General features: G+C 36.3%; 1 protein-coding gene across 1 annotated transcript; it reads left to right on the forward strand.

Moving 5' to 3' along the window:
* The first annotated feature begins 40,288 nt into the window (after positions 1-40,288).
* On the forward strand, positions 40,289-71,374 carry LOC115697922 (wall-associated receptor kinase-like 1). Its single transcript, XM_030625095.2, has 3 exons — positions 40,289-41,195; positions 69,486-69,614; positions 70,210-71,374. Exons 1-3 carry the CDS (start codon positions 40,304-40,306, stop codon positions 71,262-71,264), a joined length of 2,076 nt encoding a protein of 691 aa, XP_030480955.2. The 5' UTR covers positions 40,289-40,303; the 3' UTR covers positions 71,265-71,374.
* The last annotated feature ends 32,310 nt before the right edge of the window (positions 71,375-103,684 follow it).

Below are 103,684 nucleotides of genomic sequence, written 5' to 3' on the forward strand. Positions count from 1 at the left end.
TCGTTTTTAATTTCCAAATTAAGTGGCATTAGTAAGCTCTCCTTGAATACGACCTGATATGCCAACTCTTGGTTTCGCAGGCGGTTCTAACTAGATGGACGCCAGGCGGACCACCAGGAGTCAGGGCAACTCAGTGGGGTCGAACCAAGGACAGGGAGCTCAGTTTCCCCCACCTGTTAGGGGCCGAGGTAGAGGTGTTGGGTTTTATGCCCTAAATAAAACTCATTTCAATATAATCAGATTTACTTATTAATATAGATCAGAAACAACATTTAATGTTGCATGGTTCACATGATTTATTTCATGATTATATGTACATAATGTATAAATTCATCTGAAACCCTTTTCACATACTTGATCCTGTTTATTGTGCCGTCAACACATTGGAAAGTAAACATGACTATGTGAATAAAGTTTCCTAGATTTATCAGACACAGGGTTTTACTGATATGATAATCTACAACAAGAGTTTACTTGTATTTGGAGAAATACTATGTTCTTTCCAGAACATTGGTTAAAGTAAAGCTCAGGTTGGATGCATGGAGTATGCATCGGAAGGGACCGATATTGAACTTTGACTTAGATTTAATTAAACTTACCGTAAAATCTATTCAAGTCAATATCGCCTAGTTGATCCTAGATCAAATGATCTTAATCCTGATATGATTAGGCTCAATCTCGAGAGGCTATTCGTGTTCTTTGATTTGTTAGTTAAGCCTACTTTTAGGTCAGGGTGATACGTACATTTTGGGAACACGGTAGTGCAATTGAGTGGGAGCGCTAGCATAAACATGGAATCTATAGCTTCTATCTGGCAAATAGTAAGCAAAGGATGATCTCCTTCGAGCTTGACCAAACGAACATAATGGTGGAGTACTCATTTCACATAAGCTGAAATATCATTTATACGGGGTCAAGTGTTTTAAGGAATAAATACATTGTAGGGTGTAACGGTAATTTAATCCCTTTACAGTGTAGATCATTCATATAGAGGATCATTGATCACATTAGGATTATAACAATGGATAACTAATGATGTGTCTATATGGTGGAACATATAGAGCATTCTATATACTGAGAGTGCAATTCTAAGTTCTATGCGTGGATTCAACGAAGAATTAATAAGTTAGTGAATTTTAGTGCTAAATTCTTGATCTACTTATTGGAAGCTCGGTTATATAGACCCATGGTCCCCCCACTAGTTGAGATAATATTGCTTGTAAGACTCATGTAATTGGTTTTGATTAATCAATTATAATTCACGAATTAGACTATGTCTTTTTGTGAATTTTTCACTAAGTAAGGGCGAAATTGTAAAGAAAGAGTTTATAGGGGCATATTTGTTAATTATGATACTTTGTATGGTTCAATTAATAAATATGATAAATGACAATATTATTTAATAATTATTTATAGTTATTAAATAGTTAGAATTGGCATTTAAATGGTTGAATTAGAAAATTGGCATTTTTGAGAAAATCAGATGCAGAAAAGATAAAACTGCAAAATTGCAAAAAGTGAGGCCCAAATCCACTAGTATAGGGCCTGCCACTTTTGTAGGAAATTTAAACTGATATTTTCATTATTTTAATGCCAAATAATTCAAACCTAACCCTAGTGGAATGCTATAAATAGATAGTGAAGGCTTCAGGAAAATTACACTTAAATTTTCTATTTTTCCTTCAGAGAAAAACCTGAGCCTTTCTCTCTCCCTATCTTTAGCTGCCACTCCTTCTTTCTCTTCCCTCTTGAAATTTCGAAATTTCTTAGTGTATGAGTAGTGCCCACACACAGCAAGTGATACCTCAATCATAGTGAGGAAGATCGTGAAGAAAGATCATCAGCAAAGGAGATTCAGCATCAAAGATTCAGAGAAAGAGATCCAGGTTCAGATATTGATAATGCTCGCTACGTAAAGGAATCAAGGGCTAGATATCTGAACGGAAGGAGTCATTATATTCCGCTGCACCCAATGTAAGGTTTCTTAAACTTTATATGTGTTTATTTCATCGTTTTAGAAAGTTCATATTTAGGATGTTAATAAACATACTTGTGAGTAGATCTAAGATCCTGGTAAAATAATTTCCAACAACTGGCCTCAGAGCCATGGTAATTGATTTACTTGCAAGAAATTTGGACTATAAAACGATTGTTTGTATGTTCTTTGGATGGTATCATGTTGTATTGAGTGTTATTTGATGATTGATTGATGTTTGTGAAATTTTCGTGAAAAATAATTGTGATTTCGTTTCTGGAATTATTTTTATTGGATAGTATGGAAAAAATTAAGCAAGTTAGCCTTTTACAGAACTCAATTTGGATTTTATTTGAATTAGTTATGATTTTTTGAAGATTTGACAAAATCGGAACATTTGTCTTGATAATTTCCTGCGATCGCAGAACTGTCCGTACAGTTTCGAATTTTTTCAATTTTCTTCAATTTTTCATACTTTTTCATGGAATTAACTTCCAATTTTTTGTATGGTTTTGTATATATACTATTACTATTCCTAATTCAATTCTAATTATCATTTTGAATTAATTTAAATTTTTTTAATTTAATTCAAGATATTAGTGTAATTTGAATTTGAATAGAATTAGTATTTATCTTTTTGCTTAAAAATCTATCTTATTTTTAAATTTGATTATATTTTTTTAAAATTTAAGGTCAGATATTTTAAGATATTTATAATATCTTTTAAGATATTTATAATATCTTTTAAGATATTTAAAAATATCTTATCTTTTAAAGATATTTATAATATCTTTTAAGATATTTTAAAAATATCTTATCTTTTAAGATTTTTTTAATTAAATCTTTTTAGATATTTTGACCATATTTAAATTTAAAATAAGATATTTATAATCATGTAATTTTAAATAGATATAAGATATTTTGCTAATTTTTTTAAATTTTGTTATTTTATTTATTTAAATTACATTTAAAATTTGAAAAAGATATTTATTTATCTTTTCTAATTTTTTATTTAATTTTTATTTATAAAATAACATTTAAAATTTAAAAATAGTTAGCAAGTTTTTGAAATGATATTTAGGTTGGTTGAAACCTAATTTTTCAAAAATTGTAGGTTTAATTTTAAATTAAATTTTTTTTTAAAATTTCGAATTTTTCAAATTTTTTTTTAAATTTTTCGAAATTTTTTTTATTATTTAATTAAATTATTTCGAAATTAATTATTTAATTTAAAATTAAATAAATCCTACATCCAACTATCCAGCTAACCCTGTTGCAGGAGTATGTGTTTTAGCTTATGTGTAAGTTTTTAAAACCTATTATTACTTGATTGCAAATAGCCATGGTTACTTTTTGCCAGATCTAATGATCTGATGGCTCCCTTGATCAAGATAATAATTTGTAACAGGTATATTTACAATCTTCTTTCATCTGTGTATGACCTAGCAACATGATAGGACCCATCCAAAGTGTGCCTGTGTGAGCCTATGTGTTTAATTTCATTATAGATGCATATAGGTTGTTGTTGCTAAAATAAATTATCATAGTTCTTGATAGAATTTATTTAGGCCCATTTAGTTATTGGGCTTATTCAATTAATAACAGTTGTTCTTATTAAGGTTAAATTCCTCTCTTTTGGGCCTTGTGTGAGAGTTGGGAGCCATAGAAGTGGGTACGACATACTGAACCCAGCACCCCCTCACACAAACCACCCCAATTGTGAAGGCCCATTTGCCTGATTTGAATGACTGTACTAGGTTAATTAAACTAGTTTAACCTAATAAAATTGATTAGCAACATAATTAATTTCATTTATTTTTGAAATTAATTTAAGAAAATTATAGTTTAAAGAATTTTTTATTCTAAGCTAAACTATATGTATTTTCTTGTATTTAATTAAATATAGAATTATAACCATCTAGATTCTTTCTGGAACTTAATTTAAATTTTTCATTAAATATTCTTATTTAAGTTGATATTTAGTTATCTACAACTAACCAACTTAAATCTGAATATCTTTTGAATTTCAAATTTCAAAATTAAGTTGAGGAATTTTAGGCATTGGTTATTAAGATTCTTTAGATATTTTTTAAGTTAATATCTTTTCAAATATTAACTTAAAATGGAATATTTTTCAAATTAAGTGGTTACAACTTAATTTTTGATATTTAATTAAATTTAAATTTGAAAATATTTAAGTTCTAGATTTTTCTATTACAACTTAAATTAGATATTTTTTCAAATTTTGTGGAAAAGATACTTAGTCAAATAAGATATTTTCTAGATAGTTATTTCTAGACTACTTATTATTTCTAATATTAAATAGGAAAATATTATAAATTGTGAAATTAATTATTTAATTAATTTTGGTACAATTTATTTTAAGTATATTTTTCCTAGTATTAAACTAGAAATTAATAATTAAGCCTTCTCTACACTTAATTATTTATTTCTTGAATTTAATACATTTAATTAATTTGAAAATTAAATATCTAAGTTGATTTTTATCATCATACTTAAATATTTCTTTTTCATGACATTTAATTAAATAGAAAATTATTTTTAGTTGAAATTTATTTTTTCAACTAAATTTAAATAATTTTCAAAATATATTTTTTTCTTTATTTTATTAATCAATTTTCGAAATTGCATTTCTTAAATGCTAGAATTTCGAATTTTATCTTGAAAAATAGATTAAGTTGTAAATTAATTATTTATTTTAATTAATTCTTGGATCAACTTAAATCAATGATTTTTTCATTTATTGATTAATTTAAAATAAATTGAATTAAAGTATATTATTAGAAATTGAATTAATTAGTCAAAGGAAAATCTAGATAGATGATATTTTTGCTTGAAGTATTTTTCTAGTGTATTTAATTAAATAGAAAATTAATATTTAAGTTGATTTTCATCATCATACTTAAATATTTGAAATTTTTCTTATATATTTAATTAAATAGGAAAATTATATTTTTGTTGTAAATTAATTTTATTAATTAATTTTGGGCCAACATCAAATTAGAATAATTTTTCCAGGATTTTTTTTTAACATGCATTTTTGAAAATTGTATCCTTGAATACTTTAATTTTTCGAAATGCAATATATATTTATAGAAAATTAAATTTGAGTTGTAAATTAATTTAAATTAATTTTGTAACAACTTAAATATTTTTTCTAAATATTTATTGGAAATTATTACTAAGATGGAAATAATTCATGTTATTTTCATATCCATCTAAGTAAAATTTATAAATATTAAATTAAAATTTATATTTAGAATTTTTCATTCTAAATTGGAAATTTTAAATAAATATATATTTAAAATAAATAAATTAAATAAAGAGAATCAAAGAAAATACAACTCACTTTAAATAATGAGCTTGATTATTATTAAGATATTAGATCTCCATTGTTGGTCTTACAAAAGTTAAATGTTTTCAATATAACCTCGAGACGCTAGACTTCGTCCCCCTATGGATGGTTATTCGTTGAACGCATTTAACACCGTAAGATTTCATTTGATAAGTGTTTTGTAAGTTTTCGTCTCTATTAGACTCTCCCCTACGGTGACTACTTAGAGATAAACTTATGAAACATGAAACAATGGTGGAAGCTCATAAAATAAGAATAACCTTGACTCTCGCCTACCGGGACAACGTTGGATTCTTATTTTGATCGAATAAAAGGTTGCTAGAATGTTTAACATTTTAGACGAGCTGACAACTCTATTCAATGAATGGTAACTTTGACTCTCGCCTACCGGGACACTGTATCAGTTTGTTGAAAACCTTGGAAATTATATAGGATTGTATGTTTTAGTATTTTCACTAGTCATTCTTACTTGCTATATGTTTATAATTTCTGAATTGTGTATGAATTTATATTGAACCATGTTATTTTCTGTTATTAAGTTGTAGTTTAATTTCGAATCTTCATTGTTGGTCTAACATGTTTGTTTTTCTAATGAGATAAATCCCTAATGGATTTTCACCATTAGACATACATAATAGTGTTAGATCTCGAAAGATAAATATTGTATATGCGACATCTAGCTGTTCATCAATTGATGACACCTAAGACTAGTATTTTTACGATATGAAACAAGAAGATTACATAAATAAGATTACTTTGTCTTTCGCTAATCGAAGCATCGTTGGATTCTTATTTATAAACGAAATTATCCTAATTCCTCTTAGCTTATTCATTTTGAATTAGCTCAATAATATATCATTGGATGAATGGTCTATAAATCATTTCATGTCATTATATTTTCTCTTAAGAAATTAAATGACGCATATGATTATAATCCCGAAATTCTATTCCCAATTGATATAAATCCTCAATCTTAGAAATCTCCTACTTGTATGGGCAAATCTGACTTAGAGTTTGTATTAGTAGTCTTTGGTCCAAGATAGAATTACTCATTATATTTGGTATAAATTTAAGTCTTTGACTTTAATTTTAGATTCCAAATAGAAATTTTCTTAAATTTCTAATTCCAGAATACAATACAGTTACACTTTCTCAAGTGTTTAATATCCATCTTCTATTAATGGATTAAAACTGTATGGAATATGAGTTAGGTATTCTGTGACCAGGATCCACTTGCAGTATTCTAAGAACTCTTTGATGTAACTAAACCTATGTCATCATAGACACTACCACTTTCTTTTAATCTATGGCATTTGTATCTTGTTCATAGTGGATTTGACAAGATCAATCTCTGCAAAGAGTTAATATGCCTATATCCACTGAAAGTAGTTCATCTCATTCGCAGATGGATGTACATTCAGGGGTGGATATGAGTTTTTCGTTGTATTCTTAAAACGATAACTCTAGATTATACCTTATGCAAAGAAATTTGAAATGTTTGAAAAATTTCATTAATTTCTAGCAATGGTTAAAACCATTAAGGTAAGTGGTTAAAGATCTTGCAAACTGATAGGGGTGGAGAAATAGTTAGTAGATATGCAGTTCAAAGATCATTACATTGTTTTTTGAATTATATCCAAACTTACCTCCCCAGAAATTTCGATTTGCATATTGATGATTAGTTACTAGTCGTTGCCTAAGTCCTTCTATGGTAATACAATTTCAGAATGATGTAATGGTTGTATACTTAATGTAAATCATTACTAGATTCATGGATGACCTAATCAAAATCTTAAGAAAGGCTAGAACTGTTAACCATGGTTTGTTAGCTTTTCTAAGTGATTAGGGGTGGACCATCCCATTGTCAATAGATAAGAAAGTGTTTGTTCAAACAAATACTACTTTTCTAAGAAAATGACTAAGTCTGAAAAACAAGTAGCAAATAAAGGAGATATTTATTCTTGATTCCAAAAGTGTTCTATCATCTTATATAACATATGATGATCCCACTGCCTCTGTTGTCTTGTCACAACCGAAGAGATCAATACCATTTAGTTTTCTTCGACATAATTCACGGTACCTTGTCGTAGTGGGAGAGTTTCTAGGAACTCACCTTCTTATGACTTGGGAGACACAAGTGATTAAAATCCATTGTGAGTTTAAACAAGTAATGGATTGTCAAGATAAGAAACTAAGAAGAAAGCCAATAGAACTATGGTTTAATCCATTCACATGGAATAACCTAAAGTTTTCTATTACAAGGACATAAAAGGAAATTTTTGTTTATAAGTCCATTCAATAGACTTAACAAAACTTCCTGTTCCTAGCATTATAGGTTTGAGTTTATCTAAATCTATGGCTTGTGGTATACCTGGTACTTACTTACTCTAATGCAAGCAACTTACTTTAGTAAGATGCTGAAGCATTTTCTTTCTAATGGCAATCTATAGAAGCTTCACAACTTCTTAGGTATAGATTTTATTTATCTAAGGAAAAGTCTTGACTATTCCAGAAAAGATAAAGCCATGAAAGAATTTCTTACATCAACAGTGAGAGGTCTTAGATATGCTTTTGTATGCCTTAGACCAGACACCTGCTGTTGAGTGGGAGTAATGAGTAGGTATCAGATTAATCCAGGAGAAGAACATTGGAAGACAATCAAGTAAATCCTAAGATAAAGAAGAGGAACTATATGTTAGTCTATAAGGGTGTGTTTAAAACTCTTAGACTACACCATATCAGATTTCGAAATTTGCCTATGTGCTAGTAAATATTTCTGATAAGATGGTGGTTACTCTGGGGGTGGAATAGTGATTTTGGAGAAGTGTAAAAACCTATCTGAAGTCTCTAGGTCTACCAGAGAGAGACTGAATGTTAAAGGCAGAAAGGTACTTATTCAGTCTAAGGAAAGTTCTATACATCTTTGGCACCATTCCAAATTGCCTTAAACTACTAGTGTTAATTTCCTGATTAACCAAAAGTAGTTGCCAAAGATATAGAATCCAGTATCCCAAGAGAGTAAACATATAGAGAGGAATTTCACATTATCGATGATTTTGTGATTAAAGGAAGAGTAATGGTGGAGAAAAGGTTGTGTATAATTCAACCTTTCAGATCCTATTACGAGGAGTTTACTACTACTACACTTGATTTGTATATCAAGGTGTTGAGATTATTTGAAACGCACTTTTTGTTTTATATTAGTGCAAGTGGGAGTTTGTTGGGTTTTATGCCCTAAATAAAACTCATTTCAATATAATCAGATTTACTTATTAATATAGATCAGAAACAACATTTAATGTTGCATGGTTCACATGATTTATTTCATGATTATATGTACATAATGTATAAATTCATCTGAAACCCTTTTCACATACTTGATCCTGTTTATTGTGCCGTCAACACATTGGAAAGTAAACATGACTATGTGAATAAAGTTTCCTAGATTTATCAGACACAGGGTTTTACTGATATGATAATCTACAACAAGAGTTTACTTGTATTTGGAGAAATACTATGTTCTTTCCAGAACATTGGTTAAAGTAAAGCTCAGGTTGGATGCATGGAGTATGCATCGGAAGGGACCGATATTGAACTTTGACTTAGATTTAATTAAACTTACCGTAAAATCTATTCAAGTCAATATCGCCTAGTTGATCCTAGATCAAATGATCTTAATCCTGATATGATTAGGCTCAATCTCGAGAGGCTATTCGTGTTCTTTGATTTGTTAGTTAAGCCTACTTTTAGGTCAGGGTGATACGTACATTTTGGGAACACGGTAGTGCAATTGAGTGGGAGCGCTAGCATAAACATGGAATCTATAGCTTCTATCTGGCAAATAGTAAGCAAAGGATGATCTCCTTCGAGCTTGACCAAACGAACATAATGGTGGAGTACTCATTTCACATAAGCTGAAATATCATTTATACGGGGTCAAGTGTTTTAAGGAATAAATACATTGTAGGGTGTAACGGTAATTTAATCCCTTTACAGTGTAGATCATTCATATAGAGGATCATTGATCACATTAGGATTATAACAATGGATAACTAATGATGTGTCTATATGGTGGAACATATAGAGCATTCTATATACTGAGAGTGCAATTCTAAGTTCTATGCGTGGATTCAACGAAGAATTAATAAGTTAGTGAATTTTAGTGCTAAATTCTTGATCTACTTATTGGAAGCTCGGTTATATAGACCCATGGTCCCCCCACTAGTTGAGATAATATTGCTTGTAAGACTCATGTAATTGGTTTTGATTAATCAATTATAATTCACGAATTAGACTATGTCTTTTTGTGAATTTTTCACTAAGTAAGGGCGAAATTGTAAAGAAAGAGTTTATAGGGGCATATTTGTTAATTATGATACTTTGTATGGTTCAATTAATAAATATGATAAATGACAATATTATTTAATAATTATTTATAGTTATTAAATAGTTAGAATTGGCATTTAAATGGTTGAATTAGAAAATTGGCATTTTTGAGAAAATCAGATGCAGAAAAGATAAAACTGCAAAATTGCAAAAAGTGAGGCCCAAATCCACTAGTATAGGGCCTGCCACTTTTGTAGGAAATTTAAACTGATATTTTCATTATTTTAATGCCAAATAATTCAAACCTAACCCTAGTGGAATGCTATAAATAGATAGTGAAGGCTTCAGGAAAATTACACTTAAATTTTCTATTTTTCCTTCAGAGAAAAACCTGAGCCTTTCTCTCTCCCTATCTTTAGCTGCCACTCCTTCTTTCTCTTCCCTCTTGAAATTTCGAAATTTCTTAGTGTATGAGTAGTGCCCACACACAGCAAGTGATACCTCAATCATAGTGAGGAAGATCGTGAAGAAAGATCATCAGCAAAGGAGATTCAGCATCAAAGATTCAGAGAAAGAGATCCAGGTTCAGATATTGATAATGCTCTGCTACAGAAAGGAATCAAGGGCTAGATATCTGAACGGAAGGAGTCATTATATTCCGCTGCACCCAATGTAAGGTTTCTTAAACTTTATATGTGTTTATTTCATCGTTTTAGAAAGTTCATATTTAGGATGTTAATAAACATACTTGTGAGTAGATCTAAGATCCTGGTAAAATAATTTCCAACAAGAGGTCCCCGAGGCAGGGCTCGTGGTCGGGGTGATGAGAACCCGCCACAGGCTGCCCAGGCTCCCCCTGCCGATCAGGGAGCCCAGAATTGGGAGTTACGGTTTGCGGAAATGCAAGCCCGGATCGAAGAGCAAGACCTCGAGATTCAGAGGTTGAGACAGCAGGGTGCTCCTGCAGTTCCAGTGCCCATAGTTCCAGTAGCACCTGCCCCTGCTGCCCAGGCCGAGATAGTGGTGGCGGCCCATAGATTGGAACCTCTGTATCAGCGGTTCCGGAAGCAAGCACCTCCGGTTTTCTTGGGAGGTCCGGACGTGATGAAAGATGAGCAGTGGCTGACGGTGATCACCAAGATTCTGAACTTCATGGGTGTCACCGGTAACGACAGAGTGGTGTGCGCCACATTCCAGTTCCAGGAGGACGCTCTGGTCTGGTGGGACATGGTGTCTCAGATCCATGACGTCACCACCATGACCTGGGAAAGGTTCCAGGAACTCTTTAACGCGAAGTACTACAACGAGGCGGTTAGAAGCGCCAAGAGGAAAGAGTTCGCTCACCTGACCCAGCGTGAGAATATGAGTGTCACCGAGTATACGACTCAGTTTGATCGGTTGGCGAGGTTAGCCTCGGGAATTGTGCCAACCGACTTCAGCAAGAAGGAAAAGTATCTGGACGGGTTGAATGCCAGGATCAGGCATGACTTGATGATTACCACGGACGACAGCACCACCTATGCTCAGATGGTGGAGAAGGCACTGCGTGCTGAGGGCGCAGTTGGGTGCATGTCAGAGTCAGCCAGTACTCCGGTGAGTGGCGGGGCTCCTACCCCTCTTGCATCAGGCTATAGCAGGGGGAGTAGTGGTTCGGCCATTGATCAGAGGAAGAGAGCACCCACTGCTTCCGGTGGCTCGAGTCAGAACAAGAGGTTCCGGGGGAACCAGAACAGAGGGAGTGGTCCTGGTGGTACTGAGACCCGATTCTCCTATCCCGAGTGCCCTAGCTGCAAGAGGCACCATCGGGGTGATTGCAAACGTCAGGGATGCTTTCACTGTGGCATGCCCGGACACTTCAAGAGGGACTGTCCCCAGCTCCGACCAGAGGCACCGAGAGCTCCAGCGATACCCACTCCAGCCAGGGTGTTCGCTATCACTCAGGCTGATGCAGATGCCAGCCCATCAGTTGTCACAGGTCAGCTTTCTATTAAAAACTCGCTATATTCAGTGTTGTTTGATTCTGGGGCTACAAATTCTTATGTGGCGGCCAGAGTCTTTAGTAAATTGGGTAGACCGTATGATAGATATGAATCAGGGTTTGGAACCCTATTACCCGGCGGAGAGTTGGTTATCTCCAATAGGTGGATTAGGTCTATGCCGATCAGGATAGATGGTAGAGAGCTAAGTGCTGATCTGATAGAGATGAGTTTAGTCGAATTTGATATTATTTTAGGAATGGATTTCCTATCTAAATATTCGGCGAGCATTGATTGTAAAAAGAAGATGGTGGTCTTCCAACCGGAAAGTGAGGAACCATTTGTGTTTGTTGGTTCAGTTCAGGGATCTCGGATCCCGGTGATCTCGGCTATGTCAGCTAGAGAATTGTTGCACGGCGGTTGCTTAGGGTTTCTGGCCGTGGTGGTGGACACCACTCGGCCAGATACCATTCGGCCAGAGGACATCAGGGTGGTTCGGGAATTTTTGGATGTTTTTCCCGAAGAACTTCCAGGGTTACCACCTCAGTGGGAGATTGATTTCGTGATTGACTTGGCACTAGGGGTGGAGCCGGTTTCCAAAGCCCCGTATAGAATGGCTCCAGCTGAACTTAAGGAATTAAAGATTCAGCTCCAAGGGTTGCTTGACATAGGGTTCATTCGGCCCAGTGTGTCACCCTGGGGAGCCCCGGTTTTATTCGTCAAGAAGAAGGATGGATCTATGAGGATGTGCATCGACTACAGGGAATTAAACAAGCTGACGGTGAAGAATAAATATCCATTACCTAGGATCGATGATTTGTTCGATCAGCTTCAGGGGAAGACGGTCTTTTCTAAGATTGATCTCCGTTCAGGTTATCATCAGTTGAGAATCCGAGAGGAGGACATTCCGAAGACGGCTTTCCGCACTAGGTATGGACATTACGAGTTTCTGGTTATATCATTCGGACTAACCAATGCTCCTGCAGCATTCATGGACCTGATGAATAGAGTATTCAAGGATTTCCTCGATATCTGTGTGATTGTGTTTATCGACGACATCCTCGTGTACTCTCAATCAGAAGAGGAGCATGAGTTACATCTTCAGATGGTACTGCAACGACTTCGAGAACATAAGCTTTATGCCAAGTTCAAGAAATGTGAGTTCTGGCTATCTCAAGTGTCCTTCCTAGGGCACATTGTGAGCAAGGATGGGATCAAGGTGGATCCCGGGAAGATTGAATCCGTCAGGGATTGGCCGAGACCGAAGACAGTGACAGAGATCAGAAGCTTCTTGGGTTTAGCTGGGTACTACCGTAGGTTCGTCGAAGGGTTCTCCAAAATTTCAATGCCCCTAACCGAGCTTACAAAGAAGAATCAGCGATTTATTTGGTCAGACAAATGCGAAGCTAGTTTTCAGGAGCTAAAACAGAGGTTGATTACCGCTCCAGTACTAGCTTTGCCTTCGGACAAGGAGAAGTTCGTAGTATATTACGACGCATCCAAATAGAGTTTGGGGTGTGTATTGATGCAAGCCGATCGGGTCATCGCTCATGCCTCCCGTCAGTTAAAGGATTATGAACAGCGATACCCGACTCATGATCTAGAGTTGGCCGCAGTGGTTTTTGCATTGAAGATTTGGCGGCATTACCCTTACGGGGAAAAGTGTGAGATCTATACCGACCATAAAAGTCTCAAGTATTTCTTTACTCAGAAGGATTTGAATATGAGACAAAGGATTACGATTGTGAGATCCTCTATCATCCCGGAAAAGCCAATGTAGTGGCAGATGCCCTGAGCAGAAAGGGTCCCGGGCAAGTAACTAGTATGGTTCAGGTCTCACCTCAACTAGCAGAGGATATGGTTAGATCCAACATTGAGTTTGTGGTAGGTCAACTTCACAACTTAACGCTACAATCTGATCTGTTGGAAAGAATAAAAGTCGCTCAGATGACGGATCCAGAGTTAGTAAAAGTCCGAGATGAGGTATTGGCTGGTCAAGCCAAGGACTTTTCAGTGTCAGACAGTGGGATGCTTTTGTATAAAGTCAGGGTTTGTGTTCCGAATAGTGTGGAACTTAGAAATGAGATCTTTGAGGAGGCTCATTCTACCCCGTATTCTCTGCATCCCGGCACCACTAAGATGTACCAAGATTTGAAACCGTACTTCTGGTGGAGCGGTATGAAGAAGAATTTGGTAGAATTCGTATCGAGATGCCTCACTTGTCAGCAGATTAAGGCTGAACATCAGAGACCAGCAGGGTTGTTGTAGCCTCTAGCCCTACCAGAATGGAAATGGGAGGATATTACGATGGATTTTGTGGTCGGGTTACCTAGGACCACGGGTTTATTTGATTCCATCTGGGTAGTGGTGGATCGATTTACGAAATCTGCTCATTTTCTGCCGGTTAGAACAACATTCACAGTGGATCAGTTGGCAGAATTGTATGTTAGAGAGATTGTGAGACTTCACGGAGTACCGAAGTCTGTAGTTTCGGACAGGGATCCGAAGTTTACCTCCAAATTTTGGCAAAGTTTGCAACGGGCAATGGGTACAAGGCTGAAATTTAGTACAGCATTCCATCCTCAGACAGATGGTCAGTCCGAAAGGACAATTCAGATATTGGAGGACATGTTGAGAGCCTGTGTTATGGACTTTGAAGGCTCATGGAATAAGTATCTACCGTTGATAGAATTTTCTTACAACAACAGTTACCAGAGTACGATAGGGATGGCTCCCTATGAACTGTTATACGGTAGGAAATGTAGATCTCCCATCCATTGGGATGAGACAGGGGAGAGGAAATACCTAGGTCCAGAGTCAGTACAGTGGACCAAAGAGGCAATAGAAAAGATAAAAGCTAGAATGCTTGCCTCACAGAGCAGACAGAAGAGTTACGCAGATCCAAAACGCAGAGATGTTGAGTTCCAAGTAGGGGACCATGTGTTTTTACGGGTATCTCCGATGAAGGGGATTAAACGTTTCGGGAAAAGAGGCAAGTTATGCCCTCAATTTACAGGACCTTTCGAGATTCTCGAGAAGATAGGTCAAGTGGCATATCGGTTAGCATTGCCTCCAGCCTTATCAGCAGTTCACAATGTATTCCATGTCTCGATGTTGAGAAAATACGTTTCAGATCCCTCTCATATACTCAGTTATGAGAGTATTGAACTACAGCCAGACATGACTTATGAGGAACAGCCAGTGTAGATCCTGGATAGAAAGGATAAAGTCCTTCGGAATAAGACCATAGCATTGGTCAAGGTTCTCTGGAGAAACAGTAAGGTGGAAGAAGCCACCTGGGAGCTAGAGTCAGATATGAGAGCTCAGTATCAAGAGTTATTCAGGTTAGATTTCGTGGACGAAATCCTTTTAAGTGGGGGATAATTGTAAAGCCTTTCATAATTAATCATAAACACTGCTAATTTCCAAATTAACTAAGCGGGCTTTACAATTATCCCCCCCTTAAAAGGATTTCGTCCCCGAAATCTAACCTGAATAACTCTTGATACTGAGCTCTCATATCTGACTCTAGCTCCCAGGTGGCTTCTTCCACCTTACTGTTTCTCCAGAGAACCTTGACCAATGCTATGGTCTTATTCCGAAGGACTTTATCCTTTCTATCCGGGATCCGCACGTCGTTCCTCATAAGTCATGTCTGGCTGTAGTTCAATACTCTCATAACTGAGTATATGAGAGGGATCTGAAACGTATTTTCTCAACATCGAGACATGGAATACGTTGTGAACTGCTGATAAGGCTGGAGGCAATGCTAACCGATATGCCACTTGACCTATCTTCTCGAGAATCTCGAAAGGTCCTGTAAATCGAGGGCATAACTTGCCTCTTTTCCCGAAACGTTTAATCCCCTTCATCGGAGATACCCGTAAAAACACATGGTCCCCTACTTGGAACTCAACATCTCTGCGTTTCGGATCTGCGTAACTCTTCTGTCTGCTCTGTGAGGCAAGCATTCTAGCTTTTATCTTCTCTATTGCCTCATTGGTCCGCTGTACTAACTCTGGACCTAGGTATTTCCTCTCCCCTGTCTCATCCCAATGGATGGGAGATCTACATTTCCTACCGTATAACAGTTCATAGGGAGCCATCCCTATCGTACTCTGGTAACTGTTGTTGTAAGAAAATTCTATCAACGGTAGATACTTATTCCATGAGCCTTCAAAGTCCATAACACAGGCTCTCAACATGTCCTCCAATATCTGAATTGTCCTTTCGGACTGACCATCTGTCTGAGGATGGAATGTTGTACTAAATTTCAGCCTTGTACCCATTACCCGTTGCAAACTTTGCCAAAATTTGGAGGTAAACTTCGGATCCCTGTCCGAAACTACAGACTTCGGTACTCCATGAAGTCTCACAATCTCTCTAACATACAATTCTGCCAACTGATCCACTGTGAATGTTGTTCTAACCGGCAGAAAATGAGCAGATTTCGTAAATCGATCCACCACTACCCAGATGGAATCAAATAAACCCGTGGTCCTAGGTAACCCGACCACAAAATCCATCGTAATATCCTCCCATTTCCATTCTGGTAGGGCTAGAGGCTACAACAACCCTGCTGGTCTCTGATGTTCAGCCTTAATCTGCTGACAAGTGAGGCATCTCGATACGAATTCTACCAAATTCTTCTTCATACCGCTCCACCAGAAGTACGGTTTCAAATCTTGGTACATCTTAGTGGTGCCGGGATGCAGAGAATACGGGGTAGAATGAGCCTCCTCAAAGATCTCATTTCAAAGTTCCACACTATTCGGAACACAAACCCTGACTTTATACAAAAGCATCCCACTGTCTGACACTGAAAAGTCCTTGGCTTGACCAGCCAATACCTCATCTCGGACTTTTACTAACTCTGGATCCGTCATCTGAGCGACTTTTATTCTTTCCAACAGATCAGATTGTAGCGTTAAGTTGTGAAGTTGACCTACCACAAACTCAATTCTGGATCTAACCATATCCTCTGCTAGCTGAGGTGAGACCTGAACCATACTAGTTACTTGCCCGGGACCCTTTCTGCTCAGGGCATCTGCCACTACATTGGCTTTTCCGGGATGATAGAGGATCTCACAATCGTAATCCTTCTGAGTATGACCAGCAGCCGGAGTATGACCGGTTTGACCGATCAGGCTGACACTTGGTTGGTGGTTCTGTACTATTGACGTATCCCGTCGGTACAGGCTGGAGTATGACCAGCAGCCGGAGTATGACCGGTTCGACCGATCAGGAGGATATAGTAACACGTCGGTACAGGCTGGAGTATGACCAACAGCCGGAGTATGACCGGTTCGACCGATCAGGTTGTTACGTGTCAATAGTACCGTCCCTATGAACGTTCATAACTCAGTACCATGTTGGACATGGCAGTAGTGGCTCAGTACCGTGTTGGACACGGCAGTAGCGGGACTCAGTATCGTGTTGGACACGACAGTTAGGGTTATGATCAGGGGTATGGGCGTCTGATCATAACCGGGATTATGTATGAGTATTATTATGCTTTTCTTACTGAGTTTGTCGACTCACAGTTCTACGTTTATGTGTAGGTAAAGGCAAGGCTAAAGCTGATGGACCGTGAGCGAGCTTGTGAAGATTGTACATGTCGGGGCGGTTAGGCCTGGAGCGTACGATCATCGGGACAGCGAGGCTGAGTTTTTGTAACTGGTCGTTAGACGACGTTTATTTTGTGTATCAGTTAAACAGTTAAATCTTTTTGTAAATGATTTTATAATCGGGATCCCGAGTCTTTTGTAATATTGTTTTATAAGTTTAATTAAAAAAAAAAGCAAAATTTTAATTAATCACGTTTTTCCATAAACCTCGTTGATTAGCAACGAGCTGCACAACATGTTTAAAAATCACGTAATACACCTATGTTAGTTAGGGTGTTACATCATCGTTTCACTTCTAAGTTCCTATAGAAGTTATAGATTCCATATTTATGGTAGCGCTCCCACTCAATTATACTATCATGTTCCCAAAATGTACATATCACCCTGACCCAAAAGTAGGCTTAACTAACAAATCAAAGAACATGTATAGTACTCTTGAGATCGAACCTAACCATATCAGGATTAAGGTCATTTGATCTAGGATCAACACGTGATATTGAATTGAATAGATATTACGGTAAGTTTTAATATATCTAATCAAAGTTCAATATCGGTCCCTTCCGATGTATACTTTATACATCCGATACTGCTAAACTTTACCAATGTCCTGGAAAGGACATAATACTTTTCAAAGGTGTAAGAATACCTATCGCTGATTATACCATGTCAGTCTAAATCCAGTGTTCTGACAAATCAGGTAATAAACTTGTGAACATATAATTAAGATTATATTCCACTGTGCTGATAACACTAATCTTTAACAAATTCATATGTTCTGGACTTAAAAAAAAAATTCAAACATTATATACATATAATCATGAAATAAATCATGTGAATCATGCAACATAAAATGTTATTTCTGATCTTTATTAATAAGTAAATCTGATTATATTGACATGAGTTTTATTTAGGGCATAAAACCCAACAAACTCCCACTTGCACTAATATAAAAAAAAAATGTGCATTTCAAATAATCATTAACACCTTGATATCCAAATCAAGTGTAGTAGTAGTAAACTCCTTGTAATAGGATCTCACAGGTTGAATTAACAACAACCTTTTCTCCACCATTACTTTCCCTTAATCACAAAATCCTTTTCTCTCTATATGTCTACTCTTTTGGGATACTGGATTCTATACCTTTGGCAACTACTTTTGGTTATTCAGGAAATAACACTAGTAGTTAAGACAAGTTGGAACGGTGCCACAATTGTATAGAACTTTCCTTAGACTGAATAAGTATCTTTCCTGCAACTTTAACACTCAGTCTCTCTCTGGTAGACTAAGAGATTTCAGATAGGTTCTTACACTTCTCCAAAATCACTACTCCACCCCCAAAGTAATCACCATCTTATCAGCAGACTTTCTAGCACAAAGGCAAGTCTTGAAATCTGATGTGGTGTAGTCTAAGAGTTTTTAAAACCACCCTTATTGACTAACATATAGTTCCTCTTCTTAATCTTAAGATTTATTTGATTGTCTTCCAATGTTCCTCTCCTAGATTAATCTGATACCTACTCATTACTCCCACTCAAAAGCAGTTGTCTGATCTAAGGCATATAAAAGCATATCTGAGACCTCTCACTGTTGATTTAAGAAATTCTTTCATGGCTTTATCTTTTCTGGAATAGTTGAGACTTTTCCTTAGATAAATAAAATCTATGCTTAGAAGTTGTGAAGCTTCTATAGATTGCCATTGGAAAGAAAAATGCTTCAGCATCTTATTAAAGTAAGTTGCTTGCATTAGAGTAAGTAATTACCAAGTATATCACAAGCTATAGGTTTAGATAAACTCAAACCTATAATACTAGGAATAGGAAGTTTTGTTAAGTCCATTGAATAGACTTATTAACGAATTGTAATAGAAAACTTTAGGTTACTCCATGTGGATGGATTAAACCATAGTTCTCTTGGCTTTCTTCTTAGTTTCTTATCTTGACAATCCATTACTTGTTGAAACTCACAATGGATTTTAATCAATAGTATCTTCCAAGTCATAAGAAGGTAAAGTTCCTTGAAACTCTCCCACTACGACAAGGTACCGTGAATTATGTCTAAGAAAACTAAATGGTATTGACCTCTTCGGTTGTGTTAAGACAACAGAGGCAGTGGGATCATCCTGTAGCGAATAAGATGATAGAACACTTATGGAATCAAGAAAAAATATCTCCTTTATTTGCTACTTTATTTTCAGACTTAGTCATTTTCTTAGAAAAGTAGTATTTGTTTAAACAAACACTTTCTTATCCAATGACTATGGGATGATCCACCCCTAATCACTTAGAATAGCTAACAAACATGCAAACCAGGGTTAGCAGTTCTAGCTTTTCTTAAGATTTCGATTAGGTCATCCATGAATCTAGTAATGATTCACATTAAGTATACAGCCATTGCATCATTCTGAAATTATATTACCATAGAAGGATTTAGGCAACGACTAGTAACTAATTATCAATATGCAAATTGAATTTCTAGGAAGGTAAGTTTGGATATAATTTAAAAATCAAATTAATGATCTTTGAACTGCGAATCTACTAACTTTTTCTCCACCCCTATCAGTTCGCAAGATCTTTAACCACTTACCATTGCTAGAAATTCATGAAATTTTTTAAACATTTCAAATTTCTTTTGCATAAGGTAAAATCTAGAGTGATCGTTTTAAGAATACAACGAAAACTCATATCCACCCCTGAATGTACATCCATCTGCGAATGAGATGAACTTAATTTCAGTGGATATAGGCATATTAACTCTTTGTAGAGAATGATCTTGTCAAAACCATTATGAACAAGATACAAATGCCGTAGATTTATAAAATATGTGGTTGTATCATTTGATGACTTAAGTTTAGTTACATCAAAGAGTTCTTAGAATAGTGCAAGTGGATTCTGGTCACAAAATACTAAACTCATACAGTTTGAATCCATTGATAGAAAATGGTTATGAAACACTTGTGAAACTGTAACTGTATAATGAGTAATTCTTTCTTGTACCACCACTACTAATCTAACTCTAAGTTGATTTGCCAATACAAGTAGGAGATATCTAAGATTGAGGATTTATATCATTTTGGGATAGAATTTCGAGAATATAATCATATGCGTCATTTACTTTCTTAAGAAAAAATAGAATGACATTGTATGATTTATAAACCATTCATCCAATGATGTGTCATTGAGCTAATTCGAAATGAATAAGCTAAGAGGAATTAGGATAATTTCGTTTTAAATAAGAATCAAACGATGCTCCGATTAGCGAGAGTCAAAGTAATCTTATTTATACAATCTTCTTGTTTCATATTGTAAAATACTAGTCTAAGGTGTCATCAATTGATGAACAACTAGATGTTGCGTATACAATATTTATCTTTCGAGATCTAACATTATTATGTTAGTCTAATGGTGAAAATCCATTAGGGATTTATTTCATTAGAAAAACAAACCAAGTTAGACCAACAATGAAGATTCGAAATTAAACTTCAATTTAATAACAGAAAATAACATTGTTCAATATAAATTCATACACAATTCAGAAATTATGAAGCATATAGCAAGTAGGAATGACAAGTGAAAATACTAAAACATACAATCCTAACTAATTTCCAAGGTCTTCAACAAACTGATATCAGTGTCCCGTTTAGGCGAGAGTCAAAGCTACCATCCATTGAATAGAGTTGTCAGCTCATCTAAAATGATAAACATTCTAGCAACCTTTTATTCGATCAAGATTGGAATCCGCATTGTCCCGTTTAGGCGAGAGTCAAGGCTATTCTATCTTATGAGCTTCCACCATTGTTTTATATTCTTGCAAGTCTTATACAGTCGCCACCATTAGGGTGATCAATACTATATAAAAAACTTACAAGATTACTTATCTTTCGAGATTAAACGGTGCTAACTTGCTAATGAACGTTCCTCCATTAGGGATAATTACTCACTAAAACAATAGCTATGTAAAACCAACAATGGAGATCGAATATCCTAATAATAAAGCTCATTATTTAATGAAGGTTGTATTTTCTTCTGAAACTTTATTTTAATCAATTTATTTTAAAATATATATAGTTATTTAATTAAAAATTCCAATTTAGAATGAAAAATTCTAAATATAAATTTTAATGTAATATTTATAAATTATACTTAGATGGATATGAAAATAACGTGAATTATTTCCATCTTAGTAATAATTTCCAATAAATATTTACAAAATCATTCAATTTAAGTTGTTTCAAAATTAATTTAAATTAATTTACAACTCAAATTTAATTTTCTATAAATATATATTGCATTTCGAAAAATTAAGTGTATAAGAATACTACTTTCGAAAATGCTTTAAAATAAAATAAAAATAATTCCTGGAAAAATTATTCTAATTTTATGTTGGCCCAAAATTAATTAATAAAATTAATTTACAGCAAAAATTTAATTTTTCTATTTAATTAAATATTTAAGAAAAATTTCAAATATTTAAGTATCATGATTAAGAATCAACTTAAATATCGATTTTCTATTTCATTAAATACACTAGAAAAATACTTCAAGCTAAACAAATAATAACTATCTAGACTTTCATTAACTAATTAATTCAGTTTCTAATTATAATATATTTTAGTTCATTTATTTTAATTAATCATTAAATGAAAAATTTATTGATTTAAGTTGGTCCAAAATTAAATAAATAATATTTCAACTTTAATCTATTTTTCAAATAAAATTCGACATTTCTGGATTAAAGAAATGCAATTTCGAAATTTTGGGAAAAATTTAATAAAATAAAATAAAACATATTTTGAAAATTATTCAGATTTAAGTTATTCTGAAATAAGATTCCAAACTTAAAATAATTTTCAATATTAATTAAATAACATGAAAATAACAATATTTAAGTATCATGATGAAAATCAACTTAGATATTGAAATTTTCAATTTAATTAAATGTATTAAATTCAAGAAATAAATAATTAAGTATAGAGGAAACTTAACTATTAATTCTAGTTTAATACTAGGAAAATATACTAAACTTAGATCGTACCAAAATTAATTATTAAACAATTAATTTCACAATCAATGATATTTTCCTATTTTAATTTTAGAAATAATAATTAGTATTAGAAATAACTATCTAGAATATATATTATTAAGTAAGTGTTTTTCTAAAATTAACTTTAAAATATTAAAATGAAAAATAAATTTCATATATCTTAAAAGTTAATTATGTTGCTAATTCAATTTAATTAGGTTAGACTAATATAATTAACCTAATACAATTATTTAAATAAGGCAAATGGGCCTTCACAATTGGGGTAGTTCATGTGAGGGGGAGCTGGGTTCAGTATGTCGTACCCACTTCTATTGGCCCCCAACTCTCACACAAGGCCCAAAAGAGATGAATTTAACCTTAAAATAAACAATTGTTATTCATTGAATAAGCCCAAATCTAATTGGGCCTAAATAAAATTACTTATGTCAAATTTTATTTTAGCAACCTAGTCCATTTACTTAGTAAAAACTTAAATAGGCTTCCTATATGCATCTAAGCCCAACAGCAAACATATAGGCTCACACAGGTCAAATGATTTGGATGGGCCCTATCATGTTACTAGGTTTACACAGATGAAAGAAGTACAAAAATTACCTGTTACAAATTATTCATAAGATTTATTGACAATTGGACTATGATTAAAATCAGATCATTGGATCTGTCAACAAGTTAATCATAGCAATTTAGATCAAATAAATAATAGGTTTGTTAAAAAAATTTGAATAAGCAATATAAATACAAACAAACATTGTCCATGTAACAAATGTGGAATAAGATATTAATATAATTAAATTATTATACCTGAACTAACCAAATAAATTTTTTGATAATTTATGGTTGTTAAAACAAACCTTAAAATCTCAAAATAAAGAAACTAATTTTAAAATATCTAGGTTTATTTGAATCAAATTAAATTAAATATCAAATAAGATCAATGATTTGAAAAAAAATCTTCAATATCACTTTCAAATATTATAATTTAATTAAAATAAACAAAATTTTAAAATAGATTTGGTTGGATTATTATAAATAATAATTACTATAATTATATGTCAAAATATCTCAAATTAAGCAATATTCAAATTTCTACAAAATATCTAAGTTATTTAAATATTCAAGATATGATTTATAAATTTCCAATAAGAAAAAAAAATGATATATATAGAAAAATGTCATTTTTAAACTTATAATTTATAAATAATTAAATATTTAACAAAATAACAAATTTTGAATTTGAAAATATTATGGTAAGTGTATCTATAAAAATATGTATGTTAATTTCAAATTTATTAATTATTTAATTTGTCATATAAGATAATTTTAATAGAATATTTTAAATAAAAAAGACAAAGTTATCTTTTAATTTAAAATATGTTAAATATCAAAATATCTAATCTTATAATTAAATAATATATAAATATTAAAGAAGTTAACAAATTTTTAAATCTTACCATAATAGGAAATATTTAAAATTGGAAATATTCCAAAATGGAAATATTTAAAAAAAGGAAATATTTCAAATTGGAAAAATCTAAAATTGAAAATATCAGATTTTGGGAAATAATCGCATAAAAATTAGATTTTTAGGGAAAAAACCACAAAATTCGCAATTGATGCACCCACTCGACAACCTTGAATCCCGATTTTCCAAAATTCATAACTTTTTTAATTTTTATCGAAATCGAGTTCCGTAAAAAACAAAATTGGTTAATTTTTCACAAGGAATCCAAATAAAATATTTTAATTTTTCACAAGGAATACAACACATACATTCATCACATAAGCACATAAACCAACATGAAACCATCCAAATCAACACAAAACATCGTTTTAATTAATATTTCATGAAAGTAAATCATTACCATGGCTCTGGTGCCAGTTGTTGGAAATATTTTACCAAGATCTAGATTTACTACCAAGTATGTTTGATTAACACCCTAATATGAATTCGAAACAATGAAATAAACACATAAGAGTTTAAGAAAACCTTACATTGGGTGCAGCAGAATAATATGACTCCTTCCATTCAGATCTCTAGCCCTTGATTCCTTTCTGTAGCAGAGCATAATCAAGATCTGAATCTGGATCTCCTTCTCTGCTTCTTTGATGGTTGATTTTCCATAGTCTTACATACTATGATTGAGGTACCACTTGATGTGTGTGGGCACTACTCATCACTCAAAGGAATTTTGAAAAACAGAGAAGAAAGAGAGGGGGAGTGGCAGCTTCAGAGTGTTTGAGTGAAATAAAATAATACAGTAATGTGTGTATGAACCCTGAAGCCTTTACCTTCTATTTATAGAATACCACATAGGGTTAAGGTTGAATTACTTGGCATTTAAAATTGAAAAATAAAATGAGAAAAAGGAAGTAAAGTGGTCGGCCATGGAATATGGAAACAAGCCTTTCACTTTTGCAACTTTCCTATTTTATCATTCCTAGTTTCCCATTCTCCAAAATTGCTAATTTTCTCATTCAACCACATAAATGTCAAATCTAATTATTTAATAACTATAATTAATTATTAAATAATATATTGTCATTTATTTTATTTATTAATAAAAACTAATAATAGTTTCTCAATTAATAAATATACCCTTTAAACTCTCTATTTACTGTTTTACCCTTGCTTAGTGAAAATTCATAAAGTAGACATAGTCTAACTTTTAGAATTATAATTGATTAATTAAAATCAATTAACTGAGTCTTACAAGGAGTATGATCTCAACTAGTATGGGGACCATGGGTCTATATAACCGAGCTTCCAATAAGTTGAACCGAATTTACCAAGTAAATTCCCTAACTTATTAATTCCTTATTGAATCCACTCTTAGAACTTGGAATTGCACTCTCAGTCATATAGAATGCTCTATATGTTCCATGATATAGACACGTCATTAGTTATCCATTGTTATAATCCTAATGTGATCAATGACCCTCTAATAGATGATCTACATTGAAAAGGGTCTAAGTTACTGTTACACCTTCAATGTATTTTATCCTTAAAACACTTGGCTCCGTATAAATGATATTTCATGAAAGTGAAATGAGATCTCCACCATTTATCTCTGTTTAGCCAAGCTCGAAGGATGTCATCGTTTCACTTCTAAGTTCCTATAGAAGTTATAGATTCCATATTTATTGTAGCGCTCCCACTCAATTAGACTATCATGTTCCCAAAATGTACATATCACCCTGACCCAAAAGTAGGCTTAACTAACAAATCAAAGAACATGTATAGTACTCTTGAGATCGAACCTAACCATATCAGGATTAAGGTCATTTGATCTAGGATCAACAGGTGATATTGAATTGAATAGATATTACGGTAAGTTTTAATATATCGAATCAAAGTTCAATATCGGTCCCTTCCGATGTATACTCCATACATCCGATACTGGTAAACTTTACCAATGTCCTGGAAAGGACATAACACTTTTCAAAGGTGTAAGAATACCTATCGCTGATTATACCATGTCAGTCTAAATCCAGTGTTCTAACAAATCAGGGAATAAACTTTTGAACATATAATTAAGATTATATTTCACTGTGCTAACAATACTATAATCTTTAACAAATTCATATGTTCTGGACTTAAAAAAAATTTCATACATTATATACATATAATCATGAAATAAATCATGTGAACCATGCAACATAAAATGTTATTTCTGATCTTTATTAATAAGTAAATCTGATTATATTGAAATGAGTTTTATTTAGGGCATAAAACCCAACAGTACCCATAAGGTTAGAAAGATGTAGTTTCTCACTCTAGAAATTAGAGGTTTCAAACTTAGTTAGTTTCTTGTAATTATTGTGAGAATTAAAATTTCAAACTAGACGTAGCTCCATTACCATCGTGAGGTAGTGAACTACTATAAATTTTCTTCGTCTCTCTAAATTGTTTACTTAATCTCATTATTCATCTTGAAAATTTAGTAAATTGGTGTTGGCCACTTTTCAGTGTCAACAAGTTGATTTATAAAAATTTATGTGTATTGAATGAATTGATTACTAGAAATGGACATAAATATTTTGTCATATTTATTGATGATTATTCTACATTCACTAATGAGTTTACTTAATAGTAATGATGATGTGTTTGATGTGTTCAAAATATATAAATTAGAAGATGAAAGTCAACTTGAGAAACAGATTAAAAGATTAAATCCTAAGAAGTGATTAAAGTGAAGAATACATTCCCAATAAATTTATATCCTATTGTGAGCAACATGGTATAGCTCATGAGAAAACTTCTCCATATAATCCCCAACAAAATAGCGTAGCGGAAAGAAAAAATAGAACCTATGTTGAGATAGTTAATGCTATGTTATGAAATGCAAATTTGAGTTTTGTATTGTGAGGTGAAACATTGCTAACGACATGTCATATTCTTAGTAGAATTTCTTCGAAAGAAAGGTTTAATATCACCATATGAACTATGAAAAGGCAAGAGGCCCAATATTGAATATTTCAAAGCGATGTGGTGTTTTGATTATTACGAAAGTATCAATCTTAAAATGACCAAGTTGGGTCCTAGAGCTATAAGAAGTGTATTTGTAGTCTATGCCTTCAATAATAAAGCTTATAAATTATTGAATATGGAATTTAATGTGATAGTTGAATCTAGAGATGTAGAATTCTTTAAGAACAAATTGTATGATGATAATCAAAATCAAAGATTCATCTAAAATGAATAATCTCAAGAGGGGACTTCTTCAAAGGTTGTAAAGCAACAACAATTGCTAAGGAGAAGTCAAAGGCTAAGAAGGTTAGGATATATTAATACTAACAATCAAATGGAAATCCTATACATATAGAAGAAGGTGACCATAAGGAATGAAAATGACATATCCCATGATATTTAAAATTAATGGTGATCCTAAAACCTTCTCAGAAGCAATGTCATCAAGGGATGCTATTTTTTGGAAAGAGGCAAATATATGAGGAAGTAGTTGATCTACAAATTAGATCAATACATATAGGATGTAAGTGGGTATTTAGAATTACATACAATGCCGATGGAACCATTCAAACCGATAAAGCAAGATTGGGGGCCAAAGGATATAGGCAAAAGGAAGAAATGGATTACTTTAACACTTATGCTCTAACAGCAAGAATAACTTCAATTAGATTGTTGTTTTCTTTCTCATCCATACACAACCTACATGTTCACAAAATGGATGTCAAATGACATTCCTCAATGGAAATCTCAAATAAGAGGTATTGACATCGCTTTTAACCAACGATGCCGAGTCAATTTGTAACACCCTACTACTTTAGGCATGTTAACGTGATTTTAACTTAATTGTACATCTCGTTGATAATCAACGAGTTTATTGAAAATTGTGAATAATTAAAACTTTATTTAACTATTTATAAATATCATAACAATATACTTCTATATATAAGTCAGGATCCCTTTTACAAAATATTTACAAAAATTTTGTAGTGCATAATACAAAAGTTGTCCCCTAGCGACTATACAAAATACGCTCAGCTGTCCCGAAGATCGTACGCTCCAAGCCTAACTGCCCTGACATGTAAAATCTTCATCTGCACGCTCTCACAGCTGCTCAACCTAAGCCTTGCCCTTACTTACACATGCAAACAATATCTGTGAGTCGACAGACTCAGTAAGAAAAGCATAATCAATAACATAACAATAACCTAGATTATAATCAGACGCCCATATTCCCAACCATAACCCTATCGCCGTGTTTGACACGGTACTGACTGTAGAACGTTCGTACGACAGTTTTATTGACCGTAATATCATCATATACTCGGTACGCTAGTCATACCGATGTGATACCATCAATCAGTACTTAGCCAAACATATACTTTTGATATTCAAAGCATCTCTATGTACACTAATATCACTATTATAATATGTTAACTTACAGGCATTCATAAACATGTAGGATAAACATGTAATCATATATGCATATCATTATACTAATCTTACCTCGTTTCTGAATTCAAGTGTGCCGGCCAACCTGAGTAGAAAAGCTGCTCAATGAATTACAAGCCCCTAAATCACATTATTCGCAACTGATAAGTGACACGCTAAATCACTTTTCGGGGACTTAAAATTGAAACTAAAAGTTTCCCTATCGATGGATGACATGGTAATACTCTAATTATTGCAAAAATGAGAAAAACGAGGGTTCCCAAAAATGCCCCAACCTGTAGACCGGTTTTCCCAATCGAAATTCCAGTTTTGTAGGGTTTCCTGGGGACCAACCAGTCCTTCGGTTCCTACAGGTCCCCCTGAAATAGAATTCTGGTTCATTGCAGGAAAAACAAAAACCCACCTACTCACTTCAATTCAACCTCAAACTTCATACAAACTTCCAAATCACATAATAACATCATAATAAAGATAATTCATGCAACAAAAACAAGAAACAACCCCTAAAACTCAAAACACCATTGTAGAACAAAGCTTGAGTTCTAAAAATCAAACCTTGTCTAACAATTAAGCGAAGCCACAAACTAACTTCAAATCAGCTCAGACAACCATAATATATCATCAAAACACAAAATCTAACAACTCTAAAATCACAGAACCCTATTTAACAAAATCATGCAAGAGAAGTTAGCTTAAAACTAAATAAACCACAAAAGGAGGAACTAGGAAGCTTACCAAGGATTGAAACCTCAACAATGGTGTTAGTTAAGCTCTGAATTGCTGAAGCAAAACCCTAGCTTCTTGCTGGCTTCTAGGGTGCCCGAGAGAAAGAGAGAGAAGGGAGAGGAAATATTGATTTTTTTGATATTTTTCATAATTTGAATGAAATAGAATAAACTAAGCTTTATCTAACTAAATTATTAAAGAAATAATCTAATTATAACTGACCAAAAATTCCACTAGAAGTCAAAAGTAACATAGAGCAAAAAGACCGTTTTGCCCTTACACACACCAACAAGCACACTTGTCACTTAGGGGTATTATGGTTAATTTACTACCTCAAATAATTCCTAACATTCCCAATGTCTAACTAAGTGGCCTCTCTACTACAAGAATATTAAAATGTGATTTTATTGGCCAAACGCTGCCTTCCAATATTGTGGGGCACAAACATGCAAAAATGTAAAAGTTCATACATGGCATAAATAATACATCTTGAATTTAAATAAATCTCCATAAAATTTTAAATCATGATTAATAGTCTAGTTTCCTAATTAGACCCTAATCATCTACTAATTCCAAATTAAAGTTAAGCGGTCTGTACAATTATCCCCCTTTTAAAAGGATTTCGTCCTCGAAATCTAACCTGAATAACTCTGGATATTGAGCCCTCATGTCAGACTCTAACTCCCAGGTGGCTTCCTCCACCTTACTGTTTCTCCAAAGCACCTTGACCAAAGTTATGGTCTTGTTTCGAAGGACTTTATCATTTTTGTCTAAGATCTGAACTGGTTGGTCTTCGTATGATAGGTCTAGTTGATGCTCAAGATTCTCATAACTCAACACATGAGTGGGATCAGAAACGTATTTACGTAACTTAGAGACACAAATGTTATGCACTGCTGAAAGTACTGGAGGTAAGGCTAGACGATATGCCACCAGTCTAACCTTTTCAAGAATCTTGAAAGGCCTATAAACCTAGGGCATAACTTGCCCTTTTTCCTGAAATGTCTAATCCCATTCATCGGAGACACTTGTAGGAACACATGATCTCCTACTTGAAATTCTACATTTTTGTGCTTCGGATCTACATAACTCTTTTGCCTACTCTGAGAGGCAAGAATTCTGGCCTTAATCTTTTCTATGGCTTCATTACTCCGCGACACTGATTCCAGACATAGGTATTTTTTTTTCTCCCGCTTCATCCAAATGAATAGGAGATCTGCACTTCCTGCCATACGACATCTCGTAAGGAGCCATCCCTATAGTACTCTGATGACTGTTATTATATGAAAACTCTATCAGTGGAAGGTACTTGCTCCAGGAGCCTTTGAAATCCATTACACAGGCTCATAACATGTCTTCCAGTATCTGAATTGTCCTTTCCGACTATCCATCAGTTTGAGGATGGAAAGTTGTACTGAATTTCAGTTTGGTACCCATAGCCCATTGAAGACTCTGCCAAAATTTTGAGGTAAACTTCGGATCTCTATCCGATATAATGGACTTTGGAGCGCCATGTAACCTCACTATCTCTTTCATGTATAAATATGCATACTAGTCCACTGTAAAGGTTGTTTTTACTGGTAGAAAATGTGCAGACTTCGTAAATCGATCTACCACAACCCAAATTGAATCGTATATTCTCGTGGTTCTAGGTAATCCAACCACAAAATCCATAGTGACATCCTCCCATTTCGACTCAAAAAGTGTTAGTGGTTGCAATAATCCTACCATTCTCTGATGCTCAGCCTTAATCTGTTGACAAGTTAAGCACCAGGATACAAATTCCACCACATCTTTCTTCATCCCACACCAGAAGTAATAGGGTCTGAGATCTTGGTACATCTTGGTAGTGCTAGGATTATGTGAATATGGGGTGGTATGAGCTTCCTCGAGAATCTCATATCTAAGTTCCGCATTACTTGGAACACAAACCCTGGCTTATACAACAGCATCTCGCTATTTGACAGCGTAAAATCTTTAGCTTGCTTGACCAGCTGAAACCTTTTCTCAGATCTTCACTATTTCCGAATCAGTAAATTGAGCAGTTTTAATTCGTTCCAACAGATCAAATTACAATGTCAAATTATGAAATTTTCCTACAACAAATTCAATGCCTGATCTGACCATATCATTTGCTAACTGAGGTGAAATCTTAATCATACTAGTTACCTACTCGGGACCCTTCATGATTAGGGCATCAGCCACTACATTGGCCTTCCCAGGATAATAAAAGATTTTACAGTCATAATCCTTAACTAACTCTAACCAACGCCTCTGTCTCATATTTAAATGTTTCTGGGTAAAGAAGTATTTGAGGCTGTTATGGTCGGTATAAATCTCACATTTTTCTCCGTAGAGATAATGCCGCCAAATATTCAAAGCAAACACTACCGCGGCAAGTTCTAAATCGTGAGTTGGGTATCGCTATTCATATTCCTTTAACTGATGGGATGCATAAGTGATGACCCAATCAGCCTGCATCAGTACACACCCCAGACCCTATCTGGATGCATCGCAGTAAACTATAATTTTTTCTTTATGAGATGGTAGGGCTAATACGAGAGTTGTAATCAATCTCTATTTCAACTCCTGAAAGCTTGCATCACACTTTTCTGACCATAACAATTGTTGATTCTTTTTGGTGAGTTCGGTTAAGGGTGCTGAGATCTTAGAAAATCCCTCTACAAACTGACAGTAATAACTTGCCAAACCCAGGAAACTTCTAACTTCTGTAACTGCCTTCGATCTCGGCCAATCGCTTACATATTCAATCTTCCCTGGATCAACCTTGATCCCATCTTTACTGACGATATGTCTAAGAAAAGACAACTTAGATAGCCAAAACTCACATTTCTTGAATTTTGCATACAACTTATGTTCTCGTAGTCGCAGCAGAACCATCCAAAGATGTTGCTCGTGCTCCTCTTCCGATTGAGAGTACACAAGGATGTCATCGATAAAAACAATAATACAAATATCGAGAAAATTCTTGAATACCCTATTCATCAGATCCATAAAAGTTGCAGGAGCGTTGGTTAGTCCAAAGGACATAACGAAGAATTCATAATGCCCATACCTCGTGCAGAAAGTAGTCTTTGGAATGTCCTCCTCTCGGATTTTCAACTGATGATAACCTGATCAGAGTTCAATCTTAAAGAGGATCGTCTTCTCCTGAAGTTGATCAAAAAGATAATCAATTCTAGGTAAAGGATACTTTTTCTTGATGGTCAGTTTATTTAATTCCCAATAGTCAATACATATGCATAAGGATCCGTCTTTCTTCCTAACAAACAATACGGGAGCTCCCCAGGGTGAAACACTAGGTCCAGAAAACCCTAGGTCAAGCATCCCTTAAAGTTGGATCTTCAATTCTTTGAGTTCTGCCAGAGCCATTCTGTAAGGTGCCTTAGAAACTGGTTCTGCTCCTAGTGCCAAATCAATAACAAAATCTATTTCTCTCTGCGGTGGTAAACCTAGAAGTTCATTAGGGAAAACATCTAAAAATTCCTGAACTACCTTGATATCATCTAGTCAAACTATTTCAAGTTGTGTGGTATCCAATACCACTGGAAGAAATCCTAAGCGCCCTTCTTGTAACAAATCTCTAGATGTTAATACTAAAATCACTGGAATCTGGGATCCCTAAACCGATCCCACAAATACAAATGGTTCCTTGCCCTCGAGTTGGTAGATCACCATCTTTCGTTTACAGTCAATACTAGCTGAGTACTTGGATAAGAAATCCATTCCAAGTATAATATCAAAATCTGCTAATCCCAATTCTATCAAGTTAGCACTCAACTCCCTATCATTAATTCAGATCGGCATAGACCTAACCCTCTTTTTGGAGATAACTAATTCTTCGCCAGGCAGTAGGGTTCCAAACCTATATAATAACTATCACGCGGTCTACCCAATTTATCAAAAATTCTAGCTGCCAAATAAGAGTGAGTGGCCCCAAAGTCAAACAATACATAGAAGTAAATTTTGTTGACCGAGAGCTGACCTATTAGAACTGAGGGGCTAGCTTCTACATCAGCCTGAGTTTAAGCAAACACCCATGCTAGAGCGAGTTTTATCGTTGACTTCTATTCCTCTTTCTTAAGTTGCGGGCAATCTCTTGTAGAGTGTCCTGACAACTCACACTGGAAACATCCTTGTCCTCTACATTCACCCCTATGATGCTCCTTACAACTGGGACACTCCGGGTAAGTGTATCAGGTTTCAGAATTACCCTGACGGTTTCCTCAACACTGGTTCCCTCTGAACCTCTTATTCTGACTTGAGCCAATGAGTTCAAATGGTGCCTTTTGTTTCTGATCAGTGGTCGAGCCGCTACCACCCCTACCATAACTAGAGGTAGGAGGAGTAGGGGCCCCACCGGAACTTGAGTCCCTCGAGGCTCCTGGGTGCACTCAACTGCGCCCTCAGCTCATAGTGCCTTTCCGACCATGTCAGCATAGGTGGTGTTGTCATCAAGAGTAATCATAAGATCATGTTTTATTTTCGGGTTTAATCTATCCTGGTACTTTTCTTTCTTGCTAAAATTGGTTGGCACAATTCTCGAGGCCAACCTAGCCAATCAATCGAACTGTTTTGTATATTCAGTAACACTCATATTCCCCTTCAGGGTTAGCTGGGTAAATTCTTTTCTTTTCGCACTTCTGACCGCCTCGTTGTAGTAATTTACGTTAAACAACTCCTGAGACTCTTACGAGGTAACACTAGTAACATCACGAGTCAGGGACACCATGTTCTACCTAACCAGGGCATCCTCCTAAAATTGGAATGTGGCAAAGGCCACTCTGTCATTGCCAGTGACACCCATAAAATTCAAAATTCTTGTAATAACCGTCAACCACTACTCGGCTTTCATTACATCGAGTCCTCCCAGAAAAAATGGAGATGCATTCTTCCGGAACCTTTCATACAGTGGTTCCATCCAGTTCACCGCAGAAATCGGCCTTGCCTGCACAGTAGGGGCAGGAGCCACCTATATTTCGGGAGCAGGCATTGCTGGAGCACCCTGTTGCCTCAAGTGTCTGATTTCTTCTTCTTGTTCATTGATTCTGGCTTGCATTGTTGCATACATGTTTTCCCATTCCCGGGTAGCCTGCGGCAGGTTAACATCTCCCCAACCACGTGCCCTACATCTAGGGCCCCTCCTTCGACCACAAACATTTGGGGGAATCTGAGCTCCCTGACCGCCACTAAATCTGACCGAGTTATCGTGGGTCCTAGTGTTTTGCCTGGCGTCCATTCTATTAGAACAGCCTGTGAAACCAAGAGCTAGTCTGGTCAAATTACGATCAAGAATAACTTACTAATTACCGCTTATTTGGAAATTTAAAACATGAACCAACTTAGCTATTAGGCTACTATCATGCTTCCTATCATGCTTTTCTTATAACTTACTAATCAAATAAACTATTAAAGCAATAAATGCTTATTGAACCGTGAGTCGAGCTGTTCACTGATGATGATTGTACATGTTGTGATGATCTTTGGAAGATAACTTGGTGGCTCTGATACCAAATTGTAACATCCTACTAGTTTAGGCGTGTTAACGTGATTTTAACTAAATTGTGTAGCTCGTTGCTAATCAACGAGTTTATTAAAAATTATGAATAATTAAAACTTTGTTTAACTATTTATAAATATCAAAACAACATACTTATACATATATAAACCGAGATCCCGTTTACAAAATATTTACAAAAGTTTCGTAGTGCATAATACAAAAGTTGTTGCCTAGTGACTATACGAAATACGCTCAGCTGTCTCAAAGACTATACGCTCCAGGCCTAACTTTCCCGACATGTACAATCTTTATTTGCTCGCTCTCACGGCTGCTCAAACTTAGCCTTGCCCTTACCTACACATACAAACAATATTTGTGAGTCGACAGAATCTGTAAGAAAAGCATAATTAATAACATAACAATAACCCGTATTATAATTAGGCACCCATACACTCAACCATAACCGTATCCCCATGTCTGACATGGTCCTGCATCTAGAACATTCTTATGATAGTACTATTAAGCCTAATATCAGCCTATACTCGGTACGCTAGTCATACTCTAGTCGTACCGATGTGATAGCATCAATCAGTACTTAGCCAAACATATACTATCGATATTCAATGCATCTCTATGTTCACTAATATCGCTATTATTTATGCTATCTTACAGGAATTCATAAACATGCACGATAAACATGTAATCACATATTCATATCATTATACTAATCTTACCTTGTTTCCAAATTCAAGTGTGCCGGCCAACTTGAGTGGAACAGCTGCTCGACGATAAAGTGACACGCTAAATCACTTTTTGGGGACTTAAAATTGAAATTAAAAGTTTCTTTGTCGATGGATAATATGGTAATACTCTAATTATTACAAACACGAGAAAAACTAGGGTTCCTAAAAAGGCCCTAACCGGTAGACCAATTCCCCAACTGGAATTCCAGTTCTATAGGGTATTTTGGGGACCAACCGGTCGATCGGTTCCTACAGGTCCCCTTGAACTAAAATTCTTATTTAGTGCAGGAAAAAAAAACCCACCTACTCACTTCAATTCAACTCCAAACTTAAGACAAACTTCCAGATCACCTAATAACATCATAATAGAGAGAATTCATGCAACAAAAACTAGAAACACCCCTTGAAACTCAAAACACCATTAAAGACCAAAGTTTGAGTTCTAAAACTCAAACCTTGTCTCAAAACCAAGCCAAGCCACAAACTAACTTTAAATCAGCTCAAACAACAATAATATATCATCAAAACAAAAAATCCAACAACTATAAAATCACAGAACCTTATTTCACAAAATTATGCAAGAGAAGTTAACTTAAAACTAAAGAAACCATAAAAGGAGGAGCTAGGAAGTTTACCTAGGATTGAAACCTCAATTATTATGTTAATTAAGCTCTTAATTGCTGAAGAAAACCCTAGCTTCTTGCTGGCTTCTAGGGTGTTCGAGAGAAAGAGAGAGAAGGGAGAGGAAATATTGATTTTTTTGGTATTTTTCTTAATTTGAATGAAATGGGATCAACTAAGCTTTTTCTAACTAAATTATTAAAGAAATAATCAGATTATAACTCACCTAAAATTCCACTAAAAGACAAAAGTAACATTGGGCAAAAAGACCATTTTGCCTTTGCACATACCAACCAGCACACTTGTCACTTAGGGGTATTTTGGTCAATTTACTACCTCAAATAATTCCTGACATTCTCAATGTCTAACTAAGTTGTCCCGCTACTACAAAAATATTAAAATGTAATTCTATTGGCCAAACGACACGTTCCAATGTTACTGAGCTCAAAACATGTAAAAATATAAAATTTCATACATGGCATAAATAATACATCCTGAATTTAAATAAATCTCCATAGAATTATAAATCAAGATTAATAATCTAGTTTCATAATTCGACCCTAATTATCTGCTAATTCCAAATTAAAATTAAGTGGTGTTTACACAATTAAAGCTATAAAATAATAAATAATAAGTAATTATATTTAAGCAAATAAGAACAAAAGATTTATAGAGGTTCGTACCCATGATTATGGTAATAGCCTACTCCCTTTTATCTTGTATTACTTCAGATAATTATCAAGATCACCAGGAGCTGGCCAGGTGAATTTCTCAACAATTCTTAGTAAAAAGCCTACAATAATTTGATAGTATAAGAGCTCTCAAGAATATATGATTTCAAATCCCTATACAATGGAATGGGTCCACTATGTATAGGAAAAAAATACAATCATTTAGTTTTACAAAACATATAAAATTAAAAAGGTACACTAGGAAGGTTGCCTATTATTTCATGTTGGTGGAAGTCAATCCCACCAAATCATAGATTTGATCGAGATGTAAATGTTAGAACATTTGTGGAAAGTATCTCTAGAGATTATTTTACAGTGAATTACCCTACACGAGAGAGTCAACATTTTTGGATAATGTGGATTTGTACGGGAAATCACGTAGAAGTTTTGCCTAGATGATCCCTGCTGAAGATGTAACTTGGACAAGTAGAGAGTTCTTTGGCTGGGCTGTTGAGGGAAAACTACCTGTCTAGACTTCTGAATATTCTCCATGTGTCACCATGCTAGAGATCACATCACCCTATGTGGCATTCAGGATAGTATTTTCCCCCTAAGTTCGTGTGGGAACCATTTGCTCGCACGTGAGCTTATTCTGTCGTTAAGTTGGTAGGATGGGTGACACATGTTAATTCTTCCTGCTTTTTCTTTCTCTAACTTGACTTGATGGAGGGAGTATGAAGATAAGGCTGTCTCTTTGTTATTTGGCCATTTCATGCCCTATCTTGAGAATTGGACCTCGAGACACACAATGACGGTTGAGCGGTACTGCATGCTTGATGGTTGTACTCTTAAATGAGTATTAATTGTCTATTTTTTTTTTTGGGGGGGGGGGGCGGGGGGAATCCAAAATTCAAATTTATTATTACTGAATTACCCATCAAAGCATTTATGAAAAGGGATTCAATCCTCCTAGACACTCTTTTAACAATTTTAATTCTCAAAAAACCAGAGCAAATTTTCCTTTTCACTCAAATCCTTCGAAGAATTTATTCTGAAAACCAGATTTGCTGAAGTTGTCCAAGTTCATTTAACAATATGCAAGTAGTGAGTAATTCTCGTTCAAGCAGTGAGTAATTCTTGTTCACTTTCCCATTTCTTTTAAATTCATTCACTTTATTTTTGAATTTCTTTTGTGAAAATCTAGGTTTGCAAAATTGTTCCTTGACGATAGAGGTTAAGGAAATTAGTGTTTGTAATTTTTTGTTTTAAATATATCTGTATGGATTACGATTCCCAATTCTCCATTGTTTTCCAATCATTGTTCTTCTTAAAACTGCTTGAAAATACTTGTTCAGAATTTATGGGTATTTTCCAGGTTTATTATCTTTCATTAAGCCTTTGGTGTTGGGAATTTTGTTCTTGGAATGAAATTTCATCCTTTTTTGCTTTTAAATCAATCTGGTCAAAATATCAGACATGTTTTACTCTTGCAAAAAATCATACCTCTTTGTCTGGTTCTTACCTCTCTTTCCTTGTTTTGTAGATGAACCCAAGCACTTTCTGGGGAGGTAAGCACCAGATAGATAACGACTTGCTTCATCCTCTCCGAGTGAGAGTTCATCGACCTTGAGGTTTGACAAGTTGGAAGTTACAATTGACTCATTGAAGTCTTCGAAGCCCGAGGGGCAACATCACCACTACCCCAGCCAAATCAGTGGAGAAGGGTACGGTGGGTTCATTTGGGAATCAAATAGAGCCTGGAGGCATTACTTGCCCGCTTCGTGGACGTATAAGGTCCGAGTTGACATTCCAGATACACTTTACGAGGGCCTCCCAAAGCCCTCCAAGATAAATTTTGTACTAGCGGTGATAGTAGTTAGCATCACAAAGTATACCATCAAACGAGATCCTCCGTCTAGGCGTAAGGTGATGGAGAAAACTAGAAAAACTTACAAAAGGGCCTCAGTTGAGGACCCACATTTTTCTCGACTCTTTGCGATGGCTAGTGAAGAGTAGGTTGAACATTCTACAGAGGATGTTGAGATGCTCGTCGGGGACAAAGAAGTTCGAGAGGTTGAGGACTAGGGCGAGGTCCATGCAGCTTCTTCTTTGGATGGTGAAGGATAAGAGGTAGTGGTAGAGGAGGAGAAAGAGGTTGCCCAAGCTCTCACGTTCGAAGGGTATAACAATGCCTATTTGCCCGTCTCAAAGTTTAGCAAGGTCTTGGTTTTGGATCAAGACTATGTCGAGGTGGAGTATGAGGAGGCACGTCCCATGGGGACTAAGGAGAAAAAAGTTCCTCGATGTCTTTCACCATCGTCCACACTCACTAACAAGAGGCTATTGAATCTTCAGACTAAGGGCCTTCGTGGAGGAGTTGATGCTTTCTTACCTACTCCTAGGTAGCTTGCCACTAACCCTAGGCAGGGGCTCTGTGCATGGTCTTGTCTCCATGCTGAGAAAGATACAATATTGCCTCTTCATCAATACTTTAAGAAGATTTCTAACTACTCTACAACATTTCTCGATCCAGTTTACTCTGAAGGGCATTAAGTACTTGTCTGCACTATTCATGCTATATGCCAAACAACGTTGGGGCCAGCTATCTGGTCCTATTTTCTAACTAATTTTCAATTAATATTCTAATAGGTCGAGAGGTCCTCTTAATGTGCATGCTGATAGGCTCTCTTCATGTGCATTCGGAGAGGCTCTCTCCAAGTGCATGCTGAGAGGCTCTCTTTAAGTGCATGCCGAGAGGCTCTCTCAAGTGCATGCCGAGAGGCTCTCTCTAAGAGCATGCGAGAGGCCGGCTCTCTCCATGAGCACGCTAAGAACCTCTCTCCATGTGCATGTGGAGAGGCTCTCTCGAAGCACATGGTGGGAGGCTCTCTTCGAGTGCATGTCGACAGATTCTCTCAATGTGCATGCCAAGAGGTTCTCTCCAAAAGGATCCCGAGAGGCTCTCTCTGAGTGCATATAAGAGGCTCTCTCCATGTGCGTCCCTAGAAGCTCTCACCAAGTGCATGTCGAGAAGCTCTTTCCATGTACATGCCGAGAGGCTCTCTCCAAGAGCACACCGAGAAGCTCTCTCTGTGAACATTATGGCTAGAGCTTATTTCTGAAGTCCTAAATTAACATGTTTATAATTATTATAATATAAGTTAAATTATTTAAATTTATGAGATAAAATAATAATCAATATTCTAAAATGTGGGCGTTTTATTTAAAATATAATATGCTTTGTGGAACTTTAAAATTAAATTTAAGCTAATATAATAATAATTATACTCATAGCCACAAAGAATAGGTTTTCTTCATATTTTATTTATTTATTTATTATATTTTTTAATTTGACTATTTGAGCAAAATTATTAAACGGACATGGTTGGCTTGACTACATATTTTTTTCTCAAAGGTTTTGACAACGCATAACGCTTCACATACACATCATTAATTACTCAATTTCAATATTGATTAGTCGTCTATTCAATAGTGAACATATCATATAATACTAGCTTGTTTGTAAATTAAGGAACTACAGCTGTATGAACTCCTATGATGTTGCAGTTGACTTTATTTATCCACAGCTTCGCATGCAGCTTCTTCTTCAATTGGTAAAGGAGATAGACCACACGAAATATGGATATCGTTGATTATGTCATTGACTAATCAATGATCAAAATTAATTTTTTTAAAACAAGTCAACTATATCATGATCTTAATAAAATAAATGAAAAACTTGTGATGTAATATAATTAGATGATATTCATCTAAGTATAGGCAAATGTATGTGATCATAAGGAGGGTATGCCACATAATTATGGACCAAATGTACACACTCGTTACCATATTTACGTACTTAGGAATTATGGTAATAACAGTAGCAAGATCAGATGTGGGAGAACGAATAGCCAGGCCCGGTTGTCGGACGCATTGTGGAAACGTCAGCATCCCATTTCCTTTCGGGATCGGACGAAATTGTTACGCAAACAATTGGTTCGAAGTGGAATGTACTGCGGCCAACCCTGCCCTCATCCTTAAACGCACCAAACTAGAAGTGCTTAATATTTCAGTCAACCAGGGGACCATTCAGACTAAAAGTCCCATAAGTTTTTTCAATTGCCAACACAAAGAAAGTCGTAATAATAAACCAGTACTGAATAATTTATATGGATCACCCTTTGGATTCAGCGGTGACAACATATTCATTGCAGTGAGTTGTGGCGTGGAAGCTATTATTGATGCAGATTCAGATAACTCAATCATTCAAGTTGGGTGCAAGTCCACCTGTAGTAATAGTAATATATTAATTGAAAGTTGTGATGGCTTAGATTGTTGTAAGGCTACTGTTCCCATTTATCTTGGACCTTCATTTCGCATAGTTTTCAGGCCCAATGATTCTTCCAATCATGATGACTGCAAGTACGCTTTCTTGGTCGATGAAAATTGGTTGGCAGAAAATCAATCAAAAGATTTGGGCAAATTTAGAAATATGGATAGTGTTCCAGTGATTCTGGACTGGATAATGGATTATTCTTTGGATGATAAGATGTTATCTTCTTCTTCTGAGTCGGTTGTGTGCAATAATATAACTATGGTAGATCAATCTATCAAATATCAGTGTACATGCAATAGTGGATTTCGAGGAAACCCATATCTTCCCCGTGGATGTCAAGGTAAACCTCTTATAAATAATTATTCATTTGCATTCATATTCAAAATAATATATACCAGTCATCATATCTCTTTAGATTCTAACTCAACAATAGTATAATATCAACCCACTAAAATATAAGTAAATAGTAAACCACAATTAAAAATTTGATGGAAACAATATATGTGTATTATATTCTACAAAATTTATAAGTTAATCTATATATTCTATATAAAGTGTTGTTATGTAAAAAAAAATTTGGTTTAACCATACTTTTTTATTTTTACGTTATTGTACTTTATTAATTTTATAATATTATTATATATATTTAAAAATAAAAATTATATAAATATTTTATATAAATAAATTTTTATTTTAATTTAAAATACTTAAAATGTTATTGATATTTTTAATCTTATTTTTAAATTTTCTTTTAATAATTTTGTCTTAACAAATTTTTTCTTTCTTTTCCTATTTAATTAATTTGAAAATTATTTATTACAAAAAATAAGTAAATACTATTTTTTCAATTCAAAAAAGATTTTTTCGAACAACATTATACAACTCTTTATTCCTAGGCTCGACGATGTTTCAAGGTGGCTATTCGGGAACCATGGACCTATAATTCTAAGCTCCAATAAACTAGATTATTTATTGAGTCTCATCAACTAAATAATCATGTTTATTAATTTCATGATTACTCCACTATAAATATGGAACTGAATTCTTAGTAATTAGAAAATTATATTTAATAAATTTTACTACAGTGACCATTGATATAATCAATTCTTATGATTAGCCCTCCTTATATCGGTTCGTAATTAGTTTTGGTCAAGTTACTGTTTTACCCTTCTAATTACTTAGTTATGCTTTAGTACCATTAATTCACTAGTGGAAGTATAATTTATATTCCATCTAAATTTGCGCACAACTTGTTAATTCCAAAATTAACATATAAAGGGAACCAACATTCAATCTGTTAGGAAAGTAAGAATTCCATTATTATAGATTATGTTCCCGACCATCAATATTATTAGATTCCTAATAAAATAGAAGTTTAAAGAATCATCTTCTTTGAGAAACTTAAATGAGTGAATCGAAGAAACTAGTAACATGAACATGAGTTCATGATTACTCAAGATTTAGGCCGATCTACTATTTATTATATGAATTAGGTCTTTATCGTAAACGTTAAGTTTGATGAAAAAAATTTTATTCATATCGATCCCTATCATATATAATCTCTATTATATACAATAACTTCACTTAGATGTCATGCTACATCAGTAATCTGAATCAAGATTACTTGCACCGAATAACAGGCATCAGTGAACTTTACTAGCAACTATTCATTAAAGATTCTCAAACTTTAATATTTTGTTGACCGCTTTATTCATGGCTAAGTAATTTTAATTCTCCGTACAACTACAAGTCACAACCTCATATATGATTAAAGAATTTTCTGATATTTATATAAAAATTATTGAATATTAAATATTAATAACTTAACATCCAAGCATGTATCAAAATGTTCAACTCTTATTAATAATCCAAAATATTTTTACATGCTTTTCAAGGCATAAACTCTAACACTAACTAGCCCAATACACTTTACCTCGTATCGCTATATTAAGGGAGACGCATATTGATTATCCCTCTTATCAACCACAAAACATGTAGACAAGGGTAGAATAATAAAACCTAGTGAACACCCCCTATAGCTAAGTCCCCAACACTCAGCTACATATCAAGCATAAGCTTCACTTGCCTTGAGCAGTGAGTCCTGCATAATGGGTCCAATAAAAATCAATATGTGGCAAGGTACAAGCTTGTTCATCCACCTCTTATGTTATGACTTACCAAAACCTATCCTTAGTCTCTTCCATTATTTTAACATTATAACCAGCCTAAAAAGTGAAACCTTAGTCTATACGAGCTACTCCCCATGGCAGAGAAACATTACCCTTAAATAACATACATAACTTGTGTCTACCTATTTATCCTAATAACTTTCCTCATTCCTCCACCAGTAAGCATAGGGGCTACTCCAAGCTAATAACCAACATTTATCTGTGAATACTAAGGATCCATCCCAATCTAAAAGATACAAAACCACTAATTAAGAGACCACAATTAGGATTAATATCTTCAACTTGTAGTGGGTTCCCATGAAGAGTTTCTCAAAAACACAAGAAAGAGATGAAACTTAATTAAAAGCATTCACCAAGCTCAACTTCTCAACTAACTGCATCTTTGAAATTTTTCCCTCCTAATTTTTGTGACACTTGTTTTAAGAAATGTCTCCATTCCTTGAAATTAACATCATTTACTTGGATAGAGATAATAACATTATAAAAAGAAGGAATTGTAGCAACATCCTTAGCCAATATCCCCTAAATTTCTATCTTAGCTATTACCCCTTGCATTCCTAACCAAACAATCGTAGATGTGATTCTAGTTCCAAAACCCTTACTGTACTTAGTTTATCAATTTAATACAATATTGGTGATGATCTTATACAGATAGACTAATTGGAATTATCAATGTGGGCCATTTAGCCTTGTATATCATTAAGAAATGTACAATTATTTTGTGGTGCAAGCTTCTTCTTGAAGCCTTCAAAACAATCTCTAATAGGATTATCAACCTGATTCGAGGACCTAATGATATGAACATCAATATTATTTGAATTATGAATTTTGGGAACAGTTTCTATATATCCTTGCACTCCTGAGCTTTGTGAGTAATTTTACTACAAAGAAAGTATAGAAAAAGAATCTACTCCAATTTAAAGGTATAATATTGCCCTAATTCTTGGATAAAAATCTACCCTTGCTACACAAAAATTTATCTCATGCTCACTGCGTTCAAAAAATTACGAAGGAGCTTTCTATACTACTTTAGCTCAAACTAACGACGAACTACAAATTATTCTTTTATGAGTTTATTAACGTGATATTTAACCTCCCACTCCCTTTCATCTTTAATGTGCAACCTCGTTGTACCAACTAGATTATCAATGGAGCCCATCATAATCAAACCTCATAACCAATAAAAAATTATAAAAGAAGAAGAAGAAATCTCAAAGAATAAGACATGAAAAGACCTCAATGACCAAACATTGGCTGAGAAATTCTCTTTTTTCAAAGCTTTGTTAGAGTTTCATCGAGAGTAAACAATTTATCAACTAATATCGTTGCTTTATTTTTTTAAAATGAATATTTTACTAACCAATCTAAAAGAGAAACACACTGATCAATTTAATCACCAGTGTTAAAAAAGAAAAATCATCGTGTAGATTAAGTTTTGCCATGTATTGGGCCACTTTATTACCCTCTTGGGGAACAAAGTGACAAAAATAAATAAGATAAAATTTCGTAAAATATTGGATATCCCCAACAATAATATCATCCACAAAACAATTATCAGTACTACAAAATGTGTAATTTGCGTAGGTCAATGCGTCTCCCTAAAATGGTTGACCGAAGCAAAAAAATAGGTAGATATTTTATGCTTCAGTGGATAACCGAAGCAAAAAAAATAATTAGCGTTAGCTACTACAATGACGCTAAAAGACGAACTGAAGCAAAAAGTAAAAAATTTGAAAATTGTCTTTTACATTTTGCTTCGGTGAAGAAGAGACGCGAATTTCTTTGGGTTCGGTTGTAAACAGAGGTTAAAAAGTTTACGATTGTTATCCACTGAAGCAAAATAATTTAAATTTTGTAATGGGCTTCGGGCCCAATTAAAAAACCCTAACTTAAAAGATAAACTGAACCTAAATATCACACACAACCGCACCTCTCTCTCTCTCTCTCTCTCTCTCTCTCTCTCTCTCTCTCTCTCTCTCTCTCTCTCTCTCTCTCTCTCTCTCTCTCTCTCTCTCTCTACACTAGCTAGTCGCACCATGGCATCTCTTTCTCTGCTCTCTTTCTCGACAAAGCCAAGCCATGCCTTAGTTATAGCCTAACACAAGAGGAGAGACTGCACTGCCAGTCGCACAGCCTAACGACGATATAGCAGAGAAAAAACTCGAAACTAAGTTACGTTATCGACGATTGTTGCAAGTAACTCTCTCTGTTTCTTTTTGTTTTTTTTCTTCTTGCCGACTGCTTCTCTCTCGCGTCGGTGTACGTCTCTCATTTTTTTACAAGGTTTTTTCTTTTCGGTGGTCCTATCATCCTCAAATCTATATCCACTCCCTTATATATATGTTTATACTAATTTGTATATGTAAAATTTATATATAATATGATATAATTTCTAAAATATATTTGTATTTATATTATTATAATAGATTTTGGATTTGAAATAGATATATTCAGTTGGTATTATTGTCGTTCGAGGTTGTAGTTTTTTGTAAAAAAAATTGATTTCTTGTATAAAAATGGTGGTGGTGGTGTGGTGGCTGTTCAATTTTTTTTATTATTATTTTTTTGCTTCAAATTATAATCGAAGCAAAAAACTAATTAGCGTCGATGCACTATTGATTGCTTCAGTTATGGACCAAAGTAAAAACTCTTTTTTTTTTCTTCGGTTCATAATTGAATCAAAAAAATATTTGGCATCGGTTACATACTGAAGCAAAAAATATGACTATGTGTGTCTCTGGTTATTACGTCGGTTACCCTAACCGACACAAATAGTTTATGTGTCACTTGTTAGGATTTATAAAACACTCAAGAAATATATAAATCACAGATCTAAACATATTCCTAAAAGTGCTTTAATATAGAAAACCCTAAATCACAAATCTATAGAACCTTTGCTAAATTAAAGAAGAAGATGATAAAAGATGAGCGGAAGCACTAACATGAATCCATTGTTGGAGATTGCAGAGAAGGTTTTGATCTTCGAAGAATACACTATTTTCTAAATGATTTTCTGTAATGGGGAAGGAGAGAATACTGAAATCCTAGTGTTTCTTGGGGACCACTGCCTGTTTATAGACTCATTATATAACGAGTTTTGGATATTTATAATTTGGCCCCTCAACAAATTATAAATTAACTTATGGTATCTACACATTATTTCCATGACAATTCAATATCCTTTTGATACCCATAATATAATTGGTCACTTAATTTTGTATCACACTTTATAATAGCATATACATTATACATATGTGCCCACATAGGATTTTTAATCCAACAATCTCTCACTTGGGCAACATATGTTACATGATAAATGTATAACCTTATGAGCTCAAAATTTGCTATATGTAAAGGTATTTACAACAATCTCGTCTATCAACTATACCCATATAGGATCAAAGCAATTTTCATCATATCAATCATGACTAAATCCATCAATGGTCACATATACAAATATAGCCGAATGACATAGATCAATCATGGATGTGTAGCATGGAAATTACATGGAATGTGAACTGTACATGCCTATTTCTAACTGGTCCTCCTTAAACTAAAGTGAAGTCAAACTTTAACATAACAAAATAGAGTGAATAAACTGAAAACTTTTTTTTTCTGATCAGAAAATAACCAAATACATAAATGTCTTAAACGAACATAAAGCAAAGAAAATACAAACTCCCACTAAATCAAGATATCTTCAAGTAATACTACACCCATATGAGCAGTGTGCTCATGAAAGACCTTGGGTGGTAATTCTTTTGTGAGCGGATCCCCTATCATGGAGTTTGTCCCAATATGCTCTATGGAAATCTGTCCACTCTGCACTCTTTCTTTCACAACTAGGAACTTTATGTCAATATACTTTGACTTGGATGAGCTCTTATTGTTATTGGATTATAGCACTGCTAATTTATTGTCACAAAATATCTTGAGTGGTCTTTTTACATTCTCCAAAATACGCAGTCTAGTGAAAAAGTTTCTCAACCATATTCTCTGATTTGATGCCTCATAACACACTACAAATTCTGCTGCCATAGTGGAAGAAGCTATAAGTGTTTGTTTGACACTTTTCCAGGATAGAACTCCTCCAGCTAACAGGAAAATGTAGCCTGATGTAGACCTTCTGCTATCTTTGCATCTAGCGAAATCAGAATCAGAATACCCTACGACCTCCAAATGATCTGATTTCCTGTATGTGAGCATGTAATCTTTTGTTCTCTGAAGATACCCCATAACCCTCTTGGCTGCTGTCCAATGGTCCATACCAGGGTTGCTTAAATATCTGCCTAACATCCCAACAATGTACGCAATATCTGGACGCGTACATACTTGAAGATACATTAGACTTCCTACAACTGATGCATAGGGAATCTTTTTCATTTCCTGAATTTCAAGGCTACTTTTAGGGCATTGACTAAGACTAAATTTGTCTCATTTAGCAACAGGGGTATCACTTGGTCTACAATCTTGCATGCCAAATCTTTCGAGTACTTTATCGATATAGCTCTTTTGTAATAATCCAAGAATACCCCGAGAATGATCTCGACGTATTTGAATTCTTAAAACAAAAGAGGCGTCACCAAGATCTTTCATCTCAAATTGCTTGGATAGAAATCTCTTGGTTTCCTGTAATAAGCTTATATCATTAGTGGCAAGCAATATGTCATTGACATATAGAACTAGAAATATGTATTTACTCCCACTAAACTTGTGATATACACAATCATCAATAATATTCATCTCAAAACCAAATGAGATAATTACTTGATGAAACTTGTGATACCATTGACGAGAAGCTTGGTTGAGTCCATAGATGGATTTCTTTAATTTGCAAACCATATTCTTTGGGTCACCAACCACAAAGTTTTCTGGTTGTTCCATATAAATTGTTTCATCAATGGCGCCATTGAGAAACGCTGTTTTAACATCCATCTGATGTAACTCAAGGTCAAAATGAGCAACAAGTGCCAATATATCCTAAAAGAGTCTTTCGATGAAACCATAGAGAAAGTCTCTGTATAATCAATGCCTTGTTTTTGAGTATAGCCTTTTGCTACAAGACATGCCTTAAATCTCACCACATTACCATATTCATCCTTCTTGGTTTTAAGTATCCACTTACAACCAATTGGTTTTACACTTTCTGGTAATGGGACAACTTCCCAAACCTTATTGGCTTGCATAGACTTATTCTCTTCATTCATGGCATCAATCCACTTTTGAGAGTTAGAACTTTTCATTGCCTGATGCAAGTTGATTGGATCATCTTCTATCATTCCAATTTCATCCTCATGTTCTTGAAGAAATACAAAATAATCATCTGAAATAACATTTCTTCTCTCTCTTGTGGACCTCCTTCATGGCTCTTGTTCTTGAGGGTGTTGAATTTGTTCTTCTGGAACAATAGCCTCATCTTGATTTGGGAGTTGTTCAACATTGTGGTTCCAGATTCATTTCTTGATCAATGACAGGTGTGGAAGCATGAACATTGTCTAGAATGATAGTAGGAACTAAGTTTGAATTCAATTCCTCCTCAAAAGCATTGTCTCTAACCTTATTTCTCCCCCCAAATTCAACATCCTCAAAAAATGTTGCAGTTCTCGTCTCAAAAATATTTCTGACTGTGGGATCATAAAATTTATAGCCCCTAGATCGCTCGAATAACTAATAAAGTAGCTGCTAACTGTTTTGGAGTCCGATTTATTTTCATGTGGCCTATAAGGCCTTGCCTCAGCTGGACATCCCCAAATGTGGAAATGCTTTAGACTAGGCTTTTGACCTGTCCAAAGCTATTAAGGTGTTTTTGCAACTGCTTTACTTGGTACTCTATTCAGAATGTAAGTTGCTGTCTTTAATGCTTCTCCCCAAAGGGACTCAGGTAAGGTAGAATGAGAGATCATGCTCCTTACCATATTCTTAAGAAACCTATTTTGTCTCTCAACAACACCATTCATGCTAGGTGATCCTGGCATGTTGTACTGCGGGACAATACCACATTCCTTTAAGAATTTTGCAAATGGTCCTGGACGTTGTTCACCTGAGCCATCATATCTACCGTAGTACTCACCACCACGATCAGATTTTACGTTCTTAATCTTTTTGTTGAGTTGATTCTCAACTTCAGCTTTGTAAGCTTTGAACACGTCTACAGACTGAGATTTTTAATAAATGAGATATAGGTACCCATAACGTGAGTAATCGTCTATGAATGGTATAAAATATTGTTGACCATTCCAAGATGCCGTAATAAATGGCCCACAAATATCTGTATGAATCAATTCTAAGACTTTTGAAGCTCTATTGGCACCTATCTCTTAGTTTTGGTCTGTTTTCCCTTGATACAATCTACAGAGACATTGAAATCTGTGAAGTCAAGAGACTCTAAAATGTCATCAGACACAAGATGCTCAATTCTACCTCTTGAGATATGACCTAAGCGTTTATGCCATAATGACGCTGAATTCTCTTTATTTAATTTATGTTTAGTACCTCGTGATTCCACTTGCAAGGTTTCATTATAGGATGCAATTGTTTCTAGCAAATAAAGATTGTCATAAGAATTTAAATAACCAGTTCCAATAACATTTGAATTTAAAGACAAAGTAAACTAATTTTTTCCAAATGAACAACAATATCCAAATTCGTCCAACAAAGAAACAGAAATTAAATTTCGTCTAAAAGACGGCACAACAAAAGTGTCTTTCAAATTCAAATAAAAACCAGTTCCTAATAACAATCTGAAATGCCCAATTGCTTCCACTTCCACCGATTGTCCATCGCCCACAAAGATGTATCTTTCACCATCACTTGGATTTCGGTAGCTCAGGCAACCCTGCATAGAAACACTTATGTAAATAGTAGCACCAGAATCTATCCACCAAGTGTTTCTAGGTACTGAAACTAAATTAACCTCAGAACAGACCAAAACAAGATTAATACCTTTCTTTACACGCCATGCATAATATTTGGCACAATCTTTCTTCACATGTCCAGGTTGATTACAAAAGAAATAACCTTTAGAATCCTACTGTCGTTTCTTTTGAACTGGACCCTTAGCAGCTTCATTCTCAAATTTCCTTTTCTTGCCCTTATCCTTAGGGGTAGTGGCCAAATGAGCACTTTCAGTTTTGTCCTTTTTTAGCCTTTCTTCCTCTTGCACACAATGAGAAATGAGCTTGTTGAGAGTCCATTTCTCCTTTTGACAGTTATAACTAATTTAAAATTGGTTAAACTGTGGAGGAAGTGTTAACAAAACCATGAGTACAAGTACATCATCCGAAAGCTCAATGTTAAGTGTCCTTAATCTTGAGACAATATGATGCATTTCCATAATGTACTCCCTTATATTTCCTTGACCCTTATACTTCATGTTCATTAAAGAACCAAAAGGTGTTGTCATTTCAACCTTATCGTTTTTAGCAAAACGTTCCTCAATTTGTTCAAGGAAATTTGTGGCCATAATAACCCCTTCGGATTCTATGTCCCAAAAGGCTTCTGGAATGTTGTGTTTCATAATCATTAGACTCATGTGATTTGAACGATCCCACCTATCAAATTCCCTTTTATCATCATGGGAACTTTCCTTAGTGAGAGGTGCAGGTTGTTCATTCCTTAGTGCATGGTCTAAATCAATACATCCCAGAACTATAAGTAAGTTCCTTTTCTAATCCTTTAAATTGGTCTCATTAAGCAAAGGAATAGAATTAATATTAGCAGATATTGAGGCAGCAGAAGATGAACTAGCTGAATATAAAACAAATAAAACAAGCTCACATTAATATGCATAATTAAACAATAAATTCAAAAATTGGTTAATCCCATCTCAAGATACCAAATACACATTAATATCATGTCTTTGGACAGTAATATTAACTGTAACGGTACTCTTGGTGTAGCAATCAAATATTGACAATAAAACTATGGCAAACAATAGGTTAATCTTTGGACTAAGGTATTGCCCACACAAAATATCTTATAATTGTCACACATTTATTGTGACAGGTATGTTTGAAATATAGCAAAATATCCACTTACCTTTGGGTTAGTCAATATATACATCAATTACAAACACACAAACATCTTAATATTTAAATAAATTAATCTACACAAAAGAGGTCACTTTGGTGACATATTATTTCAATTAATTTATTCAAAATATTAAACATAAACCAATACCAAAATTTGAATTTAATTACTTGAACTAAAATACATAATATATTGTGCATAAAATACTATACATTATATAATCTATTTTTAAAAATTATATATCATATATATTTCTTATCATAAACTTTATTCAACAATCATATACACGTAATCAAATGAGTATATAATATGTTGAATGAAACAATTTAACTTTTGTAACTTTTGTATGGGCTGGGCTTTAAGCCTAAAGTAATGAACGAAAGAAAAAAAAGGGAAACTTACAAAAATACTGGAATTTCGGTTTACTTTTACAAAAATACTGTCACACGGAAATTTTTTTAAAAATACTGTGTTTTTATAAAACACCAGTAAAACACAAAGCAGTATAACTCAAAACAACAGTAGAACACTAGTAAAACACCAGTAGAACACCATAAAACTTAACACATTATACTACAGTATGAAACTTATAAAAAAACACAGTAAAAAATACCGCCTGGCAGTATTTTTATAAAAAAATAGCAAAAGTTAGTATACCATGTAAATTTCCCAAAAAAAAAAACAAAACAATAAACCTAGTTACCCAGCCGCTGAAGCCATTGTGAATGGCGACAAAAAAAAAAAACAAAAATTAATTCAAATATATGTATACAACAGTACACGTAATTGAAGCCAATTACAAGTAATTATAGCCAATCGAGGAGATAGGCACTGAAGCCATTATATCATATACAACCGCAAGAGGAAGAATTGAATTCTTACGGCATATTAAACAAAATTATATATATTTATATGAATCTACCATTACCTATATAATCGGGAAAAAAATGATGGTAATGATCGCACAATCATACAGCAATATACTTAATATATATACGCTTTAATTTTAAGAACTCTAAATTTCATAAACAAAATCATCAAATCTTCAATTAATTCAACAAATGTGGCTCTGATACATTTGTTGAATTTATAAAACACTCAAAATATATATATATCACAGATCTAAACATATTCGTAAAAGTGCTTTAATATAGAAAACCCTAAATCACAAATCTATAGAACATTTGCTAAATTAAAGAAGAAGATGATAAAAGATAAGCGGAAGCACTAACCTGAAACTATTGTTGAAGATTGCAGAGAAAGTTTTGATATTCCAAGAATACACTATTTTATAAAGTATTTTCTCTGATGGGGAAGGAGAGAATACAGAAACCTAGTAACCTAGTGTTTCTTGGGGACCACTATGACAATTTCATACCCTTTTGATACCCATAACATAATTGGTTACTTAATTTTGTATCACACTTTATAATAGCATATACATTATACATACGTGCCCACATAAGATTTTTAATCCAACGTCACTTTAAAACCGAAGCAAAATGCCACTTTTGTAGTAGTGTGTGCTACTTTTAAATCACTAAATTGCATTCTTGTAGTCACTTTCAAATGACGAAACTTGAATATGTTCATGATAGCACCATTTGAGAGCTTCCAAGATGGAAATAAGTTTACCAGTGAAAGGAGGTTGACGGGAGATATGCTAAGCCATGAAAGACTTTGTTAAAGACCCCTGACATTGCCCCAAACCCTAAACTGTCCTTTCTATCATCCACACCGCCATCGATGTTCAACTTAAACTCACCTAGCTTCGGCAGATACCATGCCCTCCTTGGCCAATAACTATCTCGAGATTCCCCCTAACTATGCTGCTCTAATAACGATTAGGTAGTAGCAATAGTGGTGCACTTTGAAGCTTGCTGAAACTCAAAAAGAAGAAACCTAATATCAAGACTCACTTGGTATGGAATGTGTATATATAGTTCTCCATATCGAGCTTGGTTCCGTCCCAATCCAAGAAGCCATAACAAACACACGATTACCTCAACTTCTTAGATTGACAAACTCAAAAATAAACCAGCCACCACATCCTGAATAGCTAGATGTTGCCACTTCACCCACATAGTCGCCCAGGTCGAGGACTTCCAACACTCCCTATAGAAAGGACAATCCAATAATGCATGCCCCACTATTTTTTCTTCATCTCCACATCAAAATCATATAGGAGGGATCTTTTGGAAATATTATACCAGATCACAATTAATTAACTTATATATTTTCTTGACCTTATATACAAAGAAATTAAGAAAACCTAAAACTTGTTTCCTCAAAATCAAAGTGAATAACAGTGTTCGTAATTATACTATTTACGCAGAAGATTAAATTATTCCTTCAATCAATCACTCTAGCATTTGCTTCTTATTTTGGTAAAGCAATAACAAGGGATTGAACTCAATCTTTAAATTAGAAAACTAAATAACCAAACTCCTCCACAAAGGACTTTGTACTTTCTAATACAAGTGTAGGCCTAAAAACTCAAAACAACAAAACTTTTGAGATCGAGAGAGAGAGAGAGAAAGGTTTCACCTAACTTAGTAAGAGAGAGAGAGTGTGTGTTTCTTTTCATGCAAGAATTACACACTTAAAACCTACAATTAAATATTTATTTATAGATTGCTTAGTTACCTATTTTTTATTTTTCTCACTAATTATTTAATTAATTTAATTGTAAAAATAAAGGAAAAAGAATCCCTTGGGACCGAAATACACTTTGGAGTGTATTCTTGGTCTTTTCAAATTTTAAGTGCAAATGACTTAAGTTTTTTTTTTTTTTTTTGAGGGAGCAAATGACTTAAGTTGCATCCTTTTATTTTTGGCATATTTTTTTAACTAAAATAACTATACCATATTTATATTGATTGGAAAAATAAAATAGTAAAATAGAATGCCATAACTGAAATCACCACAGTGAATAGGTTTATTTTATTTTTACGTACATATATTTTAATTAAATAGTACAATTGCCTTTTAATTAAAATAATTGCATTTTTGGACAACTAATTACATATTATCATATATATATATAATTAAATAAAATTTGTAGGAAAATACTAATACGACCAAGAACTCATGTGAGTTTGGTCTAGATGAATTTTTTAATTTAATCTAAGTACAATTTACTTTAATTAAGTTATCTTTCTTACTTTTCAGAGTTAATTAACTTATTTGTATTGATTCAATTCCTATTTTAAATTAAAAGTTATTGAAAATATAATTATAAATTAATTTGATCACATAGTCAAAGTTAATTTATTCTCTCTAAACATATTCTATTTATGTTTTTCCTCTTATTTGTTTAAAATCTCAAAATGTACCTTGTCAATTTCTTTTGTTTCATTTGTCAACTAAGATAGTAGTTTCGAAGAAAAAATAGGGAACATAGCTCTATGAATTTAAGATCTAATAAACATTATTGTAAATTATCAAGTAAATTTTCTATTTTATTAATCTCTTGTGACTCCACTATTAGACTCAGAATCGCACTCTTAAAGTTTGAGAATACTATGCAGCCTATAGAGATAGGTTATCCATAATTATAACCACCAACAATCACTCAATTGTCTATAGGTGATCTACATATGTGAGATACATTTTTACTGTTCTATCCCTTAAATTATTTTATCCTTATAGTACTTAGTTCCTTCTAAATAAAACTTCAGTATGATATTACAAATGAAGTGAGATTTCACTCATTCAAACTCTTTGATCTCAGCTCTAAGAAAATGACCATTTTATTTCCACTAATTGAAACTATAAATTTTCATATCTACGATACATACTCCCACTCAATGTTACTACTAAGTTCTTGATTCGAAGTATGGGCTAGACCGTAGGGTAAATTGTTAACGAATAAGCCAAGGAATTGGATGATATAATTAGTTAGAATGTAAACCACTCATAATTAAGGTTGAATTAACCTACAGTCAACTTCGTAATCTGACTAAATTATTTAACCAACATACTCTCTGTTATCTAACATCATGTCCAAATCGATGTAGTCCAATGTAACAAATACATCCACTTTGCCAAAGTTCTGGAAAGAACTTAATAATTTACTAGTATAAGTAGATGCTATCATTGATTAGCTAATTAGTATAAACCCAGTACACTAACTGATCTTAGGGCATTTAATATTTTGATCATGTAAATATAATGTTTGCCCTCTATGATTTACGTCACAATAATTATGAGTAGCTACATGCTTGAAATTTAATAGAATTTAATATTAAATAAATAATCATGAATAAAATACGTGAACAATGTGATTGTTCTTTCTTAGAATAAATTATTATTTTCTTTATTGATAATAATAATAATAATAATAATAATAATAATAATGAGGGTTACAAAGTTAATTGGGATTTTAATTTGGGCATAAAACCCTAACACGTTGTTGTAGCATCACCGAAGCCGGAAGGATCTCATTGGCCTTCCCAGGATAATAAAAGATTTTACAGTCATAATCCTTAACTAACTCTAACCAACGCCTCTGTCTCATATTTAAATGTTTCTGGGTAAAGAAGTATTTGAGGCTGTTATGGTCGGTATAAATCTCACATTTTTCTCCGTAGAGATAATGCCGCCAAATATTCAAAGCAAACACTACCGCGGCAAGTTCTAAATCGTGAGTTGGGTATCGCTATTCATATTCCTTTAACTGATGGGATGCATAAGTGATGACCCAATCAGCCTGCATCAGTACACACCCCAGACCCTATCTGGATGCATCGCAGTAAACTATAATTTTTTCTTTATGAGATGGTAGGGCTAATACGAGAGTTGTAATCAATCTCTATTTCAACTCCTGAAAGCTTGCATCACACTTTTCTGACCATAACAATTGTTGATTCTTTTTGGTGAGTTCGGTTAAGGGTGCTGAGATCTTAGAAAATCCCTCTACAAACTGACAGTAATAACTTGCCAAACCCAGGAAACTTCTAACTTCTGTAACTGCCTTCGATCTCGGCCAATCGCTTACATATTCAATCTTCCCTGGATCAACCTTGATCCCATCTTTACTGACGATATGTCTAAGAAAAGACAACTTAGATAGCCAAAACTCACATTTCTTGAATTTTGCATACAACTTATGTTCTCGTAGTCGCAGCAGAACCATCCAAAGATGTTGCTCGTGCTCCTCTTCCGATTGAGAGTACACAAGGATGTCATCGATAAAAACAATAATACAAATATCGAGAAAATTCTTGAATACCCTATTCATCAGATCCATAAAAGTTGCAGGAGCGTTGGTTAGTCCAAAGGACATAACGAAGAATTCATAATGCCCATACCTCGTGCAGAAAGTAGTCTTTGGAATGTCCTCCTCTCGGATTTTCAACTGATGATAACCTGATCAGAGTTCAATCTTAAAGAAGATCGTCTTCTCCTGAAGTTGATCAAAAAGATAATCAATTCTAGGTAAAGGATACTTTTTCTTGATGGTCAGTTTATTTAATTCCCAATAGTCAATACATATGCATAAGGATCCGTCTTTCTTCCTAACAAACAATACGGGAGCTCCCCAGGGTGAAACACTAGGTCCAGAAAACCCTAGGTCAAGCATCCCTTAAAGTTGGATCTTCAATTCTTTGAGTTCTGCCAGAGCCATTCTGTAAGGTGCCTTAGAAACTGGTTCTGCTCCTAGTGCCAAATCAATAACAAAATCTATTTCTCTCTGCGGTGGTAAACCTAGAAGTTCATTAGGGAAAACATCTAAAAATTCCTGAACTACCTTGATATCATCTAGTCAAACTATTTCAAGTTGTGTGGTATCCAATACCACTGGAAGAAATCCTAAGCGCCCTTCTTGTAACAAATCTCTAGATGTTAATACTAAAATCACTGGAATCTGGGATCCCTAAACCGATCCCACAAATACAAATGGTTCCTTGCCCTCGAGTTGGTAGATCACCATCTTTCGTTTACAGTCAATACTAGCTGAGTACTTGGATAAGAAATCCATTCCAAGTATAATATCAAAATCTGCTAATCCCAATTCTATCAAGTTAGCACTCAACTCCCTATCATTAATTCAGATCGGCATAGACCTAACCCTCTTTTTGGAGATAACTAATTCTTCGCCAGGCAGTAGGGTTCCAAACCTATATAATAACTATCACGCGGTCTACCCAATTTATCAAAAATTCTAGCTGCCAAATAAGAGTGAGTGGCCCCAAAGTCAAACAATACATAGAAGTAAATTTTGTTGACCGAGAGCTGACCTATTAGAACAGAGGGGCTAGCTTCTACATCAGCCTGAGTTTAAGCAAACACCCATGCTAGAGCGGGTTTTATCGTTGACTTCTATTCCTCTTTCTTAAGTTGCGGGCAATCTCTTGTAGAGTGTCCTGACAACTCACACTGGAAACATCCTTGTCCTCTACATTCACCCCTATGATGCTCCTTACAACTGGGACACTCCGGGTAAGTGTATCAGGTTTCAGAATTACCCTGACGGTTTCCTCAACACTGGTTCCCTCTGAACCTCTTATTCTGACTTGAGCCAATGAGTTCAAATGGTGCCTTTTGTTTCTGATCAGTGGTCGAGCCGCTACCACCCCTACCATAACTAGAGGTAGGAGGAGTAGGGGCCCCACCAGCAACTTGAGTCCCTCGAGGCTCCTGGGTGCACTCAACTGCGCCCTCAGCTCATAGTGCCTTTCCGACCATGTCAGCATAGGTGGTGTTGTCATCAAGAGTAATCATAAGATCATGTTTTATTTTCGGGTTTAATCTATCCTGGTACTTTTCTTTCTTGCTAAAATTGGTTGGCACAATTCTCGAGGCCAACCTAGCCAATCAATCGAACTGTTTTGTATATTCAGTAACACTCATATTCCCCTTCAGGGTTAGCTGGGTAAATTCTTTTCTTTTCGCACTTCTGACCGCCTCGTTGTAGTAATTTACGTTAAACAACTCCTGAGACTCTTACGAGGTAACACTAGTAACATCACGAGTCAGGGACACCATGTTCTACCTAACCAGGGCATCCTCCTAAAATTGGAATGTGGCAAAGGCCACTCTGTCATTGCCAGTGACACCCATAAAATTCAAAATTCTTGTAATAACCGTCAACCACTACTCGGCTTTCATTACATCGAGTCCTCCCAGAAAAAATGGAGATGCATTCTTCCGGAACCTTTCATACAGTGGTTCCATCCAGTTCACCGCAGAAATCGGCCTTGCCTGCACAGTAGGGGCAGGAGCCACCTATATTTCGGGAGCAGGCATTGCTGGAGCACCCTGTTGCCTCAAGTGTCTGATTTCTTCTTCTTGTTCATTGATTCTGGCTTGCATTGTTGCATACATGTTTTCCCATTCCCGGGTAGCCTGCGGCAGGTTAACATCTCCCCAACCACGTGCCCTACATCTAGGGCCCCTCCTTCGACCACAAACATTTGGGGGAATCTGAGCTCCCTGACCGCCACTAAATCTGACCGAGTTATCGTGGGTCCTAGTGTTTTGCCTGGCGTCCATTCTATTAGAACAGCCTGTGAAACCAAGAGCTAGTCTGGTCAAATTACGATCAAGAATAACTTACTAATTACCGCTTATTTGGAAATTTAAAACATGAACCAACTTAGCTATTAGGCTACTATCATGCTTCCTATCATGCTTTTCTTATAACTTACTAATCAAATAAACTATTAAAGCAATAAATGCTTATTGAACCGTGAGTCGAGCTGTTCACTGATGATGATTGTACATGTTGTGATGATCTTTGGAAGATAACTTGGTGGCTCTGATACCAAATTGTAACATCCTACTAGTTTAGGCGTGTTAACGTGATTTTAACTAAATTGTGTAGCTCGTTGCTAATCAACGAGTTTATTAAAAATTATGAATAATTAAAACTTTGTTTAACTATTTATAAATATCAAAACAACATACTTATACATATATAAACCGAGATCCCGTTTACAAAATATTTACAAAAGTTTCGTAGTGCATAATACAAAAGTTGTTGCCTAGTGACTATACAAAAGTTGTTGCTTTAATATAGAAAACCCTAAATCACAAATCTATAGAACATTTGCTAAATTAAAGAAGAAGATGATAAAAGATAAGCGGAAGCACTAACCTGAAACTATTGTTGAAGATTGCAGAGAAAGTTTTGATATTCCAAGAATACACTATTTTATAAAGTATTTTCTCTGATGGGGAAGGAGAGAATACAGAAACCTAGTAACCTAGTGTTTCTTGGGGACCACTATGACAATTTCATACCCTTTTGATACCCATAACATAATTGGTTACTTAATTTTGTATCACACTTTATAATAGCATATACATTATACATACGTGCCCACATAAGATTTTTAATCCAACGTCACTTTAAAACCGAAGCAAAATGCCACTTTTGTAGTAGTGTGTGCTACTTTTAAATCACTAAATTGCATTCTTGTAGTCACTTTCAAATGACGAAACTTGAATATGTTCATGATAGCACCATTTGAGAGCTTCCAAGATGGAAATAAGTTTACCAGTGAAAGGAGGTTGACGGGAGATATGCTAAGCCATGAAAGACTTTGTTAAAGACCCCTGACATTGCCCCAAACCCTAAACTGTCCTTTCTATCATCCACACCGCCATCGATGTTCAACTTAAACTCACCTAGCTTCGGCAGATACCATGCCCTCCTTGGCCAATAACTATCTCGAGATTCCCCCTAACTATGCTGCTCTAATAACGATTAGGTAGTAGCAATAGTGGTGCACTTTGAAGCTTGCTGAAACTCAAAAAGAAGAAACCTAATATCAAGACTCACTTGGTATGGAATGTGTATATATAGTTCTCCATATCGAGCTTGGTTCCGTCCCAATCCAAGAAGCCATAACAAACACACGATTACCTCAACTTCTTAGATTGACAAACTCAAAAATAAACCAGCCACCACATCCTGAATAGCTAGATGTTGCCACTTCACCCACATAGTCGCCCAGGTCGAGGACTTCCAACACTCCCTATAGAAAGGACAATCCAATAATGCATGCCCCACTATTTTTTCTTCATCTCCACATCAAAATCATATAGGAGGGATCTTTTGGAAATATTATACCAGATCACAATTAATTAACTTATATATTTTCTTGACCTTATATACAAAGAAATTAAGAAAACCTAAAACTTGTTTCCTCAAAATCAAAGTGAATAACAGTGTTCGTAATTATACTATTTACGCAGAAGATTAAATTATTCCTTCAATCAATCACTCTAGCATTTGCTTCTTATTTTGGTAAAGCAATAACAAGGGATTGAACTCAATCTTTAAATTAGAAAACTAAATAACCAAACTCCTCCACAAAGGACTTTGTACTTTCTAATACAAGTGTAGGCCTAAAAACTCAAAACAACAAAACTTTTGAGATCGAGAGAGAGAGAGAGAAAGGTTTCACCTAACTTAGTAAGAGAGAGAGAGTGTGTGTTTCTTTTCATGCAAGAATTACACACTTAAAACCTACAATTAAATATTTATTTATAGATTGCTTAGTTACCTATTTTTTATTTTTCTCACTAATTATTTAATTAATTTAATTGTAAAAATAAAGGAAAAAGAATCCCTTGGGACCGAAATACACTTTGGAGTGTATTCTTGGTCTTTTCAAATTTTAAGTGCAAATGACTTAAGTTTTTTTTTTTTTTTTTTGAGGGAGCAAATGACTTAAGTTGCATCCTTTTATTTTTGGCATATTTTTTTAACTAAAATAACTATACCATATTTATATTGATTGGAAAAATAAAATAGTAAAATAGAATGCCATAACTGAAATCACCACAGTGAATAGGTTTATTTTATTTTTACGTACATATATTTTAATTAAATAGTACAATTGCCTTTTAATTAAAATAATTGCATTTTTGGACAACTAATTACATATTATCATATATATATATATAATTAAATAAAATTTGTAGGAAAATACTAATACGACCAAGAACTCATGTGAGTTTGGTCTAGATGAATTTTTTAATTTAATCTAAGTACAATTTACTTTAATTAAGTTATCTTTCTTACTTTTCAGAGTTAATTAACTTATTTGTATTGATTCAATTCCTATTTTAAATTAAAAGTTATTGAAAATATAATTATAAATTAATTTGATCACATAGTCAAAGTTAATTTATTCTCTCTAAACATATTCTATTTATGTTTTTCCTCTTATTTGTTTAAAATCTCAAAATGTACCTTGTCAATTTCTTTTGTTTCATTTGTCAACTAAGATAGTAGTTTCGAAGAAAAAATAGGGAACATAGCTCTATGAATTTAAGATCTAATAAACATTATTGTAAATTATCAAGTAAATTTTCTATTTTATTAATCTCTTGTGACTCCACTATTAGACTCAGAATCGCACTCTTAAAGTTTGAGAATACTATGCAGCCTATAGAGATAGGTTATCCATAATTATAACCACCAACAATCACTCAATTGTCTATAGGTGATCTACATATGTGAGATACATTTTTACTGTTCTATCCCTTAAATTATTTTATCCTTATAGTACTTAGTTCCTTCTAAATAAAACTTCAGTATGATATTACAAATGAAGTGAGATTTCACTCATTCAAACTCTTTGATCTCAGCTCTAAGAAAATGACCATTTTATTTCCACTAATTGAAACTATAAATTTTCATATCTACGATACATACTCCCACTCAATGTTACTACTAAGTTCTTGATTCGAAGTATGGGCTAGACCGTAGGGTAAATTGTTAACGAATAAGCCAAGGAATTGGATGATATAATTAGTTAGAATGTAAACCACTCATAATTAAGGTTGAATTAACCTACAGTCAACTTCGTAATCTGACTAAATTATTTAACCAACATACTCTCTGTTATCTAACATCATGTCCAAATCGATGTAGTCCAATGTAACAAATACATCCACTTTGCCAAAGTTCTGGAAAGAACTTAATAATTTACTAGTATAAGTAGATGCTATCATTGATTAGCTAATTAGTATAAACCCAGTACACTAACTGATCTTAGGGCATTTAATATTTTGATCATGTAAATATAATGTTTGCCCTCTATGATTTACGTCACAATAATTATGAGTAGCTACATGCTTGAAATTTAATAGAATTTAATATTAAATAAATAATCATGAATAAAATACGTGAACAATGTGATTGTTCTTTCTTAGAATAAATTATTATTTTCTTTATTGATAATAATAATAATAATAATAATAATAATAATAATAATAATGAGGGTTACAAAGTTAATTGGGATTTTAATTTGGGCATAAAACCCTAACACGTTGTTGTAGCATCACCGAAGCCGGAAGGATCTCATGGGCTACCCTCCAAATTACAGTTTAATTTTAGAAGTGAGCTTTGTTAGCCACAACTTTCTCCACCAACCCTTACAAGGCCTTTGGATGTAGAAGTATCAATGGTACTCTCTATAATAACTCTATAAGTCAACCTAAATGGATAAGAGCCACTAGGAATGAAATTGACACATAACATGGTCACTAATTGCCCGATAACATAGAGAAATACATAGAATTTGAGCACAATCCACCTCCTAAAATATTTGTCGAATAAATTCTTCATTCCACCTACAATTAACAATAAAATTTTCACGTGCCACTCATTACTTCTCAATCCCGCCAAAGATGTTAGGACAGAACGTAGATAACCTTTGTAACAATAGGTCCTTAGCTAGATGAATCTCGCGATGATCTCTTGCTCTCCACTAAATCCTAATGTGAAGAGCCTCTCGTCCCATAAAATACTTCTCCAAACAAATGACATCCCATTGTGTCCATTGACATTGAAAAACTCATGTTCAAAATCTAGTATCTGGATCATCCATCAAATAAACCTTCACCTCCCTATGCAATGGTTTTGCAATATCAATCTGGACACAGACCATAACGAAACACCCAAGATACTAACAATCTGCATAATGAGAAATAAGAAAACTTGGAATGGTGATGAGGTGTCAATCCTAAAGGTGCATTGCACTGCAATACACTGCAGCAACACTAAAGCATAGAAAGATTTGATTCCCTGGAAATTCGGTTATGAAATTGTACTATGTGCAATCATTGTAAAAGTTGTTAGGATAAGAATATTCTCAAGGGATTCATTTATTGGTCAGTTGTAAAAGAGTCGTTGGCTCCTTCTTTCTCTATGTATGTGTAATCCTCCTTTTGCTATAAATACAATACTCTGGCTCACGATTGAATTGAGCTGAACATTATCAAAATCATTTCTCTGTATTTTTAACTTGGTATCAGAGCCAACCCTAGGCCTTTGCCATGGTAACTCCTGGCGATGGAAATGATGCTCTTGCTGCAAGCACATGTGGTGCTTCTACAATCCAATGAACTCAAACCATTAAAAATGGTGCTTCCTCTTCCCGAAACATGCCTATACCAGAATCAACTCACCACTCTCAATCAACCATTCTCCCTTAAACTCAATCGAAACAACTACACCTTATGGAAGACTATGGTGTTTGCTATTGTTTGTGGACATAGGTTACATAGACATCTCAGATGAACCAAAGAGTGTCCATTGGAGTTTCTTCCTGCAGGTGAACCAGATGAATCTAGACATGTTGAAGTTGTTGTGAATCCTGAGTTTGAGCACTGGATAATAAATGACCAGCTACTCTTGGGATGGCTTTACAGCTCTATGAAAGAGAGTATTGCAACTGAGGTTATGGAATCTGCCTCATCTGCTGAACTGTGGCATGCTTTACGAAGCATGTATGGTTCTTACTCAAAATCCAAGATGGATGATGCCCGCACCTTGATCCAAACAGTGAGAAAAGGCTCAACACCCATGACAGAGTATCTCAGACAAAAGAAAAACTGGCCCTTGCCGGAGATCCCTATCTCAAGGTACATCTCGTTACTAATGTGTTATTAGGACCTGATGCACAGTATCTTTCAATAGTGGTTCAAATCGAATCTAGAGCTAAAACCACATGGCAAGAACTTTGAGATATCCTCCTAAGCTTTGACAGCAAGATTGAGAGGTTGCAAACTCGCAACTCAAGAGGAAACCTCAAGCAAATGTTGCAACCAAAATCGGATCTGGATCTGCTGGTCGAGGTCGTGGATATGCACATCAAAATCAACAGTTCAACAGTGGAGGACAATTCTCTAGTAATCGTGGTGGCACTAACAGATCTCGTGGAAAGGGTCGCACAAATGGACCAGGGCCAACTTGCCAAGTTTGTGGCAAGTATGGCCACTCAGCAGCAGTGTGCTACAACAGGTTCAATGAAAGCTTCATGGTGTCTGATCATAACAACACTCAAAACTAGTAGCAAGAATGCCAAAGCAACCATAATGCATTCGTTGCAACCCTTGAAATAGTGGACAATGATGCTTGGTTTGCTGACTGGAGAAAGTAATCACATTACTTCTGATACTTCCAACATGAGCCAGAAGCAGGATTACACAGGTAAAGAGTCTGTCATTCTGGGCAATGGTAACAGGCTCAAAATCACTCACATTGGTAATGGTTATTTGTATATTGAAGATGGTAGTTGTTTACTGTTAAAAGATATGCTACATGTGCCTGAAATTACTAAGAAATTAATTAGTGTATCGAAGCTCACTTTTGATAATAATATTCTGATTGAATTCTATCGTGATTAGTGTTTGGTGAAGGACAAAGTGACAAAGAGAGTGTTGCTTCAATGAGTGCTTAAGGATGGTCTGTATCAACTCAAGTCACCTCAATGTCAACTCAATTTTCCAGTTTCCAACCCAGTAACAACAGAGTCATCTCAGTCCAAGTCTTGTTTTCTGTCTAGTTCTACTACCAAGTCTAAGAGTCATGTAAATCAATCAAGAACTGATAATGTTTTATCTTCCAAAATTGATGTGTGGCATAAGAGATTAGGCCACCCACCTTCTCGTATTTTGAGTCAAGTGTTAGAGTCAAGTAATGTAAAAGTTTCCAAGAATGAAGTGCAATCACTACTACAAAATCGGCTTTTCCCAACGGTTTATAATTATCTTTTATAATATTTTCTATCGGTTCCTAAAACCGTTGGCGATGTGGGTGTCATAATTCATATATTTTAATAATTCACAATATATACAATATTATTCAGAACAAAAAATACAATTAAAAATAAATAATAAACATCAATATTACAACTTAATTTCTAATAATAATAAAAATAATCTCTAAATAAAAAATATTTAATAATGTCAATATTACAGTTCTTTAACAAAAAAAAAATATTAAACTTAATTTCTAAACAAAAAAATGTCTCCAATCTCAGCACAATGATGATCTTCTTCACAGTGATGGTCTTCTTCGCAATAAAAAACTCAGGACAATAAAAATATATATTGGCATTAATTAATGGTAGATGGAAATTGAAGCTTGAGATTTCAGGACTAAGATTAAAGTTGATTGGGAACATTTGCCAGTCATTTCTGTTCTTCCCAGTGCAAGTGAATCGTCGATACTGACGGTGTTTGGGTTAACGTCGGAGGGGAACATTAAGTACCACATTTGGCTGGGGCATATGGTTAAGACTCTCTTCCCGGCTCATGGCCTTTCTTACATCACATTTTGGGCTTTCACAAATCAAATCTCAAAATTTTTTTGAATTATACTAACACAAAATAGACCAACCGAAGTAAGGAATACATTCACGGAGACGACAATTCAATTGGATCCATTGAAATCCATGGATTTCGTTGCCGGAGATAACTCGTCCAATCCGACCCTCACTGCGCAAAGCCCATCGCCGTCTCCTCCACCACCCCTTACGATAAGCCCGTCGCCGTCTCCTCCACCGTCCCTTGTGCAAAGCCCATCCTCGTCTCCTCCATTGCCGACTGCGACTGAGATAGAGAGAGAAGCTTTGATGTGCGGCTGTGAGATAGTGTTTTGAATTAGTTTTTTCTCATTAGGGTTAGAAACCTTTTCTATATATACCCCAATTAATTATTTATTTAAAATAAAATAAAAATCTTTTTTTTTTTGAGAAAAAATATAAAATAAAATCTGATACCTTTTTTTTAAAAAAAAAAATTATTTACAACTTAAAAATTTCTAAAAACACCCAATTTTAATAAATTTTTTCTTTCAATTCATATTCTTAAAAAATATATCTATCAAACAAAAATAAATTATATTTTAAATATTATGACAGAAAAATTAAAATAAAAAATTATATGAAATAGAACTTAGAAAAAATATATATATACATGAGTTAAAAAAATGATGAAAGCGAAATAAAAAAAAAAAAGTATTGAAATTAATATAAAATAATATAAGGAAATAGAATTTATCATTTTATGGGGTGTATTTAATAATAGGGTGTATTTATCATTTTATGGGGTGCAAATAGAACTTCTTTCTTTTTTTTATTTTTTTGAAAAATGATACCCTATTTGATTCTATTCTAGTTAATTACTTTATTATTTGTTTATTTAAAATAAAGTAAAATCTCATAGTAAAATAAGATGTTAAAAAGAATTTTTCCCAACAGTTTAAAACTATTGGGAATACTAAATATACACAACAGTTTATAACTGTGGGGAATACTAAGTATTCCCAATGGTTTATAACTGTGGGGAATACTTAGTATTCCCAACAGTTATTAACTGTTGGCAATCATTGTTTTTTTAAAAAAAAAAAAATTATTTAGTATTGCCCACGGTTCTCCACCGTTGGCATTGGTTTTCCCAACAGTTTTTTTGCTTTAGTTCTAAACTGTTAGGAAAAACCTCTCCTTACCTTTTCCAACAGTTTTCATAATTGACCCTTTTATTAACCATTGGGATAAGCCTATTTTGTAGTAGTGAATCTTTCTGTGATGCCTGTCAATTTGGCAAGGCTCATGCTCTTCCCTTTAAATTGTCTCAATCTCATGCCAGTGCTCCTTTAGATCTCATACACACTGACTCGTGGGCCCTGCCCCAATCTAATCTAACACCAATCATAGATATTATGTGCGTTTCATTGATGACTTTAGTAGATTTACCAGGTTAGATCCCTTAAAATTCAAATCCAATGCACTTTATGCCTTCCTTGAATTAAGGCTCTTGTTGAGAACAAGTTTGAAAGGAAAGTTAAGTGTCTTAGAACTGATTGGGAAGGTGAGTATCAACCTTTCACAACCTTAGTTAAGAAACAAGGAATATAATTTCAACACTCATGCCCTCACACCTCATCACAAAATGATCAAGCTGAAAGAAAGCATCGACACATTTGAAATGGGATTGACACAACTAGCTCAAGCTAGTATGCTCCTAAAATACTGGTGTGATGCCTCTTCTACAACTGTTGTGATGCCTTGGATACTGGTGTGATGCCTTTTTCTGGAATATCCACAAATATGTCATCTTTGTGTGGTATTATGTTGATGATATAATTGTCACCATCAATCACTCAAACAAAATGACATAATTCATCTCAACATTGAACAAAGAGTTCACACTAAAAGATCTAGGGCCTCTACACTACTTTCTAGGCATAGAGGTCCATAGAGATGGCACTGGTTTGTATCCAACTAAGACTATATACATAGAGGATATCTTTTGAAGAGTCAACATGCAGAATATCAAACCCTGACCACTCTAATGACTGCTGGCAAGCCTATGTTAGCAAAAGATGGGGAACCGATATACAACATTACACTTTATAGAAGTACCATATGAGCTTTAAAGTACCTCTGCAACACTAGAGCAGACGTTGCCTATGCTGTCAATAAATTAAGCCAGTTTCTACAAGCTCCAACAACTCTTCATTAGTGTGGAATTAAAAGGGTTCTTAGGTATCTTCAAGGAGCAAAGCAGCAGGGTCTTCACATCAGCTCTAGCAATAGGTGTGTGCTGAATGGATTTTCTAATGTTGATTGGGCAAGCTGCCCAGATTACAAGAGGTCAATTACAAGTCATTGTGTATTCTTTGGAGACATTCTAATGTCATGGTCATCCAAGAAACAACATGTTGTCTCAAGATCAAGTACAGAGCATCAACTCATGTTGTTGCTGATATGTCCTGGATAGAATCCTTGCTATAAGAAAATGGATTTCCTCTTACTGTGACATCAGTTACTTATTGTGACCATATGAGTGCAAGTGCCTTGGCTTCTAATCCTTTTTTTTTCATGCAAGGACCAAGCACATCAAAAATGACATTCACTATGTCAAAGACAAGGTTCTGCAAAAACAACTTGAAGTAAGATATATCTCCTCGCATGATTAGGTTGCAGATTGTTTAACCGAGGCACGGTCACACTCCAGATTCACATTCCTTGCTGACAAACTTGGAGTGAGAACATCAGCCTTCCATTTGAGAGGAGATATTGAGAAATGAGCAAACTTGGAATGGTGGTGAGGTGTCATCCCTGAAGGTGCATTGCATTGCAATACACTGACATTGAAGCATAGAAAGATTTGATTCCCTGGCAATTTGGTTATGAAATTGTACTATGTGTAATCATTGTAAAAGTTGTTAGGATAAGAATATTTTCTAAGGATTCATTTGTTGGATAGCTGTAAAAGAGTACTCTGGCTCATGATTGAATTGAGCTGAACTTATCAAAATTATTTCTCTGTATTTTCAAATCTGTATTCGTTTAGTAGACTTCTTGATGCACTACAATTCGATACCCAATCACTTCACCCACATCCCTCGTCTTACCATGGAGAGAAAATGTATGAAATTGGACCAAAAAGGATGTAAATGAATAGCTCCCCCAACTCTGTATTGGCCACATCATCTATCAACTTAACCACCAACAAACCATTGTAAAAATTTCACGACCTCCATACAATCTTCATCATGATAAAAAGAAATGGAAATCAATTCCCTCCCATCTCATTAATCATCAAGCTACTCAAAAGATTCCAAAGTTGGGTGATGGTGCCTTTGAAATCATTTCAAATAAAATATTTTGTAACAAAAAGTCTCCCTAACAATCCCTTCCTGAATAGCGACCGTCCTTTAGCCTCAAAAATCTCCGCACCACGAAGCACCTTGTCTCATCCTCTATTATAGCAAAGCTAATCCTATTTCCAACAAACTCATCCATACTACAAACACACAACACAAACTAGAAAGAAATTACACAAAATGGCAAGAAAAACTGACCACTGAGAGAGCAAAACCTCAAGTGAGAAAAGAGAGTTAATTTTTTTTGAAAAGTATAGTTACAACCTCAAGGAAAAATTTCAATTTTTTACTATTATAAACCTCTTTAAAAATCTAAGAAATACAACATGCAAGTCCTTCACTTTTTTATCATTTAAAAATATAATAGTTATGTGTACATATATGAAATATAAGATATGATATTTTATTTTTTAGTTTGATAATTAATTATTTAAATGTTGGTTGTCCAAGTTAGTCATTAATTATTTATTTATTTTTTTGCAAATAAATGTCTCAGATATTAATGAATGCAAAGAAAATCCTATGGTATGTTCGGATGATCTGACTGATACCATTTGCATTAACAATTATGGTTCCTACACATGCGGGAAGAAGTCACGGAAAAATATCAATAAGTTCATTATTGGTAAATAAATTATTTTAAGAATTTTTTATGTGAATTTAAATTTATTTACTTTTAATATTTTCATATTGTCTTGTTTCTTTATATATGAAAGTTTTTCAAAAAAAAAAAAAACAGAAAAAAAAAATTTGTTTTAATAAAACTAACAAACTCTAATTATATAACTAAGTTTTAATAATAGTTATATGTCATATCATAGGTTTTTTTTGAGATAATAAAAGATATAACATATATCTTTATTATTTTATAGTAGTATTTGTTTTAGAAAAGAAAAATATTTTATTATAACTAAGCGTAGAGAATGTAAAAAATAATCTTGCAATTCATTTTTCAAACTAAATTTCATGTAAGTCTAAAAATTATATTGTATTAGATTTAGAGATATGACTAATGAGGTTATAACTGTAATACAATAGAAATTCGAAACTACGTAAATTAAATTTCATAACATTATCTTGCACTATACTACCTTAAATGTGTTATCACTTTCTAAAACAAGATTAATAAAACATGGTTCTTTATTTAGCAAGAATAATTAAACACACTGATGCGAAAAAAAAATTGATATTATTTAATAACTCAAGTCATTATTATACAGGTATTGTTAGTGGTTTGGGAGCATTGTTTCTGTTTTTTACAACATGGTACTTTTACAAAACATTAAAGAAACATAATGATGCTAAACACGTGAAAAAGATCTTCAAACGAAATGGAGGTATGTTGTTGGAACAAGAGATATCTGCTGGAAAGGTTAATGTTGAGAAAATCAAGGTTTTTAACTCCAAAGAATTAGAAAACGCCACTGACCATTTTAATATAAATAGGGTTCTTGGCAAAGGAGGCCAAGGAACTGTGTATAAAGGAATGCTGGCAGATGGAAAAATTATCGCGGTAAAGAAGTCAACCAAAGTTGATGAAGCCAAAGTTACAGAGTTCATTAATGAGGTAGTCATTCTTTCACAAATCAATCACAGAAACATCGTTAAGTTGTTAGGATGTTGTCTCGAGACTGAAGTTCCTCTTTTAGTTTATGAATTCATTCCTAATGGAACTCTTTCATACTACATTCACAACTATAGTGAAGAGTTTAAATTAAATTGGAAAATGCGTTTGAGAATAGCCATTGAAGTTGTAGAAGCTCTTTCGTACTTACATTCAGCTGCATCTTTCCCAATTTATCACCGAGATATTAAGTCGACAAACATACTTCTAGATGAAAAATTTAGAGCAAAAATTGCAGACTTCGGTACTTCAAGATTGATTACATTAGAACAAACTCATTTGACAACAGTAGTTTATGGTACTGCTGGTTACTTGGATCCAGAATATCTTCAATCAAACCAATACACCGTAAAAAGTGACGTTTATAGCTTAGGTGTGGTTCTTGTGGAGCTCTTGACTGGACAAAAAGCAATTTCTCTAATAAGAACAGAAGAAGGTAGGAGTTTGGCTACATATTTTCTTATATCAATGCGAGAGAATCGTCTACTTGACATTCTTGATGCTCAAGTGCTAGAGGGACCACTGGAAGAGATTATGATTTTTGCCAATCTTGCGAAATGTTGCTTAGATTTGCATGGTAATAATCGTCCAACGATGAAAGAGGTAGTCATGAAGCTAGAAGTCATTAAAATAATGGATAGAAATACATAAAAGAATACTCATGCTAAATTATGTTGAAGAGGTCAAATATCTTACAACTTATAAATTGATCTTTGGGATTTTATAGAATTTTTTTTATAACATGATCATATTTAAGAGTTAATATTTTTTTTTTTGTTAATAGTAAAAGTTTATATTTATATATATATATAATAAAGAGTTTATATTATTGTTCTTGAAGCTGGGATTTTATGCTTTAAATAAAATTTAATTTCATTGTAATCTTATTTATTTTCAATAAACATCAAAAATCATATCTTGGCATTGTGATATGCTTTGCTCACATGTTTATTACGTGATTATAATATTAATATATAAGTTTTATTAACTTCTGAACATTTAGTTATTTACAATTATAGTGATGTCGTCACAGTACAAAGTAATTGTGATTACAGGTTTCAAATTATTTAGTTCCACAATTTATCAGTGCATCAAACTTACAGTGATGTGATAATCAGCGATAAAGTATGCTTACACTTAGATAAGTGAAATATCATTTCCAAGGCATTATTAAAGTAATTTAGATACAGATGCATTGGCTATACATCAGAATTGATCAATATTGAGAGTGGAAAAGATAACATAAACTTATCGTTATATCTTTTCTAAGTTAATGTCACTTAGTTGATGATAGATCATTTGATCTAAATCTTGAGATAGTTGAGCTCTAGTTTAATTGTATTGCACATGTCTTTATATTTTACCAGCTTACATGTAGGACTAGCTCATACTTACATATGGGGAACCCGATAGTATAATTGATTAGAAGTGTTAATCATAGATATGGACATCTATAGCTTCTATGTCTATTAGAAGAAAAATGATAGTTTTCTTTGAGCTTGGTTAAAGCCGATAAATGATTGAATGTTCATTTCAATAATTATATTAGTTTCTTGAAATATCATTTACAAGTAGCTAAGTGTATTAAGGATAAAATACATTAAAGGGTAAAATAGTAAATTTGTCCCTAATTTATGTAGACCATCTATAGAGGATCAATGATTGTTTTGATTGAAATAATGGATAAATTATAACGTATCTATACTTGGTGTATAGAGCGTTCTATCTAATCAGGAGTGCAATTCTAAATCTATAGTGGAGTCAGGAGGAATTAATGAGTTAGGAAATTTACTTGATAAATTTTAAGATCTGCTATTAGGAGCTTGATTACATAGGCCTAAGGTCTCACATTGTCTGAGATAATATCATTTTGTAGATTCAACTAATTTATTTAATAAGCCAATTAGAATTTCAATATAAACTATGTCTTATTTGAGAATTTTTACCAAGTTTAGAATTTTTTTAGAAGAATATAGATATAGATAATTATTTGTTAATTATGATTCTTTGTGGGTCTAATTAATAAATATATTTAAATATTATTTTATTTGATAATTATTAAAATAAATTTAGTATTTAAATAATTAGATGAGATAATTGGTAAAATTAGAAAGGATACTTTAGTTTCATTAGTTGAAATAAAGTGGGAAAAAGCTACAAAATAGCCCTAAATTTGAAAAGTAAGTTAATAAATATCTCTTTTTTAAAAACAAATTAAGAAAATGGCCAAATATAATAAATTAGCTAAGAAAAATTATAGAAATACATTTACTACCTATTATTTTTTTGAAAAAATACATAATAATTAAATTAAGTTATATAATTTTTTAGTATTATATTTTATTATATTGTAATAAAAATGAATAAATATATAATATTATTAAATATATACAACATTATTTGATATAACGTATCATTAAAAATTAATGTATCGTAGTAATAAATTTATGTACCACAAAGAAATTACAACAATACTAAATTAATATTCAAAAATATATATATATCATGTCAAAAAAATTATATATATCACTATTAAAATATATATACATACCCAAAAATTTATATATAATAAAATAAAAATTAAATATCATCTTAAATAAATGATATATTATAGACAACAAAAACTATATACCATACAACAAAACATATATACCTACATTAAAAATAAAATAATATAATATTATAAAAAAAATTATATATATCATATTAACAAAATTATATACAACCATAAAATAATTATACCATACTTACAAAATTATATATCACTTTTATGTATAATAAAATAAAAATTTAACATGCATGATCTAAAATAAAATCATAAACTATACAATAAAACGTATATACCATATAAAAAAAAACATATACCTTACAATGGAAATATATATATATATATAAATAATAACAATAAATAAAAATAAAATATATAGGATACTAATAAAATTATATATTATGTCAACAAAAGTACAATAGAAAATAAAACTTAAATATTATTTAAAAAATGATATCCTTATAACAAAAAATACATACACCATTCACCAAAACATATATACTAACACTAATATTAATAAACATATAAATTACTAATATATATATATATATGTATACTATACTAACCAAATTATATACCACAATTAAAATATATATAACATAACAAAAAAAGTATACACTACCATAGCATATAATAAATAGAAACTAATTAAATATTATTTAAAATAAATATATGTCATACAATTAAAATATATAAAAATAATAATTAAAAATATGTAGCATGTCAATAAAATTATATACATACATTAAAATATTTGTATTATGCTAACAAAATTATATACTACTGTTGACCGAGGTTTTCGGCAACTAATAAAATATTATAAAACTATCGAGCTGTAAGAAAGTGAGAGAAGGATTTTTACGTGGTTAAGGCGTTAATGAGCCTTAGTCCACGAGTCTTTGTTATTTATGGATGTATTTAATACAGAATTTATACTTGGGAGAATGTCACCCTTATAAATACAGAGAATGTTCTTGGTGAGCATTTACTCTTCTTGCTCATATGCAGCCCAAGATTCTCGACCCCATTTAATGAGCTTTGAGGGGGTATTTATAGTGTTTTTGGTGGGGTAATCCCTAGAATTGTTCTTACAAGTGTATCTGTAAGTATCCATAAAGTTGGGTATTCCCAATGAATATACCATGAGTAATGCATGGTCAAATCCCTAGGTGTTGTAGGGTTTTTATGTGGAATGTCCTTTTTGCCTTTTGATTGACGTGACTTTTCACAGTGTAGCCGTCGCTAGACTTAAATGATCATTACTGTGGCGCTGCTGGTTGGAGGTTGTGCCGTCAGACTTTATTGCGTGTTGCAGTCCCAACACGCTTCCTCCCATGCGGCATTTAATGCGACTTGATTGCTCAGGAGAAGCCTGACACCTCGCAGAGATGCTTTAGTGCTGTGTGAGCCTCCGGGAGCACCTTAAACTACGGGTGCCTTCTCCGGGACCTATGTCCAGGATTTTACCTTGTGGCATAAAAGACTTAGCAAATATTATGATTTGCTTGATCCACGTGTCCCTGTCCGGTTGGTCCACGTATATTGGGCGAAATAAGGGGCAACATTTAGCCCCCAAGCCTTGTTTATTTGAAAAATGAAACAAGGCTTGCTCAGGTGCCTCCGGTTGACTCCTCGGTTTCCTGGCACGAGCTTAGGGCGCGTGAGGGTGTATTTAATGATGGCATTTAATGCAGCGATTCACTTTTTGCAGAGGTCGATTCGTTTCACGACCATTGATTGATGCGGCGCATTAATGGTGTCAGACGGATACTCAAACGTTTCCACCGCCTTTATTGTAAATTAATCTGGCCCGTTGATCTTTGGGTATTTGAATCGTGCGTTTCCCCCACCGTTCGATTGGTAGGTGGTGACGCCTGTTCCTTATGCAGTTTTGCCTATAAAAGCCACCATCTTTCCTTCATTTCGGTTACTTCCCATTTCTTGCCAACTGTGCTAGAATTTCCTAGAGAAAAAATTCCCAGACCCAACACGAAGCCTTTGAACACTTTGAGATTTTCCCAGTTCTTCCTTGCTCGCTGCTACCAGTCCTTCTCGTCTTCACTCGACTCGCATCAGGACCCCCAGTTCAACACTTCATTGTAAGTTTTTTGCATCCTTTGGTATTATTGAATGGCATGTTATTACTCGTTCTGTTTGTTCTTTTCTGGGTTTGCATTCAAGATTCCTGGGCATGCAAGTGTTTAAGTTCTTCATGTATTCTGTTTTGAATTTACTGCTTTAGTTGTAGGATTGCCATTATCATGCCTCTGTTGTTATTGTGCATTTTCATTGTAGAAGACCATACGCTCTTCGTTCAATGGTTGCTTTGGGCATAGAATAGGATCTTTTCTTTCTGTTTCCTTTATCGTGTAAAACCACCTTCTGCGATTTTACTGCACCCGACACTTGTTCAGGGAATCTTTCTAGGGTTTCTCGTGTGACACGTGTCCGGAGGGGGCCTCTTTCCAGCGGTTAGGGGACCCCCATTCCCTTTTTCTTGACTTAGGGTTTGGTATGGGGCCTAACTGCTGGAATTTCTCTTTTTTTTTACAGAATAGAAAAATGTCTGCCTCTGGCTCGAAGTCCTCAAAGAAAAGCGGGAAGCGCATCGCTACTCTAGAGGAGGTCTCCTTGGGACCCGTTGCCCAGGGTATAAGTCCCAGGAAACCGGATGGGAGGCGGCCGAGCTTCATTCCACCTTGACCTGTCCCCATTAACTGGAGAACATTGTGGAAGTTGCTGGGATCAAGCCTTCCACCTCAGGAACCTACCATCGGCCGCCCCGCGATGCTGAGACGCCCAACCACAATTATGGCGGCTTCGGAGCCTGGAGCCAAACGCACCTCATGGCCGGTGCCATGCTTCCTCTTCAGGACTACTTTGTTAATTTTCTTGTTTTTGTCGGCCATGCGCCATATCAACTCATTCCCCAAGCTTACCGCCTGCTTTCAGGCTTGTTTATTTTTCATGCCGCCAAAGGATGGGGATCTCCCCGCCCGGCGGAAATTTTTTACTTTTATGAACTTGTGTCCGTCCCCAAGAAGGGGGACAAACTTAAGGACGGTTTTTGTGGGTTCCGGATCCACCCTGCTAACGAAGGGGTGGTCCCGTATAATAGGCAGACTCACGTCAAGGAGTATCGCCATCGCTTTTTCTTTTCCTCCGGATTCAGGGCAATGGACCACCCGGGGCTCCTCACTGAGTGGGTGAGGATCCCTCCGTATCAGCGGACCGCCCCCACCCAGACCTTCCTCCGGAGGGCCCAGGCCTTTGCTTCCTATGACCGAGCCGATCTTGACGTCGGGGGTTTGGTCACTACGGAGAACTGCAGGAAGGCCAAACTTATCCTTCCGCATCAATCCGTGGAGGACTCTAACCTCTCCCGGGTCATCTGTCCCAATGTGAGGGCGCCGATCGCGGAGAAGACCTTCCGGGACGAGATCATTGCCACGGCAGAGAAGAAATACCAGGATTACCTCTATCGGAAGGCCCAGGAGAGAGCATACTCTAAGGCCCAGGCGGCCTCCGGGAGGGGACTTCGTGTAGGGAGCCCGGTGGAAAGAAGAAGCCAGGTGATTGCCGGGAAGTCCGAGGCTAAATTTTTTGACAAGATTCTTCAAGAAGAGATTGGAGATCGTCCCGCCGGGAGGCCCCTTCGCATTGAGGATTCATCGGAAAGAAGGGCTCCCAGGCCACAGCCTTCGGTTCCAGAGCCAAACACTGGGGCTCCTGGTGCCAGCACTTCCGGCGCCGGTGGTAAGTCTCCTTTGATAATTCATTATGTTCCTTCCGTTGGCTAATATGTCAGTCGTAGACCCGTAGGGTGCAACGAGCGTCTATATAGGTTTAGGATGCCCTCGACCCGGTGGGGGGATCGCTTGAAGGAATTTTATTTTTCAAACTTAGGAGATTTCCTAGGTCGGTCCCGGATGGGTTCTGGTCCTCCGGAACCTGTTCCCTTAGGTCCTTCAGCTTACATTACATCCAGCTGGTTCCGGCCTTCGGACAGCTATCTCGGAGATGATGCTGCCAGCATTAAAGTTTAGGACTTTGCTAGGGCCGAATTAGGAAGTCCGGGTAGGAGTAGCTTATTTGCCATATCTTGTGTAAGTGGTTTCTCCCGGATGTTCTAACACTTGCTTATTTTCGTTGAGCAGGTATCTCCATGGATGCCATCTTGGATCAGCTTGTTGGGGTTCACACTCCCGAGGCTCCTCCGGCCTTTACTTCTTCCCCAATACCCCCTGCTCTAAAGATCTCTTCCAGCGCTCCCCCCGACACTATTAATTTAGTGGATGACGAGGAGGTGCTGCCGGGAGAAGGTCAAGAAAAGGAATGGGGCTTTTTTGAGGAAGTTGCGGAAGGTGCGGGAGAGCTCCGGGCTCTTCCTAAGGAAGCTGAAGAAGGTGAAGAAGAGCCTGAAATTGCTCTGATTCGCAAGCGCAAGGGCAAAATGATTGCCCAGGACGAGCCTAAGCGGCCTCGGAGAGCTGACACTCCTGCCCACGGTCTTGACGGTGGGGTCTCCCCCATGGAAGAGCATCCTGCTCCTCCCAACATTGTGCTGACTCCAGTCCCTGGAGATGAGGTGAGGCAAGAGCTCCGGATAGCCAAGCATAATTACGCCATGGATGAATACTCTCGGGGGTATGCCGAGGTGGAAGCCCTTAGGAGGGTTTTGCGGGTTGAGGTGCAGGAAACCATCAACAACTCGGAGTACCAGGATCCGTGGGACCTTAACTTGGACCCCCTGCCGGACTGGTTCCGTCGCTTCCTTGGGCCCACCTTGGCTCCCTTCGCCGCGGAGATGACTGGCGAGTTCGCTTCTTAGCTTACCCGGTGTGCACCTAAGCGGTTCGCAACTTGCGCCTCCCTGAACTCTATCTTCCAGGTCCAGGATCTCTGCCACTCCCTCACCGTGGTAAGTGCTTTGCAGTTTCGCTTTTCCCTTCATTTTTCTTTTTGGGGATTCTTTCTCACACTTGTGTTGTTGTTCAACTCGCTGCTGAGGCTGGCCGCCTCTCCAAGAACATTATTAATCATGGCTTCGTTCTGTCTGATTTTGGGGACATGAACGACGTCAGGAAGGTCCTTCAGGATCTCACTGCGGAGAGGCAGCTCTACCAGGAGGCTGCTGAGCGCCGGGAGGCGGCTGCCAAGGCCAATGAGGAGGAGGCCAAGCGGAGGGAGGCCCAAGCGGAGGCCATGATCCGGGATGAGGCCCAGCGGAGGGATAGGCTGGAGGCGCAGCATCAGGAGGAGCTGAGGGCGGAAAGTGAGGCTGCTGCCAAGGCCAAGCGGGAGCTCCGGGAGGCCAGGGAAGCCTTGGACGAAATGGTTGCCAAGGTGAGATCCTTAGAGGAAACTCACCAGGCGAACTTAGAGTCCAGGGCCACTCTAGCCGCGGAGCTGAAGGAGCTCAGGGACTTCAAGGAACAAACCACCAAGAAGGCAAAAAGAGCCGAGCTCCTTTCTTCTCTTTCCTGCGGCCAGTGCCCAAAGCGCTTCGACGATGGAGTCTTCATGGCTTGGTCTACCAACGACCAAAATATCAAGCTTACCTTCTACCCCAAACCTGAGGAAATGATTGCCAAATTTCGGGAGAAGAAGAAGAAGCTTGATGCCATGATAGAGGCGCGTATTGGACCTCGCCTTCCTCCGCGCATTGACTGAGCTGCTTCGAGATTAACCCAGTATAACTAAGATTCCACCCACTTCTTTTACTATTATTATCTCTTTTTTTTTTGTACATATTTGCTGCTACCTTGGGACAATATATTTAGGTAGCAGTGTTTTATTTGAAGGGGAGACAAGTTTTTTTTAAGGCCTGTCCCCGGGCCATTTGTATATATATATGACCTACCCTTTGGGTCAGGATATTTATATGTGATCTCTCTTTTGCCACATATCTCTCTTTTTTGTCCTGTCCTTTGGATCGGGATTTTTATACTTATGCTTTTTATTTTTGTGCATACTTTTTGACCTGCCCTTTGGGTCAGGATATTTTACTTAGTTTGTTTTTTGTCTGTCCGTGCGGTATACCCTAGTACCCCCCCTGAGTGGCATAGAAACTTTGTTTTTAAGGCACTCAGTTTTATTCAACATGCAGAGGAGGTATACATTTGGACGGTACAAACTCTTTGAACAAAATCTAAGTTATATTTTTGCTATTGGTAATATTTTCTAAGGTGATCGGCATTCCAGGCTCTTGTCACAATGGTTCCATCAATTCTTTTTAGTTTGTAAGTGTCGGAGCCGATTTCATCCTCGATTTCATATGGTCCTTCCCAATTTGGCCCAAGTACCCCCACTCCGGGTTCCTGGGTGGCTGGGAAGACTCTTCTTAGGACCATATCCCCAATAACAAATTTTATATTTTTAACCTTAGAGTTAAAATACTTGGTCACCTTTTTTTGATAAGCTGCCATCCGTATTTGAGACTCATCCCGGAGTTCTTCGACTTGATCCAAAGCTTCTTGAAGCAAAGCTTGATTCGTGGCAGGATCATAAGTCGTCCTCCTGTGGGATGGGAATAATTTTTCTACCGGGACCATCGCTTCACAACCGTACGCCATTGAAAAAGGCGAGTGACCGGTCGTGGTTCTGGGGGTCGTCCGGTAGGACCATAACACCCTTGGCAACTCTTCAGGCCAATTGTTTTTGCAGGCCAGCAGCTTTTTCTTCAAAGTGACCTTTAGGATTTTGTTGACTGCTTCCGCCTGACCGTTTGTTTGAGGTCTGGCTATCGCGGAGAAGCTTTTCACTAATCCATGTTGGTTGCAGAAGTCAGTAAATTCCTCGCAATCGAATTGCTTTCCATTGTCAGAGACTATTTTGTGAGGCAAGCCATATTGACACACTATGTTTTTAATAACAAAGTCTAATGCTTTCTTAGCAGTTATTGTCTTCATAGGCTCAGCCTCTGTCCATTTGGTGAAGTAGTCTACTGCTACTATTGCATACTTTACTCCTCCTTTTCCTGTTGGCAGAGACCCGATAAGATCTATTCCCCAAACCGCGAAGGGCCAGGGACTAGTCATCAGGGTGATTTCATTTGGAGGAGCTCTCGGTATGTTCGCGTACCTTTGGCACGAGTCACACTTTTGGACATAGTCTATACAATCTTTTTTCATCGTTGGCCAGAAGTACCCTTGCCTCAATATTTTCTTTGAGAGGCTAGGTCCTCCCGTATGATCTCCACAGAACCCTTCGTGGACCTCTAGCATGATTTGTCTAGCTTCAGGGTCCGATACACACCTTAAATAAGGCATGCTGAGTCCTCTTCGGTAGAGAATTTGATCCATCATAACATAACGATGAGCCTGATACTGAATCTTCCGAGACAGTGCCCTTTCTTGGGGCAACTCACTTGTTGTTATGTATTTTATGATGGGGACCATCCACCTGGGTTCTTGCCCAACCGTTAGTGTGGTCTCTTTTATTTTGATGCGTGGCTCTGCCAAGCGTTCCACTGGTACTACCCCCAGCTCTTCGATTTCACTATCCGAGGCTAACTTAGCCAGACAGTCCACGTGAGCGTTCTTCTCTCGGGGGATTCTTTCTATCTTGTTGTAACACCCTAACTATTTTAGGCGTATTACGTGATTTTTAAACGTACTGTGCAGCTCGTTGCTAATCAACGAGGTTTATGGAAAAACGTGATTAATTAAAATTTTGCTTTTTCATTAAACTTATAAACCATTTTACCAAAAAGTCTCGGGATCCCGATTTATAAAAATATTTACAAACTTTTTTAACTGTTCAACTTTTACATCAAAATGAAAGTCGTCTAACGACAGTTACAAAAATCTCAGCCCTGCTGTCCCGAGGATCGTACGCTCCAGGCCTAACCGCCCCGACATGTACAATCCCATAAGCTCGCTCACGGTCCATCAGCAACTGCCTTGCCTTTACCTACACATGAACGTAAACTGTGAGTCGACAGACTCAGTAAGAAAAGCATAATAATATCATACATAAAACTGACTGCCGTGTCCAACACGATACTGAGTCCCGCTACTGCCATGTCCAACATGGTACTGAGCACTACTGCCATGTCCAACATGGTACTGAGTTTTGAACGTTCAGGGGACGGTACTATTGACAAGTATCCTCCTGATCGGTCGAACCGGTCATACTCCGGCTGCTGGTCATACTCCAGCTGTACCGACGGGATAGGTCAATAGATCGAACCACCAACCGGTGTCGGCTGATCGGTCGAACCGGTCATACTCCGTGCTTGGTCATACTCCGGCCACTGTACCGACGTGACGGGGTTGGGTGGTTCGAAGCCTAAATACATATCTAATGTAATCTAACAGGCTTCCTACATGCACGCTAAACATGTAATCTACATATGCATCTTGTTATACTAATCTTACACGGATTCCGATTTCGGGTGTGCTTGGTCAACTGACCGACCGAAGGCTGAACGGCGGATTACTGGCTCCTAAACCATAAAAATCACAACGCTATAAGTGACACGCTAAATCACTTCCCGGGGACTAAACTTGAAACTAAAAGTTTCCCTATCGATAAAAAGCATGGCAATACCCCTAAAAACCCAAAAACGAGGAAAACTAGGGTTCTGAAAAATCCCCAACCGGAAGACCGGTTGCCCAACCGAGTCGGTTGCGGAAAATCCGGGACCCCATCCGAATTCCGGATGCTCAACCGAATTCGGTTCCTCGCGAGCAGCAACCTAAAAATCACATATCTTGACCAATTCGAACCCAATTGATCCCAAACTTTCCAGACCTCCTCCATAGGTCCCAAATAACAATTCTAGAGCATCAAACCTACCCAGAAATCCCACATGCAAAATTCACCATAGAAGCTCAAGCTTTGAGTTCCAAACTCAAGCTTGAGCAAAACCAACTAACTAAGCAATCCACTAGCTTAAATCACCTTAAACTAGCATAATATTACCTCAGAAAACATTTAGAAACAACAGCAACATCACAGAACAGAAACATAACAATTTCCTTCCAAAATTCATAACTTTTGCAAAGAAAACTCAAGGCTTTAACAATCTAACCTACATGCTTCTAACATAGCTTAAACAACAACAATAATCATGCTTTAAACAACTTAAATCAACAACAAAACACAGCAGAAACATCTCTCAAAAATCACATGCATTATCATCCATTTTCATCATTTTCTTCAAGGAATTTAAAGAGAAAAGAACTAGAAAACACATACCACAACAAGAGATCAATAGGTTGTAACTTAGGGCTAGAATCACCAAGAAAATCCAGCCTTTAGAACCCCCAAGTCTCAGCCGAAAGAGAGGAAAAGAGAGAGAGAGTTTTTCTATTTGATTTTTGTAATTTCTTAAAATTTGACTAAGTGATGGAATTTTTTGAGAAAAAGGGATTTATATCATATTACACATTTAATTTCAGCCAAGAGAAATAATTAAAATCAACATATAATTTCCATTTACAAGTCACAAAAGACAAAAGTCATTGGGGCAAAAAGACCATTTTGCCCCTCCACCATAAAATCACTAAAATTCATACTAAAGGGGGTATTTTTGGGACATTCTAAATCCCCGGCCATTCCCGACATTCCCAATGTCTAAAACCCGTCCCCAAAATACTAACATACTAAGTTGTGATTTCTACTGAGCCAAACGCCGAGTTCCAAAATACCGGACACCGGAAATGCGAAATATAAAAACTGCTGATGACATAATTATGCATATCAGAATTCCATAATAAATTATTTAAATGGCTATAAATAATTTCATGATTAACATAAATAACTGCTAATTTCCAAATTAACTAAGCGGGCTTTACAACTATCCCCCCCTTAAAAGGATTTCGTCCCCGAAATCTAACCTGAATAACTCTGGATATTGAGCTCGCATATCTGACTCAAGCTCCCAGGTGGCTTCTTCCACCTTACTGTTTCTCCAGAGAACCTTGACCAATGCTATGGTCTTATTCCGAAGGACTTTATCCTTTCTATCCAGGATCTGCACTGGCTGTTCCTCATAAGACATATCTGACTGAAGCTGAAGGCTCTCATAACTGAGTATATGAGAGGGGTCTGAAACGTATTTTCTCAACATTGAGACATGAAATACGTTGTGCACTGCTGATAAAGCTGGAGGCAATGCTAACCGATATGCCACTTGACCTATCTTCTCGAGAATCTCGAAAGGTCCTGTAAACCTAGGGCATAACTTGCCTCTTTTCCCGAAACGTTTAATCCCCTTCATCGGAGATACTCGCAAAAACACATGGTCCCCTACTCGGAACTCAACATCCCTACGTTTCGGATCTGCGTAACTCTTCTGTCTGCTCTGTGAGGCAAGCATTCTAGCTTTTATCTTCTCTATTGCCTCATTGGTCCGCTGAACTGACTCTGGACCTAGGTATTTCCTCTCCCCTGTCTCATCCCAGTGGATAGGGGATCTACATTTCCTACCGTACAACAGTTCATAGGGTGCCATCCCTATCGTACTCTGATAACTGTTGTTATACGAGAACTCTATTAACGGTAGGTATTTATTCCATGAACCCTCAAAGTCCATAACACAGGCTCTCAGCATGTCCTCCAATATCTGAATTGTCCTTTCGGACTGACCATCTGTCTGAGGATGAAATGCTGTACTGAATTTTAGCTTCGTACCCATTGCCCGTTGCAAACTCTGCCAAAATTTGGAGGTGAATTTCGGATCCCTGTCCGAAACTATAGACTTCGGTACCCCGTGAAGTCTCACTATCTCCCTGACATATAACTCTGCCAACTGATCCACTGTAAACGTTGTCCTGACCGGCAGAAAATGAGCAGATTTCGTAAATCGGTCCACCACTACCCAGATGGAGTCATACATACCCGTGGTCCTAGGTAACCCGACCACAAAATCCATCGTAATATCCTCCCATTTCCATTCTGGTAGGGTTAGAGGCTGCAACAACCCTGCTGGTCTCTGATGTTCAGCCTTGATCTGCTGACATGTGAGGCATCTCGAAACGAATTCTACCAAATTCTTCTTCATACCGTTCCACCAGAAGTACGGTTTCAAGTCTTGGTACATCTTGGTGGTGCCGGGATGCAGAGAATATGGAGTAGAATGAGCCTCCTCAAAGATCTCGTTTCTCAAGTCCACACTGTTCGGGACACAAACCCTGGCTTTATACAAAAGCATCCCACTGTCTGACACTGAATGGCTTGACCAGCCAATACCTCATCTCGGATCTTCACTAACTCCGGATCTGTCGTCTGAGCAACCTTTATTCTTTCTAACAGATCAGATTGCAGCGTTAAGTTGTGAAGCTGACCTACCACAAACTCAATGCTGGATCTAACCATATCCTCTGCTAGCTGAGGTGAGATCTGAACCATGCTAGCCACTTGCCCGGGACCCTTTCTGCTCAGGGCATCGGCCACAACATTGGCTTTCCCGGGATGGTAAAGGATCTCACAATCATAGTCCTTCACTAATTCCAACCAACGCCTTTGTCTCATGTTCAAATCTTTCTGAGTAAAGAAATACTTGAGACTTTTATGGTCGGTATAGATCTCGCACTTCTCACCATACAAGTAATGCCGCCAAATCTTCAGTGCAAAAACCACTGCGGCCAATTCTAAATCATGAGTCGGGTATCGCTGTTCATAATCCTTTAACTGACGGGAGGCATAAGCGATAACCCGATCGGCTTGCATCAATACGCACCCCAAACCCTGTTTGGATGTGTCACAGTAGACCACGAACTTCTCCTTGTCCGAAGGCAAAGCTAGTACCGGAGCAGTAATCAACCTCTGTTTCAGCTCCTGAAAACTAGCTTCGCATTTATCTGACCAGATAAATCGCTGATTCTTCTTTGTAAGTTCGGTTAGGGGCATTGAAATTTTGGAGAACCCCTCCACGAACCTACGGTAGTACCCAGCTAATCCCAAGAAGCTTCTGATCTCTGTCACTGTCTTCGGTCTCGGCCAATCCCTGACGGATTCGATCTTCCCGGGATCCACCTTGATCCCGTCCTTACCCACAATGTGTCCTAGGAAGGACACCTGAGACAACCAGAACTCACATATACGAACGGTTCTTCACTTTCCGGTTGGAAGACCACCATCTTCCTCTTGCAATCAATGCTCGCCGAATATTTAGATAGGAAATCCATTCCTAAAATAATATCGAATTCGACTAAGCTCATCTCTATCAGATCAGCGCTTAACTCCCTACCATCTATCCTGATCGGCATAGACCTAATCCACCTATTGGAGATAACCAATTCTCCGCCAGGTAACAGGGTTCCAAACCCTGATTCATATCTATCAAAGGGTCTACCCAACTTACTAAAGACTCTGGCCGCCACATAAGAACGTGTAGCCCCAGAATCAAACAGCACTGAATAAAACGAGTCGTTAATAAAAATCTGACCTGTAACAATTGATGGGCTGGCATCTGCATCAGCCTGCGTGATGGCGAATACCCTGGCTGGAGTGGGTACCGCTGGAGCTCTCGGTGCCTCTGGCCGGAGCTGGGGACATTCCCTCTTGAAGTGCCCGGGCATGCCACAATGAAAGCATCCCTGCCCCTTGCACTCTCCCCGATGGTGCCTCTTGCAGCTAGGGCACTCGGGATAGGAGAAGCGAGTCTCATTACCACCAGGACGACTCCCTCTGCTCTGGTTCCCCCGGAACCTCTTGTTGTGACTCGAGCCGCCGGAAGCAGTGGGTGCCCTCTTCCTCTGATCAATGGCCGAACCACTACTCCCCCTGCTAAATCCTGATGCAGGAGGGGTAGGAGCTCCGCCACTAATCGGAGTACTAGCTGACTCTGACATGCACCCCACTGCGCCCTCAGCTCGCAGTGCCTTCTCCACCATCTGAGCGTAGGTGGTGCTGTCGTCTGTGGTAATCATCAGGTCATGCCTGATCTTGGGATTCAACCCGTCCAGATACTTCTCCTTCCTGCTGAAGTCGGTCGGCACGATTCCCGAGGCTAACCTCGCCAACCGGTCAAACTGAGTAGTATACTCAGTGACACTCATGTTCTCCCGCTGGGTCAGGTGAACGAACTCTTTCCTCTTGGCGCTTCTAACCGCCTCATTGTAGTACTTCGCGTTGAAAAGTTCTTGGAACCTCTCCCAAGTCATGGTGGTGACATCGTGAATCTGAGACACCATGTCCCACCATACCAGGGCATCCTCCCGGGCCCGAAATGTGGCGCACACCACTGCTGTCGTTGCGGTGACACCCATGAAGTTCGACTGCGGTGATCACCGTAAGCCACCGCTCGGCTTTCGACACATCCGGACCTCCCAGAATACCGGAGGTGCTTGCTTCGAACCGCTCATACAAAGGCTCCAATCTATGGGCCGCCACTACCATCTCGGCACAGGCGGCGGGGCAGGTGCCGCCGGAACTACGGCACCAGGCTGCAGGAGCACCCTGCGGTCTCAACCTCTGAATCTCGAGGTCTTGCTCTTCGATCCCGGCTTGCATTTCCGCAAACCGTAACTCCCGGTTCGGGGCTCCCCGATCGGGCCGGGGAGCACAGGCAGCCTGTGGCGGGTTCTCATCACCCCGACCACGAGCCCCGCCTCGGGGACCTCTACCTCGGCCCCAGCGCGGTGGGGAAACCGAGCTCCCTCTCCCCGATTCGACCCCACGGAGTTGCCTCGACTCACAGTAGTCCGCCTGGCGTCCATCTAGTTAGAACCGCCTGCGAAACCAAGAGTTGGCATATCAGGTCGTATTCAAGGCGAGCTTATTAATGCCGCTTAATTTGGAAATTAGAAATGAAACATGCGCCTATTCTACTATCAGGCTACTAACATGCTTCCTAACAGGCTTTTCTTTTTCATAACTGAATAAAATAAACTACTAAAGCAATAAAGGCTTACTGAACCGTGAACCGAGCTAACTGCTGATGATGATTGTACATGTCGTGACGATCTTCGGAAGACAACTTGGCGGCTCTGATACCAAATTGTAACACCCTAACTATTTTAGGCGTATTACGTGATTTTTAAACGTACTGTGCAGCTCGTTGCTAATCAACGAGGTTTATGGAAAAACGTGATTAATTAAAATTTTGCTTTTTCATTAAACTTATAAACCATTTTACCAAAAAGTCTCGGGATCCCGATTTATAAAAATATTTACAAACTTTTTTAACTGTTCAACTTTTACATCAAAATGAAAGTCGTCTAACGACAGTTACAAAAATCTCGGCCGTCGTCCCGAGGATCGTACGCTCCAGCCTAACCGCCCCGACATGTACAATCCCATAAGCTCGCTCACGGTCCATCAAAGAATCGCCTTGCCTTTACCTACACATGAACGTAAGCGTGAGTCGACGGACTCGCAAGAAAAGCATAATAATATCATACATAAAACCGATCGCCGTGTCCAACACGATACTGAGTCCCGCTACTGCCATGTCCAACATGGTACTGAGCACTACTGCCATGTCCAACATGGTACTGAGTTTTGAACGTTCAGGGGACGGTACTATTGACAAGTATCCTCCTGATCGGTCGAACCGGTCATACTCGGCCGCTTGGTCATACTCCGGCTGTACCGACGGATAGGTCAATAGACCGAACCACCAACCGGTGTCGGCTGATCGGTCGAACCGGTCATACTCATTCTTGGTCATACTCCGGCCGTACCGACGTGACGGGGTTGGGTGGTTCGAAGCCTAAATACATATCTAATGTAATCTAACAGCTTCCTACATGCACGCTAAACATGTAATCTACATATGCATACCGTTATACTAATCTTACCCGGATTCCGATTTCGGGTGTGCGGTCAACTCGACCGGAATCGAAGCCGAACTACGGACATCGGCTCCTAAACCATAAAAATCACAACGCTATAAGTGACACGCTAAATCACTTCCCGGACTAAACTTGAAACTAAAAGTTTCCCTATCGATAAAAAGCATGGCAATACCCCTAAAAACCCAAAAACGAGGAAAACTAGGGTTCTGAAAAATCCCCAACCGGAAGACCGGTTGCCCAACCGGAATTCCGGTTCTGGGAAAATCCAGGACCCCATCCGGAATTCCGGATGCTCAACCGGAATTCCGGTTCCTCGCAGGCAGCAACCTAAAAATCACATATCTTGACCAATTCGAACCCAATTGATCCCAAACTTTCCAGACCTCCTCCATAGGTCCCAAATAACAATTCTAGAGCATCAAACCTACCCAGAAATCCCACATGCAAAATTCACCATAGAAGCTCAAGCTTTGAGTTCCAAACTCAAGCTTGAGCAAAACCAACTAACTAAGCAATCCACTAGCTTAAATCACCTTAAACTAGCATAATATTACCTCAGAAAACATTTAGAAACAACAGCAACATCACAGAACAGAAACATAACAATTTCCTTCCAAAATTCATAACTTTTGCAAAGAAAACTCAAGGCTTTAACAATCTAACCTACATGCTTCTAACATAGCTTAAACAACAACAATAATCATGCTTTAAACAACTTAAATCAACAACAAAACACAGCAGAAACATCTCTCAAAAATCACATGCATTATCATCCATTTTCATCATTTTCTTCAAGGAATTTAAAGAGAAAAGAACTAGAAAACACATACCACAACAAGAGATCAATAGGTTGTAACTTAGGGCTAGAATCACCAAGAAAATCCAGCCTTTAGAACCCCCAAGTCTCAGCCGAAAGAGAGGAAAAGAGAGAGAGAGTTTTTCTATTTGATTTTTGTAATTTCTTAAAATTTGACTAAGTGATGGAATTTTTTGAGAAAAAGGGATTTATATCATATTACACATTTAATTTCAGCCAAGAGAAATAATTAAAATCAACATATAATTTCCATTTACAAGTCACAAAAGACAAAAGTCATTGGGGCAAAAAGACCATTTTGCCCCTCCACCATAAAATCACTAAAATTCATACTAAAGGGGGTATTTTTGGGACATTCTAAATCCCCGGCCATTCCCGACATTCCCAATGTCTAAAACCCGTCCCCAAAATACTAACATACTAAGTTGCGATTTCTAATGAGCCAAACGCCGCGTTCCAAAATACCGGACACCGGAAATGCGAAACATAAAAGCTACTAATGACATAATTATGCATATCTGAATTCCATAATAAATTATTTAAATGGCTATAAATAATTTCATGATTAACATAAATAACTGCTAATTTCCAAATTAACTAAGCGGGCTTTACAACTATCCCCCCCTTAAAAGGATTTCGTCCCCGAAATCTAACCTGAATAACTCTGGATATTGAGCTCGCATATCTGACTCAAGCTCCCAGGTGGCTTCTTCCACCTTACTGTTTCTCCAGAGAACCTTGACCAATGCTATGGTCTTATTCCGAAGGACTTTATCCTTTCTATCCAGGATCCGCACTGGCTGTTCCTCATAAGACATATCTGACTGAAGCTGAAGGCTCTCATAACTGAGTATATGAGAGGGGTCTGAAACGTATTTTCTCAACATTGAGACATGAAATACGTTGTGCACTGCTGATAAAGCTGGAGGCAATGCTAACCGATATGCCACTTGACCTATCTTCTCGAGAATCTCGAAAGGTCCTGTAAACCTAGGGCATAACTTGCCTCTTTTCCCGAAACGTTTAATCCCCTTCATCGGAGATACTCGCAAAAACACATGGTCCCCTACTCGGAACTCAACATCCCTACGTTTCGGATCTGCGTAACTCTTCTGTCTGCTCTGTGAGGCAAGCATTCTAGCTTTTATCTTCTCTATTGCCTCATTGGTCCGCTGAACTGACTCTGGACCTAGGTATTTCCTCTCCCCTGTCTCATCCCAGTGGATAGGGGATCTACATTTCCTACCGTACAACAGTTCATAGGGTGCCATCCCTATCGTACTCTGATAACTGTTGTTATACGAGAACTCTATTAACGGTAGGTATTTATTCCATGAACCCTCAAAGTCCATAACACAGGCTCTCAGCATGTCCTCCAATATCTGAATTGTCCTTTCGGACTGACCATCTGTCTGAGGATGAAATGCTGTACTGAATTTTAGCTTCGTACCCATTGCCCGTTGCAAACTCTGCCAAAATTTGGAGGTGAATTTCGGATCCCTGTCCGAAACTATAGACTTCGGTACCCCGTGAAGTCTCACTATCTCCCTGACATATAACTCTGCCAACTGATCCACTGTAAACGTTGTCCTGACCGGCAGAAAATGAGCAGATTTCGTAAATCGGTCCACCACTACCCAGATGGAGTCATACATACCCGTGGTCCTAGGTAACCCGAACTCGTGGAGCAGCTCTCGGACTATTGTTACGTACGCGGCCATCCGCTCGCCGCGGGTTCGGTATTCTCCGGATACCTAGTTTACGACCAGTTGGGAGTCACTGTAGACTTCCACTCTTTTGGCTTCTACAGCTTTTGCTAATTTCAGCCCTGCTATCAGGGCTTCATATTCGGCCTCATTGTTTGAAGCTGCGAAGTCAAATCGGAGGGCCGCCTGGAGTCGCAGTCCAGTTGGTGATATCATGGCCACTCCGGCTCCGGAACCGTTCTCATTGGAAGCTCCGTCCACAAATACCTTCCATGTGGAAATTGGCGGTACCGGCGTATTCGCGGTTGCCTCGGCTTCGTTGCATTCAGTAATGAAGTCTGCCAAGGCTTGACCTTTTATAGAAATTCGGGGTATGTAGTGTAAGTCAAATTGACTTAGCTCCATCGCCCACTTGAGGAGCCTTCCGGAGGCTTCAGGTTTTTGTAGGACTTGCCGGAGCGGGTGATTGGTCAGAATTTTTATCGGATGGGCTTGGAAGTATGGCCTCAACTTCCTTGACGCCATCAGGAGGCAAAACACCAGTTTTTCAATGACCGGGTATCTTGTTTCGGCCCCTATCATGCGCTTGCTGACATAGTACACGGGATGCTGAGTTTTTTCTTCTTCCCGGACCAAGGCAGCGCTGACCGCGTGTTCAGAGACGGCCAAATAAAGAAACAGGTCTTCTCCGAGGACGGGTTTTGACAGGATAGGAGGCTTGACCATGTGCTCTTTTAGCTTTTTGAATGCCTCCTCGCACTCGTCCGACCATTTGAACTTTTGGCACTTCTTTAGCACGTTGAAGAAGGGTATGCACTTGTCCGTGGACCGTGAGATAAAACGGCTCAATAGAGCTACCTTCCCGGTCAGGCTCTGCAAATCTTTATGTTTCTTGGGGGATGGCATATTCAGGAGAGCCTGGATTTTTTCCAGATTCGCCTCGATCCCCCTTTGGCTAACTATGAAACCCAGGAACTTTCCTGATTTGACCCCAAAGGTGCATTTCTTTGGGTTGAGCTTCATGCCGTATCTCCGGACAACTTCGAAGCATTCTTCTAAGTCGCTTGCACGGATGTTGCATGCTTTTGATTTGACGAGCATGTCGTCCACGTAAACCTCCATGTTTCGCCCCAGGAGGCCTTTAAACATCCGATTAACCATTCTTTGATAGGTGGCTCCGGCGTTTTTCAGTCCGAAAGGCATGACTAGGTAGCAGTATACCCCCTTATCGGTCCTGAAGCTAGTGCACTCCTGGTCTACCGTATGCATTTTTATTTGATTGTACCCAGCATAGGCGTCCATGAAGGATAGAAGTTTGAATCCGAAAGTGGCATCTACCATCTGGTCGATCCTGGGCAGCGGGAAGCAGTCCTTTGGATAAGCTTTGTTTAGATCGGTGAAGTCTATACAAACTCGCCAAGTTCCGTTCGGCTTGGGCACCAGGACCGGATTGGCCAGCCACTCCGGATAGTACACGTCGCGGATCATGTCGTTAGTCAAAAGTTTATCCACCTCTTTCTCGAGAGCTTCGGCTTTCACCGAATCGAGCGGGCGTCTCTTTTGCTGGACAGGAGGCATGTCCGGATTGACGTTGAGTACGTGCGTGATGACATGAGGGCTTATGCCAGTCATGCCTTCTTGGCGCCATGCAAAGATGACGATGGCGCCCTTCAGTGTTTTTATTATTTTGTCTTTTTCCTCCGGGTCCAGGTTCTTCCCTAACCGGGGTACTTTGGTGGAGTCGACGTCGCACACTGATACTTCTTCGACGTCCTCCATTGGTTCCACGATTCTTTCGGACCCTACAGGAGGGTCCAACTCATCTTCTTCAGCCACTTCTGGCTCAGCAGACTCCCGGACCATAAGCACGGCCAGGTGGGTTGCGACATTGTAACATTGCCTTGCTTCCCCCTGATTTCCCCTCACAGTTCCGACTCCGGCCTCCCGGGTAGGGAACTTTAGGCACAGATGCCGGATTGAGGTGACTGCGCCAAAGTCTACTAGGGCCGGTCGGCCGAGGATCGCATTGTAGGCTGTCGGACATTCCATCACTACGAAGGTGCAGTATTTGAATGTGCTCTGGGGGGTGTCCGGGCACAAGGTGACTTGGAGTCTTACTTTTCCCATTGGGATAAGTGTCGTCCCGTTAAACCCTGTGAGTTGGGACCCACTGGGTGAGAGGTCCCGATCCGTCAAGCCTATCGCGGTGAAGGCTTCTTTGAAGAGTAAGTTCACGGAACTCCCATTGTCAATTAAGACTCTGGCCACCACTTTATTTGCGATGGGGGTCTCAATGACCAATGGGTCGTGATGAGGGAAGTGCACCGTCTTGGCGTCTTCTTCCGTGAACGTGATGGGTTGGTCCATCAGCCGAGGCCTTTGAGCTGGGAGTTGAGTGACTTCCCATACCCCATTGTGTTTTGCGGCCCCGGCGTACCGCTTACGCTCCTTGCGAGTAGTCCCTCCGATATGGGGACCTCCAGAAATCATGGCTACCCTTCCATTAGGCCGGGGCGGCAGTCCGGGGATATGCTGGGCGTCACCTGTGGGAGCAGCTGGAGCGAATACTCCTGCTGTACCCCCCGGTGTTCCCTGAGGCATACCCGCGGTCGCCTGACCCGGATTGAGGTGGGGCAACCTATTCTTGATCCACTCGTAGAGGTGGCCCAATCGGATTAGATTTTCGATCTCGTCCTTGAGATTCTTACATTCATTGGTGCTATGACCAATGTCGTTATGGTACTCGCACCTTTTGCTCGGATCTCTCCGGGAGCTATCTTTGTACAACGATTGTGGTCTCCGGTAGTGTGTATTTTGCCTAGTAGCAAAGTACACACGCTCTTGGGAGTCTGACAGCTCCGTGTATTGAGTATATTGGGGGGTGTACCCCTTTTTCTGGCGCTTCTCTCCCGTCCGGGTGCTGCCTTTGGAAGACCTTTTACTCCTTGATCCCTGGGAAGGGCCTGTTAGGCTAGCAGCCGGAGCAGAGTGTGAAGGAGCTTGCCCATTCACTCCGGACGGGTTGCCAAAATGAGAAGATGCTGGTGCCAAAGCTTGGCCCTGGCTATACCCGGGGGTAGCAGAGAATTGCATGCCACTTGTTTGTGGGGTTGCAGTCGGGGCAGTACCCGAGGGCGATACTCCAGGCATATACCCTGCCATTCTGGTGGGATAGTAGCCCCCATAAGCCACGATTTGGGCTTCTTCGAGGTTGATATATTTTTGGACTCTCTTCTGGAAGTCCTGGAGGCTAGCAGCTCCTTCTTGCTGCAACTCATTCCAGAAAGGAGTCCCAGTACGGATGCCTGCTTGGAGAAGTGCAAGCTGTTGTCCGTCATCAACCTTCTTGGTTTTCGAGGCTTCCTCTCGGAACCTCTTGATGTAATTCTTCAAGGTCTCGGAGGGCAGTTTCTTGATATTAGTCAAGGCACTGACCTCCAGGTTGACCTTTCTTGCGGCGACAAACTGTCTCCGGAAGTTGGTCTGTAGCTTGTTCCAACAGCCCACGGATCCTGGTTCCAGTTTTTTGAACCACTCCTCCGCGGACCCACTTAGACTGAGTGGGAAGCACAGACACTTGGCGTCATTGCTGACCCTCATGACCGTCATGACACGGTTGAACCGTGACAGGTGGTCGCTGGGATCGGAGTTCCCGGTATAGGCTGCCATTTCGGGCATCTTGAAGTTTTTAGGGAGCTCCGCCTCTAAGATGTGCTTAGCACATGGCTCCCGATCCTCGCTGTCCGAGTCGGAGTCGTCTCCCTTCTGCCTCCGGGAGACTCGGGCAATGTCTTTTCGGAGTATGGCGAGTTCCGCCATAATTCCTTCATTCAACGTACCCGAGGAGACCACGGGTCCGTATCTTTTTTGGTCAAGGTGATCCCGGAGATCACCTTGGTTCCCATTGATTTGATTTCTCAGATCAACGGGAGGACATCTCTGTCCTCTTCTTCCTCTACCCCCGGGTTCCTGGTGTACAGAAACGCTTTTTCGGTCCCCTCGATCCTGAGGGCCAAGACTCCCTTTTTGGGGCTTGCCCCTCTGCGGACCTTTCCCTTTAGGGAAATCTGAGCGGACCTTTCGCGGATCCTGCACCTTTTTCTTTCGCCCTGGGGTAGAAGTAGGGTTTTTTGTTTGATTCCCTTCAGCAGGGTATCTTATAGGGCTAGGCTCCCTAGATTTCTGCTGCTGGGAATTGGGCGAAGACGTCGCTGACTCCTTGTCGAGTCCAGCGGTCATTGCCTTGGGGTGCACGTGAATGCCAGCCGCTTCCATGGCTTTTTGCATGGCCAGCATCACTTCCTGCATTTTCTGGTTTTGCGCTTTCTGAGCTTCGATCTCGGCTTCGTGATCGATAGCTTTTTGTCTGAGAAGCACCAGTTCTGAGTAACTACCTTCGTCATAGGCATACTCGTCGAGGTTTCCCTCGTAGTCATCATCGGGGATTATTACTTCTTCCTCGGACTCCTCTGCTGCTCTTGAGGCTACATCTTCCTCGTTTGGGTCTTGAGCGTCTTCCAGAGGGCGAGGCTGACGAGCACTTCTTGTCTCCACCATGTTTGTGAAGTCAAATGTTTGTTTTTTAGCAGCTTTCTTCAGCTCTCAATGAAAGCACCAAAATGTTGATCGAGGTTTTCGGCAACTAATAAAATATTATAAAACTATCGAGCTGTAAGAAAGTGAGAGAAGGATTTTTACGTGGTTGGGGCGTTAATGAGCCTTAGTCCACGAGTCTTTGTTATTTATGGATGTATTTAATACAGAATTTATACTTGGGAGAATGTCACCCTTATAAATACAGAGAATGTTCTTGGTGAGTATTTACTCTTCTTGCTCATAAGCAGCCCAAGATTCTCGACCCCATTTAATGAGCTTTGAGGGGGTATTTATAGTGTTTTTGGTGGGGTAATCCCTAGAATTGTTCTTACAAGTGTATCTGTAAGTATCCATAAAGTTGGGTATTCCCAATGAATATACCATGAGTAATGCATGGTCAAATCCCTAGGTGTTGTAGGGTTTTTATGTGGAATGTCCTTTTTGCCTTTTGATTGACGTGACTTTTCACAGTGTAGCCGTCGCTAGACTTAAATGATCATTACTGTGGCGCTGCTGGTTGGAGGTTGTGCCGTCAGACTTTATTGCGTGTTGCAGTCCCAACACGCTTCCTCCCATGCGGCATTTAATGCGACTTGATTGCTCAGGAGAAGCCTGACACCTCGCGGAGATGCTTTAGTGCTGTGTGAGCCTCCGGGAGCACCTTAAACTCCGGGTACCTTCTCCGGGACCTATATCCAGGATGTTACCTTGTGGCATAAAAGACTTAGCAAATATTATGATTTGCTTGATCCACGTGTCCCTGTCCGGTTGGTCCACGTATATTGGGCAAAATCAGGGGCAACAACTACCATTATACATAGAAAAATAAAAATAAATATCATCTAAGAATAATAATATAATATACAACAAAAAAGAAATATACTGTACAAAAAAAATCTATATACCAACAACTCATAAAAAATTAAAAAAATCGACATAACTTTCAAATAAAAAAGATTTTCACAAAACTAATATGGATATACCATAATCTTTAAGCAATTTGTTTCTGATTCTAAAAAAATATGAAAAAGAAATTACTTATTTTTTTATGTGGCAAAAGACAATATAAATAATAAATAATCTAAAAGGGTCATTTTGCTACAAGTTTTGAAATGAGAACATTTAATAATATAATCCTATGATTTGGGGCCATTTACTATAATTTCCCTTACTTAATTAATAAGAATATATTTCTCATTTTATAAACGATACTCTAATATATATTATTTTATTAATTAACTCTACAATCTTAAATTTTAATAATGTGTTATAAATTGATTCACCCCTTGAATGGTATTTTAATAATGATCATTTCTTAATGGGTATTACCCATGAATATTTACTAAACAAATTTAACTATAAACATTAATTTTAAAAATATTAAATTATTAAATTTTGATCTAATAACGAATAATAAAAGAGATTTGAATTTTTATACTTAGTTTAACTACTTAATTAAAAAAAAATATCAAAAAATAACTCTTTTTATACTATATCAAAAATATGTTCATATAAAATTATTTAAGTGAAACGCAACTTTTACTTATTTTTCTTTTTTCCTAAAAACTTTTTTTTTAATTTTTTTTCAACTGATTGAACAATCTCAGCCCATATGATATAAAAGTGAGAGATTTTTCTAATTAGATAGAAAAATTAAGCATAAAAACTCAATTTTTTTTTACGTTTACCCATTCATGAGTAATACCCATTAAAAGTGCACCCTAATATACTCCAAGCATATTTAATACTCCCAGTTAATTAGACAACTCCATACTAGTTCATTGTCCTCAATCATGTTATTAAGACTTTTTCTTAATTCATAATTTGAAATTTATTACTTGTTAAATCTCATTATACAAGTATCCCTAAATTTTAACAATTAAATAATTATTGTATTTCATAAATATATTGTACTATAAATACAATTTCAAATGTTTATACAATACTTTATTGGCATCCTCAATTATCATGTTAAATTATTAAATCTCTATCTAATAACATTATAGTTAAGTAATTATTTTCCATTGATATCAACCAATTTATTCTCTTAAGAATATTTGAAAGGGAATAATTATTATTTTATCTTGAATTAAATATAGAGGAGTGCTACCGTCAACCTCTGGTTACAACCTCTTAGTCAACCTCCACGCCCGAAAACACATGTTGGAATATTTTTTTTCAAATTTTTTTCACGGGGATGTTTGTTATGCTTACAACATCATCCCTGTAAATTTTTGAAAATTTTTGAATAGTTTACAGTACCAATAAGACGTTTGAAGTTTTTTGAATGAGCGTGGTAAACTAGAATATTAGGAACTCTGTTTTCAGTACTGTAAACTATTCGAGATTTTTCAAAAATTTACAGGAATGATATTGTAACTATAACGAATACCGCTATGAAAAAAAAATTGAAAAAAAAATATTTCGACATGTGATTTCGGACGTAGAGGTTGACTAAGAGATTGTAATAGGAGGTTGTAATTAACATTTCTCTTAATTATATTGTTTGAATTTAATTATCTTATAATTCAAAACTTCATAAAATAATTCAAATATTTATCTCTTGAATTCAATGACTACGTGATTGTATCTTTAATAGATATCATTTCTAAACTATCTTATATACCTTTATTGATTATCATAATCAATTTTTATTTTAATAAAATTAATTAAAATTTCATATTTAATATCATCTTTATGTATTAAATATATTAATGAATGATAATTAAATAATCATATTCAATTAGAAAGTCTTAATTTCTCCATTAATTTCTTTCTCATTATCATTTAATTTTCTAAATAATAAAGTAATAACTAAATTAAATTAGTTGGATATTCAAATCAAAGTATTTCAATAAATCTAATTTATTGAGATCTTTATAGTTCTTTAGATTCGTGATTATTTTAAAGAATATTAATTATCTTGATAAAGAATAATTTAATTTCTTTAATTTTAACAATAAATATTTTCAAGTATAGTATTTTAGTGAATTGCATACTCTCACTAAAATAATTAATAAGACCTTATTGTTACTCTAAAAGCAAATATTATTCCATTTTTGTTTTTTATGGTTATGACGATTAAACTTTTTAATTTTGATGTTCAAAATTAACTCATTTAATTATCACTTTTATTGATATTTTAATTAATTGAATCGAATCCATTTAATTATTCTTACTCCTTGTGTGTTCTTAAGGTAGTTTTTGGTTGGAAGTAATAAAATAGAATAGAATGAAAGGGAAACAATTTTCATTCTATTCCTTTGTTTGGTTGCATATTAAAGTATTGGAATGTCATTCCAATAGAATAATTCTAATGGAATGACATTTTCACCATTTTTGTGGAATAACTATTCCATTTTAAAAGAGAAGGAAAGACCACTCCATGCATGAAGAGAAAAAATTTAATAATTTTTTTATCAATTTTTTTATGCATTTTAAATTTTATTTCGTTCCATTCCTATTCCTATTCTTATTCTCATTCCTATGTTTCATTCCTCCCAACCAAACACCTTAATTTGTTGTATCATAATTTCAAATTAAGGCGTTTGGTTGGGAGGAATGAAAATATAGGAATGGGAATGGGAATGGGAATAGGAATAGGAATGGAATGGAATAAAATTTAAAATGCATAAAAAAAATTGATAAAAAAATTATAAAATTTTTTTTCTTGTTACATTGGAATGGTCATTCCTTTCTTTTTAAAATGGAATAGCCATTCCACCAAAATGGTGGAAAGAGCATTCCATTGGAATGCTATTCCAATACTTTAAAATGCAACCAAACAAAGGAATGGAATAAAAATTATTTCCTTTCCATTCCATTCCATTTCATTACCTCCAACCAAACGCCACCTAAATTCCTTTAATTCAAAGTATTTGAATAGATCGTATCTCTTTCTATATACATATAATTTATGATTCATGTAGTTATTTATTTATTTCTCAAATAGATTTTAACTAATAAGTTTAAATATTTATTCAATTCGATAATTCTAATTAAATATTATTATTTCTACATTAAATTTCCTAATGAATCTATGATTATACTAGATTGGGTTTGAAAGCTCTAATTATAGTTTGAATAAGTATTCAAAAGTTTCAATTAAATTTTATTTAATTAGTAAGTCTGAAAATAGATTTAAACTATTTTAATTCAATTAAATTTCAGTGTAGAAAAATTTTATAAATCAATAGAACAAACTTATAATCATTATTTGTTAAGAATAAATAATTAAACATTTAGGTGGCGTTTGGTAACACTTTTTTAATCAGTTTTCTGTTTTTAAAAGTAGAAAAGTGAAAATATTTTTCAAAAACATGTTCTATAAAACTGTTTTTACTTTTCAATTTTATAATTAGAAATCAAAATTTAAAAACAAAAAGAATCACTTTCAATATTTTTTTAAACAGTTTTTTTTTCTTAATCAATCTTTTAGATTAAGACCAGGTCCGGACCCAAATCCCCTCCCTACGCCCCTGGCGCTAAACCCGACTTTTGACTTGAACCCGAATCCGACCCCAGACCTAGACCCGACTTAAATAAAATCAAAAAATAAAAATAAAAATAAACTTTATAGAACACACTTTTGTTATCTGTTTTTTAAAATTGAAAAACAAAAGTGGTTACAGAACACATTTTTGTTTTTCAAAAACAAATTTTTTAAAAACAAAAATTTTACTTTCATTTTGTGATTAAAAAATTAAAAAATAAAAGTGTTACCAAACAGCACCTTAATGTTTTGACTTTAGAATTATACTATGAGTATTGAGTAAAAATTAACTTTGGACATATGAATTGAATTAACTATGTATTTAAATAAAATGTATTATAAATAAATTTGCAACTACGTATTAAATAATCAATCATCAATATCAATCAATCAATATCAATATCTATATATCTATATCTATATCTATCTATATATTTATATAATGCTGCTGTTTGGACAGATGATGTGGCAACATATATGAGCTCTCTCATAGATAAATTAACAATTAACCTAAGATCTATTTGTATATAACATAGAACACAATAGTAGTATATGATAATTGAGTATGTGTACCTGATTGATCCATAGCAATTATCTCTGTTTGATCCACAGCAGTTACTCCAATTTGATAGTGCAATACTATCAACTAAGTCTTCCTCCCTAGATCTCTAAATCAGAAGCAGTTTATTTTCTCTGATTATCAAAAGGTATACAATTGTGATGAGACAATATGTATTTATAGAGTTAGGGAGGGGACTTAGCTACAAAACCCTAGTTGGCCGGGGCACGCTCATCAAAGGCTTCAGTCAACTAGAAAAGCCCACACTTCTGCTTCACCTAGACTTTACTCACAGATGCTAAGCCCATTAACAATTGATCACCAACAACATGGGCTAACACAGCAAAGAACTATCCAATCAACCCAAGTTTTAATAAAACCAATAAAATTTAATGTAAGCCCAAATAAAAGTCTAACATTCTCCCACTTGGGCTACATTGATTTTAATACATATATATTATATATCAAAATAATTTTGTTTGAAAAACGACTCATGGGTTGAACAACAAGAAAACATTTGTGGCCACTTTAAAAACTGATAGTTCTCTGATAGCATCTCAACATACCGGTCCAATTCAACCTTTGATAATGAACTATGACAGTCATATTATTTTTAGCTCAACAAAAGAGATTCATAATCACAAATACCAAAGTATTAAATCGACATGGTCAATAAGTCTAGTAGTGTGGTAAGGAATTATGTTCAACATGTGATCAATTTAAAATAACATAATATCCTTATCAGTCCTCAATTTCACTGATACCGTGATGCTTAATAAATAAGCCAGTGAAATTAAACATACACCACTTAAAATAAGTAAGTGTCACTAAACTTGCTTAAAGAATTAAGCCAACAACATATCATTGTCAATAAGCAAATAAATTTAAAAGACAATGATCACAACAATATGAACCACATGCTTTCAATTCAATCATTCTCGAGAATATAACAAAACATAATTGAAAACATATCCATTCAATAATAAAAAATATTGAAACATAAAATGTAGTTCATAACTTTATTCAGAAAATTATAAATAATAATTTCTAAAAATAAACAGAAAACAAAACTCCCACTAACCCAAAAGATCAAAAGATTCTAAAATGCCCATATTAACAACATGTTTATTAAACAGCACGGCACTTAACCCTTTGGTTAGAGGATCAGCTAACATCGACTCGGTCTTGCAATTTTCAATGACAATGTCTCCTTTCTTGACCAAGTCTCTGACAGTGAGATACTTTATTTCCATGTGTTTAGAAGCACTACTAATCTTGTTATTCTTTGAAAAGAAAACAGCAGCATTATTATCACAATAGATTAGCATAGGTGTGGAAATAGAATCAACCACTCGTATCTCCGAAATAAAATTCTTCAGCCACAAAGCTTGCAAAGATGCCCCATAACATGCAACAAACTCAGCATACATAGTAGATGATGTGATCAAAGTCTGTTTGACACTCTTCCAAGAAATAGCGACTCGCCAAGGTGAAAATATAGCCAGAAGTTGACTTTAAATCATCTACACAACCACCAAAATCTGAATCTGAATAACCAACAACTCGAAGATTGTCAACCTGCTTATACACAAGCATAAAACTCTTCGTTCTTTGCAAATATCTCAAAACTTTCTTGGCTGCAACCCAATGATCAAGGCCAGGATCAGATAAATATCTCCCAAGAACATTTACTACGAAAGCTATGTCAGGTCGAGTGCAAACTCCGAGCATACATCAAACTCCCTACTACACTTGCATAAGGGATGTTCTTCATTGCTCCTCTTTCCAAGTCGTTCTTAGGACATTGCTGCTTAGTGAACTTGTCCCCTTTCAGAATAGGAACAGAACCAGCTTTACACAAATCCATGTTGAACCTTTTGAGCACACGATTAATGTAAGCTTCTTAAGATAAGCCAAGAACTTTTCGATTCCTGTCACGATGGATCTCAATCCCCAAAACATAGGATGCCTCTCCAAGATCTTTCATATCAAAATTGGAAGACAGAAAATTTTTGGTCTCATTTAGGAGTGACAAATCACTGCTGGCAAGTAAAATGTCATCTACATAAAGAACAAGAAAAATATAACGACTCCCACTGATCTTCATATAAATACACTGATCAAACTTGTTCTCTACGAAACCAAACGATGTCACAACCTTGTCAAACTTCAAGTACCACTGGCGAGATGCCTGTTTGAGACCATAAATGGATCGTTTCAACTTGCAAACCAAGTGTTCTTTTCCATTCTCCTTGTAGCCTTCAGGTTGAGACATATAGACTTCCTCATTCAATTCTCCATTCGTAAAAGCGGTTTTAACATCCATTTGATGCCACTCTAAATCAAAATGCGCAACTAAGGCCATAATAATTCTGAATGAATCTTTAGTGGAAACAGGTGAGAAAGTTTCAGTGTAATCAATACCTTCTCTTTGAGTAAAGCCTTTAGCCACTAAACGCGCTTTAAACCTTTCAATCTGTCCCTTTTTATCCCTTTTAGCCTTTAAAATCCACTTACAACCTATTGGTTTAAAACCATCAGGTAATAAAACTAGCTCCCATACACCATTTTTCTTCATGGAGTCGATCTCATCATCCGTAGCTGCTAACCATTTTGAAGATTGTGGACTATTAAATGCTTCACTAAAAGTGACAGGATCCACAAAATGATCAATATCATATTCTCCTTCTCCAAGATAAACAAAATTATCATGACACTTTGTTGACTTCTTTTGTCTCTGAGATCTTCTTAGAGGAGGTACTTCTGGAATAACTTCTCTTTGTTGATCATTGTTTTGAATAACATCTTCCACAACTGGAATTTCTTCAATAACCGGATTCTCATTAACAATAGGAGCTTCATCATTAATAGGCCCTTCATCAATAATAGGACCTTCATCATCTTCGATATCGGGAGCAATATATTCATCAACAATGGGAGCATTACCAACTGGAGTAGGATGGAGACTACTGTTATCATCTCTTGAAAATGACATAGGAATACAAATTCCTTTAGAGGACTCCCCCATTTCAAGAGATGTTGAAGGAATTTTTTCAGCAACATCAAATTCCAGAAATTTAGCAGTCTGAGATTCAACAATTCGCGTACCACGAGTAGGACAGTAAAAGCGATAGCCTTTTGAGCGCATTGGATAACCAATGAAATAACAGCGATTTGTTCTCGGATCTAACTTTTTCAAATTAGGATCATAAATCTTTACTTCAGCTGGACAACCCCATACTCGAAGATGATTAAGACTAGGCTTCCGCCCAGTCCATAACTCAAAAGGGGTCTTGGGAACAGATTTACTGGGAACACGATTTAAAATATAAGTTGCAGTCATAAGTGCTTCACCCCATAAAAACTCTGGAAGATTTGTTCTACTCGTCATACTTCTAACCATATCCATGAGAGTGCGATTTCTCCTTTCAGCAACGCCATTTTGCTCAGGTGAACCAGGCATAGTGTATTGAGCAACTATACCATTTTCTTGTAAGTACTCTGCAAAAAGCCCCATGTGTTGTCCAGATTCTGTATAACGACCATAATATTCTCCTCCACGATCAGAATGAACAACTTTGATGACTCTTCCTAATTGTTTCT

The sequence above is a fragment of the Cannabis sativa genome, chromosome 7, assembly GCF_029168945.1.
Source record: "Cannabis sativa cultivar Pink pepper isolate KNU-18-1 chromosome 7, ASM2916894v1, whole genome shotgun sequence".
Classification (NCBI taxonomy): domain Eukaryota; kingdom Viridiplantae; phylum Streptophyta; class Magnoliopsida; order Rosales; family Cannabaceae; genus Cannabis; species Cannabis sativa.

Excerpts from the sequence above, each read along its gene's own strand:
- LOC115697922 (XM_030625095.2), top strand. The coding sequence starts at position 40,304 with ATGTATGTGATCATAAGGAGGGTATGCCACATAATTATGGACCAAATG. Across the intron at positions 41,196-69,485 it reads TCTTCCCCGTGGATGTCAAG|ATATTAATGAATGCAAAGAA; the intron begins GTAAACCTCTTA and ends TAAATGTCTCAG. Across the intron at positions 69,615-70,209 it reads TATCAATAAGTTCATTATTG|GTATTGTTAGTGGTTTGGGA; the intron begins GTAAATAAATTA and ends ATTATTATACAG.